This window comes from Pseudophryne corroboree, chromosome 7 (assembly GCF_028390025.1).
Source record: "Pseudophryne corroboree isolate aPseCor3 chromosome 7, aPseCor3.hap2, whole genome shotgun sequence".
NCBI lineage: Eukaryota > Metazoa > Chordata > Amphibia > Anura > Myobatrachidae > Pseudophryne > Pseudophryne corroboree.
This window is the reverse complement of record NC_086450.1, coordinates 24,719,502-24,863,680: the sequence shown is the minus strand read 5'-3', so window position 1 is coordinate 24,863,680 and position 144,179 is coordinate 24,719,502. Positions and strand designations below refer to the sequence as shown.

Genomic DNA, 144,179 nt, shown 5'->3' with positions numbered 1-144,179 from the left:
TTTTGCCCTTCTCACATCTTCTTCCTCATCTCCCTCTCTCTCTCCCGCTCTCTCTCTCTCTCTCTTTCTCTTTCTCTCTCTCTCTCTCTCTCTCTCTCTCTCACTCTCTCTTTTTCCCTATCTAATTCCATCTCTTTTCCCCTCTACCCCCCTTTCTCCTCCATCTATCTCTACCCCTCATCTCTCTCTCCCCCTCTACCGCACAGCCCTCTTTTCCCTTTCTGTCTCCAATCTGTCTTGATCTCTCTTTTCTTCTTCTCTTTTGTCTCTTCCCCTCTTTTCTCCCCCAAGCTTTCCCTCCATTCCTAGAAACTAAGTTGATTTGCTTTACCTTGATTGGTTCAAATTTGTATCCTTGAGCCAGGCAGCAGACACTATAGGCGAGATGTGATGGCGTACTACGAATTTGCCGGGGGGTGCGGTATACCGGACATTTAAAGCGGCAGTCTTTTATAAGGCAAAACCATGAACATTCCGCACCTCCGGCAAATTTGGACTCTATTACGTCTCGCCTTATGATGGAAAGGTGAACGGCCTCTTTACAGTGCCCCACACGCTTGCCCCTGGTGTAGGCACCTGATAGCTGTACCTGTGGTATATATACACTGACTTGTCCAGAGAAAAACAACATATATACCCCCCATGTTCCTCCCAGAGTGGGGGTCACCAATGGTTGTCTACATTTCCCTCACCAAATGCCCCAGGTTCTCCAGATTGCACCTGAGCTCGTGGGAGAAAACTTATGAAACGCGTCCTGCGGTTGCGTCCCGGGAACCGCCGCTTTATGCTGATAACCTATTTACATCATAACAGGAAAGAAATGAAAGGAATATTTTCGTTTTGAACCCCTGAAGTCCACGGGTGAGCCAGTATGACAATCCCCAGTTTATTGAATGATCCCCCATAGAGGAATGGCAGCAAACGTTGAAGCTGCGATATCACTGATTTTACCCTTTAGAGATGTTTACACACAAGTCATTTTTCTCCTTTTATTTACGGAAGTGATATCTTTTTCCCAGATGCAACGCTCTGCAGCGCTGGATTTTACTGTGATGAGGTAACGACCACATGTTCCTTGGCTGAGGATGGGCAGTCGGCTCTGTGCACATGTACAGCCGGAAGGTTTTCCTCGTCACCTGTCTACACCTCCTGCAGAGGTATGAGGACATTCATTATAAAGACCATGACGATGAGACAATGAGGGTGACTGAATAATATTGTACATTGGACACAGTAGCGGATCTTGCCACGGGCAAGCAGGACTTTTGCCCGGGGCCCCGCCATCCGGAGGGCGCCGCACCATGGCAAGATCCGCTGCTGCTGTGGTGCCCCCCGCTGCCGTGGCCCGCTGTCCGCTGTGAAGTGAAACTAGACGCTATGCGTCTAGTTTCCCTTCGTGGGCTGCCCGCTGTGAAGGGAAACTAGACGCTACACGTCTAGTTTCCCTTCCTGGAGAGGACCTTCACTGTAATGATGTGCGGTGCGCGTTGACGTCATCGCGCACCGCACAGCAAAGGTCCTCTCCACGAAGGGAACTAGACGCTTAGCGTCTAGTTTACCTTCGTGGAGAGGACCTTTGCTGTGCGGTGCGCGATGACGTTATCGCGCACAGCACATCCTACAACAGTACAGGGGGCGTAACTGACCACGCCCCCTGTGTGAAGCCACACCCCCTAATGCCGCCCGGGGTGTCAGAAGCCCCGGAACCGGCCCTGATTGGACAAGACTAAGGGGGAGATGTACTAAGCAGTGATAAAAGTGGAGAAGTGAGCCAGTGGAGAAATTGCCCATGGCAACCAATCAGCATTGACAGAACATTTATAATTTGCATACTATAAAACTATACAAAGCAGCTGATTGGTTACCATGGGCTACTTCTCCACTGGCTCACTTCTCCACTTTTATGACTGCTTAGTATATGCCCCCCCTAAATTCTCAGACATCAGGGTCTGTTTCCGTTCAAAGGGGCTGATTCTGAGCTGGACGCAGCCACGGCCATCCATTCACCATTCGCCGCAGTCACATGCTGGGAGGGATCCAACTGAATCCCTCTCAGGGCAAACTGCAGAAAGAAGCCCATAGGCTTCTGCAGGGTAACGCCTGCATTCCCAGAAATGGTGAGTTGACCCCGGATCATACATGCCGACATCCTGGCTACTCTCTCCGGGAGAGAGCAGCCAGGTCGGCTCAGCAGGGGGGCGGGGCAGCATTATGACACACATAGGGGGCGGGGCGGAGGCAGAACAGGGGCGGGCAGAGGCGGAACATGGGTGGGGTTATTGCGGCACATGATTTGAGCCACGCCCCCTGCTATGTAATGCCGTGATTACCGGCATTATACAGCATGGGGCGTTGCTATGATGACGCGATTCAGCAAGAATCGCGTCATCGTCTGCCCGGACCGCCCACTTTACTCACTAAGTGGGCGGCCGGGCAGGGGGGCCCCTTAAAAATTGGGAGACTTGCCTGCTCTTCCGCGGGGCCGGGAGGGTCACCCGATTTTCGGGAGCCTCCCGCCCATTTCGGGAGAGTAGGTAAGTATGCCCCAGATATTCTGGCTGCACTGACGACTCCTTTACTGTGACAGGAGCCGGGCACTGCAGGAGAATGTCACACCGCAGCACACGGCTCCTGTCACCGCAGAGGAGTCGTTGTTTTGGTGTCACCACCTCTGAGGGGTGACACGTCAGGTGCAGCTGTACCCAGTGGCGTAACTAGAAATTTTCCCCCCAAGCCCAAAAATTCTTTGGCGCCCCCCCCCCCATCCCCCATCTCCCATCCCCCATAATTGGCACTATTAAAGCGACTAAAAGGGGGCGTGGCTTCGTTGGAATGGGTGTGTCTTCACATAAAGGGGTGTGGCTTTGTTGGAATGGGCGTGGCATTGCAGGAAAAGACTACCTTATACCCCAGTTTTGCAACCTGCACGCCCATACGTTGGCCACCACAGGAAAGAAAAATAATCCTGATTCATGCCCCTTACATTATTTGTCATTTTTCCTCCTTATAGTAATGCCCAGTATACATTATGCCACATACTGCAATGGCCCTTAGACATTATGCCACACACAGTAATGCACGACACAATATGCACACACTGTAATGCCCCCGACACATTATGCCACACACCGTAATGTCTGTGACACATTATGCCACACACTGTAATGCCTGTGACACATTATGCCACACACCGTAATGCCTGTGACACATTATGACAGGAATCGCAATGCCCGTTATACATTATGCTACACACTGCAATGCCCCTGATACATTATAGCACATACAATGTCTGTGACACATTATGACACACACCGCAATGTCCCTGATACATTATGACACACACTGCAATGCCCGATACATTATAGCACATACAATGCCTGTGACACATTATGCCACACACTGCAATGACCTTGAGACATTATACCACAATGCCCGTGATATAGTATACCATACACCGTAATGCCTGTGACACATACCGCAATGCCCTGCCCGTTATACCCTATGCCACACATCGCAATGCCCGTTATGTATTATGCCACACTGCAATGACCCTGAGACATTATACCACATTGCCCGTGATATAGTATACCACACACCGTAATGCCTGTGACACATTATGACAGGAATCGCAATGCCCGTTATACATTATGCTACACACTGCAATGCCCCTGATACATTATAGCACATACAATGCCTGTGACACATTATGACACACACCGCAATGACCCTGAGACATTATACCACATACCACAATGCCCGTAATATAGTATACAACACACATTAATGCCTGACACATACCGCAATGCCCGTTATACCCTATGCCACACACCGCAATGCTCGTTATACATTATGCCACACACTGCAATGACCCTGAGACATTATACCACATACCACAATGCCCGTGATATAGTATGCCACACACCGTAATGCCTGTGACACATTATGACACACACCGCAATGTCCGTGATACATTATGCCACACACCGTAATGCCCATTACATATTAAGTCCTACAGTAAGGCTTCTAATTACTTTTAAATTACCTGCTCGTTGCCAGGGGTTTCATGCTCTTGGTTCCATGCACGGTGCCCGGGGTTTTCATGCTCAGGGTGTCATGAACGTTGCCAGGTGTTTCATGCACTCGGTGTCATGCTCGTTGCCAGGGGTTTCATGCACTGGGTGTCATGCTCGTTGCTAGGGGGAAGTGCTTGTTGCTAAGGCTGTGCTCCCAGTGCCACATATGTCCCCTGTGCCAGATATTCCCCCACAGTGTCAGGTACTCACATGCCCCCAGTGCCAAATATAGCCCCCCCCATGTGCCAGGTACACACATACCCCCCCCCCCCCCCCAGTGCCACATATGCCCCCAGTGCCAGATATTCCCCCACAGTGCCAAATATAGCCCCCCATAGCCCCCCCCATGTGCCAGGTACACATACACCCCCCTCAGTGCCACATATGCTCCCTCAGTGCCCCACCGCGCTCCCCCGCTGCTGTGAAGGAGGGACAAGGAGGGCACAGCGCGCACCTCTCCTGGGTCCCTCCTGGGTCTCCGGCGGGTCTGTTAAAGGAAGTGCCGGTTCGTGAGCCAATCAGAGCTCATGAACGGCACTTCCTTTATTAGACCCGCCGGAGACGCAGGGAGGGTTAGTGACAACAGATTGACATGCGGACGCTCGTCCGCATGTCAATCTGCTCTAAATCAGTGGCGGCGCCCCCGCAGCCCCTCGCCCCCAAGCCACCGCGAGGGCTGCGGGGGCAGTAGTTACGCCACTGCCTGCACCCCTTTAGTGCCGCCATTGCGTGGTATGACTCAGGCACATGCACAGATGAAAAACATTGCTCCACCGACTATGGGGTAAATTTAGTAAGATGGGAGTTCTATTTAAGATGGGATGTTGCCCATAGCAACCAATCAGATTCCAGGTATTATCTTCTAGAAGGTGCTAGATAAATGAGAAGTAGAATCTGATTGGTTGCTATGGACAACATCTCATCTTAAATAGAACTCCCATCTTAGTAAATTTACCCTTATGACTCAGAACCAGGCCTATAGGACATGTGCATAGGAACACTGCTGCAGAACAACAACCGACAGAGCTTTTCTCAGACAGTACCGAAGGTCACTTCTACAAAAATGCGGAACGTTTGATTTGGTGACGATACGCCTCTTATCCTCCACAGTACGTCCTCACCCCACTCAGTGCAGCATTATGTAAATGTTCTCTCTGAGGGGGGAAATGTATCAAGCCTTGGAGAGGGATAAAGTGAAGTTGCCTATAGCAACCACATCAGCATCTATAATTTCATAGACTGTGCTAGATAACTGACGGTGGTGATGTGGTTGCTTTGGGCAACGACTCCACTTTATCTCTCTCCAAGGCTTGATACAGCTCCCCCTATCACTGAAATTGTGTCCTCTATCACATCAGCACACTCTCTATAATGTCTGGAACACTTTCTGACATTCTCCTGAAGTATTGCCTTTATATGTTTGCATCCCATGATGTTGTGAGGTGGAACTGTCTCTACTTCAAGATCTGCAATTGTATATTGTGGATCTTAGGTGGGAGGTGTCAGAGCCGGGTGGGGTGCCGTGGGGGAGAGTGGTTTGACACCTGCCAGTCAGAATAGAGCTGATGGGAGGAGCTTAGAGTTTAAAAGGATGGTGCTTCCGGTGGGAGGAGCGATCGGTGCTGGATGCTTTGGCCGATGTAACAAACAGACCGATGTTGGCAATGCTCAGAACTCTGCTAACGCCAATTGTGACTATATTTCATACTCCTGTTACTGATCCCGTGTACTAACCCGACAGTGTTACTGATCCCGTGTACTAACCCGACAGTGTCACTGATCCTGTGTAATAACCCGTCAGTGTCACTGATCCCGTGTACTAACCCGACAGTGTCACTGATCCTGTGTAATAACCCGTCAGTGTCACTGATCCCGTGTACTAACCCGACAGTGTTACTGATCCCGTGTACTAACCCGACAGTGTCACTGATCCTGTGTAATAACCCGTCAGTGTCACTGATCCCGTGTACTAACCCGACAGTGTCACTGATCCCGTGTACTAACCCGACAGTGTTACTGATCCCGTGTACTAACCCGACAGTGTTACTGATCCCGTGTACTAACCCGACAGTGTTACTGATCCCGTGTACTAACCCGACAGTGTTACTGATCCCGTGTACTAACCCGACAGTGTTACTGATCCCGTGTACTAACCCGACAGTGTTACTGATCCCGTGTACTAACCCGACAGTGTTACTGATCCCGTGTACTAACCCGACAGTGTTACTGATCCCGTGTACTAACCCGACAGTGTTACTGATCCCATGTACTAACCCGACAGTGTTACTGATCCCGTGTACTAACCCGACAGTGTTACTGATCCCGTGTACTAACCCGACAGTGTTACTGATCCCGTGTACTAACCCGACAGTGCTACTGATCCCGTGTACTAACCCGACAGTGTTACTGATCCCGTGTACTAACCCGACAGTGTTACTGATCCCGTGTACTAACCCGACAGTGTTACTGATCCCATGTACTAACCCGACAGTGTTACTGATCCCGTGTACTAACCCGACAGTGTTACTGATCCCATGTACTAACCCGACAGTGTTACTGATCCCGTGTACTAACCCGACAGTGTTACTGATCCTGTGTACTAACCCGACAGTGTTACTGATCCCGTGTACTAACCCGACAGTGTTACTGATCCCATGTACTAACCCGACAGTGTTACTGATCCCGTGTACTAACCCGACAGTGTTACTGATCCCATGTACTAACCCGACAGTGTTACTGATCCCGTGTACTAACCCGACAGTGTTACTGATCCCATGTACTAACCCGACAGTGTTACTGATCCCGTGTACTAACCCGACAGTGCTACTGATCCCGTGTACTAACCCGACAGTGTTAGTGATCCCGTGTACTAATCCGGCAGTGTTAGTGAACCCGTGTACTAATCCGGCAGTGTTAGTGAACCCGTGTACTAATCCGGCAGTGTTAGTGAACCCGTGTACTAATCCTGCAGTGTTAGTGAACCCGTGTAATAACCCGACAGTGTTACTGATTCCGTGTACTAACCCGACAGTGTTACTGATTCCGTGTACTAATCCCGACAGTGTTACTAATCCCGTGTACTAACCCACTAACCCGACAGTGTTATTGATCCCGTGTACCAACCCGACAGTGTTACTGATCCCGTGTACTAACCCGACAGTGTTACTGATCCCGTGTACTAACCTGACAGTGTTACTGGTCCCGTGTACTAACCCGACAGTGTTACTGATCACGTGTACTAACCCGGCAGTGTTACTGCTCCCGTGTACTAACCCGACAGTGTTACTGATCACGTGTACTAACCCGACAGTGTTACTGCTCCCGTGTACTAACCCGACAGTGTCACTGATCCTGTGTACTATCCCGTCAGTGTTAGTGATCCCGTGTAATAACCCGGCAGTGTTACTGATCCCGTGTACTAACCCGGCAGTGTTACTGATCCCGTGTACTATCCCGTCAGTGTTAGTGATCCCGTGTAATAACCTGGCAGTGTTACTGATCCCGTGTACTATCCCGTGTACTAACCCAACAGTGTTACTGATCCCGTGTACTAACCCAACAGTGTTACTGATCCCGTGTACTAACCCGGCAGTGTTACTGATCCCGTGTACTATCCCGTCAGTGTTAGTGATCCCGTGTAATAACCTGGCAGTGTTACTGATCCCGTGTACTATCCCGTGTACTAACCCAACAGTGTTACTGATCCCGTGTACTAACCCAACAGTGTTACTGATCCCGTGTACTAACCCGGCAGTGTTACTGATCCCGTGTACCAACCCGACAGTGTTACTGATCCCGTGTACTATCCCGTCAGTGTTAGTGATCCCGTGTAATAACCCGGCATTGTTACTGATCCCGTGTACTAACCCGACAGTGTTACTGATCCCGTGTACTAACCCGACAGTGTTACTGATCCCGTGTACTATCCCGTCAGTATTAGTGATCCCGTGTAATAACCCGGCAGTGTTACTGATCCCGTGTACCAACCCGACAGTGTTACTGATCCCGTGTACTAACCCGACAGTGTTACTGATCCCGTGTACTATCCCGTCAGTGTTAGTGATCCCGTGTAATAACCCGGCAGTGTTACTGATCCCGTGTACCAACCCGACAGTGTTACTGATCCCGTGTACCAACCCGACAGTGTTACTGATCCCGTGTAATAACCCGAGAGTGTTAGTGAACCCGTGTAATAACCCGAGAGTGTTAGTGAACCCGTGTAATAACCCGGAAGTGTTACTGATCCCGTGTACTAACCAGACAGTGTTACTGATCCCGTGTACTATCCCGTCAGTGTTACTGATCCCATGTAATAACCCGACAGTGTTACTGATCCCATGTAATAACCCGACAGTGTTAGTGAACCGGTGTAATAACCCGGAAGTGTTACTGATCCCGTGTACTAACCCGACAGTGTTACTGATCCCGTGTACTAACCCGACAGTGCTACTGATCCCGTGTACTAACCCGACAGTGTTAGTGAACCCGTGTACTAATCCGGCAGTGTTAGTGAACCCGTGTACTAATCCGGCAGTGTTAGTGAACCCGTGTACTAATCCTGCAGTGTTAGTGAACCCGTGTAATAACCCGACAGTGTTACTGATCCCGTGTACTAACCCGACAGTGTTACTGATCCCGTGTACTAACCTGACAGTGTTACTGGTCCCGTGTACTAACCCGACAGTGTTACTGATCACGTGTACTAACCCGGCAGTGTTACTGCTCCCGTGTACTATCCCGTCAGTGTTAGTGATCCCGTGTAATAACCCGGCAGTGTTACTGATCCCGTGTACTAACCCGGCAGTGTTACTGATCCCGTGTACTATCCCGTCAGTGTTAGTGATCCCGTGTAATAACCTGGCAGTGTTACTGATCCCGTGTACTATCCCGTGTACTAACCCAACAGTGTTACTGATCCCGTGTACTAACCCAACAGTGTTACTGATCCCGTGTACTAACCCGGCAGTGTTACTGATCCCGTGTACCAACCCGACAGTGTTACTGATCCCGTGTACTATCCCGTCAGTGTTAGTGATCCCGTGTAATAACCCGGCATTGTTACTGATCCCGTGTACTAACCCGACAGTGTTACTGATCCCGTGTACTAACCCGACAGTGTTACTGATCCCGTGTACTATCCCGTCAGTATTAGTGATCCCGTGTAATAACCCGGCAGTGTTACTGATCCCGTGTACCAACCCGACAGTGTTACTGATCCCGTGTACTAACCCGACAGTGTTACTGATCCCGTGTACTATCCCGTCAGTGTTAGTGATCCCGTGTAATAACCCGGCAGTGTTACTGATCCCGTGTACCAACCCGACAGTGTTACTGATCCCGTGTACCAACCCGACAGTGTTACTGATCCCGTGTAATAACCCGAGAGTGTTAGTGAACCCGTGTAATAACCCGAGAGTGTTAGTGAACCCGTGTAATAACCCGGAAGTGTTACTGATCCCGTGTACTAACCAGACAGTGTTACTGATCCCGTGTACTATCCCGTCAGTGTTACTGATCCCATGTAATAACCCGACAGTGTTACTGATCCCATGTAATAACCCGACAGTGTTAGTGAACCGGTGTAATAACCCGGAAGTGTTACTGATCCCGTGTACTAACCCGACAGTGTTACTGATCCCGTGTACTAACCCGACAGTGCTACTGATCCCGTGTACTAACCCGACAGTGTTAGTGAACCCGTGTACTAATCCGGCAGTGTTAGTGAACCCGTGTACTAATCCGGCAGTGTTAGTGAACCCGTGTACTAATCCTGCAGTGTTAGTGAACCCGTGTAATAACCCGACAGTGTTACTGATTCCGTGTACTAACCCGACAGTGTTACTGATCCCGTGTAATAACCCGACAGTGTTACTGATTCCGTGTACTAACCCGACAGTGTTACTGATCCCGTGTACTAACCCACTAACCCGACAGTGTTATTGATACCGTGTACTAACCCGACAGTGTTATTGATCCCGTGTACCAACCCGACAGTGTTACTGATCCCGTGTACTAACCCGACAGTGTTACTGATCCCGTGTACTAACCTGACAGTGTTACTGGTCCCGTGTACTAACCCGACAGTGTTACTGATCACGTGTACTAACCCGACAGTGTTACTGATCACGTGTACTAACCCGGCAGTGTTACTGCTCCCGTGTACTATCCCGTCAGTGTTAGTGATCCCGTGTAATAACCTGGCAGTGTTACTGATCCCGTGTACTAACCCGTGTACTAACCCAACAGTGTTACTGATCCCGTGTACTAACCCAACAGTGTTACTGATCCCGTGTACTAACCCGGCAGTGTTACTGATCCCGTGTACCAACCCGACAGTGTTACTGATCCCGTGTACTATCCCGTCAGTGTTAGTGATCCCGTGTAATAACCCGGCATTGTTACTGATCCCGTGTACTAACCCGACAGTGTTACTGATCCCGTGTACTAACCCGACAGTGTTACTGATCCCGTGTACTATCCCGTCAGTGTTAGTGATCCCGTGTAATAACCCGGCAGTGTTACTGATCCCGTGTACCAACCCGACAGTGTTACTGATCCCGTGTACTAACCCGACAGTGTTACTGATCCCGTGTACTATCCCGTCAGTGTTAGTGATCCCGTGTAATAACCCGGCAGTGTTACTGATCCCGTGTACCAACCCGACAGTGTTACTGATCCCGTGTACCAACCCGACAGTGTTACTGATCCCGTGTAATAACCCGAGAGTGTTAGTGAACCCGTGTAATAACCCGAGAGTGTTAGTGAACCCGTGTAATAACCCGGAAGTGTTACTGATCCCGTGTACTAACCAGACAGTGTTACTGATCCCGTGTACTATCCCGTCAGTGTTACTGATCCCATGTAATAACCCGACAGTGTTACTGATCCCATGTAATAACCCGACAGTGTTAGTGAACCCGTGTAATAACCCGGAAGTGTTACTGATCCCGTGTACTAACCAGACAGTGTTACTGATCCCGTGTACTATCCCGTCAGTGTTAGTGATCCCGTGTACTATCCCGTCAGTGTTACTGATCCCATGTAATAACCCGACAGTGTTACTGATCCCATGTAATAACCCGACAGTGTTACTGATCCCGTGTAATAATAACCCGGCATTGTTACTATCCCGTGTACTAATCCGACAGTGTTACTGATCCCATGTAATAATAATCCGGCAGTGTTACTGATCCCGTGTACTAACCCGACAGTGTTACTGATCCCATGTAATAATAATCCGGCAGTGTTATTGATCCCGTGTACTAACCCGACAGTGTTACTGATCCCATGTAATAATAACCCGACAGTGTTACTGATCCCGTGTACTAACCCGACAGTGTTACTGATCCCATGTAATAATAATCCGGCAGTGTTATTGATCCCGTGTACTAACCCGACAGTGTTACTGATCCCATGTAATAATAACCCGACAGTGTTACTGATCCCGTGTACTAACCCGACAGTGTTACTGATCCCATGTAATAATAATCCGGCAGTGTTATTGATCCCGTGTACTAACCCGACAGTGTTACTGATCCCGTGTAATAATCTGATTAGTATATAACAAAATTAACTGTTTTGTTGTTTTGTGTGTTGCAGAGTGTAACCCCACGTGTGGCAGTACTGAGGGGCAATACTGCATGCAAAATTCCCCCAGCGACATCCCCACGTGTGCCTGCACAGCTGGTTATAAAACCCAAGGGGAGAAATGCACAAAGTAAGACAATACTGATACTACGCTACCGCGCACATCTAACACACACAGTGATACAACGCGGTTCCGGTATGAATGGTCGACAATGTTAAGGTCGACAGTCATTAGGTCGACCACTGTTGGTCGACACTGACATGGACAACTGGTCGACACATGAAAATAGTCGACACATCAAAGGTCGACTCATGCAGTCAAAATCTCTGTTTGATGTTCCAAGTTCAAGTCCCCAGCTCACATTACTAAGATTATTATTGACATTTATGTATAGCGCCGTCATACACTGTAGCGCTGTACAGTACACTGTAAGTCATATAGAATGCTGCCTGTCTGAGCAACATCTAATAATATTTTAATGTTCTAATTCGAACAGCGAACATGGCAGTATTATATTCACATGTAAAACATTATACAATGAAGCTATTTCCACGTAGGGACTGGTACACCCGGCTGGTATCTAGAATATTTTTTGTTTACCTACATTTAACGGATGTATCACACATTTTTGTACACTAAGGGGCCCATTTATCATTAAATATTTGCGGCATATTCTCCGAAAACAGGCGCTTACGGGGGATACCTACAAATATTTCGTATCACCCCCACCATGTACAGTAGGAAGGAGAGACCGTCCTCCATTTCCGACAGCGGCCCTCAAATATGATTATTGATAAATGGGCCACTAAAGGCGATCCGATAGAAGAGCTCAGAAGCCACCGTGGAAGACGTTTGAGCATCTTTCATTACTGATAGATCTGGTTAATCCATCAAGGAACCTGTTTCATGAATTCACCACTAGAGGGAGACAATAATGAGAAAGGAATTCCCTCTTTCTATGGGGGACACACAAGCTTTCCCTTACACATAGAACTTGTATCCCTGGATGGTCGGAGGGGCCAGAAATCCAACCTTGTTCCTAACCATAGAAACATAGAATGTGACGACATATAAGACCACTTGGCCCATCTAGTCTGCCCTTTTGTTTCTCCTTTAGGTAACCAACCCTATTTGATCCCCATTGTATGACGCGTTTTGCACTTTCCTGCTTCATGTTTGCGGAAAGGCGCGTTTCTAGGCTCACTATGGCCCTCATTCCGAGTTGTTCACTCACTAGCTGCTTTTAGCAGCATTGCACACGCTAAGCCGCCGCCCTCTGGGAGTGTATCTTAGCTTAGCAGAATTGCGAACGAAAGATTAGCAGAATTGCGAATAGAAATTTCTTAGCAGTTTCTGAGTAGCTCGAGACTTACTCCTACACTGCGATCAGTTCAGTCAGTTTCGTTCCTAGTTTGACGTCACAAACACACCCAGCGTTCGCCCAGATACTCCCCCGTTTCTTCAGACACTCCCCCGTTTCTTCAGACACTCCCGCGTTTTTCCGCACACACCCATAAAACGGCCAGTTTCCGCCCAGAAACACCCACTTCCTGTCAATCACACTCCGATCACCAGAACGATGAAAAATCTTCGTTACGCCGTGAGTAAAATACCAAACTTTTGTGCTAATTTACTTGGCGCACTGCGAACATTGCGCATGCGCAGTTTGCGACTAATCGCTCCGTAGCGAAAAAAACTAACGAGCGAACAACTCGGAATCACGCCCTATGGGCAATGTAATAAAATCACTGAACGCATAAAAGGATCCTGTGACCCCTCGCTCTCATGATTAATGTCAGACATAAATGAAATGAGCAGTTTAGAAGTAAAAGGCGAAGTTTAAGGTAATGAAGATACCGAAAAGTGGGCGAGCAGTGGTGTCACAAATACCAGTGGGGGCACAAACCATATTACAAATTTTGTTTCTGATTATTAAAAAATGAATGCATTTTTGACATTTGTTTTAATGATTGCCACCACTGACGATCCCTCACCTGGTTTTCTTGCAGATGTGACTTCGGTTACTCGGGAGAGAATTGTAAAGACAGTAAGTTTCTAGTACTGACACATAGACCCGCGCCCGCCTCTTACGCGCGAACTCGACCCTGGCAGTCCTTGGGGCCACAGTGTTCTAGACTAGTCGGTCTCACAGATAATCTGATCTGACACATGTCATTTATATCAGTTTTATAACAGAAATATATCCTATATCACATATGTAACCGTCTTATATCAGCATTTAGGATCTGCTGCAGCCAGTCAGAAGAATTAAGGTTAATACCGGCGTTGTTGCTACGGGTTACAGCAGCAAGACCCAAAGTAATAAATTACAAAGTAACTAGGGAGCCAATGTATCAGGGTTACACTGCTATTTCCAGCAATAATCCTCTAGGGGGGTGAAATTTGGGGAAGCCCATTTAACAATTTCAGTATCCTGACAGCACTTGCATCAAACATCAAAGTTATCTATTATCTGAACACACATTTGTATCGTGTATAGCCTAGGTTATTTGGCGAGGAAAACACAATTATTTGAAATATCAGGTTTATCACTGTGATCAAATATTAATAAATAGTTCCGTGAAGCATCTTACTATACCACCAATTATATTATTACTTTACGTCAGACCTTATAGAAGACTTGAAGGAGGGGTAACAAATGTAAAGATCAAACAGACAGAATGGAATCATTCTCTGGCTAATCCCTAATGTACCAATTCTCCAGAATAGCCCAATCTGGTTACACACTGAACTGGTGGACCCGACTGAGATATATTAACCAGTTTGGACTACCCTTCGAGGTTGCGGCATTTTCCATTACGGCAAATTTCTTTTCCTTCTTCAACAAATTTAAAGGTGGACTGATGTAAGCGTCACTCATTCTTACTCTGACAGACTCACAAACTTCATGGAGTATTCCGGATCCCTTTTATATTTTTTACGCGTTTCGCAGCGAATTGTCATCAAGGGCCCGCCTCACACTGCATGATGAGTTACACTACTGCGCAGCGGGAGGCCGGGCCTATGAATCTCATGTAAAAGTGAGGGAATGGGATCTGGGATTGGGGACTACTCTCCCAGGAGGGGAGGTCCAAGAAGTAAGCAAGTGTGGTTTACCCGAGGCGGAGGTGAAATGCGTAGGATAGTGGTACTGTATATCTACCTGCAGATATTATTCTGCACTGCATCAGCAGTGAGCACTTCTAGATTGATAGGCTGCGATAGATAGATAGATAGATAGATAGATAGATAGATAGACACAAACAATAATAATAAATATTCTCTAAGGCTAGGTAAACGGGCCTAATGTCTTCTTATGTTCTTCTCCCCAGATTTCCTTCTTATCCTGGTCATAGTTGGAGCAGTGCTCGGCGCTGCTGTTGTCGCTTTACTTGGCGCAGTTATTGGCGTTTCCACCAGGTGAGGCACTCATGAGACTTGAACAGTAGTCGGCTTGACTGGCAAATATACCCTCTGAGACCCCTGTCCCTTGCCCCTGGTAATGTGCCGCCCCAAGCATGCGTCTCCAGGGGCTGTCATGGTTGCCGCTGCCTGTATAGTGATGGGGGGGTCAGAAATCTGCATGCTGGAATCATTATCGCAGATCCCTCTTTAGTAATATGACAATCTGCCACAAGATGGCGCTGACACACAGGGGTATTCAACATATGGCGTAGCAGCCATCCATTTATTGTGCAACTACACATCCCTGCATTCTCCGCCATTGGTATAACAGGCCTTAATAGAAAATTGTGGCATGGCATGCTGGGTTGTGTAGTTCCACAGCAGCTAGAGGACCATATGTTGAATACTCCTGAGTTATAGTGTGACCTGAATGCTTTACCATGATCCTTCTCCTAAACACTACAGGTGCAAGAAAGAAAAGAAGAACACTGAGCACACAAAGTTAATTAATAAGGCTGACGAGGTGTCAGTAGAAGCAAGTCCGGTGCCTCAGAGCCTGTTCCCCAAAGTGCGAGCAAAGCCTAATATGGGTCATGTGAACACTGCGGTCAATGTCTATGAAGAAAATGATGCGCCGAGCCTCTCCATTCCGCAACGGGATTACGATGAGGTGCGTATTAGCGTGTTACAGTCTATTAGGCGGCAGTAAGTGCGTCTTAGGCTGTAGCGGCCCTAGGACCTAATTATAAGTTGGCAGTAAAGCAAACTAGAGCCAGTAACTTTGCACCTGGGTAACACCATGCTGCACTGCAGGTGGGGCAGATGTACATGTGCAGAGAGATCAGAAAGGTGGGGTGTGTCCTAGGCTAACACAAATCTAAATTGCAGTGGAAAAATAAAGCTGTCCGGCATTTGTGGGCTACATGCAAAAGCAGCCAGTATTTACCCTGCATGCAGGGGAGTATTACGTAAAGCCCGAGGGGACCTGTGTCCAGCGAGTTTCTCCTCTGGGCATCTCTTCCCAAGCACTGAATCTTACCTTGTGCCAGCAAGCAGGGCCCTCCTCCTCCAGAAGATGGCGCCACAGAAGAGAAGGGATTCGCTTGCTGGTGCAAGGTAAGTAAACGCTTGGTGCAGTGTGTGCGGTGTGGGGCCCCTCTGAACCCGGGGACCAAGGTGCACCGCTCATCCTGCACCAATTATAAATACGCATCTACTTTCATACAAAAATAATGTATTTGCCCCCTTTGCAGTGCAACATGTTTTGTTCCAGATGCTTTTGATTTGCTCCCAAATGAGAATAGAGTAGCGCAGAGACCGCTGATATGGGTGGACATTCCGAGTTGTTCGCAAGCTGCATTAATTCGCTGCGCAGGGATCAGGCAAAAACTCGGCACTTCTGCGCATGCGTATGCAGCGCAATGCGCACCCGCGTCGTACAATTGCAACAAACGATGTAGTTTCACACAAGGTCTAGCGAAGCTTTTCAGTCGCACTGCTGGCCGCAGAGTGATTGACATGAAGTGGGCGTTTCTGGGTGTCAACTGACAGTTTTCAGGGAGTGTTTGAAAAAACGCAGGCGTGGCTGGGTGAACGCAGGCGTGGCTGGGTGAACGCAGGGCGTGTTTGTGACGTCAAAACAGGAACTGAATGGTCTGAAGTGATCGCAAGCGCTGAGTAGGTCTGGAGCTACTCTGAAACTGCACAAAAATATTTTGTAGCCGCTCTGCGATACAAACCGTTCGCTCTTCTGCTAAGCTAAAATACACTCCCAGTGGGCGGCGACATAGCGTCTGCACGGCTGCTAAAACCTGCTAGTGAGCGAACAACTCGGAATGACCCCCATTGTCACTTTACGCCAAACACATCGCAGAAATAGACTCCGTTCGGAGGCCCTGTTCCCTGCGTGTGCACTTTGATAAATCTGGGAGTTGCTATCGCTCTCTGCAGATCACACTGCAAATGTGATATTGATAAATGGGCAAAGTCCCTGCACTAGCTGTAACCTGCTTTACCAGCCACCCCCTTCCTGGTATAGCTGGACAGTCGCTGCTGCACTGGTGCGTGGTCACCGCATGGTGTTTCCCAGGTAGCTGTTTCCATGGGGATCCGGTCTGAAGATCGACACTGTCTAGGTCGACAATGTTTAGGTCGACCGCTATAGGTCGACAGTCACTAGGTCGACAGGGTTGGAAGGTCTACAGGGTTTCTAGGTCGACATGTGCTAGGTCGACAAGTCAAAAGGTCGACATGAGTTTTTCAAAAAAAAAATTCTTTTTTTTTTACCTTTTTCATACTTAACGATCCACGTGGAGTACGATTGGAACGGTAATCTGTGCCGAGCGAAGCGGCAGCGGAGCGAGTCTCCTTGCCCATAGCATGGCGAGGTAAGCGAGCCATGCGAGGGGACACGGTGCACTAATTGGGGTTCCCGGTCACTGTACGGAGAAAACTACACCAAAAAAACATGAAAAACTAATGTCGACCTTTTGACCTGTCGACCTAGCACATGTCGACCTAGTGACTGTCGACCTATAGTGGTCGATCTAGACACTGTCGATTTGATGATCTACACCCGTTTCCATGGCATTGCATTCATGTTGTTCTTCTCTCTCATCCCATTACAGAATCCATGGTATGAAATGTCACGGAAGGATAGACAGTACTAGGAAACCCAGGGGAGGATTTAGGACAGTAATGGACCCCAATAACCACCTGAGGGGGGACTTTTACCTCAGAAGTGCAACGTATCAAGTTTTCTCAAGAGACCAAAAAAAATCCAAACTTTCAATTGGGACAGATGACTCTGCGGGATTATTGCAGCTCAGGGATGTGAGGAAGAATATCAGATCGCTTCAATCCTGGATTGCTGGGATTAGGGGTCAGGCCTGGATTAGGCCGCTGGCTAGATCTGTGGATATAGAATTATGGGGCCTATTTATTTTAGGGCGAAGAGCTCTGTAGCTGGGAAATACGGGTGTTTTATTTCATTTAAAGTTTTTTTTTATTATTAATATCATTTAAACCCTAATCTGTTCTTTCTTCTGTGAGCGGGTGATTCGGCCCACGCACCATTGCAAAGAATGGTTTATACTTTTACCATTTTTTTGTATTTTTTTTATTGCGCAATAGTTCCGTCTCCATTGCCGTAGCGGCCAGGAGCCCAATGAAAAGTAGGCCTCTAAAATTTGATATAAATTCAGATCTAGGACGCGGAGCTGTTATTTAGATGATACAATTAAGGATATATTTCTACTATTTTGTTTATTGTCTTTTTTTTTTTTTAATGTTTTTTTTAAACTATATTTAACTCGAGAGTCTCTTATCTACCTGGCCCACCGGAGGGGGTGAGTGAAAGGTCGTCTCCCGCTCTAATGGACTTGGGGCAATTGTTTAGTTTTTTTACCCCTTGGTAAAACAACTCTGGGCGCAAGAACCTCATAACAGCTTTGATGCTTTATAAGTTTTTGCGTTTTTTTTTAATGCTATATATTAAGATTGTACTGTTTATTTTTTTATATCCACTGAACTTATTGGCAGGTACAATAAGTCCCTTTTAGAGAATGAGAGGAGGGGTGTGAGCAGTGTCAGGCACTTACGGAGTCTCAGATCCCACAGATGGCGTCTCCGGCTTCATAGGCCAGCACTGAAGATCTGCCGCCGCATGGAGACCACATTGCACTTGATGTACAGAACCTGCTTTACCCTGTAATTTATTTTAAACTTTTTAATCTTAATAAAGTAATTTAAGTCTGTGACGAGCTGTGAATTACGTGGAGCTGGCAGGAATTACAGGGCGTGACAACCGTACATTGTATTTTATAATATCTGGTCCTCACTTTGCACTTTATAAACATTCGCTGCTCTGTCCAATGCCAGTCGCTCACTTCTGTTTCTGGATCAGATTAGTCTCTGCCTTTGAGTCCATGCACACTTCATTCCCTGCCTGGAAAACGGGCACAGCGGGCAGCCTCTCCGCCTCTGTCCCACAAGTGGCTGATAACAGAAGACAATAGCTGTTGAAAGTGTATAAACAATGAGCCTCCATCCGTTTTGCAGACTCTGCCGGAGCTGTGCTCATGTCAGATATTATTAGTAAAGTGATAGAACCCAACACATTTACTGAATGTTAATCTCATTGCAACCATTCATTGACCCATCTTCAGTTGCGCAATGAATGTCTCTGCGTGCTGAGGGCGTGCAGACTGCAAGCTCGCTGAGCTGTTCAGTTCTTTGTCAGCTTTTATTTTTCCTACATTAAATGATTGCAGCTGAAGCTTGTATGTTACAGAGCGCTGTCAGGCAGATTATTTCATGTGATGGACTGGTATATGTGATTAGTCCGTGCAAGTGACGTTTCACCATTGTACAAGAAGTTAAGGGCCCTGGTGAAAGGTAGCAAAACTGCTCCCAGCGTATAACTGCCCCAGGGTACCTGCAAGAGGGGGCAGGAGGGAAATTACCCCCAAGTGGTGTCACATGAGTACCTACTGACCCTAGCGTATAACTGCCCCAGGGTACCTGCAAGAGGGGGCAGGAGGGAAATTTCCCCCTAGTGGTGTCACACGAGTGCTTACTGATTCCAGTGTATAACTGCCCCAGGGTACCTGCAAGAGGGGACAGGAGGGAAATTACCCCCTAGTGGTGTCACATGAGTGCCTACTGATACCTGAATATAGCTGCCCCAGGGTACCTGCAAGAGGGGGCAGGAGAGAAATTACCCCTAGTTGTGTCACATGAGTACCTACTGATCCCAGCATCTAACTGTCCCAGGGTACCTGCAAGAGGGGACAGGAGGGAAATTACCCCCTAGTTGTGTCACATGAGTACCTACTGATCCCAGCAAATAACTGCCCCAGGGTACCTGCAAGAGGGGACAAGAGGGAAATTACCCCCTAGAAGTGCAATTACAGTCAACTCAGAGGCGAGCGTACGCTGATTTATGTTTACACACACACACACACACACACACACACACACACACACACACACATATATAATATATCATGTTTAGTAGAATGTCACACATTAACAAGCAACAATGGATGTTAGCTTCATATGTGACTGTGGTTGCCATGGTAGTCACATGACAATGTGGAAAATCTGCAGGACGATCATTCAATAGTAACAGTCTGGTTAAACAAACCAGGGGAAAGAGTTAATTACCTAGCAGCTTCTTATAGCTTGAGTAATTTATGCAGGGCCGAAACTAGGATTTTCGTCACCCGGGGCAAGGCAGTAATTCTTCCCCCCCCCCCCCCCCCAAAAAAAAAACAAAAAAAACTATCAGACTAAAACAATCAGATTGTCAAAAGTTTTGAAAAAGGGGACACTACTGGACAATATTCCCCTATGTGCCTCAAATGCCCTATGCGTCACATGCCCCGCCAGCGTGTTCAACTACATGCTCCTCTGTGTGTCCCCATACATTGCACTATATTGTAACACTTCATCACTGCACTAAATTCCCCTATCCACTGCACTACATCACTGCACTACATGCCCCTATGCACTGCACTACATAGTACCCTATATGCTACACTACATCACTACACTACATCCCCTTATATGCTACACCACATCAGTGCACTACATGCCCCTATATACTGCAATACATTACTACACTACATACCCTATATGGTACACTACATCACTGCACTACACCACCCTATGAGCTACACCAAATCCCCTCACCTGGGAGGCAAAGCGGAGGTTGATTCTGCTAACTGGGAGCACAGTGCGCTTCTATAGCTTGTACGGTACACTGCACGCTAGTCGCAGCACTGCATGGCAAAGAAGAGAGTTTAAGACAGTAGCCAACATGGGAGAGATCCCAGGTACTGGAGCTCACCCACACAGCGCTGGAGCCGGGCAGACAGGTGGGTCAGATACACTGCCCTGGGAGCTGTCTGCTGTCTCACTGGAGCAGCACAGCACTGCCGGTAAACCCCCCCCCCCCCCCCAAAAAAAACAAAAAAAACCCCTGCTCCTCTGTAACTCCTTAGCGCCCCCTCAAATCCTGCACCCGGGGCGCATTCCCCCTTAGCCCCCCCCTAGTTACGGCCCTGATTTATGTAAAGTGGACGTTCTTATATAAAGGTCTCCATAGAAAGCATAGGACAAGGTTTCAAATGTGACACTTCCACGGACAGTGGGCCTAATTCTGAGTTGATCGCAGCAGCAATTTTGTTAGCAGTTGGGCAAAACCATGTGCAGGGGGGCAGATGTAACGTGCAGAGAGAGTTAGATTTGGGTGGGGTGTGTTCAAACTAAAATATAAATTGCAGTGTAAAAATAAAGCAGCCAGTATTTACCCTGCACAGAAACAAAATAACCCACCCAAATCTAACTCTCTCTGCACATGTTACATCTGCCCCCCCCCCTGCAGTGCACATGGTTTTGCCCAAACTTAGTGCCGTGATCAACTCAGAATTACCCCCATTAGTATAAAATCAGCGTTACAGTGAACTTAATCTGCAATTTAATGACCTGATGAGTTTCACATGAATTGCTTGTAAACTGTGTTATCTGACGTTACATTGGAATTAGTGTCGGACTGGGGCATGAAGGGCACACCGGGGGAATGCAGTGATAGGGGACCATACTTAGGGGTGTGGCCAGCCTCCACAGAGTCTTGAAATACACAATAGACTTGTGCAGTGTAATGCAACATATCTACCATGTATAATACAAGTGCACAGTCTGGAACCTGATCCCTAGAGGAAAGAGTGGGCCCTCAGGCAGTGGGGCCCAGCGGTGGTTTCCCTGGTACCCCTGTGGGCCAGTCCGACCCTGATATTTGGAATTATGCGTCTGCATACACCTGTTATATAAACAGTTGTGGGTCTGATTCAGAAATGTACATAAGCCCGATTTTTTAGTGTTGAGCAAATATCATCTGTCTGCGCAGGTGTGTAAGTCGCACTGCACGTGAGCCACGATAGACGATTTATTAGCAAAGTGATTGGCAGTCAGGGACCGTTTGAGGGGGGGGGGGGGGTAATGGAGGAGAGGCAAAAACGCAGGTTTGGTGCAAAGGTTTTGGGTAATTTTATTGCTTGCGATAGCGACTTCATACGTAGTTACAGTGGGGTCGATTCAATTCACCGACAGTTGAATAGCGCCGGGACTTAGCTCCCAGTGCTATTCAATACAGCGCCAAGTGACACTAATTGTCAGGAAATCTTCTCACACCCCCGGGGGATGAGAGAGGAACTCTGCCAAAAGTGCTGACTCGCGGCCGGCGCAAGGCTGATTCTGTCGGGAATCAGCATCGCGGCGGGGAGTTAAGTCTGAGAATGCCCGTTCTCCCGACAAAACAACCTGTTAAGTCCGGGAGAACGGGCATTCGCCGACTTAACTTGAGCTGAATTGAATTGCGCCGGGAGCTAATTCCCGGCGCTATTCAACTGTCGGTGAATTGAATCGACCCCAGTGTCTCCAGAGCCTCCCTTCCTGTGCCCATGCTAAGCGACCATAGGGCTAATCAGACCTTCGGTAATTGACTGATCTGCGGCGGGTGCTGCATCTTTGTACACAGCCTGCTGGGATTTGGAAAGTGGGCGTCTCTCAATACATATCCAGGCTCAGGGCCATCTTTTCGTATGGACTCAATGGGATCTTGCCCAAGGGCCCCAGGAGTATAAGGGCCCTAGGCTGATGGCTCTTTCCAGGGGTACCAGATTTTTGAAAATCGGCCCTGGGGAACTGGAGATATCCGACTTGAAAGCAGTGGTCCCCATCCATGCCTGTTAATTGCTCTTACCAGCCAGATATCTCGGGTTCTGTCCATACTCCAAAAGCTGGGACTCTCCCCTTTCAGTGGACACTGGCAGCTTGTCTCTACTATGCCCAGAACCAGAGAGATCAGCCGTCCAACAGCCGGTCCCTGCTCCAGCTCCACACGCCTAGTATGCAGTTTTATATGTTCATTGGTGGATTGCTCTGACTCCTGAACTCTGATCCCCAAGTCTCCAGTACCTCCTGAAAGGTGTCCCCAGTACCTCCTGAATGGTGGGACCCTCTAGTTTTTTATCCCATTCAGAAATATATTTTCAGGAGCTTGAGATATCTGCAGTCAAGCAAGCTGCCCTCCCACCGGAAAATGATAAAAGATTAAGCCCACTTCACTATCCACCCCTCCCCTACGTATTAAACACCCCCTACCACCCTGGAAGTCATGTACTGGGGCCCCTTCATTCAGCCCAATGCCCCTTCTACAGTTTAGCCCCATCTGTGCAGTAAAGGAGTAATTAGCAGAAATTACTGCTCCAGGTCCTACATGCTGAGCGGAAGATAGAACACCCCCTACTGCCTGCGGGACATCAAAGCTGCCGCTGATAGCACCCCCCACCCCTACCGCTGGAGGATAGGTAGGGGGCCCAGTGCATTGCTGTGCAAAGGGGCCTACACTGCTGTTAAGACAGCCCTGTCCACGCTTCAGCGTCATTTGCATATTTTTGCACAGCTGCTGCGCACACACTCACAGCTGCGACTGCATTAGCGTACAGCTCTGAATCAGACCCAATATCAAAGATATTACAATCTTTAGAGGTTTAAGACTATCCATCCGTCTTCATGCAGGCTGGCCCATCCTTAGTATGGGACTTACACCCAGTCCATGCTGGGCACATAAGATCAGTCAGGAACTGGAGCCCCATCTCCGTATGCACGCGCCAAGCGAGCCCGCGAGACATGTATTCTGACGTACGCACAGTAACCGCCATGTTGCTGCACATTTCACGCACAGAAGGATACATCAAGGAATGGACGACTCCGCCTGCACTCTCAGTGCGCCCGACTGCATTCTGTGCCGCATGCGCAGTTTGCAGATTTTTTGGGAGATCCATCCACATACGTCCCAGAATCAGGTCCCAAATATCCGGAGCGGTCCTGGCGCATGTACGGAAAAGGAGGCCCAGTCCGAGCTTATACTGCCGCACATAAACATTCTCTTCATAAGTTTCCGGATTCCGGTAGCAGGAGGAGTTGGTTCTACACACCCTAATTTCCCTGATTTCCAAATACACAACAAGGTGCTAAACTGCTGTGGCTGAGAGTACCGCGCACAGATGTAGGCGCACACCACTAACACCACATACCGGGCCTGATTCTGAGTGGCAGGCACTGCTGATGTCGGGCGTAGCGCAGCGATGTGTTGTTACTGCGCATGTGTGTAATATCTGCAGATATTGTGTCCATAGAGAGTCACAGTTGCGATTTCAGACGCATGCAGGGAGAAGTGCAGTAATAATGCAGTGCCTGGGCGGTGACAGGGAGGGGGCTTAGCCAGAGCCGACCCTAATCAATATGATGCCCTAGGCAAGATAATGTCTGGTGCCCCCTAGCACCGCGCTGCTAGTTCCACCTCTGCGATTTACACATTATGCCAATCTTAATTAATGCCCTTATACACATAATGTCCCTTACACATATGCCGCACACTATTGCACAACAAATCTACCCACACACAGCACTCACACGGCCGCTAACACTGTGACCTCTGCCTCTGCTTGGATACAGATGTGTCCTCATACATCTTGCCTCAATATGCCATGCAGCTCCCGGCCAGCTCTGCCAACGTTGGGCGCCTTTTTTTGCAGAAAATGCGTCTTATTTGCATAGCTATGTGACTAGGATGCACAAGCAGCTTCTGCTGATTAACATGATATGTGGCATGCCTATATTCTGTGTGTGACTGTGGCTGTATCTGCATACGAAATGCTACGTTACAGCGATTTCCAGGAATACACTGTTACCTAGCATGTCATATGCAGATTCAGCCGCAGCCACACACAGAACATAGGCATGCCGCATATCATTTTAATCAGCAGAATCAGCTTGTGCCCATAGGCATTCCAAATGCCTGTGTGTGACGGCCCGCGTTACATACGCAATTGATTTGAGGTCAACCCCTGGCTGTGTAGCCTGGCTGCCCTGGCAGGCGGTCCGGCGCCATTTTTTTCCTCGAGCAGCTGCGTGTAATGGCAGGCACGTAGCCACCCCAAAAACGGTCTGTACACGCCTGCGTTGCCTGGACCGCGCTTGCGAAACGCCACGGCGCGGACCCCACGACTGTCGCCGCTGTCAATCACCTGTGATTGACTCCCCTAAGGCCATGGCTAAGATAGTGGGGCGATCTTCTGGATGCCTGAGTCTGACAATCTCCCTGATATATGATCACATGACTTGTGTCACCCATCTCTGCCCGCCATGGCTACATAAAACAATTTGCTCCTACCCCACAGTGGTAACATTCCTAGCCTGTCCCTCTGCAGATTAACCCTACCAGGAGATGGTGACATTAACACTATGGCCCAGGAGGGGTTACCAACAAGGCACAGAATAGGCAAACAACATTGTGTTAATACTGTGGGGCAGGAGGGGGTAATACTGGCCCAGTGTGGGTAGGTTAGTAAGACCTTTTTTTGGGGTCGACCAGTTGCATGTCGACCTTTTGACCCTGTTGACACCCTGGTGTCAATTTATTGACTATCTATCTTGACACTGTCAATCTTTTAATCCACACTGGGCTGTAATATGTTACTCATTATGGGTTAACTATGTGGCAGAAGATATTAGTAACTGGCCCATTACATAGCCAGATTAAGGGGGGGGGGGTGCAGGGCATACTGTACCCCGGGCCCCCCTCTGTCAAGGGGGCCCCCAGCCAGAGCACATTGACATTACTAGCTCTCCCTCTTGTGCAGCAGCAGAACCAGGCTGCCAGAATGTGAGCAGGACCGTATACATTGCAGGCATAGACACAGGAGTATCAGGTTTCATGAGATATCAACGGAGCTTCCTGACCAGAGGAGAGATAGAGAGCTGTAAGTGACCCAGGGATCCCAGCTTCTCCTCCTCCTGCCTGGGTGTCAGGGTTCTGTGCAGTGGCGTGCGGTGAGGTCAGTGGCTGGTGAGGCACTACAGCCATAAAGTCCGCCGAATCCTGCCGATGGCCCTACCGCCGCAAAGCCAATGCCGCCCGCCCCTGAGCAGCTGCCTGCTGCCACCGCCAATGGCTTACAAACTCACCCACCATCAACTGACCCAGCCCTCCGCCACTAATTTGCATCTCAGTCCGATGCCACCAATGCCCGCTGCCTGCATGCTCATCATACTTGTTGTATATTGTACATTTTTATAGAAAAATAAATGAGTGCTTGGGACTGGGAAGGGAGTGGGAGGAGGACATGAATGCAATTTTGTTGTCCAGGGTTTCCATTAACTTAATGGAGAAGGGTCTGAATGGGTTAAAAAAAAAAAATGCGTGAGGTCCCCCCTCCTTAGTATAACCAGCCTCGGGCTTTTTGAGCCGGTCCTGGCTGTTTAAATACTGGGGGAAAAATTGGACAGGGGTTCCCCGTATTTAGACAACCAGCACCGGGCTCTTAGTCCGGTCATGGTTCCAAAAATATGGGGGACAAAAGATGTAGGGGTCCCCCGTATTTTTAAAACCAGCACCGGGCTCCACTAGCCAGGGACATAATGCCACAGCCAGGGGACACATTTATGTAGGTTCCTGCGGCCGTGGCATTACCCCCCAACTAGTCACCACTAGCCGGGGTTCCCTGGAGGAGTGGGGACCCCTTAAATCAAGGATTCCCCCCCTCCAGGCACCCAAGGGCCAGGGGTGAAGCCCGAGGCTGTCCCCAGCACCCCTGGGCGGTGGGTGCCGGGCTGATAGCCATAAATGTGTAAAAAAATATATTGTTTTTTGTTGTGGAACTGCAAGGCCCAGCAAGCCTCTCCCGCTTGCTGGTACTTGGAGAACCTCAAGTACCAGCATGCGGGGAAATAACGGGCCCGCTGATACCTGTAGTTCTACAACAAATAATATACCCAAATAAAAACACCACACACACACACCGTGAAAGTAAAAGTTTATTAAAAACACACTTACACACTCACACATACTTACCTTCATCCCACGCCGATCACGTCCACTTGTCCAGTAGAATCCATTAGGGGTACCTGTAAAAATCAAAATTATACTTACATACTTCAATCCACAGGAGGGGGGAAAGGAGAGAGAGACAGAGAGAGAGAGAAGAGAGAGAGAGAGAAAGAGAAAAAGGAACAGGAGTGCTGTACTCACCACAGGCGCCTCAGGCTGTCCCTGCACTTGACAGAGGCCTCCAGACGCGGCTCCGCAGCAGACAGACACCCGGTGCTGAGGCTGGAGGAGGCTGAAGTTTGCTGGGAGGTTGGAGGAGGAGAGCGCCGGCTGCCGCTGCTTCACTTTCAGCACTTGGCTTCCAGACGCCGGCTCCAGGCCCGCTGCCGCCGCTGCACTTGTCTCATACACAGGGTCCCAGGGATGATCAATGGCCGGGCGCCAGCAGCAGGTGACGGAGTAAGGGGGGGAATGAAGGGAGGGGAGCAGCTTACTGTCCCGCCGCCTCGTATGGATGATTGGACCAGCGTATCCAGCGCTGGATCCGCTGTCCAATCATTTCTGCCTTGCTGACAGTGATGTGGGCTGAAAGCCCATCCCTGTCAGCGAGGCACTTCTGTAGGTGCCGCTTTCCCAATCTTTTTCAATGGGCTTTTACAGCCCAGTTCTTGGCCCTGCCCCCCGCTCGATCCCCGTTTCCATTATCTACGGGAGGCACTGCTATCAGTGCCTCACAAACCTATTTAAAGCCCTAAAATTATTAGAATAAAATAAAGAACATACTTATGGCACAGAACATGTGTCATAAGTATCTTCTTTGTGTTATTTTAATAATTACTCACAGGGGAGGCACTGCCTCCCCTGACTGCACGTCCCTGGTTCTGTGTAACATGTTATCTAATGAGAGCGTTCACGACTAGAGAGATACACAGAGGATCCTCCTGAGTCCTGTCCCAGTGTGTTAGTAGTACAGATGCTGCTGCTATTGCATTTTTACAAGATAAATTATAGATTTTACTTTTCTATGTGTATTTTAAGGTTGTTTAATTTGTCTATGTTCCATTACAGGAAAACATTACAAAATAGTTGTCTCTCGATTAGGTGGAGATATGAACAGTACCCAGGTCTTATTAAACTATTAGTTTAAATCTAATATACACCATTGGTTTATATTTAATATACACAATCTATACCTCTCACCATGACCCATTCCAGGAGGGATAAAATGCTCTCTACCTGGACTTCCCTCTTAATTTATGATTGTAATAATTTTTGTTGTAATAACTTTTTGTAATCAATGAAATAGTTCAACATCTGCGATGCCAATCATATATTAAAAGGGAAGTCCAGGTAGAGAGTATTTTGGGTCATGTTGAGAAGTATGTACAATCTAATATAGTGTACACCCTCTCCCTCCACCATGTCCCCCCTGTCTTAAGTGCCCCAGGCCCCCCAAGGCTTAATCCGGCCTTGGCCCATTAGGGTATCAGTGAGAGGCAGGAGGGGTTATTCAGTCACTCCGGACCAGGAGGGGTTAATCCAGTGGGACAGGACCAGCAGGAGGGGGTAACAGTATGGAGCAGGAGGGGGTTATTCAGTCACAGCGGCCCAGGAACAGGATGAGTTGAACCTGTGGGGTAGGACAGTCAGGAGGGTAACAATGTGGAGCAGGAGGGTAACAGTGTGGGGCAGGAGGGTAACAGTGTGGAGCAGGAGGGGTTAATGCTGTGGGGCAAAAGCAGCAGGAGGGTAACAGTGTGGAACATGAGGGGTTAATGCTGTGGGGCAGGAGGAGGGTAACAGTGTGGAGCAGGAGGGGTTAATCCTGTGGGGCAGAAGCAGCAGAAGGATGGTAACAGTGTGGGGCCGGAGGGGTTAATCCTGTGGGCCAGGAGCAGAAAGAGGGTAACAGTGTGGAGCAGGAGGGGTTAATCCTGTGGGGCAGGAGACGCAGGAGGGTAACAGTGTGGAGCAGGAGGGGTTAATCATGTGCGGCAGGAGGGTAACAGTGTGGAGCAGGTGGTGGTAATCCTGTGGGGCAGTAGCAGCAGGAGGGTAACAGTGTGGAGCAGGAGCGGTTAATGCCGTGGGGCAGGAGCAGCAGGAGGGTAACAGTGTGGGGCAGGAGGGGTTAATACTGTGGGGCAGGAGCAGCAGCAGGGTAACAGTGTGGAGCAGGAGGGGTTAATGCTGTGGGGCAGGAGGGTAAGTGTGGGGCAGGAGGGGTTAATCCTGTGGGGCAGGAGCAGCAGGAGGGGTTAATGCTGTGGGGCAGGAGCAGCAGGAGGGTAACAGTGTGGAGCAGGAGGGGTTAATGCTGTAGGGCAGGAGCAGCAGGAGAGTAACAGTGTGGAGCAGGAGGGGTTAATCCTGTGGGGCAGGAGTAGCAGGAGGGTAACAGTGTGGAGCAGGAGGGGTTAATGCTGTGGGGCTGGAGCAGCAGGAGGGTAACAGTGTGGAGCAGGAGGGGTTAATGCTGTGGGGCAGGAGCAGCAGCAGGGTAACAGTGTGGAGCAGGATGGGTTAATACTGTGGGGCAGGAGCAGCAGCAGGGTAACAGTGTGGAGCAGGAGGGGTTAATGCTGTGGGGCAGGAGCAGCAGGAGGGTAACAGTGTGGAGCAGGAGGGGTTAATGATGTGGGGCAGGAGCAGCAGGAGGGTAACAGTGTGGAGCAGGACGGGTTAATGCTGTGGGGCTGGAGCAGCAGGAGGGTAACAGTGTGGAGCAGGAGGGGTTAATGCTGTGGGGCAGGAGCAGCAGCAGGGTAACAGTGTGGAGCAGGAGGGGTTAATACTGTGGGGCAGGAGCAGCAGCAGGGTAACAGTGTGGAGCAGGAGGGGTTAATGCTGTGGGGCAGGAGCAGCAGGAGGGTAACAGTGTGGAGCAGGAGGGGTTAATGATGTGAGGCAGGAGCAGCAGGAGGGTAACAGTGTGGAGCAGGAGGGGTTAATGCTGTGGGGCTGGAGCAGCAGGAGGGTAACAGTGTGGAGCAGGAGGGGTTAATGCTGTGGGGCAGGAGGGTAACAGTGTGGAGCAGGAGCGGCAGGAGGGGTTAATACTGTGGGGCAGGAGCTGCAGCAGGGTAACAGTGTGGAGCAGGAGGGGTTAATGCTGTGGGGCAGGAGGGTAACAGTGTGGAGCAGGAGGGGTTAATCCTGTGGGGCAGGAGGGGTTAATGCTGTGGGGCAGGAGCAGCAGGAGGGTAACAGTGTGGAGCAGGAGGGGTTAATGCTGTGGGGCAGGAGCAGCAGGAGGGTAACAGTGTGGAGCAGGAGGGGTTAATGCTGTGGGGCAGGAGCAGCAGGAGGGTAACAGTGTGGAGCAGGAGGGGTTGATGCTGTGGGGCAGGAGCAGCAGGAGGGTAACAGTGTGGAGCAGGAGGGGTTAATGCTGTGGGGCAGGAGGGTAACAGTGTGGAGCAGGAGGGGTTAATCCTGTGGGGCAGGAGCAGCAGGAGGGTAACAGTGTGGGGCAGGAGGGGTTAATCCTGTGGGGCCGGCTTTGGAGCGGGGCGGGTACCAGGGCGGAGACCGGGGCGGGCAGGCGGGTGTCCCGGACTCTTTCCCCCGGACTCGGGCAGAGTGTGACGGGGGGCGGCCAGTGCGGGTCCCCGGTGCAGCATGGCGGTGTCACCCCGGCGGGAGAGGAGGGCAGCGGCGCGCCTGTGACGAGCTGTGGAAGTTACACGATGAGCCCCGGGGCAGCGGGCACCACCCGGGACCGGAGCCGCGTCCTGCTCCTCACCCTGCTCTGCTGCTTCCTGCACACACCCGCGGGTGAGGGGGTAACCCGGGGCAGTGCGGGAGGGGTGCTGGGGCTCGCTCTGGGAGTTAGTTGCTGAGGTGACTTATATGTCGGTGCAGAGTATCTTCACATGCAGGGTGGTACCCCTCCTGGCTTATAGCCTGGGTACAACAGCTGGTGACCCTGTATTATCACTGCCACACACTGTACATTGTACAAGAGCATGGCAGTGATTATACAGGAGGGACACATGCTACATGTCAGCCTGGCAAAGTGCCCCATGGATCCTGTGCCCACTGGCAGTGCCCCATTCCTACTGCTTGTAACCCCCCCGGGCATGCTGCAGTATATCCTGTATGTAAGAATACCCCCTGGCAGTGATTATATAGGAGGGACCTGTTACATGTTAGCCTGGCAGAGTGCCCCTTGTCCCTGGGTCCTGTGCCCATTGGCAGTGCCCCATTCCTACTGCTCGTCACTTTCCCTGGGCATGCTACAGTATATACTGTATGTAAGGATACCCCCTGGCAGTTATTATATAGGAGGGGCCTGTTACATGTTAGCCTGGCAGAGTGCCCCTTGTCCCTGGGTCCTGTGCCCCATTCCTACTGCTTGTCACCCCCCCTGGGCATGTTAAGTATATACTGTATCTAATTATATCCCCTGGCAGTGGTTATATAGAAGGGACCTGTTACATGTCAGCCTGGCAGGGTGCCCCCTGTTTCCTGGGACCTGTGCCCATTGGCAAATCCCTATTCCTACTGTTGGTCGGGCTAAGTACGCGTGCCGGTCACCATACCTCCGCCGGTATCCCAGCAGCGGAATGCCGGCAGGTGGGGGTGGGGGGTGGTGAGCGCCACAGGCCCCTTGCGGGCTTAATACGCTCACCACGCTGCGGGTGACGACCGCTGTTCCCACTCTATGGGTGTTGTGGACACCCACGAGTGAGAATAGTCCCTGCTGGTCGGCGATTCTCAGGTGGCGGGATGTAGGGGGAGGTGTTGTGGCCGGCGGTCTCCTGACCACATCCCCTGTCCTCTGGGTGTGATAATTGTATGCCGTATATAATAATGACTAGTTACCAGCACGCCAACATGACGGAACAACATAACAGTAACGGCCGGTGTGTGCGCTCGAACACAGCTACTCTTGAATTGCTCTGTTGGGTGCTATCTAGTGGCTGCCGCGCACAAAACACTTGAATTCCCCTCATAGTGGTGAGGAGCAGCCTTAGCCTTTTATTAAATAGGACACCACCTGGCAGTGATTGTATAGGAGGGACCTGTTACAAGTCACCCTGGCAGAGTGCCCCCCTGTACCCAGGTCCTGTGCACATTGGCGGTTCCCTTTGCTATTGCTGGTTTACCTGCTCCTGGCAGTATATAATGAGATCCCTTGATGGTGCCCTCTGCCCATTCCTGACCTGTCCTACCTTTTCCCCCCACAGGTGTCAATATCTGCTCCAGCCGCACTGCCACTCCAACCTCATGCCAGGACTGCCTGCTTATCCACCCACAGTGCGCCTGGTGCTCCCAGGAGGTAAGTCCCTGCCCCTCATCTCTTGGGTGGGCCCGTCTATGCCAGGTGTAATATATATGGATATAAATACAATGGGGAAAACACAAACACATTTTCGTATGTACTAACCCCCGTTCGCCGCGTTTTCGCCCCTGAGGGTATGGGCTTCTCAACGCCGTCCGCCGCAGACGCCGACTCCCCCCCCCCCCCCCCCCCCCCCTCTTCCCCCGGCATACCTTCTTCTAGGAAGCCCTGGTCCCGGAAGCTAGACTCTTCCTCCCCCTAGCAACACAGCCGAAGGTCCTTCCAGCTGCAGGGAGGAGGCGGAGGCGCCTGGGACAGCCTGCTGCCTGCTTCCCGACAGGTGAGCAGGTGGAGACCTCAGGGAGGTGACGGAGTGCCCCTGCACACCACCTCATAGGTATCGCGGGGGGCCTCCGTCACCGCATACATATGCGCTCACCATCGCTGCGCGGGGGTGGCGATGTATGTTAATACTCCTGCCTGAAGTCTGTTGGACTTATCTCCCCTTAATTCATATCTAAACATCTCTTTGGTGGTTATAATTTCCTATAACTAGTACGAGATTGGTTGTATGTTGCCGTGTATTTTCTTCCAGTTTATCGCTATTGTAGTTGGTCAGTGACTTTTCTCTATGTAATTACTGCTGATTTGCCTGCATGTATGTAAGTAGCGTATATAGATGACCGGTTCTGGATTCTTATTCAAGCAAGAACAGTACACCTGGTAATCGGCGTCATACAGAGGGGTGTGACCACGCCAAGCGCAGAAGAAGTGTCATAGACAATAACAAGAAACGGATGAATATCAATACGGCAATAGGTCTTCCGTGAGCTAATAGCGGGAAAAGGTATCTCAGTCACCTGGACTTAAGGCAGATAAGTATATGCATATCACATAGGTTTCCTGTCTCTTATTGTCCGCTCATGACGAGACCAGCTTCTACATCAGTTGGATCATCCATATTTTCTATGCGCCATCAACATTACACCTCAAGAGCTATGGTGGGATTTCTGTTCTTCATGACTCAAATGCCCTGGGAGTTGCATGGTCAATTGTCCCTAGCGTTTTGTAGTTTTCTGTGTTATTTCCTTGTCTTCTGGAGACTTGAACAATCAACTGCAGAATTACATGCACATCTTCTGGGAGACATGAACAATCTTCTCCAAGGTTTACTGACTGATGTCCTCCAAGTTATCCTCAATCTTCTGAGATATGTGAACAGTTGTGTTCTGGTTTATACGGGCTTGCCTCTCCTGATATATCCTCATATCTGAGTTACATGGACAGTCACCTAATGAGGTATCCTCACATCTGAGTTACATTGACCGTCACCTAATGAGGTATCCTCACATCTGAGTTACATTGACCGTCACCTAATGAGGTATCCTCGCATCTCAGTTACATGGACCGTCACCTAATGAGGTATCCTCACATCTGAGTTACATTGACCGTCACCTAATGAGGTATCCTCGCATCTCAGTTACATGGACCGTCACCTAATGAGGTATCCTCACATCTGAGTTACATTGACCGTCACCTAATGAGGTATCCTCACATCTCAGTTACATGGACCGTCACCTAATGAGGGATCATCACATCTGAGTAACATGGACAGTCACCTAATGAGGTATCCTCACATCCTGAGTTACATGGACAGTTACCTAATGAGGTATCCCCACATCTGAGTTACATGGACAGTCACCTAATGAGGTATCCTCACATCCTGAGTTACATGGACAGTCACCTAATGAGGTATCCTCACATTCTGAGTTACATGGACATTCACCTAATGAGGTATCCTCACATCTGAGTTACATGGACCGTCACCTAATGAGGTATCCTCACATCTGAGTTACATGGACAGTCACCTAATGAGGTATCCTCACATCTGAGTTACATTGACCGTCACCTAATGAGGTATCCTCACATCCTGAGTTACATGGACAGTTACCTAATGAGGTATCCTCACATCTGAGTTACATGGACAGTCACCTAATGAGGTATCCTCACATCTAAGTTACATGAACAGTCACCTAATGAGGTATCCTCACATCTCAGTTACATGGACCGTCACCTAATGAGGTATCATCACATCTGAGTTACATGGACCGTCACCTAATGAGGTATCCTCACATCCTGAGTTACATGGACAGTTACCTAATGAGGTATCCCCACATCTGAGTTACATGGACAGTCGCCTAATGAGGGATCCTCACATCTTAGTTACACAGTCACCTAATGAGGTATCCTCACATCCTGAGTTACATGGACAGTTACCTAATGAGGTATCCTCACATCTGAGGTACATGGGCAGTCGCCTAATGAGGGATCCTCACATCTTAGTTACACAGTCACCTAATGAGGTATCCTCACATCCTGAGTTACATGGACAGTTACCTAATGAGGTATCCTCACATCTGAGGTACATGGGCAGTCGCCTAATGAGGGATCCTCACATCTTAGTTACACAGTCACCTAATGAGGTATCTTCACATCTGAGTTACATGGACAGTCACCTAATGAGGTATCCTCACATCTGAGTTACATGGACATTCACCTAATGAGGTATCCTCACATCTGAGTTACATGGACCGTCACCTAATGAGGTATCCTCACATCTGAGTTACATGGACCGTCACCTAATGAGGTATCCTCACATCTGAGTTACATGGACCGTCACCTAATGAGGTATCCTCACATCTGAGTTACATGGACCGTCACCTAATGAGGTATCCTCACATCCTGAGTTACATGGACCGTCACCTAATGAGGTATCCTCACATCCTGAGTTACATGGACAGTCACCTAATGAGGTATCCTCACATCTTAGTTACACAGTCACCTAATGAGGTATCTTCACATCTCCGTTACATGGACAGTCACCTAATGAGGTATCCTCACATCTGAGTTACATGGACAGTCACCTAATGAGGTATCCTCACATCTGAGTTACATGGACAGTCACCTAATGAGGTATCCTCACATCTGAGTTACATGGACAGTCACCTAATGAGATATCCTCACATCCGAGTTACATGGACCGTCACCTAATGAGGTATCCTCACATCTGCGTTACATGGACAGTCACCTAATGAGATATCCTCACATCTGCGTTACATGGACAGTCACCTAATGAGATATCCTCACATCCGAGTTACATGGACAGTCACCTAATGAGGTATCCTCACATCTGAGTTACATGGACAGTCACCTAATGAGGTATCCTCACATCTGAGTTACATGGACAGTCACCTAATGAGATATCCTCACATCCGAGTTACATGGACCGTCACCTAATGAGGTATCCTCACATCTGCGTTACATGGACAGTCACCTAATGAGATATCCTCACATCTGCGTTACATGGACAGTCACCTAATGAGATATCCTCACATCCGAGTTACATGGACAGTCACCTAATGAGGTATCTTCACATCCGAGTTACATGGACAGTCACCTAATGAGATATCCTCACATCCGAGTTACATGGACAGTCACCAAATGAGGTATCCTCACATCTGAGTTACATGGACAGTCACCTAATGAGGGATCCTCATGTCTGAGTTACATGGACAGTCACCTAATGAGGGATCCCCACGTCTGGGTTACATGGACAGTCACCTAATGAGGGATCCCCACGTCTGGGTTACATGGACAGTCACCTAATGAGGGATCCCCACGTCTGGGTTACATGGACAGTCACCTAATGAGGGATCCCCACGTCTGGGTTACATGGACAGTCACCTAATGAGGGATCCCCACGTCTGGGTTACATGGACAGTAGTATTCGGAGGTATCCTCACATCTGGGTTACATGGACAGTCACCTAATGAGGTATCCTCACATGTCGGTTACATGGACAGTCACCTAATGAGGGATCATCACATCTGAGTTACATGGACCGTCTCCTAATGAGGTATCCTCACATCCTGAGTTACATGTACCGTCACCTAATGAGGGATCCTCACATCTCAGTTACATGGACAGTCACCTAATGAGGTATCCTCACATCCTGAGTTACATGGACAGTCGCCTAATGAGGTATCCTCACATCTCCGTTACATGGACAGTCGCCTAATGAGGGATCCTCATGTCTGAGTTACATGGACAGTCACCTAATGAGGGATCCCCACGTCTGGGTTACATGGACAGTCACCTAATGAGGGATCCCCACGTCTGGGTTACATGGACAGTCACCTAATGAGGGATCCCCACGTCTGGGTTACATGGACAGTCACCTAATGAGGGATCCTCATGTCTGCGTTACATGGACAGTAGTATTCGGAGGTATCCTCACATCTGGGTTACATGGACAGTCACCTAATGAGGGATCCCCACGTCTGGGTTACATGGACAGTCACCTAATGAGGGATCCCCACGTCTGGGTTACATGGACAGTCACCTAATGAGGGATCCCCACGTCTGGGTTACATGGACAGTCACCTAATGATCCTCATGTCTGAGTTACATGGACAGTAGTATTCGGAGGTATCCTCACATCTGGGTTACATGGACAGTCACCTAATGTGGTATCCTCACATCTCAGTTACGTGGACCGTCACCTAATGAGGTATCCTCACATCTCAGTTACATGGACCGTCACCTAATGAGGGATCCTCATGTCTGAGTTACATGGACAGTAGTATTCGGAGGTATCCTCACATCTGGGTTACATGGACAGTCACCTAATGTGGTATCCTCACATCTCAGTTACGTGGACAGTCACCTAATGAGGTATCCTCACATCTCAGTTACATGGACAGTCACCTAAAGAGGGATCCCCACGTCTGGGTTACATGGACAGTCATTTAATGAGGGATCCCCACGTCTGGGTTACATGGACAGTCACCTAATGAGGGATCCTCATGTCTGAGTTACATGGACAGTAGTATTCGGAGGTATCCTCACATCTGGGTTACATGGACAGTCACCTAATGAGGTATCCTCACATCTCAGTTACATGGACAGTCACCTAATGAGGTATCCTCACATCTCAGTTACATGGACAGTCACCTAATGAGGTATCCTCACATCTCCGTTACATGGACAGTCACTTAATGAGGGATCCTCATGTCTGGGTTACATGGACAGTCACCTAATGAGGGATCCCCACGTCTGGGTTACATGGACAGTCACCTAATGAGGGATCCTCATGTCTGAGTTACATGGACAGTAGTATTCGGAGGTATCCTCACATCTGGGTTACATGGACCGTCAACTAATGGTATCCTTATGTCTGGGGTACATGGAAAGTCCTCTTCTGAGGTATCCTCACATCTGAGTTACTGGACAGTCACTTTCTGAGGTATCTTCACATCTGGGTTACACATACAGTCATGATCTGAGGTATCTCCATATCTCGGTTACGCTGACAGTCTTCTTCTCGCGTATCCTCACATCTGGGTTACACGGACAGTCACCCTCGGACGTATCTTCATGTCTGGGTTATGCCAACAGTCATCCTCTGAGGTATCCTGAAAACCTGCTGGTTACTGCAAAGTCCTTCAGGTTCTAAAGAAGGTCAAGGGTGATGCATTTTATGTTCTTGCTTGAGTGGAAGGAACATTGGGGCAGATGTATTAAGCCTGGAGAAGTGATAAGTGGAACGTGATAACGCACCAGCCAATCAGCTCCTAGCTGTCATTTTTAAAACCTGCAAAGACTGGCTGGTGCATTATCCCCTTCCACGTATTACTTCTTTATCACTTCTCCAGGCCTAATACATCTGCCCCACTGTCTGCAGTCTGACTCTAACATACTTGAATTCCATGCAGCACGGTCTTCCTGCTCCTAAGTAATACTACTGAAACTTCTGTCTGCAGACCAAACCTGGCACATTGTGGAACACTGAGCATTTCCCGCATCCTAATCCTAAATTCATGGGTTGCAGGGGTCCTCCTCCCATACACTCTGCTTGCACTACATCTGCTAAACCTACAGTGATCCGTTTCACAGGGAACTGGCAGATGTCAGATCTGTGCCCACAGTTGAAATCGGAGGCTTGGCTGCAACCCAGGCTAGACATGTCCTGTGTATCAGGCTGGAATATAGAGTAATGCTGAGCATTTGTGTTATTGGATACCAGACGAGCACCTGGAGTCTGTATTATCTGTCCATTTCTCCCTTTCCTTTACTGTATTGGGAACACCGGGGGTAATGCATCTGTTTGCTGTGTACACACCGCAAGTCTGTGTTGCTTGTTCTTTATATCTGCAGCCACTGCTAATTGGGACGACTCCTGGCTCTTATTTGATGCACAAACAACTTCGGTCTTTTACTTTTAAAGTTGGAATGCACAGAACGCGGTTCTTCTGGTGCCTGCAGAGGACGGAATTGTCACCAAGTTGAGAAGGAAAATATAGATGACACTTGGGTTGTGCATATTTGTCAATGGGGGCTTCCTAATACCACATTCGTCTGTCCTACTAATAGTCAGAGCTGCTTCAGTTTGTTTCTTGGACCTCAGACTAAAAATCGTGGGCAAGGTGGGACCGGCTCGGGCTTGGATCCACTACATTGCATTGTGGGAGTGATTCAGACCTGAGCGCTGGGCGGCTAACTTTGCTGTCCTGCATTAGTCGTCGCCTCCAGCGGGATGTGTAAATTTGTCGTGCAAGTGTGCGATCCCATGTGTACGCCGAGCTGCTAAAATCCACTTTGTGCGGTCTCTGCGCAGCCCAGGATTTACTCCTACAGCGCGATGAGAACAGGCTGATCGGGGCCGGAGCTGACTTCACACACCCTCCCTGAAAACGCTTGGGCACACCTGCGTTTTTCCGGACACTCCCAGTAAACGGTCAATCACAGTGCGAACGATTGGATTTTTTGCACCATCCTGTCGCTGACCAACGATGCCCTTTGTTGCTGTCCGATGCGTGTGCGCATTGCGGTGCATGCGCAGTTAGTACCTGATCGCCCGCTGCGCTAAAACGCACAGGAGTGATCAGGTCCGAATCGCTCCCTGTGTTCTGTTTTCCACGCAGACAGCGGATTAAACCGTCTTCCTCTGTTGTGTTCCCTGTTTGCATAAGAAATTACTGTAAAATAGAAGCGATAGCTTATTTTAGGCTATTACTAATCACCATCGTACCACAAACATGCCTGAGACTCTGGAACTTACCAAACCCAATAGCAGTTTGGATTGTTTAAAAAGTTTGAGCCTTTCTGTTAAAGGGGATTATTTACATACATTGCCCTGAGTGCGGTCACGCATTGTATTGTGAGTGTGACATAGTTGTGATTGGGGAGGGTGGGGTGGTTCAGACCTAAAACGAGCACCCTGTTACTTATACCTCTGGCGGACGCTGCAGCTGGGTGTGTTTTGGAGAAACTGACTGATAACAGAGGGACAATAGCTTGCAATTTCCTGTGTACAGAAGTGCTTGCAGCCAGGATATGGGAACGGTTACATACCTCTATATACTGTATGTGAATAATACTAGCTCATAATTGCTCTTGTAGATTAGGAGACCTGGGTAATAGGAATAGCTTTATATAGTGTGGGGAAATAAATATTCCTCTGCGGTAATGCAGGTGTCTTTGTGTTATGGTATATGCCCCTAAAACCAAGAACTGCCCCACTGGTTGCTACTATATAAAGTAACTCCAGATCCACCGGCACCTGTACACAGTGTTTTACGGCCTACGTCCAGCGTTCATTGCAGGGTGAATAACCTCTATATATATATTTGTCTGGGAAGAGGAATTTCCTGTAGCCCCTGCTAGGGATGGAAAGGTAATAGAGTTACTTTTATTAAATATGAGACCCCCCCCCCCTATCCTCTGAGTTTCACGTTGAACATTAAAGTGGGAGCAGCAATAGACACCTAGCGCTGCTGCAACTTGTAGGGGGGGGGGGAATGTGTGTGTGTGTGTGTGTGTGGGGGGGGTCTCCGGCTCATCCTTCCTTATCTTGTGGATAGATGTCAGGCACATTTGTGGAACAGCCTACGTCACTGACCTGGATCGGTGTGCTGCCTTTCTGCCCACAAATACCTGACGCCTGCTTGTCCTCTAGAGACCTATAAATTGCAGCATTTCACAGGCCCCTGATCCTCAAGAGCTGACACTCGCATGTATTTGTATGTTGTAATGAGCCTAGACCAGGAACCATAGAATAGGAGTAACGAGGCCTGGGCTACAGAGAGACCTGGATTAGGGTTCAGCTCTGTTCTCCGTGGGTCCAGGAGTGAAGTCCTGTATTGCTCTGGTACCGGAGGAGGTGGGAAGCGAAGGGTTACAGGCCTTGTATATCTGTCTGGCTGCAGTGTTCAGAATAGCTACGGGCAACCTGTGGGAATCTACAAGTAGCCTGTGGATGACACGGACATGCTGGAACTTGCCATTCTGCACCTGTGAGCAGCAGGTTTCCTCTGTTCTAGAGCTTGTAAGAGCCGACACTAGATCGGGTGGGGAAGGAGGCACGTGGGGATAAAGGACTGCATGAGTAATGGGACGCCGGCGTCTGTAATAATTCTCCATTAAAGCAATTTCCCACATACATGTGTATCAGATAGGGCGTAGTCGTCTGATGGCCGCTTCTGCGACATTCCTCCCTCTCCGTCATTCCTACTAATAATCAGCCTGATCTTCTCATCTGATACACTGTATCCTTCTTGTGTCTGTGCAGTGTACGGACCCTGTACGGACCCACAGTCCACGGGAAATAAAATAACATTTTGAAAGCATGAGGTGGTTGCAATGTTGGTCTGTGCGATTTGTTGTTTTCCACATTCTTTACAGAATACATTGTCTACAGAAACACTGTTCTATATAAATCTCGCTCCAGAGTTTAGAACTTCACAATGGGGGGTCATTCAGACCCGATCGCACGCTGCATTTTTTTGCAGCCGTGCGATCGGGTCTGAACTGCGCATGCGTGTGACCCGCAATGCGCAGGCGTCGCCGGGCAGCGACCAAATCTTACGAAGAAAGCGATCGCAAGAAGATTGACAGGCAGAATGCGTTCGTGGGCGGCAACGCACCGTTTTCTGGGAGTGTCCAGAAAAACGCAGGCGTGCCCGGCCGTTTCCAGGGAGGGTTCCTGACGTCCCCAACTTCACGGATTGTCGCAGTGGCAGAGTAAGTCCAGAAACTGCACAGCCGATCGCACCCCTGCACAGCGATTACCCCCTCCCCTGTAGGCGGCGGTTACCTGGTCGCAGCAGTGCAAAAAAAACCGCCTGCATGCGACCAGGTCTGAATTAGGCCCTATGTTCACAAAGTGATATCACGAGCTGCGGAAACTGAACATTTGCTGGAATGTGCTGCTCTTCGTTATAGTCTGCCTCCTATCTTTGTCCTCCCTCTAGAACGTCGGTGGCTCTCGGACGCTGAGCTCTCGCTGTGATCTGATGGACAATCTCCTTAGTAAAGGCTGCTCTCCAGAGTTTATCGAAGGCCCAAAAAGCAACGTGGATGTGACCAGGAATCTGCCGCTCAGCAGCAAAGGTTCTGGATCGTCACAGTCTGACATCATCCAGGTCACCCCGCAGAGTGTGTCGCTGTCCCTCCGGCCAGGTCAGTCCTACAGCGGGGTAACCCGAGCGCTACATACGTCCTCCGTAATGCAAAGAGCACCAGTGTCTGTTCATCTATACCAGTGATGGCTAACCTTGACACTCCAGCTGTTGTTGAACCACAAATCCCAGCATGCCCTGCTACAGTTTTGCTATTTGGCCATGCTAAAACTGATGCAAGGCATGCTGGGATGTGTAGTTCAACAACAGCTGGAGTGTCAAGGTTAGCCATCACTGATCTATACACACACAAATGTGTGTGGTGGGTACCGCACTCATTCAGCTCTGGATTTGCAGAGGGGGGTTCTGGGAGGTGGTGGTGGGGGCTATGGGAGGGGGTTAAGGGGGTAGGTAAGGGAGGTGGATGGGAGGGTGTTCTTAACTAGCAGGTGTTGTGTGCATAGCCCCCTCTATATTATTGTGGCTATAATGTACATTTCTTATGGCCACCCACCTCAGTAACCTCTTCTTAGCGCCGCCTGGTGGTGGCTGGGTGGAATGACACGTGACCTCACAGCCGTGGTGATATCTGCTCATGAGATTTAATGTTTTAACAATCATGTAAACTACGGGAAAGCACCCATAAAATGAAACCTTTATCTCAATTGCACTAGAACAGGGGTGGTCGGCATTTGGCCATACAGCTTCTGTAGAACTACATATACAGATGGAGCCATCCTCATCTATCCCTTTTAAAAGGATTAATTGAGCCAGGGCAGTCAGACTTAATCCCCTGCTGTAATGATTTAATCCCCTGCTGTGTTCTCTCTGTATTGTATTGCAGCTGAGAACAATTGATGAAAGGTTTATGCTAATTAACCAGGTGCACCTAGGTGCGGCAGAGAATGCTGAATGATTGTGGCTCCATCTGAGAGCGACAGGTGGAATACCCCGCTCTAGTGCTGTATTGTCTCCTAACGTTCCCTCTACCAGTCACCTGTCTGTCTGACATCTAGATTCCAGTCGCCAGCAATTAGACTCTCCCTGTCCGTACTGACGTAACTCTGTATAAAAGATCCTGTTGTCCTCCGCTTCATGGCTCTCTGTCTCTTACTACAGGTGCTGCCGCCTCTTTTAAAATGCAGGTGAGGCAGGTAGAAGACTACCCGGTGGATCTGTACTACCTGATGGATTTATCCTTGTCCATGAAAGACGATCTGGATAACATCCGGAGTTTGGGGACCAGGCTGGCCGCAGAGATGGCGAAACTGACCAGCAACTTCCGGCTGGGATTTGGCACTTTTGTGGATAAGCACATCTCCCCGTACTCCTACACTGCTCCCAAATACCAGAACAACCCCTGCACTGGGTGAGTGGCCGCAACCCTATGGGGCTGGAGGAATTCACCAGTCACCCTTGTGTACCTGATAGCGCAGGCTGGACGCGACGACCATACTGGGGTTTCCACTAAATACGTCTGTCTTCTGTGTCTCGTTTCTCAGCGTACACATACACCGGTCTCGCTTAGGGATGTGTCCTTGTTCTCTGATAAATATGACGCCTCTGTATAATACCTTGTATATGATGTACGTCACTAGTGCAGGAAAACGTGTACTACATTATCTGAGCGTTGGATGGTCTGGTTCTGTCATCGCCTGTTGGTATGGTGACTGAGCAATGCTCGCGGGGTCAGGATCATCTCTCGTATATTGGAGGTCATTCCGAGTTCGCTCGCAAGGCGATTTTAGCAGAGTTACACACGCTAAGCCGCCGCCTACTGGGAGTGAATCTTAGCTTCTTAAAATTGCGAACGAAAGATTCGCAATATTGCGATTACAAACTTCTTAGCAGTTTCAGAGTAGCTTCAGACTTACTCGGCATCTGCGATCAGTTCAGTGCTTGTCGTTCCTGGTTTGACGTCACAAACACACCCAGCGTTCGCCCAGACACTCCTCCGTTTCTCCAGCCACTCCCGCGTTTTTTCCCACACGCCCATAAAACGGCCGGTTTCCGCCCAGAAACACCCATTTCCTGTCAATCACACTACGATCGCCGGAGTGAAGAAAAAGCCGTGACTAAAAATACTACCTTCATAGCAAATTTACTTGGCGCAGTCGCAGTGCGGACATTGCGCATGCGCACTAAGCGGAAAATCGCTGCGATGCGATGAAATTTACCGAGCGAACAACTCGGAATGAGGGCCATTATCTGGTGTCTGATAAATAATGTGTCTCTGTTCTGATGCGGACGTGCTCTCTGCCTCCCGGGCACAGGTTTATATTTCCTGGTCGCTGTGTTGGCTCAGTATTTGGCTCGGGCCGTACAATGTGGCTGAAGTTACTCAGAAAGAGCCAATCTGAGCGCGGGGCGATACCACAAACAAAGAGCTGCACATTTCTAGAATTCCCTGGGACGCCGAGCACTTTGTGCTGCATTGTCCTCTAGAATTCCCGCTGCCCTCGTATCCACCTTTCTGTGGGAAGCTGTCCAAGTGCCTCTCGCCCACTCTGCACTCTCCACCCACTCACATACTACGGTGCTTATACATTTGTTTATCTAGGGCCATCGTATTACATAGTGCTGTCAGAGACTATTCAATCCTTCACATCAGTCCCTGTGTCATTGGAGCTTCCTCAGAGTTCTCTACCACCAGCCAATTACCCTGCCAGAGTATATGTGAGATTGTAGGAGGAGACCCATGTAAACGCAAAACACGTACTATAATAAGATTGTATTATGGTCATGGCCAGTGGTCAGGTCATGTTGGGGTGTAGTGTCCTATGTCTGTATAGGGTGTAATAGATGTATTATAGTCATGGCCAGTGGTCAGGTCATGTTGGGGGTGTAGTGTCCTATGTCTGTATAGGGTGTAATAGATGTATTATGGTCATGGCCAGCAGGCAGGTCATGTTGGGGTGTAGTGTCCTATGTCTGTATAGGGTGTAATAGATGTATTATGGTCATGGCCAGCGGTCAGGTCATGTTGGGGGTGTAGTGTCCTATGTCTGTATAGGGTGTGATAGATGTATTATGGCCAGCGGTCAGGTCATGTTGGGGGTGTAGTGTCCTATGTCTGTATAGGGTGTAATAGATGTATTATGGTTATGGTCAGTGGTCAGGTCATGTTGGGGTGTAGTGTTCTATGTCTGTATAGGGTGTAATAGATGTATTATGGTTATGGCCAGCGGTCAGGTCATGTTGGGGTGTAGTGTCCTATGTCTGTATAGGGTGTAATAGATGTATTATGGTTATGGTCAGTGGTCAGGTCATGTTGGGGGTGTAGTGTCCTATGTCTGTATAGGGTGTAATAGATGTATTATGGTCATGGCCAGCGGTCAGGTCATGTTGGGGGTGTAGTGTCCTATGTCTGTATAGGGTGTGATAGATGTATTATGGCCAGCGGTCAGGTCATGTTGGGGGTGTAGTGTCCTATGTCTGTATAGGGTGTAATAGATGTATTATGGTCATGGCCAGCGGTCAGGTCATGTTGGGGGTGTAGTGTCCTATGTCTGTATAGGGTGTAATAGATGTATTATGGTCATGGCCAGCGGTCAGGTCATGTTGGGGGTGTAGTGTCCTATGTCTGTATAGGGTGTAATAGATGTATTATGGTCAGTGGTCAGGTCATGTTGGGGTGTAGTGTCCTATGTCTGTATAGGGTGTAATAGATGTATTATGGTCATGGCCAGTGGTCAGGTCATGTTGGGGTGTAGTGTCCTATGTCTGTATAGGGTGTAATAGATGTATTATGGTCATGGCCAGTGGTCAGGTCATGTTGGGGTCTAGTGTCCTATGTCTGTATAGGGTGTAATAGATGTATTATGGTCATGGCCAGTGGTCAGGTCATGTTGGGGTCTAGTGTCCTATGTCTGTATAGGGTGTAATAGATGTATTATGGTCATGGCCAGTGGTCAGGTCATGTTGGGGTGTAGTGTCCTATGTCTGTATAGGGTGTAATAGATGTATTATGGTCATGTCCAGTGGTCAGGTCATGTTGAGGTGTAGTGTCCTCTGTCTGTATAGGGTGTAATAGATGTATTATGGTCATGGTCAGTGGTCAGGTCATGTTGGGGGTGTAGTGTCCTATGTCTGTATAGGGTGTAATAGATGTATTATGGTTATGGTCAGCGGTCAGGTCATGTTGGGGGTGTAGTGTCCTATGTCTGTATAGGGTGTAATAGATGTATTATGGTCATGGCCAGTGGTCAGGTCATGTTGGGGGTGTAGTGTCCTATGTCTGTATAGGGTGTAATAGATGTATTATGGTCATGGTCAGTGGTCAGGTCATGTTGGGGGTGTAGTGTCCTGTGTCTGTATAGGGTGTAATAGATGTATTATGGTCATGGCCAGTGGTCAGGTCATGTTGGGGTGTAGTGTCCTATGTCTGTATAGGGTGTAATAGATGTATTATGGTCAGGTCATGTTGTGGGTATAGTGTCCTGTGTCTGTATAGGGTGTAATAGATGTATTATGGTCAGGTTATGTTGGGGTGTAGTGTCCTATGTATAGGGTGTAATAGATGTATTATGGTTATGGTCAGCGGTCAGGTCATGTTGGGGGTGTAGTGTCCTATGTCTGTATAGGGTGTAATAGATGTATTATGGTCAGGTCATGTTGGGGTGTAGTGTCCTATGTCTGTATAGGGTGTAATAGATGTATTATGGTCAGGTCATGTTGGGAGTATAGTGTCCTATGTCTGTATAGGGTGTAATAGATGTATTATGGTAATGGCCAGTGGTCAGGTCATGTTGGAGTGTAGTGTCCTGTGTCTGTATAGGGTGTAATAGATGTATTATGGTCAGGTCATGTTGGGGCGTAGTGTCCTATGTCTGTATAGGGTGTAATAGATGTATTATGGTCAGGTCAGGTCATGTTGGGGTGTAGTGTCCTATGTCTGTATAGGGTGTAATAGACGTATTATGGTTATGGCCAGTGGTCAGGTCATGTTGGGGGTGTAGTGTCCTATGTCTGTATGGGGTGTAATAGATGTATTATGGTCATGGCCAGTGGTCAGGTCATGTTGGGGGTGTAGTGTCCTATGTCTGTATAGGGTCTAATAGATGTATTATGGTTATGGCCAGTGGTCAGGTCATGTTGGGGGTGTAGTGTCCTGTGTCTGTATAGGGTCTAATAGATGAATTATGGTCATGGCCAGTGGTCAGGTCATGTTGGGGGTGTAGTGTCCTATGTCTGTATAGGGTGTAATAGATGTATTATGGTCAGGGCCAGTGGTCAGGTCATGTTGGGGGTGTAGTGTCCTATGTATGTATAGGGTGTAATAGATGTATTATGGTCAGGTCATGTTGGGGGTGTAGTGTCCTATGTCTGTATAGGGTGTAATAGATGTATTATGGTCAGTGGTCAGGTCATGTTGGGGTGTAGTGTCCTATGTCTGTATAGGGTGTAATAGATGTATTATGGTCAGTGGTCAGGTCATGTTGGGGTGTAGTGTCCTATGTCTGTATAGGGTGTAATAGATGTATTATGGTCAGGGCCAGTGGTCAGGTCATGTTGGGGTGTAGTGTTCTATGTCTGTATAGGGTGTAATAGATGTATTATGCTCATGGCCAGTGGTCAGGTCATGTTGGGGTGTACTGTCCTATGTCTGTATAGGGTGTAATAGATGTATTATGGTCAGGTCATGTTGGGGTGTAGTGTCCTATGTCTGTATAGGGTGTAATAGATGTATTATGGTCAGGTCATGTTGGGGTGTAGTGTCCTATGTCTGTATAGGGTATAATAGATATATTATGGTCAGGTTATGTTGGGGGTGTAGTGTCCTATGTCTGTATAGGGTGTAATAGATATATTATGGTTATGGCCAGTGGTCAGGTCATGTTGGGGGTGTAGTGTCCTGTGTCTGTATAGGGTCTAATAGATGTATTATGGTCATGGCCAGTGGTCAGGTCATGTTGGGGGTGTAGTGTCCTGTGTCTGTATAGGGTGTAATAGATGTATTATGGTTATGGCCAGTGGTCAGGTCATGTTGGGGGTGTAATGTCCTATGTCTGTATAGGGTGTAATAGATGTATTATGGTCATGGCCAGTGGTCAGGTCATGTTGGGGTGTAGTGTCCTATGTCTGTATAGGGTGTAATAGATGTATTATGGTCATGTCCAGTGGTCAGGTCATGTTGGGGGTGTAGTGTCCTATGTCTGTATAGGGTGTAATAGATGTATTATGGTTATGGCCAGTGGTCAGGTCATGTTGGGGGTGTAGTGTCCTGTGTCTGTATAGGGTCTAATAGATGTATTATGGTCATGGCCAGTGGTCAGGTCATGTTGGGGGTGTAGTGTCCTGTATAGGGTGTAATAGATGTATTATGGTCATGGCCAGTGGTCAGGTCATGTTGGGGTGTAGTGTCCTATGTCTGTATAGGGTGTAATAGATGTATTATGGTCATGGCCAGTGGTCAGGTCATGTTGGGTGTAGTGTTCTATGTCTGTATAGGGTGTAATAGATGTATTATGGTCATGGCCAGTGGTCAGGTCATGTTGGGGTGTAGTGTTCTATGTCTGTATGGGGTGTAATAGATGTATTATGGTCATGGCCAGTGGTCAGGTCATGTTGGGGGTGTAGTGTCCTGTGTCTGTATAGGGTCTAATAGATGTATTATGGTCATGGCCAGTGGTCAGGTCATGTTGGGGGTGTAGTGTCCTGTATAGGGTGTAATAGATGTATTATGGTCATGGCCAGTGGTCAGGTCATGTTGGGGTGTAGTGTCCTATGTCTGTATAGGGTGTAATAGATGTATTATGGTCATGGCCAGTGGTCAGGTCATGTTGGGTGTAGTGTTCTATGTCTGTATAGGGTGTAATAGATGTATTATGGTCATGGCCAGTGGTCAGGTCATGTTGGGGTGTAGTGTTCTATGTCTGTATGGGGTGTAATAGATGTATTATGGTCATGGCCAGTGGTCAGGTCATGTTGGGGGTGTAGTGTCCTATGTCTGTATAGGGTGTAATAGATGTATTATGGTCAGGTCATGTTGGGGTGTAGTGTCCTATGTCTATAGGGTGTAATAGATGTATTATGGTCATGGCCAGTGGTCAGGTCATGTTGGGGTGTAGTGTCCTATGTATGTATAGGGTGTAATAGATGTATTATGGTCAGGTCATGTTGGGGGTGTAGTGTCCTATGTCTATAGGGTGTAATAGATGTATTATGGTCATGGCCAGTGGTCAGGTCATGTTGGGGGTGTAGTGTCCTATGTCTGTATAGGGTGTAATACAGGTTGAGTATCCCTTATCCAAAATGCTTGGGACCAGAGGTATTTTGGATAACGGATTTTTCCGTATTTTGGAATAATTAGATACCATAAAGAGATATCATGGTGATGGGACCTAAGTTTAAGCACAGGATGCATTTATGCTTCATATACATCTTATACACACAGCCTGAAGGTAATTTTAGCCAATATTTTTTATAACTTTGTGCATTAAACAAAGTGTGTCTACATTCACACAATTCATTTATGTTTCATATACACCTTATACACACAGCCTGAAGGTCATTTAATACAATATTATTAATAACTTTGTGTATTAAACAAAGTTTGTGTACATTGAGCCATCAAAAAACAAAGGTTTCACTATCTCACTCTAACTCAAAAAAGTCCGTATTTCGGAATATTCCGTATTTCGGAATATTTGGATATGGGATACTCAACCTGTAGATGTATTCTGGTCATGGCCAGTGGTCAGGTCATGTTGGGGGTGTAGTGTCCTATGTCTGTATAGGGTGTAATAGATGTATTCTGGTCATGGCCAGGGGTCAGGTCATGTTGGGGGTGTAGTGTCCTATGTCTGTATAGGGTGTAATAGATGTATTATGATCATGGCCAGTGGTCAGGTCATGTTGGGGTGTAGTGTCCTATGTCTGTATAGGGTGTAATAGATGTATTATGGTCAGGTTATGTTGGGGTGTAGTGTCCTATGTCTGTATAGGGTGTAATAGATGTATTATGGTCATGGCCAGTGGTCAGGTCATGTTGGGGTGTAGTGTTCTATGTCTGTATAGGGTGTAATAGATGTATTATGGTCATGGCCAGTGGTCAGGTCATGTTGGGGTGTAGTGTTCTATGTCTGTATAGGGTGTAATAGATGTATTATGGTCATGGCCAGTGGTCAGGTCATGTTGGGGTTGTAGTGTCCTATGTCTGTATAGGGTGTAATAGATGTATTATGGTCATGGCCAGTGGTCAGGTCATGTTGGGGGTGTAGTGTCCTATGTCTGTATAGGGTGTAATAGATGTATTATGGTCAGGTCATGTTGGGGTGTAGTGTCCTATGTCTATAGGGTGTAATAGATGTATTATGGTCATGGCCAGTGGTCAGGTCATGTTGGGGTGTAGTGTCCTATGTCTGTATGGGGTGTAATAGATGTATTATTGTCATGGCCAGTGGTCAGGTCATGTTGGGGGTGTAGTGTCCTATGTCTGTATAGGGTGTAATAGATGTATTATGGTCATGGCCAGTGGTCAGGTCATGTTGGGGTGTAGTGTCCTATGTCTGTATAGGGTGTAATAGATGTATTATGGTCAGGTCATGTTGGGGGTGTAGTGTCCTATGTCTATAGGGTGTAATAGATGTATTATGGTCATGGCCAGTGGTCAGGTCATGTTGGGGTGTAGTGTCCTATGTCTGTATGGGGTGTAATAGATGTATTATTGTCATGGCCAGTGGTCAGGTCATGTTGGGGGTGTAGTGTTCTATGTCTGTATAGGGTGTAATAGATGTATTATGGTCATGGCCAGTGGTCAGGTCATGTTGGGGTGTAGTGTCCTATGTCTGTATAGGGTGTAATAGATGTATTATGGTCAGGTCATGTTGGGGGTGTAGTGTCCTATGTCTATAGGGTGTAATAGATGTATTATGGTCATGGCCAGTGGTCAGGTCATGTTGGGGGTGTAGTGTCCTATGTCTGTATAGGGTGTAATAGATGTATTCTGGTCATGGCCAGTGGTCAGGTCATGTTGGGGGTGTAGTGTCCTATGTCTGTATAGGGTGTAATAGATGTATTCTGGTCATGGCCAGGGGTCAGGTCATGTTGGGGGTGTAGTGTCCTATGTCTGTATAGGGTGTAATAGATGTATTATGATCATGGCCAGTGGTCAGGTCATGTTGGGGTGTAGTGTCCTATGTCTGTATAGGGTGTAATAGATGTATTATGGTCAGGTTATGTTGGGGTGTAGTGTCCTATGTCTGTATAGGGTGTAATAGATGTATTATGGTCATGGCCAGTGGTCAGGTCATGTTGGGGTGTAGTGTTCTATGTCTGTATAGGGTGTAATAGATGTATTATGGTCATGGCCAGTGGTCAGGTCATGTTGGGGGTGTAGTGTTCTATGTCTGTATAGGGTGTAATAGATGTATTATGGTCATGGCCAGTGGTCAGGTCATGTTGGGGTTGTAGTGTCCTATGTCTGTATAGGGTGTAATAGATGTATTATGGTCATGGCCAGTGGTCAGGTCATGTTGGGGGTGTAGTGTCCTATGTCTGTATAGGGTGTAATAGATGTATTATGGTCAGGTCATGTTGGGGTGTAGTGTCCTATGTCTATAGGGTGTAATAGATGTATTATGGTCATGGCCAGTGGTCAGGTCATGTTGGGGTGTAGTGTCCTATGTCTGTATAGGGTGTAATAGATGTATCATGGTCAGGTCATGTTGGGGGTGTAGTGTCCTATGTCTATAGGGTGTAATAGATGTATTATGGTCATGGCCAGTGGTCAGGTCATGTTGGGGGTGTAGTGTCCTATGTCTGTATAGGGTGTAATAGATGTATTCTGGTCATGGCCAGGGGTCAGGTCATGTTGGGGGTGTAGTGTCCTATGTCTGTATAGGGTGTAATAGATGTATTATGATCATGGCCAGTGGTCAGGTCATGTTGGGGTGTAGTGTCCTATGTCTGTATAGGGTGTAATAGATGTATTATGGTCAGGTTATGTTGGGGTGTAGTGTCCTATGTCTGTATAGGGTGTAATAGATGTATTATGGTCATGGCCAGTGGTCAGGTCATGTTGGGGTGTAGTGTCCTATGTCTGTATAGGGTGTAATAGATGTATTATGGTCAGGTCATATTGGGGGTGTAGTGTCCTATGTCTATAGGGTGTAATAGATGTATTATGGTCATGGCCAGTGGTCAGGTCATGTTGGGGGTGTAGTGTCCTATGTCTGTATAGGGTGTAATAGATGTATTATGGTCATGGCCAGGGGTCAGGTCATGTTGGGGGTGTAGTGTCCTATGTCTGTATAGGGTGTAATAGATGTATTATGATCATGGCCAGTGGTCAGGTCATGTTGGGGTGTAGTGTCCTATGTCTGTATAGGGTGTAATAGATGTATTATGGTCAGGTTATGTTGGGGTGTAGTGTCCTATGTCTGTATAGGGTGTAATAGATGTATTATGGTCATGGCCAGTGGTCAGGTCATGTTGGGGTGTAGTGTTCTATGTCTGTATAGGGTGTAACAGATGTATTATGGTCATGGCCAGTGGTCAGGTCATGTTGGGGTGTAGTGTCCTATGTCTGTATAGGGTGTAATAGATGTATTATGGTCATGGTCAGTGGTCAGGTCATGTTGGGGTGTAGTGTCCTATGTCTGTATAGGGTGTAATAGATGTATTATGGTCATGGCCAGTGGTCAGGTCATGTTGGGGATGTAGAGTCCTATGTCTGTATAGGGTGTAATAGATATATTATGGTCATGTTGGAGGTGTGGTGTCCTATGTATAGGGTGTAATAGATGTATTATGGTCCTGTTGGGGTGTAGTGTCCTATGTATAGGGTGTAATAGATGTATTATGGTCATGTCCAGTGGTCAGGTCATGTTGGGGTGTAGTGACGAAACGAGTGCCGAGATAACAGCTGCTTTATGAATTATAAAACGTTAAGGTTCTCCCTTTATTTTGCTGTTAGATACAAACCATTCCCAAGCTGCATCCCGTCCTTTGGGTTCCGCCACGTTCTTTCCCTCACGGATAAAGTGGGTAACTTTAATGCTGAGGTGCAGAATCAGCAGGTGTCGCGGAACAGGGACGCCCCGGAGGGAGCCTTCGACGCCATATTACAGGCGGCCGTGTGCAAGGTGAGTGCCCTGTCCCCTGTGCCAGAAATCAGACTCTGCTGAATGTAGATGACGTGTATATATGGCGAGAGACATTGTCATTATTATTATTATTATTTTCTCTAACGTCCTAGTGGATGCTGGGGACTCCGAAAGGACCATGGGGAATAGCGGCTCCGCAGGAGACTGGGCACAAAAGTAAAAAGCTTTAGGACTACCTGGTGTGCACTGGCTCCTCCCCCTATGACCCTCCTCCAAGCCTCAGTTAGATTTTTGTGCCCGAACGAGACGGGTGCAGGCTAAGGGGCTCTCCTGAGCTGCTTAGTGTAAAAGTTTAAAGTAGGTTTTTTTATTTTCAGTGAGACCTGCTGGCAACAGGCTCACTGCACCGAGGGACTAAGGGGAGAAGAAGCGAACTCACCTGCGTGCAGAGTGGATTGGGCTTCTTAGGCTACTGGACATTAGCTCCAGAGGGACGATCACAGGCCCAGCCATGGATGGGTCCCAGAGCCGCGCCGCCGTCCCCCTTACTGAGCCAGAAGACGGAAGAGGTCCGGAAAATCGGCGGCAGAAGACGTCCTGTCTTCTATAAGGTAGCGCACAGCACTGCAGCTGTGCGCCATTGCTCTCAGCACACTTCACACTCCGGTCACTGAGGGTGCAGGGCGCTGGGGGGGGGGGCGCCCTGAGACGCAATAAAAACACCTTTTTTGGCAAAAAATACATCACATATAGCTCCTGGGCTATATGGATGCATTTAACCCCTGCCAATTTTTACATAAAAAAGCGGGAGAAAGGCCGCCGAAAAAGGGGCGGAGCCTATCTCCTCAGCACACTGGCGCCATTTTTTCCTCACAGCTCCGTTGGAGGAAGGCTCCCTGACTCTCCCCTGCAATCCTGCACTACAGAAACAGGGTAAAACAAGAGAGGGGGGGCACTAATTTGGCATATAAATATACAGCAGCTATATTAGGGAAAAACACTTATATAAGGTTATCCCTGTATATATATAGCGCTCTGGTGTGTGCTGGCAAACTCTCCCTCTGTCTCCCCAAAGGGCTAGTGGGGTCCTGTCCTCTATCAGAGCATTCCCTGTGTGTGTGCTGTGTGTCGGTACGTTGTGTCGACATGTATGAGGAGGAAAATGATGTGGAGGCGGAGCAATTGCCTGTGTTAGTGATGTCACCCCCTAGGGAGTCGACACCTGACTGGATGGTCTTATGGAAAGAATTACGTGATAGTGTCAGCACTTTACAAAAGACTGTTGACGACATGAGACAGCCGGCAAATCAGTTAATACCTGTACAGGCGTCTCAAACACCGTCAGGGGCTCTAAAGCGCCCGTTACCTCAGGTGGTCGACACAGACCCAGACACTGACACTGACTCCAGTGTCGACGGTGAGGAAACAAACGTATTTTCCAGTAGGGCCACACGTTACATGATCACGGCAATGAAGGAGGTTTTGAACATTTCTGATAATACCCTTTTTTGTGGTACTTGTAGTATGTGGGGTGTGAAAAAACTACCCGTAGTTTTTCCCGAATCAGATGAATTAAATGAGGTGTGTGATGAAGCGTGGGTTTCCCCCGATAAAAAACTGCTAATTTCTAAAAAGTTATTGGCATTATACCCTTTCCCGCCAGAGGTTAGGGCGCGTTGGGAAACCCCCCGTAGCGTAGATAAGGCGCTCACACGCTTATCAAAACAAGTGGCGTTACCGTCCCCAGATACGGCCGCCCTCAAGGAACCAGCTGATAGAAAGCTGGAAAATATCCTTAAAAGTATATACACACATACTGGTATTATACTGCGACCAGCAATCGCCTCAGCCTGGATGTGCAGTGCTGGGGTGGCTTGGTCGGATTCCCTGACTGAAAATATTGATACCCTGGATAGGGACAGTATATTATTGACTATAGAGCATTTAAAGGATGCATTTCTATATATGCGAGATGCACAGAGGGATATTTGCACTCTGGCATCAAGAGTAAGTGCGATGTCCATTTCTGCCAGAAGAGGATTATGGACACGACAGTGGTCAGGTGATGCGGATTCCAAACGGCATATGGAAGTATTGCCGTATAAAGGGGAGGAGTTATTTGGGGTCGGTCTATCGGACCTGGTGGCCACGGCAACGGCTGGAAAATCCACCTTTTTACCCCAAGTCACCTCGCAGCAGAAAAAGATACCGTCTTTTCAGGCTCAGTCCTTTCGTCCCCATAAGGGCAAGCGGGCAAAAGGCCACTCATATCTGCCCCGGGGCAGAGGAAGGGGAAAAAGACTGCAGCAGACAGCCTCTTCCCAGGAACAGAAGCCCTCCCCCGCTTCTGCCAAGTCCTCAGCATGACGCTGGGGCCTTACAAGCGGACTCAGGCACGGTGGGGGCCCGTCTCAAGAATTTCAGCGCGCAGTGGGCTCACTCGCAAGTGGACCCCTGGATCCTGCAGGTAGTATCTCAGGGGTACAAATTGGAATTTGAGACGTCTCCCCCTCGCCGGTTCCTGAAGTCTGCTTTACCAACGTCTCCCCCCGACAGGGAGGCGGTATTGGAAGCCATTCACAAGCTGTATTCCCAGCAGGTGATAATCAAGGTACCCCTCCTACAACAGGGAAAGGGGTATTATTCCACGCTGTTTGTGGTACCGAAGCCGGACGGCTCGGTGAGACCCATTTTAAATCTGAAATCCTTGAACACTTACATAAAAAGGTTCAAGTTCAAGATGGAGTCACTCAGAGCAGTGATAGCGAACATGGAAGAAGGGGACTATATGGTGTCTCTGGACATCAAGGATGCTTACCTCCATGTCCCAATTTGCCCTTCTCACCAAGGGTACCTCAGGTTTGTGGTACAGAACTGTCACTATCAGTTTCAGACGCTGCCGTTTGGATTGTCCACGGCACCCCGGGTCTTTACCAAGGTAATGGCCGAAATGATGATTCTTCTTCGAAGAAAAGGCGTCTTAATTATCCCTTACTTGGACGATCTCCTGATAAGGGCAAGGTCCAGAGAACAGTTAGAGGTCGGAGTAGCACTATCTCAAGTAGTACTACGACAGCACGGATGGATTCTAAATATTCCAAAATCGCAGCTGATTCCGACGACACGTCTGCTGTTCCTAGGGATGATTCTGGACACAGTACAGAAAAAGGTGTTTCTCCCGGAGGAGAAAGCCAAGGAGTTATCCGACCTAGTCAGGAACCTCCTAAGACCAGGCCAAGTGTCAGTACACCAATGCACAAGGGTCCTGGGAAAGATGGTGGCTTCTTACGAAGCGATTCCATTAGGCAGATTCCACGCAAGAACTTTTCAGTGGGATCTGCTGGACAAATGGTCCGGATCGCATCTTCAAATGCATCAGCGGATAACCCTGTCTCCAAGGACAAGGGTGTCTCTCCTGTGGTGGTTACAGAGTGCTCATCTCCTAGAGGGCCGCAGATTCGGCATTCAGGATTGGGTCCTGGTGACCACGGATGCCAGCCTGAGAGGCTGGGGAGCAGTCACACAGGGAAGAAATTTCCAGGGCTTGTGGTCAAGCATGGAAACGTCACTTCACATAAATATCCTGGAACTAAGGGCCATTTACAATGCCCTAAGTCAGGCAAGACCTCTGCTTCAGGGTCAGCCGGTGTTGATCCAGTCGGACAACATCACGGCAGTCGCCCACGTAAACAGACAGGGCGGCACAAGAAGCAGGAGGGCAATGATGGAAGTGGCAAGGATTCTTCGCTGGGCGGAGAATCATGTGATAGCACTGTCAGCAGTGTTCATTCCGGGAGTGGACAACTGGGAAGCAGACTTCCTCAGCAGACACGATCTTCACCCGGGGGAGTGGGGACTTCACCCAGAAGTCTTCCACATGATTGTGAACCGTTGGGAAAAACAAAAGGTGGACATGATGGCGTCCCGCCTCAACAAAAAACTGGACAGATATTGCGCCAGGTCAAGGGACCCTCAGGCAATAGCTGTGGACGCTCTGGTAACACCGTGGGTGTACCAGTCAGTGTATGTGTTCCCTCCTCTTCCTCTCGTACCAAAAGTACTGAGAATCATAAGAAGGAGAGGAGTAAAGACTATACTCGTGGCTCCGGATTGGCCAAGAAGGACTTGGTACCCGGAAATTCAAGAGATGCTCACGGAAGACCCGTGGCCTCTACCTCTAAGAAAGGACCTGCTCCAGCAGGGACCATGTCTGTTCCAAGACTTACCGCGGCTGCGTTTGACGGCATGGCGGTTGAACGCCGGATCCTGAAGGAAAAAGGCATTCCGGATGAAGTCATCCCTACCCTGATCAAAGCCAGGAAGGATGTAACCGTACAACATTATCACCGTATTTGGCGTAAATATGTTGCGTGGTGCGAGGCCAGGAAGGCCCCTACAGAGGAATTTCAACTGGGTCGTTTCCTGCATTTCCTGCAAACAGGACTGTCTATGGGCCTCAAATTAGGGTCCATTAAGGTTCAAATTTCGGCCCTGTCAATATTCTTCCAAAAAGAACTGGCTTCTGTTCCTGAAGTTCAGACGTTTGTCAAGGGAGTACTGCATATACAGCCTCCTTTTGTGCCTCCAGTGGCACCTTGGGATCTCAATGTAGTTTTGGGATTCCTAAAATCACATTGGTTTGAACCACTCACCACTGTGGACTTAAAATATCTCACATGGAAAGTGGTAATGCTGTTAGCCCTGGCTTCAGCCAGGCGTGTCTCAGAATTGGCGGCTTTATCCTATAAAAGCCCTTACCTAATTTTTCATACGGACAGGGCAGAATTGAGGACTCGTCCTCAATTTCTCCCTAAGGTGGTTTCAGCTTTTCACTTGAACCAGCCTATTGTGGTGCCTGCGGCTACTAGGGACTTGGAGGATTCCAAGTTGCTGGACGTAGTCAGGGCCCTGAAAATGTATGTTTCCAGGACGGCTGGAGTCAGAAAATCTGATTCGCTGTTTATCCTGTATGCACCCAATAAGCTGGGTGCTCCTGCTTCTAAGCAGACGATTGCTCGTTGGATTTGTAGTACAATTCAGCTTGCACATTCTGTGGCAGGCCTGCCACAGCCAAAATCTGTTAAAGCCCATTCCACACGGAAAGTGGGCTCATCTTGGGCGGCTGCCCGAGGGGTCTCGGCTTTACAACTTTGCCGAGCAGCTACTTGGTCAGGGGCAAACACGTTTGCTAAATTCTACAAATTTGATACCCTGGCTGAGGAGGACCTGGAGTTCTCTCATTCGGTGCTGCAGAGTCATCCGCACTCTCCCGCCCGTTTGGGAGCTTTGGTATAATCCCCATGGTCCTTTCGGAGTCCCCAGCATCCACTAGGACGTTAGAGAAAATAAGAATTTACTTACCGATAATTCTATTTCTCATAGTCCGTAGTGGATGCTGGGCGCCCATCCCAAGTGCGGATTGTCTGCATTACTTGTACATAGTTATTGTTACAAAATCGGGTTATTGTTGTTGTGAGCCATCTTTTCAGAGGCTCCTTCTGTTATCAAGCTGTTAACTGGGTTCAGATCACAAGTTGTACGGTGTGATTGGTGTGGCTGGTATGAGTCTTACCCGGGATTCAAAATCCTTCCTTATTGTGTACGCTCGTCCGGGCACCGTATCCTAACTGAGGCTTGGAGGAGGGTCATAGGGGGAGGAGCCAGTGCACACCAGGTAGTCCTAAAGCTTTTTACTTTTGTGCCCAGTCTCCTGCGGAGCCGCTATTCCCCATGGTCCTTTCGGAGTCCCCAGCATCCACTACGGACTATGAGAAATAGAATTATCGGTAAGTAAATTCTTATTATTATTATTTAACGAAGAAGATAAAGCAGACTGTGATCTGCGGAGCCGGGTTCCTCCGTCACTTACCCTTTAGCCTGGTTCTCCCGGTAATTGCTGACTATGTAGTCTCTGTTTTGCAATGTGACAGTGACCACAGAACCACTTCCCAGACACTAGAAAGCCGGGATTTCACAACATGTGTATCCGCTGTGTATGTATAATATAATATAATACAATATAATGTTATGTGGAATGATTACGCCACGTGTAAAACAAATAGATGTGGGTATTTGGGTATTTTTACAATCCAGAGACATTAATTTGCTTGGCAACCATTATATACTTTATGGGGAACCTTGATTACGTATACAGACTGGGGTATGTGTGATGCATTGATAAATAATTGGGGTTGGATAATGTAAACCGTTCTGAAACCTCCTCTGATCCCTTCGGTGGGGCTGTCGGAGGTCTCGGAGTCCCGGTATTACACAGTAATAGTCATTATGATGTATCCGGAAGAACACCATTTTCTGCACGCACGTTATTGAAAGCGTTGTGTAACAGAACAATTCTTTTTACTTTTATTTTTTTTGTACCCTGACAAAAAGTTTTTTTATTGCCAGACTGGTTATGTGCTGGCGGCGTTATTCTCTGAAAGTCACTCTGCCAGGTTTGTGTTCCTGTAAATGCAGAAGATCCTGGAGTCCGTCACTCCCAACATACAGCAGGGCCTGAATCATGTTTGTACGTAAAGCAACAAAGCAAGCATCTGGGCAAGAGAGTGCACAGATTTCAGTGGAGTGTGTTCAACCTGAAATCTAAATTGTAGAGTAAAAATAAAGCCGTTTGTGGGCTACATGCAAAAGAAGCCAGTATTTACCCTGCACAGAAACAATATCAATGCATTTGCTCCCCTTGCATGGCGACATGGCTGGTTCCAGACACAGATGTGCTAAATTTAGTATATCTACGATAATTTACTCTGACATGTGGGTGGGGGGGGAGGGGACACCAGCACAGGGCTAGTCCGCCCCGCATGTCAGGCCCTATTCCCTCCACCCCGCACAGGTGCAAAAGCTTCGCAGGGTGCGCACTCCACGTAGGGTTTCAGACTGCGATAGCTGCCGCTGCAGCGATCCAGTCTGAATTGGGCTCAGAGTTACTTGTTTTTTTTGCTTTACTTACAGACATTAATCGGCCCCATAATACATGGATAGAGTATTATGTGTTTAGCAGTATTATAGTGAGGATTGATTCACAAGAAACAGATGCACACCTGCATAATATGGCGACCTTGCAGAGAAAGGGAACATGCGTCTGTCTGGAGTGTTGCTGGACATGTTGGTACAGATTCGCCTATAGAACACTGAATCACGCTGCATCTCTAGTTGGGACTATTTGTTAATTAAACTTCAACCTGCTGTAACTTGTCCCCACTGGGGCTGATCCGTACTGCGGACTCGCACTGTCTCTCTGCATGGAGTTGGATACAGCAGCCTCCCACACGCACTCTGCAGCGGCTGGGGGGCTGAGGTGTCATTATAGGCCTCGGTTTATTAGCACAGATGTGTCCCCTCAGCCAGTAATGAAATCTGCTGCCCACGTGTCCTTCCTGACAGACTGAGTGCATGGCCGTGGTTATGCCGGGTGCCCAGTCAGCTCCTGAATCCATAAATCTTCCATTGTGCACCAACTATAAAATGTCCTACTCCCCCTGGTGCTAGAGCCATGTAATGCCCCTGTCTCCGGGGTAAGTGGCCAGTCAGCAAATATCTTCTTCTGTGTATGGATATGTTCCGGAAGTGACAGGAGGGATGACTGTACCCCGATATCTGGGGGTGGTCTGTCTCCTGCTGTGTATACGGATATATATAGGAGGTGATATGAGAGGTGACTGTACCCCGATATCTGGGGGTGGACTGTTTCCTGCTATGTTTACGGATATATAAAGGCGGTGATACAAGAGGTGACTGTACCCCAGATATCTGGGGGTGGTCTGTCTTCTGCTGTGTATACGGATATATATAGGCTGTGATATGAGGTGACTGTACCCCGATATCTGGGGGTGGTCTGTCTCCTATGTATACGGATATATATATAGGCGGTGATATGAGAGGTGACTGTACCCCGATATCTGGGGGTGGTCTGTCTCCTGCTGTGTATACGTATATATATATAGGCGGTGATACAAGAGGTGACTGTACCCCGATATCTGGGGGTGGTCTGTCTCCTGCTGTGTATACGGATATATATATGCTGTGATATGAGAGGTGACTGTACCCTGATATCTGGGAGCGGTCTGTCTCCTATGTATACGGATATATATATAGGCGGTGATACGAGTGGTGACTGTACCCCGATATCTGGGGGTGATCTGTCTCCTGCTGTGTATACGGATAATAAGAATTTACTTACCGATAATTCTATTTCTCGGAGTCCGTAGTGGATGCTGGGGTTCCTGAAAGGACCATGGGGAATAGCGGCTCCGCAGGAGACAGGGCACAAAAAAGTAAAGCTTTTACCAGATCAGGTGGTGTGCACTGGCTCCTCCCCCTATGACCCTCCTCCAGACTCCAGTTAGGTACTGTGCCCGGACGAGCGTACACAATAAGGGAGGCAATTTGAATCCCGGGTAAGACTCATACCAGCCACACCAATCACACCGTACAACTTGTGATCTAAACCCAGTTAACAGTATGATAACAGAAAGAGCCTCTTAAAGATGGCTCCTTAACAATATAACCCGAATTTGTTAACAATAACTATGTACAGTATTGCAGATAATCCGCACTTGGGATGGGCGCCCAGCATCCACTACGGACTCCGAGAAATAGAATTATCGGTAAGTAAATTCTTATTTTCTCTATCGTCCTAAGTGGATGCTGGGGTTCCTGAAAGGACCATGGGGATTATACCAAAGCTCCCAAACGGGCGGGAGAGTGCGGATGACTCTGCAGCACCGAATGAGAGAATTCCAAGTCCTCTTTTGCCAGGGTATCAAATTTGTAGAATTTTACAAACGTGTTTTCCCCCGACCACGTAGCTGCTCGGCAGAATTGTAATGCCGAGACCCCTTGGGCAGCCGCCCAAGATGAGCCCACCTTCCTTGTGGAATGGGCCTTAACAGATTTAGGCTGTGGCAGGCCTGCCACAGAATGAGCAAGTTGAATTGTGTTACAAATCCAACGAGCAATCGTCTGCTTAGAAGCAGGGGCACCCAACTTGTTGGGTGCATATAGTATCAACAGCGAGTCAGATTTTCTGACTTCAGCCGTCCTTGAAATGTATATTTTTAAGGCTCTGACAACGTCCAACAACTTGGAGTCCTCCAAGTCGCCAGTGGCCGCAGGCACCACAATAGGTTGGTTCAGGTGAAACGCTGATACCACCTTAGGGAGAAAATGCGGACGAGTCCTCAGTTCTGCCCTATCCGAATGGAAGATTAGATAAGGGCTTTTATAAGATAAAGCCGCCAATTCAGATACTTTCCTGGCGGAAGCCAGGGCCAGTAACATAGTCACTTTCCATGTGAGATATTTAAAATCCACCTTTTTCAATGGTTCAAACCAATGGGATTTGAGGAAATCTAAAACTACATTTAGATCCCACGGTGCCACCGGAGGCACCACAGGAGGCTGTATATGCAGTACTCCTTTAACAAAAGTCTGTACCTCAGGAACTGAGGCCAATTCTTTTTGGAAGAATATTGACAGGGCCGAAATTTGAACCTTAATAGATCTCAATTTGAGACCCATAGACAATCCTGATTGTAGGAAATGTAGGAAACGACCCAGTTGAAATTCCTCCGTCGGAACACTCCGATCCTCGCACCACGCGACATATTTTCGCCAAATGCGGTGATAATGTTTCGCGGTGACTTCCTTCCTTGCCTTAATCAAGGTAGGAATGACTTCTTCTGGAATGCCTTTCCCTTTTAGGATCTGGCGTTCAAACGCCATGCCGTCAAACGCAGCCGCGGTAAGTCTTGAAAGAGACAGGGACCCTGTTGTAGCAGGTCCCTTCTCAGAAGTAGAGGGCACGGGTCGTCCGTGACCAACTCTTGAAGTTCCGGGTACCAAGTCCTTCTTGGCCAATCCGGAGCCACTAGTATTGTTCTTACTCCTCTTCACCGTATAATCTTCAATACCTTTGGTATGAGAGGCAGAGGAGGAAACACATATACTGATTTGTACACCCAAGGTGTTACCAGTGCGTCCACAGCTATTGCCTGTGGATCTCTTGACCTGGCGCAATACTTGTCCAGTTTCTTGTTGAGGCGAGACGCCATCATGTCTACCATTGGTCTTTCCCAACAGTTTATTAGCATGTGGAAGACTTCTGGATGAAGACCCCCCTCTCCCGGGTGAATATCGTGTCTGCTGAGGAAGTCTGCTTCCCAGTTGTCCACGCCCGGGAAGAACACTGCTGACAGTGCTATTACGTGATTCTCCGCCCAGCGAAGAATCTTGGCAGCTTCTGCCATTGCACTCCTGCTTCTTGTGCCGCCCTGTCTGTTTACATGGGCGACCGCCGTGATGTTGTCCGACTGAATCAACACCGGTTTTCCTTGCAGGAGTGGTTCCGCCTGGCTTAGAGCATTTTAGATTGCTCTTAGTACCAGAATGTTTATGTGAAGAGACTTTTCCAGGTTCGTCCATACCCCCTGGAAGTTTCTTCCTTGTGTGACTGCTCCCCAACCTCTCAGGCTGGCGTCCGTGGTCACCAGGATCAAATCCTGTATGCCGAATCTGCGGCCCTCCAATAGATGAGCCTTTTGCAACCACCACAGAAGATATACCCTTGTCCTTGGCGACAGGGTTATTCGCAGGTGCATCTGAGGATGCGACCCTGACCATTTGTCCAACAGATCCCTTTGGAAAATTCTTGCATGGAATCTGCCGAATGGAATTGCTTCGTAAAAAGCCACCATTTTTCCCAGGACTCTTGTGCATTGATGTACAGACACCTTTCCTGGTTTTAGGAGGTTCCTGACAGGTCGGATAACTCCTTGGCTTTTTCCTCGGGAAGAAAAACCTTTTTCTGAACCGTGTCCAGAATCATCCCTAGGAACAGCAGACGTATCGTCGGAAAACAGCTGCGATTCTTGGAATATTTAGAATCCAGTCGTGCCGTCGAAGAACTACTTTAGATAGTGCTCTTCCGACCTCCAACTGTTCTCTGGAACTTGCCCTTTTTAGGTCGTGCAAGTAAGGGATAATTTAGATGCCTTTTTTCTTTGAAGAAACATCTTTTCGGCCATTACCTTGGTAAAAAGGCCCGGGGTGCCGTGGATAATTCAAACGGCATCGTCTGAAACTGATATTGACAGTTCTGTACCACGAACCAGAGGTACCCTTGATGAGAAGGACAAAATTTGGACATGGAGGTAATCCTTGATGTCCAGGGACACCATATAGTCCCCTTTTTTCCGGTTCGCTATCACTGCTCTGAGTGACTTTATCTCGATTTGAACCTTTTATGTAAGTGTTCAAACATTTTAGATTTAGACTATGTGTCACCAAGCCGTCTGGCTTCAGTACCACAATATAGTGTGGAAAAATAATACCCTTTTCCTTGTCGTAGGAGGGGTACTTTGATTATCACCTGCTGGATATACAGCTTGTGAATTGTTTCCAATGCTGCCTCCCTGTCGGAGGGAGCCGTTGGTAAAGCAGACTTCAGGAACCTGCGAGGAGAAGATGTCTCGACTCTCCAATCTTTACCCCTGGGATAATACTCGTACGATCTAGGGGTCAACTTGCGAGTGATCCCACTGCGCCCTGAGACTCTTGAGACTACCCCCCCACCTTGAGTCCGCTTGCACGGCCCCAGCGTCATGCTGAGGACTTGGCAGACGCGGTGGAGGGCTTCTTTTCCTGGGAAAGGGCTGCCTGCTGCAGTCTACTTCCCTTACCTCTATGTCTGGGCAGATATGACTGGCCTTTTGCCTGCATGCCCTCATGGGAAAGGAAAGATTGAGGCTGAAAAGACGGTGTCTTTTTTAGCTGAGATGTAACTTGGGGTAAAAAAGGTTGGATTTCCCAGCTGTTGCTGTGGTCCCCAGGTCCGATGGACCGACCCCCAAATAACTCCTTCCCTTTATACAGCAATACTTCCATCTGCCGTATGGGATCTGTATCACCTGACCACTGTCGTGTCCCTGACATCTTCTGGGAGATATGGACAACGCACTTATCTTGATGCCAGAGAGCAAATATCCCTCTGTGCATCTCACATACATATATATAGAATGCATCCTATTAAATGCTCTACATGAATAAAATATTTTCAGTCAGGGAATCCGACCAAGCCAACCCAGCACTGCATCTCCAGGCTGATGGCGATCGCTGGTCGCAGTATAACCACCGTATGTGTGTATATACTTTTTAGGATATTTTTCCAGCTTCCTATCAGCTGGCTCCTTGAGGGCGGCCGTATCTGGAGACGGTAACGCCACTTGATAAGCGTGTGAGCGCCTTATCACCCTAAGGGGTGTTTCCCAACGTACCCTAATTTCTGGCGGGAAAGGGTATAACGCCAATATTTGCTATCGGGGTAACCCTACGCATCATCACACACTTCATTTTATTTTATCTGATTCAGGAAAAACTACAGGTAGTTTTTTCACTCCCACATAATACCCTTTCTTGTGGTACTTGTAGTATCAGAAACACGTAACACCTCCTTCATTGCCCTTAACGTGTGGCCCTAATGAGAAATACGTTTGTTTATTCACCGTCGACACTGTATTCAGTGTCCGTGTCTGTGTCTGTGTCGACCGACTGAGGTAAATGGGCGTTTTTAAAACCCCTGACGGTGTTTCTGAGACGCCTGGACCGGTCCTAATAGATTGTCGGCCGTCTCATGTCGTCAACCGACCTTGCAGCGTGTTGACATTCTCACGTAATTCTCTAAATAAGCCATCCATTCCGGTGTCGACTCCCTAGAGAGTGACATCACCATTACAGGCAATTTCTCCGCCTCCTCACCAACATCGTCCTCATACATGTCGACACACACGTACCGACACACAGCACACACACCGGGAATGCTCTGACAGAGGACAGGACCCACTAGCCCTTTGGGGAGACAGAGGGAGAGTCTGCCAGCACACACCAAAACGCTATAATTATATAGGGACAACCTTATATAAGTGTTTCTCCCTTATAGCATCTTTTATATATATACAATATCGCCAAAATCAGTGCCCCCCCTCTCTGTTTTAACCCTGTTTCTGTAGTGCAGTGCAGGGGAGAGCCTGGGAGCCTTCTCTCCAGCTTTTCTGTGAGAGAAAATGGCGCTGTGTGCTGAGGAGATAGGCCCCGCCCCTTTTTCGGCGGGCTCGTCTCCCGCTATTTTTGAAGTTAGGCAGGGGTTAAATATCTCCATATAGCCTCTGTGGGCTATATGTGAGGTATTTTTTGCCTCTAATAAGGTTTTTATTTGCCTCTCAGAGCGCCCCCCCCAGCGCTCTGCACCCTCAGTGACTGTTGTGTGAAGTGTGCTGAGAGGAAAATGGCGCACAGCTGCAGTGCTGTGCGCTACCTTTATGAAGACTCAGGAGTCTTCAGCCGCCGATTTTGGACCTCTTCTCTCTTCAGCGTCTGCAAGGGGGCCGGCGGCGCGGCTCCGGTGACCATCCAGGCTGTACCTGTGATCGTCCCTCTGGAGCTAGTGTCCAGTAGCCAAGCAGCAAATCCACTCTGCACGCAGGTGAGTTCACTACTTCTCCCCTAAGTCCCTCGTTGCAGTGATCCTGTTGCCAGCAGGACTCACTGTAAAGTAAAAAACCTAAGCTAAACTTTCTCTAAGCAGCTCTTTAGGAGAGCCACCTAGATTGCACCCTTCTCGTTCGGGCACAAAATCTAACTGGAGTCTGGAGGAGGGTCATAGGGGGAGGAGCCAGTGCACACCACCTGATCTGGTAAAAGCTTTACTTTTTTGTGCCCTGTCTCCTGCGGAGCCGCTATTCCCCATGGTCCTTTCAGGAACCCCAGCATCCACTTAGGACGATAGAGAAATATATATGCTGTGATATGAGGTGACTGTACCCCGATATCTGGGGGTGGTCTGTCTCCTGCTGTGTATACGGATATATATATGCTGTGATATGAGAGGTGACTGTACCCTGATATCTGGGAGCGGTCTGTCTCCTATGTATACGGATATATATATAGGCGGTGATACGAGTGGTGACTGTACCCCGATATCTGGGGGTGATCTGTCTCCTGCTGTGTATACGGATATATATATGCTGTGATATGAGGTGACTGTACCCCGATATCTGGGGGTGGTCTGTCTCCTGCTGTGTATACGGATATATATATGCTGTGATATGAGAGGTGACTGTACCCTGATATCTGGGAGCGGTCTGTCTCCTATGTATACGGATATATATATAGGCGGTGATACGAGTGGTGACTGTACCCCGATATCTGGGGGTGATCTGTCTCCTGCTGTGTATACGGATATATATATGCTGTGATATGAGGTGACTGTACCCTGATATCTGGGGGTGGTCTGTCTCTTGTGTATACGGAGATTTATATATATATATATATATATATATATATATATATATATGAGGATACGAGAGGTGACTGTACACCGATATCTGGGGGTGGTCTGTCTCCTGCTGTGTAGATGGATATATATAGGAGGTGATACGAGAGGTGACTGTACCCCGATATCTGGGAGTGATCTGTCTCCTGCTGTGTATACGGATATATATAGGAGGTGATACGAGAGGTGACTGTACCCTGATATCTGGGGGTGGTCTGCCTCCTGCTGTGTATACGGATATATATATATAGGCGGTAATACGAGAGGTGACTACCCCGATATCTGGGGGTGGTCTGTCTCCTGCTGTGTATACGGAGATATATATATAGGTGGTGACACGAGAGGTGACTGTACCCCGATATCTGGGAGTAGTCTGTCTCCTGCTGTGTATACGGATATATATAGGTGGTGATACGAGAGGGGACTGTACCCCGATATCTGAGGGTGGTCTGTCTCCTGCTGTGTAGATGGATATATATAGGTGGTGATACGAGAGGTGACTGTACCCCAATATGTGGGTGTGGTCTGTCTCCTGTGTATACGGATATATATAGGCGGTGATATGAGAGGTGACTGTACCCTGATATCTGAGGGTGGTCTGTCTCCTGCTGTGTATACGGATATATATAGGCGGTGATATGAGAGGTGACTGTACCCTGATATCTGAGGGTGGTCTGTCTCCTGCTGTGTATACGGATATATATAGGCGGTGATACGAGTGGTGACTGTACCCCGATATCTGGGGGTGATCTGTCTCCTGCTGTGTATATGGATATATATAGGAGGTGATACGAGTGGTGACTGTACCCCGATATCTGGGGGTGATCTGTCTCCTGCTGTGTATATGGATATATATAGGAGGTGATACGAGAGGTGACTGTACCCCGATATCTGAGGGTGGTCTGTCTCCTGCTGTGTATATGGATATATATAGGCGGTGATACGAGTGGTGACTGTACCCCGATATCTGGGGGTGGTCTGTCTCCTGTGTATACGGATATATATATAGGCGGTGATACGAGAGGTGACTGTACCCCGATATCTGGGGGTGGTCTGTCTCCTGCTGTGTATACCGATATATATATATATAGGAGGTGATACGAGAGGTGACTGTACCCTGATATCTGGGGGTGGTCTGCCTCCTGCTGTGTATACGGATATATATATATAGGCGGTAATACGAGAGGTGACTACCCCGATATCTGGGGGTGGTCTGTCTCCTGCTGTGTATACGGAGATATATATATAGGTGGTGACACGAGAGGTGACTGTACCCCGATATCTGGGAGTAGTCTGTCTCCTGCTGTGTATACGGATATATATAGGTGGTGATACGAGAGGGGACTGTACCCCGATATCTGAGGGTGGTCTGTCTCCTGCTGTGTATACAGATATATATAAGCGGTGATACGAGAGGTGACTGTACCCCGATATCTGGGAGTAGTCTGTCTCCTGCTGTGTATACGGATATATATAGGTGGTGATACGAGAGGTGACTGTACCCCGATATCTGAGGGTGGTCTGTCTCCTGCTGTGTATACAGATATATATAGGCAGTGATATGAGAGGTGACTGTACCCTGATATCTGGGGGCGATCTGTCTCCTGCTATGTATACGGATATGTATATACGACAGGTGACTGTACCCCGATATCTGAGTGATGTCTCTCTGACCTCGGTTGGGGTGGCTGCCGATCATTGGTAAGTGATGCATAATGCATGAGATACCAGCTGTCAGGGGTGAAGGGGTATATTTGGGAAACCTTCTCTCGAGGGTGCAGGGTGTAGGGATGGATTACAGTGAGGTGTCGGTGCTGTCTCTCTCTCTCCCATGTATATAGTGCTTAGTGGGGGAGCAGTCAGGGGTAATAGGGCCATTGTGGGAAGGGGTCAGGAGCTGCAGATTTTTCTGTCCGATAAATAATGGCGCAATTCCCGGAGACAATTACAGGAGCCTTGATGATTCCGCAGCTTCCCGGAGGTTTGGATGGATAACAGTAACTATTTCAGGATTAGTTGTTGGGACAGATGGGAGGTCCCGGAGGACACGGGGGGGAATGTAAACTCGATAACACTGTGGTGCTCTGTCTGTATCGGGAACTGACGGGGTCGGAGAGTTCCTGCAGGTCGTTACCCCTGCAACCCGTCATTTCTGTCCCCTTATTGTGTCTCCCTGTGCCGGGTCACCGATCCCTAAACGGCTGTAATTACAGTGCAGAAAATATCTTATTATTATGTATTATAATCCGTTGTGAATGTTTCTCCTCCAGGAAAAGATCGGCTGGAGGACCGAGGCCTCTCACCTGCTGGTCATTACTACTGACGACGTCCCGCATATCGCACTGGATGGCAAACTGGCCGGCCTGGTGCAGCCTCATGATGGGCAGTGCCACCTGAACGCGGATAATGAGTACAGCGCTGCCGCACAGCTGGTAAGTGCCCTTCTGCCCCCATCGTGCTGGAGACCAGGCTTCCTTTCCTGACCAGTACCAGGTGTCACTATAGTAGGGGTTCCCTGTATATTGGTAGGGGTTCGTTACACGGGTGCAGACGTTCTCCAGAGAGTGTTACAACGGTTGCAGATTGTCCTCTCTTGGCGTCTGACCTTATTATTACCATGTGTTCTCTGCGTATTTGAAGGGGGTGGGGAAGGATGGAAGTGCAGCCAGCTCTGGTGCACACTGGGGGGGTCAGCCATATGACCCTGCAGCAGCAGAAGTTTGCGTCGTCCGCCTATACCCGGCACTGTGTACCCCTGCGAGGCTGATCATTATTATTATTTCCATCCGTGTGTTCAGCTGTGTAGTCCTTTTAGGGGAGGAACCCCTTATGGTACGCTAGCCATGGTTATCCTAAAGGGAGTAACCCTTTAAAGTGCTCCCATCGCCTACACCCATCCGTGTACCAGGGAACTGCCCGTGAGTATTGGCCCGTCAGTGCCTCAATGATGTCACCGTCTCCTGGCGAACTGATTGGCTGCCACCGCTGTGTACAGAGCTGGGTTCACTTTAACAAGCCTTACATCAGATTTATAAGTATCATCACACCCAGCTATGTTGTCCAATATTATTACCAGTATTAACCGTTCTTTATATAGCACCGGCGTATTCCGTTGGGAACAAAACATTAAGAAGACAAGACTGGGTAATGACAGACAGAGGTAGGAGGGCCCTGCTTGCAAGCTTGCAGGGAGTTCACCAGGATTGGTGCTACCTATTGTATAATGGGCGAGCCAGGTTGCAGAGGATGTTGGTGGGGTGTATGATCCGGTCACACAGGATTGTTGGCCTGCGGTCAGGAGGATGTGAGAGTGTGGAAAGAGAACACATGTAAGTTTTGTGTGGACTGTATAAAGGGGAGGTAGTTACATAGAACAGTATATGGAGGTTGACCGATGCTGGAATGCCGACATTCTGAGGGCAAGTCTCGGGCCCCCTCTTAGGGTTAGGACCCGGGGAGGGTGGTGTGTACTAGGGTTAGGCACTGGGGGTCTTAGCCATAGCTGCCACCCCCGCTATCTTAGCCCTAGCCGCCACCCAAGGCAGTTTAGGGTAGGGTTAAATTAATTACCCCATTCCCTGTTGGCATTCTCATGGTTGGGATGCTGGTGTCTGTCATGTGACTACCGGGATCCCGTATAGTTGTCCGAAGAGGTGATTTTCAGGGAGTGGTTGAAGGTTTAGAGACTAGAGGATAGTCCTGTTGTGGGCATTCCATAGAGTGGGGGCCGCCAGGCAAGGCAAGTAGTGGGTGGAAATGAGAGGTGGATCTGGGAGATATTGAGATGCAGCCAATCTGATGCGGAACAGCAGACGATGAACGTTTAGCGAGGAAGAGCCGCCTCACCGCTGCATTCGGTGTAGATTGTAGGGGTGAGAGTGTGTTATGGGGAAGACCGGTAATGCGTGCATGGATTACAGATTTTGCCGTGTCTTGTGTAAAGCCCCGTACACACGGGGGAGGTGTGTGCTGAGCGATCTATCACAGACCGCTCAGCTCACACCTCTCCCCTCGCTCAGCACACACCTCTCCCCACACACCTCTTCCCCCGCTCAGCACACCTCTCCCCCCGCTCAGCACACACCTCCCCCCCCGCTCAGCGCGCAGCTCTCCCCCTGCTCAGCGCGCAGCTCTCCCCCTGCTCAGCGCACACCTCTCCCCCTGCTCAACACACACCTCTCCCCCCGCTTAGCGCACAGCTCTCCCCCGCTCAGCGCGCAGCTCTCCCCCCGCTCAGCGCACACCTCTCCCCCTGCTCAGCGCACACCTCTCCCCCCGCTCAGCGCACACCTCTCCTCGCTCAGCACACACCTCTCCCCGCTCAGCACACACCTCACCTCTCCCCCCGCTCACACCTCTCCCCCGCTCAGCACACACCTCTCCCCCCGCTCAGCACACACCTCTCCCCCCGCTCAGCACACACCTCTCCCCCCGCTCAGCACACACCTCACCTCTCCCCCCGCTCAGCACACACCTCTCCCCCCGCTCAGCACACACCTCACCTCTCCCCCCGCTCACACCTCTCCCCCGCTCAGCACACACCTCTCCCCCCGCTCAGCACACACCTCTCCCCCCGCTCAGCACACACCTCTCCCCCCGCTCAGCACACACCTCTCCCCCCGCTCAGCACGCACCTCTCCCCCCGCTCACACCTCTCCCCCCGCTCAGCACACACCTCTCCCCCCGCTCAGCACACACCTCTCCCCCCGCTCAGCACACACCTCTCCCCCCGCTCACACCTCTCCCCCCGCTCAGCACACACCTCTCCCCCGCTCAGCGCGCAGCTCTCCCTCTGCTCAGCACACACCTCTCCCCCCGCTCACACCTCTCCCCCCGCTCAGCGCACAGCTCTCCCCCGCTCAGCGCGCAGCTCTCCCCCTGCTCAGCGCACACTTCTCCCCCTGCTCAGCACACACCTCTCCCCCCGCTCAGCGCACAGCTCTCCCCCGCTCAGCGCGCAGCTCTCCCCCTGCTCAGCGCACACCTCTCCCCCTGCTCAGCACACACCTCTCCCCCCGCTCAGCGCACAGCTCTCCCCCGCTCAGCGCACAGCGCGATGTGTGCTGAGCGAGGGGGGGGGGGGGGGCCTGCTCATTTTACCCAGTGGTGAAATTACTATTGTTATTATTATTATTATTATTATTACCAGTTATTTCTCTATCGTCCTAGTGGATGCTGGGGTTCCTGAAAGGACCATGGGGAATAGCGGCTCCGCAGGAGACAGGGCACAAAAAGTAAAGCTTTAGGATCAGGTGGTGTGCACTGGCTCCTCCCCCTATGACCCTCCTCCAAGCCTCAGTTAGATTTTTGTGCCCGGCCGAGAAGGGTGCAATCTAGGTGGCTCTCCTAAAGAGCTGCTTAGAAAAGTTTAGCTTAGGTTTTTTATTTTACAGTGAGTCCTGCTGGCAACAGGATCACTGCAACGAGGGACTTAGGGGAGAAGAAGTGAACTCACCTGCGTGCAGGATGGATTGGCTTCTTGGCTACTGGACATTAGCTCCAGAGGGACGATCACAGGTACAGCCTGGATGGTCACCGGAGCCTCGCCGCCGGCCCCCTTGCAGATGCTGAAACGAGAAGAGGTCCAGAATCGGCGGCAGAAGACTCCTCAGTCTTCTTAAGGTAGCGCACAGCACTGCAGCTGTGCGCCATTTTCCTCTCAGCACACTTCACACGGCAGTCACTGAGGGTGCAGGGCGCTGGGAGGGGGGCGCCCTGGGAGGCAAATGAAAACCTTTTTTGGCTAAAAATACCTCACATATAGCCTCCGGGGGCTATATGGAGATATTTAACCCCTGCCAGAATCCGTTAAGAGCGGGAGACGAGGCCGCCGAAAAAGGGGCGGGGCCTATCTCCTCAGCACACAGCGCCATTTTCCCTCACAGAAAGGCTGGAGGGAAGGCTCCCAGGCTCTCCCCTGCACTGCACTACAGAAACAGGGTTAAAACAGAGAGGGGGGGCACTGATTTGGCGTTAGAAATATATAAAAAAGATGCTATAAGGGAAAACACTTATATAAGGTTGTCCCTATATAATTATAGCGTTTTTGGTGTGTGCTGGCAAACTCTCCCTCTGTCTCTCCAAAGGGCTAGTAGGTCCTGTCCTCTATCAGAGCATTCCCTGTGTGTGTGCTGTGTGTCGGTACGTGTGTGTCGACATGTATGAGGACGATGTTGGTGAGGAGGCGGAGCAATTGCCTGTAATGGTGATGTCACTCTCTAGGGAGTCGACACCGGAATGGATGGCTTATTTAGGGAATTACGTGATAATGTCAACACGCGCCAAGGTCGGTTGACGACATGAGACGGCCGACAAACAATTAGTACCGGTCCAGACGTCTCAAAAACACCGTCAGGGGTTTTAAAACGCCCGTTTACTTTAGTCGGTCGACACAGACACAGACAGGGACACTGAATCCAGTGTCGACGGTGAATAAACAAACGTATTCCTTATTAGGGCCACACGTTAAGGGCAATGAAGGAGGTGTTACATATTTCTGATACTACAAGTACCACAAAAGAGGGTATTATGTGGGATGTGAAAAAACTACCGTAGTTTTTCCTGAATCAGATAAATTAAATGAAGTGTGTGATGATGCGTGGGTTCCCCCCGATAGAAAATATGGGCGGTATACCCTTTCCCGCCAGAACTTAGGGCGCGTTGGGAAACACCCCTTAGGGTGGATAAGGCGCTCACACGCTTATCAAAACAAGTGGCGGTACCGTCTATAGATAGGGCCGTCCTCAAGGAGCCAGCTGACAGGAGGCTGGAAAATATCATAAAAAGTATATACACACATACTGGTGTTATACTGCGACCAGCGATCGCCTCAGCCTGGATGTGCAGAGCTGGGGGGGCTTGGTCGGATTCCCTGACTAAAAATATTGATACCCTTGACAGGGACAGTATTTTATTGACTATAGAGCATTTAAAGGATGTATTTCTATATATGCGAGATGCACAGAGGGATATTTGCACTCTGGCATCAAGAGTAAGTGCGATGTCCATATCTGCCAGAAGATGTTTATGGACACGACAGTGGTCAGGTGATGCAGATTCCAAACGGCACAAAGGTGTATTGCCGTATAAAGGAAGAGGAGTTATTTGGGGTCGGTCCATCGGACCTGGTGGCCACGGCAACTGCTGGAAAATCCACCGTTTTTACCCTAAGTCACATCTCTGCAGAAAAAGACACCGTCTTTTCAGCTTCAGTCCTTTCGTCCCTATAAGAGTCATATCTGCCCAGGGATAGAGGAAAGGGAAGAAGACTGCAGCAGGCAGCCCATTCCCAGGAACAGAAGCCCTCCACCGCTTCTACCAAGTTCTCAGCATGACGCTGAGACCGTACAGGACCCCTGGATCCTACAAGTAGTATCCCAGGGGTACAGATTGGAACGTCGAGACGTTTCCCCTGCGCAGGCTCCTGAAGTCTGCTTTACCAAGGTCTCCCTCCGACAAGGAGGCAGTATGGGAAACAATTCACGAGCTGTATTCCCAGCAGGTGATAATTAAATTACCCCTCCTACAACAAGAAAAGGGGTATTATTCCACACTATATTGTGGTACTGAAGCCAGAAGGCTAGGTGAGACCTATTCTAAATCTAAAAAAATTTGAACACTTACAAAGGTTCAAATCAAGATGGAGTCACTCAGAGCAGTGATAACGAACCGGAAAGAAGGGGACTATATGGTGTCCCGAGACATCAGGGATGCTTACCTCCATGTCCCAAATTTGCCCTTATCACTAAGGGTACCTCAGGTTCGTGGTACAGAACTGTCACTATCAGTTTCAGACGCTGCCGTTTGGATTGTCTACGGCACCCCGGGTCTTTACCAAGGTAATGGCCGAAATGATGGTTCTTCTTCGAAGAAAAGGCGTCTTAATTATCCCTTACTTGGACGATCTCCTGATAAGGGCAAAGTCCAGGGAACAGTTGGAGGTCGGAGTAGCACTATCTCGGATACTGTTACAACAGCAGGGGTGGATTCTAAATATTCCAAAATCGCAGCTGATCCCGACAACAAGTCTCCTGTGCTTAGGGATGATTCTGGACACAGTCCAGAAAAAGGTGTTTCTCCCGGAAGAGAAAGCCAGGGAGTTATCCGAGCTAGTCAGGAACCTCCTAAAATCAGTGCATCATTGCACAAGGGCCATGGTAAAAAAATGGTGACTTCCTTCGAAGCAATTCCAGTCGGCAGATTTCATGCAAGAACTTTTCAGTGGGATCTGCTGGACAAATGGTCCGGATCGCATCTTCAGATGCATCAGCGGATAACCCTATATCCAAGGACAAGGGTGTCTCTCCTGTGGTGGTTACAGAGTGCTCATCTTCTAGAGGGCCGCAGATTCGGCATTCAGTTTTGGATGTTGGTGACCACGGAGGCCAGCCCGAGAGGCTGGGGAGCAGTCACACAAGGAAAAAATTTCCAGGGAGTGTGATCAAGTCTGGAGATTTTTCTCCACATAAATATAGCTAAGGGTAAATTTATAATGCTCTAAGCTTAGCAAGACCTCTGCTTCAAGGTCAGCCGGTATTGATCCAGTGGGATAAAACATCACGGCAGTCGCCCACGTAAATAGACAGGGCGGCACAAGAAGCAGGAGGGCAGTGGCAAAAACTGCAAGGACTTTTCGCTGGGCGGAAAATCATGTGATAGCACTGTCAGCAGTGTTTCATTCCGGGAATGGAAACTGGGAAGCAGACTTCCTCAGTAGGCACGACCTCCACCCGGCAGAGTGGGAACTTCATGGGGAAGTTTTCCACATAATTGTAAACCGTTGGGAATTACCAAAGGTGGACATGATGGCGTCCCGTCTGAACAAAAAACGGGACAGGTATTGCGCCAGGTTAAGAGACCCTCAGGCAATAGCTGTGGACGTTCTGGTAACACCGTGGGTGTACCAGTCGGTGTATGTGTTCCATCCTCTGCTTTTCATACCTAAGGTACTGAGAATTATAAGACATAGAGGAGTAAGAACTATACTCATGGCTCCGGATTGGCCAAGAAGGACTTGGTACCCGGAACTTCAAGAGATGCTCACAGAGGACTTATGGCCTCTGCCGCTAAGAAGGGACTTGTTTCAGCAAGTACCATGTCTGTTCCAAGACTTACCGCAGCTGCGTTTGACGGCATGGCGGTGGAACGCCGGATCCTAAGGGAAAAGGCATTCAGGAAGAGGTCATTCCTACCCTGGTCAAAGCCAGAAAGGAGGTGACCACACAACATTATCACCACATGTGGCGAAAATATGTTGCGTGGTGTGAGGCCAGGAAGGCCCCACGAAGAAATTTCAACTCGGTCGATTCCTGCATTTCTTGCAAACAGGAGTGTCTATGGGCCTCAAATTGGGGTCCATTAAGGTTCAAATTTCGGCCCTGTCGATTTTTCTTCCAGAAAGAATTGGCTTCAGTTCCTGAAGTCCAGAAGTTTTGTCAAGGGAGTATTGCATATACAACCCCCTTTTGTGCCTCCAGTGGCACTGTGGGATCTCAACGTAGTTCTGGGATTCCTCAAAACACATTGGTTTAAAACCAGTCAAATCTGTGGATTTGAAGCATCTCACATGAAAAGTGAACATGCTCTTGGACCTGGCCTGAACCAGGCGAGTGTCAAATTGGTGGTTTTTTTCTCAAAAAAGCCCATATCTGTTTGTCCATTCGGACAGGGCAGAGCTGCGGACTCGTCCCCAGTTCTCTCCCTAAGGTGGTGTCAGTGTTTCACCTGAACCAGCTTATTGTGGTGTCTTGCGCCTACTAGGGACTTGGAGGACTCCAAGTTGCTAGATGTGGTCAGGGCCCTGAAAATATAGGTTCCAGGACGGCTGGAGTCAGGAAAACTGACTTGCTGTTATCCTGTATGCACCCAACAAACTGGGTGCTCTTGCTTTTAAGCAGACTTTTGCTAGTTGGATGTGTAATACAATTCAGCTTGCACATTCTGTGGCAGGCCTGCCACAGCCAAAATATGTAAATGCCCATTCCACAAGGAAGGTGGGCTCATCTTGGGCGGCTGCCCGAGGGGTCTCGGCTTTACAACTTTGCCGAGCGGCTATTTAGTCAGGGGCAAACACGTTTGTAAAATCCTACAAATTTGATACCCTGGCTAAGGAGGACCTGGAGTTCTCTCATTCGGTGCTGCAGAGTCATCCGCACTCTCCCGCCCGTTTGGGAGCTTTGGTATAATCCCCATGGTCCTTTCAGGAACCCCAGCATCCACTAGGACGATAGAGAAAATAAGAATTTACTTACCGATAATTCTATTTCTCGGAGTCCGTAGTGGATGCTGGGCGCCCATCCCAAGTGCGGATTATCTGCATTACTTGTACATAGTTACAAAAATCGGGTTATTATTGTTGTGAGCCATCTTTCAGAGGCTCCGCTGTTATCATACTGTTAACTGGGTTCAGATCACAGGTTGTACAGTGTGATTGGTGTGGCTGGTATGAGTCTTACCCGGGATTCAAAATCCTTCCTTATTGTGTACGCTCGTCCGGGCACAGTACCTAACTGAGGCTTGGAGGAGGGTCATAGGGGGAGGAGCCAGTGCACACCACCTGATCCTAAAGCTTTACTTTTTGTGCCCTGTCTCCTGCGGAGCCGCTATTCCCCATGGTCCTTTCAGGAACCCCAGCATCCAATACGGACTCCGAGAAATAGAATTATCGGTAAGTAAATTCTTATTTTATATAGCGCACACGTATTCCGCAGCGCTGTACAGAGAATATTTGCCCATTCACATCGGTCCCTGCCCCAGTGGAGCAAACACTCTATATACCCTATCACATGTACACACAGACATTCACACTAGGGTTAATTTGTGTTGGGATCCAATTAACCTACCAGTATATTTTTGGATTGTGGGAGGAAACCGGAGTACCCGGAGGAAACCCATGCAAGCACGGGGAGAATATACAAACTCCACACAGTTAGAGCCATGGTGGGAATGGAACCCATGACCTCAGTGCTGTGAGGCTGTAATGCTAATCATTACACCATCCGAGCGATAGACTAGATTGGCCTGCAGGCCAGTCTCATATGGTGATAGAGACGTGCGGGGCCGCGCATCGCTATCGCCATGGGGCATATACACGGAGAGATCCATGCTTAATTTCTAAGCAATCTAGTAAGATCTCCGCGTCTACCCCCCTTAAGATACAGGTATGTTCTGTAAACATTTCTTATACCCCTTTTCCACTAGCTCAAAAAACACTGGTAAATGCACGGGGGCGCGCATTTACCCGTGTTTTTTTGCTAGTGGAAACGGCTCCCTCTGCAAAAACCCGGATCAAGTGATCTGGGAATCCTACCCGGGTAGCAACCCGGTAAGCCGTGCAGTGTAAACGGAAGCCGCGTCGATGCGACATGGCTCCCGTTCACAGTGTATGGAAGGGCGGCGCTGGAAGATCATGTGATCTACCAGCGCCGCCCCTGCCGCGTCACCAGCAGCGTCCCTAACCCGGCAATATGCCGGGTTGGTAAGTGCAGCGGGAAAGAGGGCTCTGATGCGGGTCGCAGCTGAGTAGCACCCGTGTCAGGCTCCCGGCTGCGACCCGCATCACTAGTGGAAAAGGGGTATTAGCTGCATGTAACAGGATTTGGAAACTCTATCAATTTGGTGAACAAAGGATGTGTAGTTCAATAGATCTGCATTAAAAAGATAAACAGTCGAGGTCAATCCCAAATGGTCAACAGTGTTAAAATGTAGAAAGAAGAAAAGGTTGACATGAAAATGGTCGACACAAGTTTTTTTTTTTTTTTTTTCTGGTGTCATTCTGTATGTATCACCATATTTGAGCCAAATGAGCTCACTCGCCACGCTTCAGGCAAGATTACTATTCCCAATCGTAGTCCACGTGGCTGGTAAATGATGAAGTTGGGGAAAAAAAAAAGATTTTTATTTTGTCGACATTTGTCGCCTTTTGAACGTGTCGATCCTTCGTACTTAAGCACTGTCTACCTGTAACCTGTCGACTTTTTTGCATGGCGACCATTTGGGGTTGACCATTATTTTACTGTAGATCTGTCAGCCGGATACCGGACAATTGCTAGTTCAGAGTCTAGGATGACACCTAGGCGGTGAGCTAAAGGGGAAGGGCTGATTGTTACTAGAGATTGACGGGTGGGAATAAAAATCTCTCAGAAGACAGCGACACGGGCCAGCACAGATGGTGAAAGATCCAGACAGGATAAATACGTTTGAGTATCCTCTGCATAGAAATGATACTGAAGGACAAATGAGGTTACTCGTCTCTCAAGAGATGTGTTCTAGATAGAGAAGAGCAGAGGAGGTGAGCCTTGGGGAAGCCGAGAGGAACAGGTCCCGTACCTTCCTTACTTAGATGGTCCTGTGCTACTCCCGTGTGTGAGAGTAACTGTATTACCCCCGAATCCTTGTACAGCCGCTGCTACCAGAGAGCGTTTCTCCAGAGAGCGGAGTGGGCTATAAAATGATATAAACATCCGGAGTGTATCTGATATTTTGTCTATTTCATAAACATACTAAGAATTGGAAGTTGCCGGCTGTGTGTTGTCTGTTTAGCATCAGACGTGGGATCAAGGGCCACATTCCCGCTGAGCTGGGGGGGTCTGCGCTCTGGGGGCATGCAGAGCATGTGTTATTTATACAGGAAGCCTCTCTGGCCTGTCACATCGCGCCTCATTGGCTGTGAACTGTAAAGCGATTTAACTGCCTCGCTGCACTGGAGAAAAGGGCTGTCCCTGCCGCAGCCTGTGCTCTATGTATTCTGTCCACCATAAACTGCAGTACAATTATTATAATGATGCATATTAAACTGTGATGTCCATTTGATCAAACGGGCGACTTATTGCAAGTCGATCAGCGGGTGTGTACATACAATACGTATCGCACAGCCACTGCAGATATATCTGCAGATGTGTCGGCGCCTCTGGCTGTGTGTATGGGCGGTCCGCCAACTGCCCTGTGCACTGGTTGCATCTGGACTGGCAAATTCAAATGTCCGCCCAGCTGTGATGTCAGGACTGGCGTATCAAGCAGCCGATCGGTAAGTGTATATGCTTGCCCGAATCGGCCTCTCTGTCGGCGCAGCTGGGGGTCCCCCGTCAGGTTGCTGTAGTGTGTACTCAGCTTTGTAAGTAAATTATAATTAGTTTTATACTAGAGTCACTTATAGCATCTGTACATTGGTGCACGCAGAATAAACGTTCTGTAGCGCAGGGCTCGCAATCTAATATTTAATTAATCTAAAAAACAGATGGGAGAGAAATTCGGGACAGTGCAGGGTTACAGCACAAAGTCCTATTTATAGCACGCTGTAAAAGAGGGGGTTTAATATCTGGTTAGATGGAATACATTCTTCCTATACCAGTAACCCCGGATGTTTTATATTTATTGCAACACTAAAAGAGTATCGGGGTGTTTTTATTGTAGTTGGGGTGTTGGGGATGAGTGTTATTCGCATATGGGGTGTTGTGGATGAGTGTTATTCACATTTTGGGTGTTGGGGATGAGTATTTTTTGGAGTGGGATCCAGGTTTGGAGGTGCCTAATGTGTGACTCTGTCTTCCCAGGATTACCCGTCCCTGGCTCTTCTCGGGGAGAAGCTGTCGGAGAACAACATCCATCTGATATTCGCTGTGACCAGAAGCCATTATTTGCTCTACAAGGTATGGTATCAGGACCTGCAGGATGTAATACGCGGGGCGGCTCGGAAGTGACCGCATTTCTTCTTTCTTTCCATGAAGAATTTCACAGCCCTGATTCCCGGCACCACGGTGGAGATTCTGGACCAGAGCTCCCAAAATATCCTCCAGCTCATTGTGAACTCCTACAATGTAAGTGTCACTTTTGTGTTATCGGTGCCCATGCAGATGCAGGGATATGACGTGGTCTGACACCCTGGTTATGGGACCGTTAGACAGCTGCTTTCTGGTTCTGTGTGGTTGTTTGGCTCCCCCTGTCCGTGTTCCTCTTTTTATCCCGCTCACAGTTTTGCTGTCTGTGATGCGTCTGAACGCTCTACCTGTCGACGGTGTGTTGAAGGATGAGTTAAAGTCTGGACACCTTTCCGCAGGAGGCGGCTGTTCCCCTAACTGCCCGGGGGGATCCGCCACTGTGACAGATGTTCATATTTCAACCACAGAAACGTCCTGATTCATCCACCTAGATCCCTGCTCTCTGTTCCTCTTTCTGCAGAGTAATGCTCCACTTTATCTCTCTCCAAGGCTTGATACATCTCCCCCTAAGACTTACATGTCCTATGTGATAACTGGATCCGGTCTCTAGCTCGACCACACTTAGGTTGACAATGTCTAGGTCGACATGTTCTAGGTCGGCATGACAAGAGTTTTTCATTATTTTAAATTTATTTATTTTTACATTTTTTTTTACTTTTTCATACTTTACGATCCACGCGGACTACAATCTGGAACGGTGACCTGTGCCAAGCACAGCGGTAGCGGAGGGAGGCACCTTGCCCGAAGCGTGGCGAGCGAAGCGAGGGGACACGGTGCACTAATTGGGGTTTCCGGTCACTGTACGGAGAAAACGACACCAAAAAAAGTGAAAAACCTCATGTCGACCTAGAACATGTCAACCTAGTTACTGTCGACCGAAGTGTGGTTGATCCTACATACCACACCCGTGACACCAGTGGCAATAGAACAAGAGTGATTTAATTTGTGGCATAAGATGCAGAATAGTCTATAGATAATATTTATGTGCTCAGCGTTTTGGGGTTCTTGGTATTGTAAATAGGAAGGACTTGTCCATGGAGCTGACTGTTGTATTACAGGGTTTTTCCCTTTTCTTGCGGTCTCCTAATGAATAGGTGTTTATGTAAGGTATATCCGGTATCACTGCCCCTGGTGTCTGGGGAACATTTACACGGCGCTCTTGCTGGTGTAAGTGAATGACCTGACGCGTGATACTCTACGTTCTGAATATTTACACGGCTCTCTTGCTGGTGTAACTGAATGACCTGATGCTGACACGTGATACTCTACGTTCTGAACATTTTACACGGCGCTCTTGCTGGTGTAACTGAATGACCTGATGCTGACACGTGATACTCTACGTTCTGAACATTTTACACGGCGCTCTTGCTGGTGTAACTGAATGACCTGATGCTGACACGTGATACTCTACGTTCTGAACATTTTACACGGCGCTCTTGCTGGTGTAACTGAATGACCTGATGCTGACACGTGATACTCTACGTTCTGAACATTTTACACGGCTCTCTTGCTGGTGTAAGTGAATGACCTGACGCTGACACGTGATACTCTACGTTCTGAATATTTACACGGCTCTCTTGCTGGTGTAAGTGACTGACCTGACACGTGATACTCTACGTTCTGAACATTTACATGGCTCTCTTGCTGGTGTAAGTGAATGACCTGACGCTGACACATGATACTCTACGTTCTGAACATTTACACGGCTCTCTTGCCGGTGTAAGTGAATGACCTGACGCTGACACGTGATACTCTACATTCTGAACATTTACATGGCTCTCTTGCTGGTGTAAGTGACTGACCTGATGCTGACACGTGATACTCTACGTTCTGAACATTTACATGGCTCTCTTGCTGGTGTAAGTGAATGACCTGACGCTGACACGTGATACTCTACGTTCTGAATATTTACACGGCTCTCTTGCCGGTGTAAGTGAATGACCTGACGCTGACACGTGATACTCTACGTTCTGAATATTTACACGGCTCTCTTGCTGGTGTAAGTGACTGACCGGACGCTGACACGTGATACTCTACGTTCTGAACATTTACATGGCTCTCTTGCTGGTGTAAGTGAATGACCTGACGCTGACACATGATACTCTACGTTCTGAACATTTACACGGCTCTCTTGCCGGTGTAAGTGAATGACCTGACGCTGACACGTGATACTCTACGTTCTGAACATTTACATGGCTCTCTTGCTGGTGTAAGTGACTGAACTGACGCTGACACGTGATACTCTACGTTCTGAATATTTACACGGCTCTCTTGCTGGTGTAAGTGACTGACCTGACGCTGACACGTGATACTCTACGTTCTGAACATTTACACGGCGCTCTTGCTGGTGTAAGTGACTGACCTGACGCTGACACGTGATACTCTACGTTCTGAACATTTACACGGCTCTCTTGCTGGTGTAAGTGACTGACCTGACGCTGACACGTGATTCTCTACGTTCTGAACATTTACATGGCTCTCTTGCTGGTGTAAGTGAATGACCTGATGCTGACACGTGATACTCTACGTTCTGAACATTTACACGGCTCTCTTGCTGGTGTAAGTGACTGACCTGACGCTGACACGTGATACTCTACGTTCTGAATATTTACATGGCTCTCTTGCTGGTGTAAGTGAATGACCTGACGCTGACACGTGATACTCTACGTTCTGAACATTTACACGGCTCTCTTGCCGGTGTAAGTGAATGACCTGACGCTGACACGTGATACTCTACGTTCTGAACATTTACATGGCTCTCTTGCTGGTGTAAGTGACTGAACTGACGCTGACACGTGATACTCTACGTTCTGAATATTTACACGGCGCTCTTGCTGGTGTAAGTGACTGACCTGACGCTGACACGTGATACTCTACGTTCTGAACATTTACACGGCTCTCTTGCTGGTGTAAGTGACTGACCTGACGCTGACACGTGATTCTCTACGTTCTGAACATTTACATGGCTCTCTTGCTGGTGTAAGTGAATGACCTGATGCTGACACGTGATACTCTACGTTCTGAACATTTACACGGCTCTCTTGCTGGTGTAAGTGACTGACCTGACGCTGACACGTGATACTCTACGTTCTGAATATTTACATGGCTCTCTTACTGGTGTAAGTGAATGACCTGACGCTGACACGTGATACTCTACGTTCTGAACATTTACACGGCTCTCTTGCCGGTGTAAGTGAATGACCTGACGCTGACACGTGATACTCTACGTTCTGAACATTTACATGGCTCTCTTGCTGGTGTAAGTGACTGAACTGACGCTGACACGTGATACTCTACGTTCTGAATATTTACACGGCTCTCTTGCTGGTGTAAGTGACTGACCTGACGCTGACACGTGATACTCTACGTTCTGAATATTTACACGGCTCTCTTGCTGGTGTAAGTGACTGACCTGACGCTGACACGTGATACTCTACGTTCTGAACATTTACACGGCGCTCTTGCTGGTGTAAGTGACTGACCTGACGCTGACACGTGATACTCTACGTTCTGAACATTTACACGGCTCTCTTGCTGGTGTAAGTGACTGACCTGACGCTGACACGTGATTCTCTACATTCTGAACATTTACATGGCTCTCTTGCTGGTGTAAGTGAATGACCTGATGCTGACACGTGATACTCTACGTTCTGAACATTTACACGGCTCTCTTGCTGGTGTAAGTGACTGACCTGACGCTGACACGTGATACTCTACGTTCTGAATATTTACACGGCTCTCTTGCTGGTGTAAGTGAATGACCTGACACGTGATACTCTACGTTCTGAACATTTACATGGCTCTCTTGCCGGTGTAAGTGAATGACCTGACGCTGACACATAATACTCAACGTTCTGAACATTTACACGGCTCTCTTGCTGGTGTAAGTGACTGACCTGACGCTGACACGTAATACTCTACATTCTGAACATTTACACGGCTCTCTTGCTGGTGTAAGTGACTGACCTGATGCTGACACGTGATACTCTACGTTCTGAACATTTACATGGCTCTCTTGCTGGTGTAAGTGAATGACCTGACGCTGACACGTGATACTCTACGTTCTGAATATTTACACGGCTCTCTTGCCGGTGTAAGTGAATGACCTGACGCTGACACGTGATACTCTACGTTCTGAATATTTACACGGCTCTCTTGCTGGTGTAAGTGACTGACCGGACGCTGACACATGATACTCTACGTTCTGAACATTTACATGGCTCTCTTGCTGGTGTAAGTGAATGACCTGACGCTGACACATGATACTCTACGTTCTGAACATTTACACGGCTCTCTTGCCGGTGTAAGTGAATGACCTGACGCTGACACGTGATACTCTACGTTCTGAACATTTACATGGCTCTCTTGCTGGTGTAAGTGACTGAACTGACGCTGACACGTGATACTCTACGTTCTGAATATTTACACGGCTCTCTTGCTGGTGTAAGTGACTGACCTGACGCTGACACGTGATACTCTACGTTCTGAACATTTACACGGCGCTCTTGCTGGTGTAAGTGACTGACCTGACGCTGACACGTGATACTCTACGTTCTGAACATTTACACGGCTCTCTTGCTGGTGTAAGTGACTGACCTGACGCTGACACGTGATTCTCTACGTTCTGAACATTTACATGGCTCTCTTGCTGGTGTAAGTGAATGACCTGATGCTGACACGTGATACTCTACGTTCTGAATATTTACACGGCTCTCTTGCTGGTGTAAGTGACTGACCTGACGCTGACACGTGATACTCTACGTTCTGAACATTTACACGGCGCTCTTGCTGGTGTAAGTGACTGACCTGACGCTGACACGTGATTCTCTACATTCTGAACATTTACATGGCTCTCTTGCTGGTGTAAGTGACTGAACTGACGCTGACACGTGATACTCTACGTTCTGAATATTTACACGGCTCTCTTGCTGGTGTAAGTGACTGACCTGACGCTGACACGTGATACTCTACGTTCTGAACATTTACACGGCGCTCTTGCTGGTGTAAGTGACTGACCTGACGCTGACACGTGATACTCTACGTTCTGAACATTTACACGGCTCTCTTGCTGGTGTAAGTGACTGACCTGACGCTGACACGTGATTCTCTACGTTCTGAACATTTACATGGCTCTCTTGCTGGTGTAAGTGAATGACCTGATGCTGACACGTGATACTCTACGTTCTGAACATTTACACGGCTCTCTTGCTGGTGTAAGTGACTGACCTGACGCTGACACGTGATACTCTACGTTCTGAACATTTACACGGCGCTCTTGCTGGTGTAAGTGACTGACCTGACGCTGACACGTGATACTCTACGTTCTGAACATTTACACGGCTCTCTTGCTGGTGTAAGTGAATGACCTGATGCTGACACGTGATACTCTACGTTCTGAACATTTACACGGCTCTCTTGCTGGTGTAAGTGAATGACCTGATGCTGACACGTGATACTCTACGTTCTGAACATTTACACGGCTCTCTTGCTGGTGTAAGTGACTGACCTGACGCTGACACGTGATACTCTACGTTCTGAATATTTACACGGCTCTCTTGCTGGTGTAAGTGAATGACCTGACACGTGATACTCTACGTTCTGAACATTTACATGGCTCTCTTGCCGGTGTAAGTGAATGACCTGACGCTGACACATAATACTCAACGTTCTGAACATTTACACGGCTCTCTTGCTGGTGTAAGTGACTGACCTGACGCTGACACGTAATACTCTACATTCTGAACATTTACACGGCTCTCTTGCTGGTGTAAGTGACTGACCTGATGCTGACACGTGATACTCTACGTTCTGAACATTTACATGGCTCTCTTGCTGGTGTAAGTGAATGACCTGACGCTGACACGTGATACTCTACGTTCTGAATATTTACACGGCTCTCTTGCCGGTGTAAGTGAATGACCTGACGCTGACACGTGATACTCTACGTTCTGAATATTTACACGGCTCTCTTGCTGGTGTAAGTGACTGACCGGACGCTGACACGTGATACTCTACGTTCTGAACATTTACATGGCTCTCTTGCTGGTGTAAGTGAATGACCTGACGCTGACACATGATACTCTACGTTCTGAACATTTACACGGCTCTCTTGCCGGTGTAAGTGAATGACCTGACGCTGACACGTGATACTCTACGTTCTGAACATTTACATGGCTCTCTTGCTGGTGTAAGTGACTGAACTGACGCTGACACGTGATACTCTACGTTCTGAATATTTACACGGCTCTCTTGCTGGTGTAAGTGACTGACCTGACGCTGACACGTGATACTCTACGTTCTGAATATTTACACGGCTCTCTTGCTGGTGTAAGTGACTGACCTGACGCTGACACGTGATACTCTACGTTCTGAACATTTACACGGCGCTCTTGCTGGTGTAAGTGACTGACCTGACGCTGACACGTGATACTCTACGTTCTGAACATTTACACGGCTCTCTTGCTGGTGTAAGTGACTGACCTGACACATGATACTCTACGTTCTGAACATTTACACGGCTCTCTTGCCGGTGTAAGTGAATGACCTGACACGTGATACTCTACGTTCTGAACATTTACACGGCTCTCTTGCCGGTGTAAGTGACTGACCTGACACATGATACTCTACGTTCTGAACATTTACACGGCTCTCTTGCCGGTGTAAGTGAATGACCTGACACGTGATACTCTACGTTCTGAACATTTACACGGCTCTCTTGCTGGTGTAAGTGACTGACCTGACGCTGACACGTAATACTCTACGTTCTGAACATTTACACGGCTCTCTTGCCGGTGTAAGTGAATGACCTGACACATGATACTCTACGTTCTGAACATTTACACGGCTCTCTTGCCGGTGTAAGTGAATGACCTGACGCTGACACGTGATACTCTACGTTCTGAACATTTACACGGCTCTCTTGCCGGTGTAAGTGAATGACCTGATGCTGACACGTGATACTCTACGTTCTGAACATTTACACGGCTCTCTTGCCGGTGTAAGTGAATGACCTGACGCTGACACGTGATACTCTACGTTCTGAACATTTTACATGGCTCTCTTGCTGGTGTAAGTGACTGACCTGACGCTGACACATGATACTCTACGTTCTGAACATTTACATGGCTCTCTTGCTGGTGTAAGTGAATGACCTGATGCTGACACGTGATACTCTACGTTCTGAACATTTACACGGCTCTCTTGCTGGTGTAAGTGACTGACCTGACGCTGACACGTGATACTCTACGTTCTGAATATTTACACGGCTCTCTTGCTGGTGTAAGTGAATGACCTGACACGTGATACTCTACGTTCTGAACATTTACATGGCTCTCTTGCCGGTGTAAGTGAATGACCTGACGCTGACACATAATACTCTACGTTCTGAACATTTACACGGCTCTCTTGCTGGTGTAAGTGACTGACCTGACGCTGACACGTAATACTCTACGTTCTGAACATTTACACTGCTCTCTTGCCGGTGTAAGTGAATGACCTGACGCTGACACGTGATACTCTACGTTCTGAACATTTTACACGGCTCTCTTGCCGGTGTAAGTGAATGACCTGACGCTGACACGTGATACTCTACGTTCTGAACATTTTACACGGCTCTCTTGCTGGTGTAAGTGAATGACCTGACACGTGATACTCTACGTTCTGAACATTTACACGGCTCTCTTGCTGGTGTAAGTGACTGACCTGACGCTGACACGTAATACTCTACGTTCTGAACATTTACACGGCTCTCTTGCCGGTGTAAGTGAATGACCTGACACATGATACTCTACGTTCTGAACATTTACACGGCTCTCTTGCTGGTGTAAGTGACTGACCTGACGCTGACACGTGATTCTCTACGTTCTGAACATTTACATGGCTCTCTTGCTGGTGTAAGTGAATGACCTGATGCTGACACGTGATACTCTACGTTCTGAACATTTACACGGCTCTCTTGCTGGTGTAAGTGAATGACCTGACGCTGACACGTGATACTCTACGTTCTGAACATTTACACGGCTCTCTTGCCGGTGTAAGTGAATGACCTGATGCTGACACGTGATACTCTACGTTCTGAACATTTACACGGCTCTCTTGCCGGTGTAAGTGAATGACCTGACGCTGACACGTGATACTCTACGTTCTGAACATTTTACATGGCTCTCTTGCTGGTGTAAGTGACTGACCTGACGCTGACACGTAATACTCTACGTTCTGAACATTTACACGGCTCTCTTGCCGGTGTAAGTGAATGACCTGACACATGATACTCTACGTTCTGAACATTTACACGGCTCTCTTGCCGGTGTAAGTGAATGACCTGACGCTGACACGTGATACTCTACGTTCTGAACATTTACACGGCTCTCTTGCCGGTGTAAGTGAATGACCTGATGCTGACACGTGATACTCTACGTTCTGAACATTTACACGGCTCTCTTGCCGGTGTAAGTGAATGACCTGACGCTGACACGTGATACTCTACGTTCTGAACATTTTGCACGGCTCTCTTGCTGGTGTAAGTGAATGACCTGACGCTGACACGTGATACTCTACGTTCTGAACATTTACACGGCTCTCTTGCCGGTGTAAGTGAATGACCTGACGCTGACGCGTGATACTCTACGTTCTGAACATTTTACACGGCTCTCTTGCCGGTGTAAGTGAATGACCTGACGCTGACACGTGATACTCTACGTTCTGAACATTTACACGGCTCTCTTGCCGGTGTAAGTGAATGACCTGACGCTGACACGTGATACTCTACGTTCTGAACATTTACACGGCTCTCTTGCCGGTGTAAGTGACTGACCTGACGCTGACACGTGATACTCTACGTTCTCCTGGGCCGTTGGTAGCGCGGTCTGTGCCGGCTCTGTTGCAGCACGTTCAGCTTGTTGTCTGCGGAGGATGTGTCAGTAAATGTTTCTTTGATCCCACGTTGTTCCCCAGCAGGATCTTTATCCCTGTGGCTCTCCCCATATCACACAATTAGCCGCCTCTCCAGCTTTTATAATCGTCTTACGCTGACAATGAAACCTCGTATAGACATTCTCTTATATGATTGGAAAATCCGTTGTTTGTTCTGATCCTGACGTTGCGCTGCCATCTGTTCTGAGAATGAGCGGTTTACCCTGATAGGCGGCTGCAGACAATCCAAGGTGTGAGACCAGGTCCTGGCAGCATCTTGTGCGGGAGATAGAAAGTACTGTATGTTTGTGACCTTGTCGTGACCTCGGCGAAATGAGAAGGCGCAGTTGTGTTGGTCATTTTCTTTGCCACTGATTGGTCCCCTACACTCTGTCTGTGCATTATAAGAAGTATCGCCCTCCTAAGCCGTAGCGGCCAACTCTCAGTAGTCATGTTCTGGCCCGGTCCGCTGTCTCAGGTGTTACTTGGGTCATTAGTCTGCAGCCTTCTATATTAAAGCTTTTATCATGGGATTCCCTATGGATTGTGCCGTAGACCCCACAAAGTGCAGTATGGGTAATTATGTAGCACAGGTGGGAGAACTCTGCAGCACCCTTACTTCAGTCTCATGTGGTCTCCCGGTGGCTGCGGAGAGAGGGGCTTATTGGCAGTGTTTTCTGTGATTGTTTCCTAAGAGAGTTGAAGGATAAACAGTGTCCCATCCCACCAGTGTTATCTGCTGCGTCTCGGAATTCCGGGAATGTTCCTTCATTATGCTCTGTTTTCATTTTCTCCTTGTTGACGTCTGGCAGAATATTCGCTCCAAGGTTGAGCTGACGGATTCCGAGACCCCTGATGACCTCAGTCTCAGCTTTTCAGCCACGTGTCAGGACGGTTTGTCTTATCCTGGCGTGAAGAAATGCGGCGAGCTGATGATTGGAGACACGGTAAGTGGCCTCCGGGGGGTTACGGTCACCAGTGGGGACAGTTCAGGTTCAGATCAGCCTCGTGAAGAAGCTTAAGGAAAGTTGGGCTTTGTGCTGCGCTGTTGTCTGGAAATAGGACAATAATGTGCCATGATCCCGGGGAACTGCGTCCTAATCCTGCAGCTGTATGTCATTGCCACTCTATCCCAGAGTATATTTATATCAGATTGTGCAATGATACACTGACACTCTATATGATATAATCAGACGCACTCCGCTCCGCTACACAGGGCTTTAATAAAACCTCCCTGCACTACTGGGCACAGCGCACAACCTGGCAGTACAGAGCTCGTCACGCTAACACCAATGCAGAACCTAACAATACAAGGCAGAGCCATGAACTATAAACTGCTCTGCAGTCACGCAATGTGACTACAGAACATGGTCCTTTGGATATAATCTGCTCTGCAGCTGCAGAACCCGTCTATACAAACCACGGCCATAGATATAACTTGCTCTGCAGCCACTGAACCTGATAGAACAGTACACAGCCCTCAGAGCTAGCATGCTTTTGCATCTACAGAACCTAACAATGCCAAGCAGGGCCATGAGCTACAAACTGCTCCGCAGTCACACAGCCTCCCTGTACAGAACACGGCCTTGGATATAATCTGCTCTGCAGCTGCAGAACCTGACTAGACAAAGCAGGACCATAAACTTCTCTGCGGTCGCACAACCTCACTATGCAGAACACAGCCCTTGCAGATAATGTGCTCTGCAGCTGCAGAACCTGCCTATACAAAACATAGCCCTTGGATATAGCTTGCTGCAGCCACAGAACCTAACACTGCCAAGCAGGGCTGTGAGATACAAATTGCTCTGCAGTCGCACCAGCTGACTGTACAGAACACGGCCCTTGGATATAATCTGCTCTGCTGCTTGTCTCCCTCCGGCTGTGCTGACTCAGCGGATGTGTCATCCCTGGTTATTAAAAGGCTTTCACTGTCTGCCAAGTTTCTGTGCCGCGGTCCCATCCCAGAGCCAGGGCTGCGGATAGCGGCATGTCCCGTACGCAGAGCTCCAATAACATGCAGCGTGCCCCTGCTTCTCTGTACTCGCACAGGCCAGCCCTCTATTGTTCCTTATTACACACAGAAAGCAGCAGAAGGCTCTGTACTGGGATTTCACCGAACACCGGACACTCCACGAATATTTATGTGAAATTGTTATTTATTTTTTATTTTTTAAAGGGACAGCACATTGCCTGCTATAACACAGCTCTGTCTCTCACTCCCATCCCAGCCCCCCCCCAATAAATATATTCAGCCCCTCTAACCCTACACTGGAAGATATACAGGTTATAGGATACTCTCGCCCTGTGTGGTATAGTCCATATAGGAAATCCAGTGTAAGTGACCAGGGCAACATGTCATTGCTTCTCCTCCATCAGCAGAGGCATTGAGAGTGACTGATACCCCACCTCGTCCCCCCACATCCTGTGCCGCAGCACTGACCCCTATCCAGTTCTGAGGAGTGTTGGGTGCTTGTGGGGTACAATATATGTGAAGTACCCTTCCCACCGCCACTGCTTTAGCCACTTAAGAAGGCATCCTCTTATTCCTGACTGTGATCTAGAACATAATCTTACCCGTCTTCCTTTACTCTCCAGGTTTCCTTTGAGGTCTCAGCCGAGGCGAGGGCCTGCCCCCCTTCGGGCACCAAGCACTCCTTCACCATCAAACCGGTGGGTTTTCGGGACACCCTCGAGGTGACGGTGACTTACAATTGTAGCTGTGACTGCTCCCAGCAGGTGGAAACGGGCAGCGGGAAATGCAGCGGGAACGGCACCTACACCTGTGGCGTGTGCGACTGCGACTCCGGCTTCCTGGGGGCCAGGTGCGAGTGCGGCGAGGAGGACGACAGCAGCGACGTGTCCCTCAACACTTGCCGGGAATCCGAGAGCCACACCGTGTGCAACGGGCGGGGGAGGTGCATCTGCGGCCTGTGCTCGTGCTACGAGAGCGAGTTCGGGCGCATCAGCGGCTCCTACTGCCAGTGTGACGACTTCTCCTGTGCCAGGTTCAGGGGCATCCTGTGCTCAGGTAAGTGGCTGAGATGCCCAAGAAACTGCCCAATACAAATAACAAATGCGTTGCTGGGGGAAAACTGCAGTCTGCCATAATCAGCAGTCCCAGTAACGTAGCCCGGCCGCCAGGTCTGCGTTACTGACGTGAGGTTTATATGTACTAACAGTAAGAGATATTCTGCTACCCATCTGCACATTTGGGTGGAGAGGACAGAGCAGTATTTTCCTCCATCACCATCTGCCATCCTCCGTGTCCGAGCCCCCAGGCCCTATAGAGGAGGAGGGGGCTGGCGGGGGAGAGAACACCCCCCCCCCCTCCCCCCCTATATGACCTATTTAGCCTTCTGGGGGCTCTATCTTGTCTTGTCTTCTTCTGCACACACAATATGTGCATTAAAATTAAATACAGCCCTTTGTCCTGCTGGCGGCTGTTCCTGATTGTTTACTTTGTGGCCCGGTAGAAATCCATGCGTTTATTATTCAGCCGCAGTCGTATATATCCTTTACTGCAAGTATTCTGGCATATTACATGTGCTTGGTGAAATACATGCTATTATCGTACTGTTACAACGTATAATGTTAATATAATTTTTGCCACAATGCCAGGATCGTTGCTTTGCCCGTTTCAGGGTTACTTGGTAGTTTTTAAGAGCTGAACACGAACACCTACGATCCACAGTCGACTACGACGTACTTATTTTTAATGTTATTGTAGCTCATATTAAATGTGCGAACACTGACAGATCATGTGACCATGTAGTATAATAGCATGGTCATGCAGTAATGTTACTTGTTATGATTTAATGACGGTGATATGTTGGCTGTGAATATGAGGACTCTGGGATGGGTCTGGCTGTGTCTCTGTAAACTGCCACCCCAGCTACAACCCCTCTTTCCCCCCTTCTCCTGGCTCCGAGAGGCTGCTTCTGTATTTATATTGTACAATGCAGCTACATTTCCTGAGCAATAACTTTGCTGCGTTCTGTATGAACGCTTATCGATCTCCCGACGATTAATGGTCAGTAACAAGGTCCTGCTATAAATATATTATCTGATGCTACTCTGTATCCTGAGACACCGCTGCCAGAAAAACTTTAACTGTTTTCATAATGTCTAATAGGGTATTATTTCCTATGAAGCTTTCTGCAGTTATGTTGGGAGGGCGGACGGCTGCATGTTGGTGGTGAAGACGTTAATGTAATGTTCGTGCCTTCAGGGCAGTAGACAGGGGTGGGGGGGGGGGGGGGTAATTACACTGGGTCACACTATTGATTTTTTTTTTTTCGTGTGCTGTGCAGAAAGGGAGGGAGACACATCATCCGTAATCGCGAGTACTGTCCGTGTTTTATGCGCTTGTAAGAATTATGTTACAGGCTCCTCACAATCTGTATCTAACTCTATTCACTTGTATCCATATAAACAGATTTGGGCATTCTGTAGTTCTCTAGATGCGGGTGAACTACAAGTTCCAGCAGTCTTCTCCAGCCTTAGTTCCACAGCGTTGGGAGAGCCACATGTTTCAAAAAGTTAGGGCTCTTGAGGACTGTGCCCCTGTTATCATAAACTTCTAGATTATGGGAGTCCATAGATTATAGGCTGTGACGGTGTATGCAGCGATTTATATTTAATGTGGACGTATCTGATTTTATTTAGTAGGAAAGTGAATGTTTAAAAAAAAAAAAAGTAATGTGTACCCTTTCCCAGAATCCTCCTTGCGTCGCTTGTTGCATCCCGTGATCCTCTTGCTGAGGTTGTGTCGGCACTTTAGCTGCAGCCGCTGGGTCTTTGTACGTAGCGGCTGTGCTAAAATATGCAAAAATGGCAGGAGGCGTCTATAGTAGAAAAACGCGCACTGCCGGCTTCTCTCATCCGCTGCTGCGACCAAAGACACATCATCGGATCACCTGTGTGCCCATCGGTCATGTGAGTAACCGTCCGCATGGCCGGGATTTCATGCTTCTGGGGCCGGTGAAGCCGCGTTTGGAGCACTGCAGCGACATCGCAGAGCAGGATCTGCACAAGTGCAATCAAATACATCATAGATGTGCGTTAACATCGAGCCAACGTACATCGCTGAATCGGGCCCTGAGGGTATCAAGTGATAAATCCAGGTTCACGGGAGGTAATAGTGGTGGAATGTTCATAGAAAACTGCAAAGATCCTTCTGAACATGTCGAGGAGAGATCTGCTGCAGACTTTCGCCCTGAGGAGACGCTGCATTCTGAGATCCCCCTACAATAACCCCTCTTCCCCTCCCCCTTCATAGATTAATTGAGGACTCGCCATGTTTCCTGGGGCTAAAAGAAGATTATAGATGTGGTTACAGGTAGCAGGACTCAGACATGTATTTATCATATCCCAGAGAGCTGTGTAGATGTGATAGAGATAAGTCACTGACTCACAAAGAAATTAATTTACTCTTACACTGGCCGTCGCCCGCTGCGATGATACCGGCTCTTCATCGCAACGTGACGCTCCCAAAACATAGACGAGGGTGATCCTATCCAGGTTTCCTGGATTTATTATTGGACATGTTGGGAAGTGACCCTTCCAGGTGTTTTGGCCATTCAGCACTGGGGTTGACCCTTTACACATGTGGCCGTGGTAGTCAGATCGGCCGGTGTGACTCCCAGACCGGCACAAATGATTGGGTGGGTCCTAAACAGGGGTACATTTTAGTTTTGAAACCCCCTGAATATAGCCGATAAATTGCATCCCCAAACCACTGTATTAAACGGGCAATTAAATGATGCGGGCACCGTTTTATATAGCCATACCATAATAAATGCTTCCTCGTTCATTAAATTTTTTTTTTACACACCAGTTAACCGTTAATATTACCACTTTAGTACAGGTGGAGCGTTGCTCATCTAGGCTTCTCCGCTGCACCTAGGTGCACCAAGGCGTATTAGCATAAGCCTTTCATCTATTGTTTTCAGCTGCAATACAATACAGAGAGAACAATACAGCAGGGGATTAAGTCACTACAGCAGGGAATTAAGTCCGACTGCCCTGGTTCACGTAATCCTATTAAAGGGATAGATGAGCAGGGCTCCATCTGTATAATAAAAAATTAATTAGGCTCTCCATAAAAAAATAAAACCATTTCCCCCTATTATAGTAATAAAATGTAATATAGGTCACAGTATATGCCTCCGTATTTGGTACTCGTTCTGAGTGTACGTGATTCCTCGCCTTCTGATTGGCCAGATAGCAGAATCAGCAGCTTATTCTTGCCTGTCCCAACCAACACACTTGGCGGGTTTGGCACCAGTTTTCAGGCTGTTTCTAAAGCCGCCGTTTAGTAAATACTATACTTCTACTGGTGAAAACCTGCCAGTGCTCTGATGTTCAATCGTTCTGTAAAGTCTGGCCTCTCAGCGGTTTAGGCGTTAGTAAATCGGCGGGAGTGCTGAGTAAATCTACCCCCTAAACCTTACTTCATGAATACAAGGTGTGTGGAGGAATGGCGCGGTTATTAGTGGGTGACCTGGAGCAAGAAGGCATCCGATGCTCCCGTGTAAGCTGTGGGTAAGTTGGAGCTTTGGAAAGTTTCCTCCTGGAAGTGCTGACGTTGGGAAAGCTACGTCTGTGGCTTCGGCCGTGTCTGGCCGAGAGATGGCTCCTCGCCAGGGGCCTCTGTAATTATGTGGCAAACATCAGGATCTTGTTCCAGAACTAAAAATAGAGGAAAGAAAACATTGTTGTGTTTTTTGCCAGCGTTACACCGGCGGCTTCTGGGAAATCAGGAACTGTTTACGTGCGTTCCTTTCTCTGCGTGTAATAGGTTGGTTGAGTCGGCCGCAGTGCCCAGTAACCGTGGCGCGGCAAAGGCTGGTCATTCCAGTCATTTTCTGGATGGCTCCAGTTACTTATTTAGTGGTCACTGTGTGGTCCGTTCTGTGGGGGTCATTCCGAGTTGTTCGCTCGTTATTTTTTTCTCGCAACGGAGCGATTAGTCGCTAATGCGCATGCGCAATGTCCGCAGTGCGACTGCGCCAAGTAAATTTGCTATGCAGTTAGGTATTTTACTCACGGCATTACGAGGTGTTTTCTTCGTTCTGGTGATCGGAGTGTGATTGACAGGAAGTGGGTGTTTCTGGGCGGAAACAGGCCGTTTTATGGGAGTGTGTGAAAAAACGCTACCGTTTCTGGGAAAAACGCGGGAGTGGCTGGAGAAACGGAGGAGTGTCTGGGCGAACGCTGGGTGTGTTTGTGACGTCAAACCAGGAACGACAAGCACTGAACTGATCGCACTGGAAGAGTAAGTCTCGAGCTACTCAGAAACTGCACAGAGAAGTCTTTTCGCAATGATGCGAATCTTTCGTTCGCAATTTTGATAAGCTAAGATTCACTCCCAGTAGGCGGCGGCTTAGCGTGTGCAAAGCTGCTAAAAGCAGCTTGCGAGCGAACAACTCGGAATGACCCCCTGTGTTTCACCTCGGTTCCTCCTTGCAGAGATTAGCGCAAACTTTTCCCACCCCAAGTGCCGCTCGAATAGGCACAAACGTACGTCCTGTTGGTAGTGGATGGTATTTACATATAATATTGCCTTAGCTGGACGGTAAATCACAATTAGTCATTCATTGTTTCGAAAACATTTGGGGATCAACTTTTTACAGATGAAGGCGTCCGAACCAAGTAATAGCCATTCAGCAGCAGCCGGGCTGGGATTATGGGTGGTCGAAGACTAGTGAGTAGGGGAAAAAGCCGCATTCCATTGTTGCCCAATACATGTCTCTATATAGTCAGGTGGGTGGGATGACCGCTAATCGGACTATCCCACTTGCAGATGTGTCCTCATACGTCATTGGCGCAGTCCCTGTCTGTGCGTCATGTCCCGCGAGACTCTGCTACTGCCTGGCGTTTTTGTGCCGAAAATGTGTCTTAGCTTTAATTTTATATGCGACGCTTGTGTCAAAGTCAGAAAAATATCACTATGCACACTGCCATATTTGCACCTCGCACAGGTCCGCGCTGCGCATGCGTGCGCTCTCCCGTGCGTGCGCATACTCGCTGTTGCGGGCACCCGCAGGCGCACGGTATGTGCATTTACGGTAGAGTTTATGTGTTCGTAGCGTGCGACTCAATCGTTACATATTTTAACCATATAATGTATTTTGTAGATCATGGTCCCTTTGATAGATTCTGAAAGTTTAGTTAATATAGCATGTTCATGGACGGAGAAATCCCTCTTTGTTTGATACGAAGGGTCAGACATGGGTCATACAGTGGTGTTTAGTATCCATTGGAAGAGTATTTAATTAGCAATATTCCGGTGTTGGTTTGGAGCGAATTAATCGCTCGTGCGAATAGTTATGGACATAAGAAGTTTATGTCCATTTACTATTATTTGCACTTACTTATCCATGCGGCGGGAAACCTAGTTTCCCACCCACCTGAGCAGTTGGAAATGGTCTCAGCCCACCTGTATGAATCAACCTATGACCTCTTGTTATAATGCGAAGACGAATTCCTGTGTCCAATGAACAATGAGATTGTAGGGACCATTGAATTGTATTGTGTGTGGGGCATAAATAGACAAGCCGATCACATCCAGCTCACTCTTCAACGGTTCTCATTGCTGATAATCGGGAGCTGGATGTCCAGAGGCGCATGCGATCGTTCCCCTTTGTGCGTAAGTTTTCTCCGCAATCATATTGTCTTTATTGTTATGGTGAGCTATATCTCTATCTCTCTCTCTCCTCCTCTTTCTCTCTTATTATTCCCTTAAAACGTAATAGTATTGTATTGTATTTCCTGTGTAGTTATCTGGTTAGTTAGTCTATGTTATATTGTAGTGTGTGACTTGTACTGTATTACTCTTTTTGCAAGTAATAACATTCATATAAGGCGTTAGACCCTAAGCCCGGTAGTTGTGTATTTCTTATAGTGTTAAGTATTCTCAGAGCGTCGGTGACGCTCGAACAGCTTTTCTCTATCGTCCTAAGTGGATGCTGGGGTTCCTGAAAGGACCATGGGGAATAGCGGCTCCGCAGGAGACAGGGCACAAAAGTAAAGCTTTTACAGGTCAGGTGGTGTGTACTGGCTCCTCCCCCTATGACCCTCCTCCAGACTCCAGTTAGATTTTTGTGCCCGGCCGAGAAGGGTGCAATTCTAGGTGGCTCTCATAAAGAGCTGCTTAGAGAGTTTAGCTTAGGTTTTTTATTTTACAGTGATTCCTGCTGGCAACAGGATCACTGCAACGAGGGACAGAGGGGAGAAGAAGTGAACTCACCTGCGTGCAGGATGGATTGGCTTCTTGGCTACTGGACATGAAGCTCCAGAGGGACGATCACAGGTACAGCCTGGATGGTCACCGGAGCCACGCCGCCGGCCCCCTCACAGATGCTGAAGCAAGAAGAGGTCCAGAATCGGCGGCTGAAGACTCCTGCAGTCTTCTTAAGGTAGCGCACAGCACTGCAGCTGTGCGCCATTTTCCTCTCAGCACACTTCACACGGCAGTCACTGAGGGTGCAGGGCGCTGGGGGGGGGCGCCCTGGGAGGCAAATGAAAACCTTTAAAAAGGCTAAAAATACCTCACATATAGCCCCAGAGGCTATATGGAGATATTTACCCCTGCCTAAATGTACTAAATAGCGGGAGATGAGCCCGCCGAAAAAGGGGCGGGGCCTATCTCCTCAGCACACGGCGCCATTTTCTGTCACAGCTCCGCTGGTCAGGAAGGCTCCCAGGTCTCTCCCCTGCACTGCACTACAGAAACAGGGTATAACAGAGAGGGGGGGCAAAATAAATGGCAATATATTAATATAAAAGCAGCTATAAGGGAGCACTTAATCATAAGGCTATCCCTGTCATATATAGCGCTTTTTGGTGTGTGCTGGCAGACTCTCCCTCTGTCTCCCCAAAGGGCTAGTGGGTCCTGTCTTCGTATAGAGCATTCCCTGTGTGTCTGCTGTGTGTCGGTACGTGTGTGTCGACATGTATGAGGACGTTATTGGTGTGGAGGCGGAGCAATTGCCAAATATGAGGATGTCACCTCCTAGGGGGTCGACACCAGAATGGATGCCTTTATTTGTGGAATTACGGGATAGCGTCAACTCGCTTAAGCAGTCGTTTGCCGACATGAGGCGGCCGGACACTCAATTAGTGCCTGTCCAGGCGCCTCAAATACCGTCAGGGGCTGTAAAACGCCCCTTGCCTCAGTCGGTCGACACAGACCCAGACACAGGCACTGATTCCGGTGGTGAAGGTGACGAATTAACCGTATTTTCCAGTAGGGCCACACGTTATATGATTTTGGCAATAAAGGAGATGTTACATTTAGCTGATACTACAGGTACCACTAAACAGGGTATTATGTGGGGTGTGAAAAAACTACCAGTAGTTTTTACCGAATCAGAAGAATTAAATGACGTGTGTGATGAAGCGTGGGGTGCCCCGATAAAAAAAAAAAAAAAAAAAAACTGCTAATTTCAAAGAAGTTATTGGCTTTATACCCTTTCCCGCCAGAGGTTAGGGAGCGCTGGGAAACACCTCCTAGGGTGGACAAAGCGCTAACACGCTTATCAAAACAAGTGGCGTTACCCTCTCCTGAGACGGCCGCACTTAAAGATCCATCAGATAGGAGGATGGAAAATATCCAAAAAGGTATATACACACATGCAGGTGTTATACTACGACCAGATATTGCGACTGCCTGGATGTGCAGTGCTGGGGTAGTTTGGTCAGAGTCCCTGATCGAAAATATTGATACCCTGGACAGGGACAATATTTTACTGTCGTTAGAACAAATAAAGGATGCATTTCTTTATATGCGTGATGCACAGAGAGATATCTGCACACTGGCATCACGGGTAAGTGCTATGTCCATTTCGGCCAGAAGAGCTTTATGGACACGACAGTGGACAGGCGATGCGTAGAGGAGTTATTTGGGGTCGGTCTATCGGATTTGGTGGCCACGGCTACGGCCGGGAAATCCACCTTTCTACCTCAAGTCACTCCCCAACAGAAAAAGGCACCGACCTTTCAACCGCAGCCCTTTCGTTCCTTTAAAAATAAGAGAGCAAAGGGCTATTCATATCTGCCACGAGGCAGAGGACGAGGGAAGAGACAGCAACAGGCAGCTCCTTCCCAGGAACAGAAGCCCTCCCCGGCTTCTACAAAAGCCTCAGCATGACGCTGGGGCTTCGCAAGCGGACTCGGGGGCGGTAGGCGGTCGTCTCAAGAATTACAGCGCACAGTGGGCTCACTCGCAGGTAAATCCCTGGATCCTGCAGATAATATCTCAGGGGTACAGGTTGAAATTAGAGACAGAGCCACCTCGCCGTTTCCTGAAGTCTGCTTTACCAACGTCCCCCTCAGAAAGGGAGACGGTTTTGGAAGCCATTCACAAGCTGTATTCTCAGCAGGTGATAGTCAAGGTACCTCTTCTACAAAAAGGGAAGGGGTATTATTCCACTCTTTTTGTGGTACCGAAGCCGGATGGCTCGGTAAGGCCTATTCTAAATCTGAAGTCCTTGAACCTGTACATAAAGAAGTTCAAGTTCAAGATGGAGTCACTCAGAGCAGTGATAGCGAACCTGGAAGAAGGGGACTTTATGGTATCCTTGGACATCAAGGATGCGTATCTCCACGTTCCAATTACCCCTCACACCAGGGGTACCTCAGGTTCGTTGTACAAAACTGTCACTATCAGTTTCAGACGCTGCCGTTTGGTTTGTCCACGGCATCTCGGGTCTTTACAAAGGTAATGGCCGAGATAATATTTCTTCTTCGAAGAAAAGGCGTATTAATTATCCCATACTTGGACGATCTCCTAATAAGGGCAAGGTCCAGAGAACAGCTAGAGATGGGTTTAGCACTATCTCAAGAGGTGCTAAAGCAGCACGGATGGATTCTGAATATTCCAAAATCCCAATTAATGCCGACAACTCGTCTGCTGTTCCTGGGGATGATTCTGGACACAGTTCAGAAAAAGGTTTTTCTTCCCGAAGAAAAAGCCAAGGAGTTATCTGACCTGGTCAGGAACCTCCTAAAACCAGGAAAGGTGTCTGTACATCAATGCACAAGAGTCCTGGGAAAAAATGGTAGCTTCTTACGAAGCAATCCCTTTCGGCAGATTCCATGCAAAGGGATCTGTTGGACAAATGGTCAGGGTCGCATCTTCAGATGCACCTGCGGATAACCCTGTCGCCGAGGACAAGGGTATCCCTTCTGTGGTGGTTGCAGGAGGCTCATCTATTGGAGGGCCGCAGATTCGGCATGCAGGATTGGATCCTGGTGACCACGGATGCCAGCCTGAGAGGCTGGGGAGCAGTCACACAGGGAAGAAATTTCCAGGGAGTGTGGTCGAGCCTGAAAACGTCTCTTCACATAAGCATTCTGGAACTAAGAGCAATCTACAATGCTCTAAGCCAGGCGAAACCTCTGCTTCAAGGAAGACCGGTGTTGATCCAGTCGGACAACATCACGGCAGTCGCCCATGTAAACAGACAGGGCGGCACAAGAAGCAGGAGGGCAATGGCAGAAGCTGCCAGGATCCTTCGCTGGGCGGAGAATCACGTGATAGCACTGTCAGCAGTATTCATCCCGGGCGTGGACAACTGGGAAGCAGACTTCCTCAGCAGACACGACCTTCACCCGGGAGAGTGGGGACTTCATCCAGAAGTTTTCCACATGCTATTAAACCGTTGGGTAAAACCAATGGTGGACATGATGGCGTCTCGCCTCAACAAGACACTGGACAGGTATTGCGCCAGGTCAAGAGATCCGCAGGCAATAGCTGTGGACGCGCTGGTAACACATTGGGTGTACCAGTCGGTATAGGTGTTTCCTCCTCTGCCTCTCATACCAAAGGTTTTGAGGATTATACGGCAAAGAGGAGTAAGACTAGTGGCTCCGGATTGGCCAAGAAGGACTTGGTACCCGGAACTTCAAGAGATGGTCACGGACGATCCGTGGCCTCTACTTCTGAGAAGGGACCTGCTTCAGCAGGGTCCTTGTCTTTTTCAAGACTTACCGCGGCTGCGTTTGACGGCATGGCGTTTGAATGCCAGATCCTAAAAGGAAAAGGCATTCCAGAAGAAGTCATTCCTACCTTGATAAAGGCAAGGAAGGAAGTCACCGCGAAGCATTATCGCCGTATTTGGCGAAAATATGTTGCGTGGTGCGAGCAGCGGAGTGCTCCGATGGAGGAATTTCAACTGGGTCGTTTTCCTACATTTCCTGCAATCAGGATTGTCTATGGGTCTCAAATTGGGATCTATTAAGGTTCAAATTTCGGCCCTATCAATATTCTTCCAAAAAGAATTGGCCTCAGTCCCTGAGGTCCAGATTTTTATCAAAGGAGTACTGCATATACAGCCTCCTGTGGTGCCTAAGGTGGCACCGTGGGATCTAAATGTAGTTTTAGATTTCCTCAAATCCAATTGGTTTGAACCACTAAAGAATGTGGATTTGAAATATCTCACATGGAAAGTGACTATGTTACTGGCCCTGGCTTCGGCCGGGAGAGTATCTGAACTGGCGGCTTTGTCTTATAAAAGCCCTTATTTAATTTTCCATTCGACATAGGGCAGAGCTGCGGACGCGTCCGCATTTTCTCCCTAAGGTGGTATCAGCGTTTCACCTGAACCAGCCTATTGTAGTGCCTGCGGCTACAGACGACTTGAAGGACTCCAAGTTGTTGGACGTTGTCAGAGCCTTAAAAATATACATTTAAAGGACGGCTGGAGTCAGAAAATCTGACTCGCTGTTTATACTGTATGCACCCAACAAGTTGGGTGCACCTGCTTCTAAGCAGTCGATTGCTCGTTGGATTTGTAACAAAATTCAACTTGTACATTCTGTGGCAGGCCTGCCACAGCCTAAATCTGTTAAGGCCCATTCCGCAAGGAAGGTGGGCTCATCTTGGGCGGCTGCCCGAGGGGTCTCGGCATTACAACTCTGCCGAGCAGCTACGTGGTCAGGGGAGAACACGTTTGTAAATTTTTACAAATTTGATACCCTGGCAAAGGAGGACCTGGAGTTCTCTCATTCGGTGCTGCAGAGTCATCCGCACTCTCCCGCCCGTTTGGGAGCTTTGGTATAATCCCCATGGTCCTTTCAGGAACCCCAGCATCCACTTAGGACGATAGAGAAAATAAGAATTTACTTACCGATAATTCTATTTCTCGGAGTCCGTAGTGGATGCTGGGCGCCCATCCCAAGTGCGGATTATCTGCAATACTTGTACATAGTTATTGTTAACTAATTCGGGTTATTGTTTAGGAAGCCATCTTTCAGAGGCTCCTCTGTTATCATACTGTTAACTGGGTTTAGATCACAAGTTGTACGGTGTGATTGGTGTGGCTGGTATGAGTCTTACCCGGGATTCAAAATCCTCCCTTATTGTGTACGCTCGTCCGGGCACAGTACCTAACTGGAGTCTGGAGGAGGGTCATAGGGGGAGGAGCCAGTACACACCACCTGACCTGTAAAAGCTTTACTTTTGTGCCCTGTCTCCTGCGGAGCCGCTATTCCCCATGGTCCTTTCAGGAACCCCAGCATCCACTACGGACTCCGAGAAATAGAATTATCGGTAAGTAAATTCTTATTTTAAGTTAATTAGGTTACATCGTGTTGCATCTACACCCTATCTCTACTCTAAGGTTTTACTGCATATTACATTGTTTATGGTTTAGATATAAAGGTTTAACATTGTGAGCGTCTGCGCCGCTGGTGATCTCCTCGTGGTCCCGAGCGTCCGCTACGCTATAGCGAACCATTACGTTAGTCAGCAGCCAATAGCGTGCCTGCCTGTGATCTCTTGGCCGTGAGCGAACGTGACGCTTGAGCGTCTCGACCACGGCTCAGCGATTGTTACGCAACGTGCGTACCCTTACGGTACTCCATACGTCAATAGCGTACAGTGTTCTTAGACCTCTTAAAGGGTTTTAAATAAGATAAATATTTAGCTTTATCAATTGGCGGCTCGTCCAGTCCTTCACATATCTCTGCTAGGTAATTTCAGCAGACATTATCCATCAGCAAAGGGCGGGAGATCATATTCTTCGCAGTGCTGACGGGATAAGCGTCTGCTTCACTTAGTAAAGGGTGCTGAGGGAATCCGGAACCGGAGGTAAGAACAACACGCTAGTGTCTTTTAAAACTGTTTATTTCTATCTTGCGTACGCACACACGCATATCTGCATTTCTTTTTCGTGTATTTTCATATATCACTCTCCTGTTTGCCATTTTATAATTGATAAAACGTGCTAAGAGAGATTTGTCGCTATTTCATAGTTAAAGTGTAAAGGTAATGCATTAAGGGATAAAGTGTAAAGCGCACACGCAACTCTACCTAAAGGTACAAGGAGAGATTGGTGTGGTGCTCGGTAGACGATCGAGGATCATCTACATTGATAAACGTGTTAGTTGTGTTACGGTGGACATTGGCTTGGTGTACACGTGTCTCTAACAAAGGGCTGAGACCCGCGTACGCAAAGGCCGACGCACGCAGCGTAAATTACGCAACGGAGCGTCTGGGTACGCCCACGTAACTCAAGTCACACGATAGTGTTGATTTTTAACAGGCGATAAATAGCGCAACAGGCGATAAATAGCGCAACAGGCGATAAATAGCGCAAATCTATTTTAATATCCGAAATTTAAATTAACAGATCCTTCTCCAAATTTACAACACATCTGGTCTAAAGAAAAATTTCTGCGCAGAAATAGAAATAGAAACAAAAGTGTACATGTGGTGAGTGAGTGTGTTGTATACAATTTTGAGGTTGAACCACAAGAAAAGTATCGAGTTCTCGTGAAGGTACATACATGTAAGTGACGTGCATGGTGGCTAGGGAGGCATCCCTGGTTAAATATAAAATTTGAGCATTAGAGTATAGCAGACCAGGAGGTCATACTGTAGCACAGACCAGGAGGTCCAGAACAGACCAGGAGGTCCAGGTACAGCAGACAAGGAAGTCCGCTATAGAGACGAGTAGCACAACACCAAGAAGGGTTGGTGCGGAACCCATATAGGCCATTAAGCTCTGGCTGAAGGAATTCACAGCCGTAATTTTCGATTCCACTGGTCGCTCCGCACATAAGATTAGTTGCTTATGTGCTGAACGATTGTACCGCACGTAATTGTGTGCATTAGTAAACCTGACCGGTACCATTTGTGTACGAAGGTCATAAACGCTATTTGTACATTTTAACGTGATTTGTGAAATTTTTTTATTTTAAGGGAAGTTCGCTGGTCACTCAGGAACTATCCAACAACCGATACTTGCTGGGGAACGCGCCCCAGTAAATAAAGGTTCACAGGGGCCCTAGGTTGGGTACAACAGCTCTGGATACAGTGATTGTGTTACTGGCCAACGTGGGCGAGAAGTGAGTGGAGTACTCGGTAAACTTCACCGCCAGCCTGCCCTGGACATCTTGGTTTTTGTAAGGGTTCGCTGAAGAAAAGCAACACCTGCAAGTTATGGGGGCCAGTTGTTCAGGTAGGGGGCGATCAACCTCGGTTCGGGTTGATTATGTAATGTGTGAAAAATACGGTTCACACACAGAGGTTTTATGTGATGAATGGGAGAGAATGACTGTACATGACGGGGAGAAATTCCCAAGAGTAGGTAGCTTTAGCCCAGAAGTGTTACTAAATCTAAGGAGAAGGATAGGTCTTATTAAACCAGCAAAGAGACGGATCAAACATTATGATTGTTTAAAATGATGGCAACAGGAAAGTGAAATGCAAAGAGAGTTAACTGACATATCTGACTCTCATCTTGGGAGGAGAGATATGGCAATGGAGAGGATTATGGTTGCGGAGAAAGGCACAATGGTGTACGATAAAAATGCACTTAGTAACTGTATTAAGAATGAAAGTGTAAAATGTAATAATGTTTATGAAAATGAAAGTGTAAAAATTACAAATGTTAACCCGTGCAAGTCGCACCCCATGTCAAACTTCCCTCAGGACTACAAGCCAGAAAGTGAACCCAACACGATGTCGGCACCTTTACCAGCAGCCATCACACAAGACATCCAGGTGGACACGACCAAATCGGTAAAGGCAATAATCAAACCCCCTAACGAAGGGTCAGGTGAGGTCGTGTCCACAGGTACGTACAATGTTTTATATCACGCACAAACAAATGTACCCCATATTGTAAGACCAAAACAAGGTGATGTAATTGAGTTTAGTCCTGTCAGGGTGATCACAGTCCCCAATGGGAAGACTGACGATCAGGGAACCATTCCCGTCCAGGACAGTGCAATGCGCTGTCCCTGGTCCCGGACCGAATTGAGATCAATTATGTCTGAATTTCCTGATCCTAGGAAAAATCTAGTCGCATGTCAAAGGTTCATTAAAGAACTAGGAAACTCAACAGAACCCACCAACAAAGATTGGCGGACAGTGCTGAGGGCGTGTTTGCCCTCCGGTGTTGACTCTGCGAAATTTATTACTGATTGTCAATTAGACACAGAAGTACCTCAAACGGAGGAACACAATCAGGAATGTATTAAGCAGATAAACCGACAGTTGGAAGTATATTTCCCTGCCGTTGTCAAGTGGAATGAAATCTTCTCCATAAGACAAAACGAAAGGGAAAGTATTTCCAATTATTTCAATCGAGCACTGCAAGTAATGGCTAGGAACACTGGGATCACAGACATCAAAACATGCGCACAGCATAGAGAAATAGCGGTTAAGGTATTAATGAATGGTTTAAAGGAGGTATTGAGAACAAGGGTACAGACCACCAACCCAAACTGGAGAAATATCTCAGTGGCCGCATTAAGAGAGTCCGCTATTGATCATGATCGAAATATCACCAGACACAGGGAGTCACAAAGTGACAAGTTAATGGCCGCAAGTATACAGGCCCTAACCACAAGACCACTCCAGCATAAGCCCCAAACCCCTGCGAGAAATTCAAATGTGGAAATCTGTTACAATTGTCATAAAAAGGGACATTTTGCAAGAGATTGTAGATCAGGAAGTAGACAAAAGTCACATCAGCCCCCTAGACAACAACATAACCATGATGCCCAAGGAAACAGGGAAGTACAGGGAAAACGGTTGATGGTGATGAGCATCCGAGCGTTTGAGGAGGCATCAAATCAACCAAGACCTCAGGTCATTGACACTTGGAAGAAGCCCAGGGTTTGTTATCTTTGTAAAAGAGAAGGGCATTATGCCAGTAACTGTAACAGCCCACATAAAGCCAGACCCCCTAGACATGAATATGACACACCAAATTGTAATCAGGGATCATATAGGAAGAATTTTGGGTCACACCCATAATATGTAGTCAGGAAAGGTGATCATTAGGATTGATGGTAAGCCTGAGGTTATGGTTAACAAATTGGGAGGTCATTCCCTGAAGACACAGGAATGACCGGGTGAAACGTTGTAAATGTATCTGTGAAATGTTTCTTTTTCTCTCCCCATCTCTGACGATTATTGGTAGGACTCAAACATTGCATGTCTGCTTGGTCTTTGCAGAAGTCTACCAAACCCCAGCACGACCTATCCGCATCAATGTATCCTGGCCAGATACAGAGGGTGGAGTATGGAGGTGCTGGTGGGAGGGACTGCGCAAGGAAACCATTGGACATGTAGATATGACAGCCTGATGATCTGACAATGTTTTAAAAAAAATGTTTGAAAAAAGTTTAGTCCTGTTGTTGTTTATTGTTGATTTATGTGATATATACATATATGAACGGTTCTCTCTCTCTTGTTGTTTTTTTTCCTCTCCCTCTTCTCACTCATGTTTTTATGTTTTAAAGATGGTATGTCACACCTCAGTTAGACAAATGGTAATGCAAGATTTTTGCTCCTTACAGAAAGATCGCTGGTTTGGAAGGAATATTGCATCATCGGAATGTTCGGTTGGAAGACTGAGAGACAGCACCTTTGAGATGACAGCAGAACAAGAGGAACAACAAGACGAGAGAACTAATTATCGTAACAAGTTTCTCTCCCCCTCAAACTGTTTTCCTGTACCCCCATTACAAATTTCTTCTTTTCTCCTCCTGTAAGATGGACTTGCCACAAGAGACTGTGATATGGATTTTCCTGTTGACCATGATGTTGACCAGAGCAGTCTGTTCCGGCGAGAGTACCAGGGAGGTCGAGAAAGGATCTGGAAAGGTTCTGATGACAAAGATGGAGGCGTAGTTTTCCAAGAACAACTTAATCAACAAGTAAAGGCGAGTATCAGAAAACGATCCGATAGCATTGACAATAGAAGGAATTGTGAAGGATTGTTAGCTGAAGAAAACTGTATCTGTAGGCTCTGTGACAACGTAGTTGAGGATGGGTGCATTAAGAAATGCCAATCCAGTTTTAATATCCACATGGACCGGCATCCATTGAGTGACTATCACTCCTTAGTGGGTAGTGTGTTAAATCAAACAGATTGTTGGGTATGCTCTCAAGTACCTCAAGGTCACAGCAAATCAGGGCTAGTACCATTTCCTTTAACGGTAGGGGAGGTACTTGAGCTAAAGGGTGGGAGACCGGTGGACAGGAGGTTTAATATCTCCAGTCCTCCTAGTTTGAAGCTCCACCAATATCATGTGGATAGATCCCTAATATGTTTTAACATTACCAATCCCCGAAAGCCGGGAAATTGGGAAGTGTCATGGAGTAACCAAACCATGACCTTTTCATATAGAGCAGATAGAATGCCTACAGATACAGAGCTTATACGCCACATAGCCAGTAGAGAAAAATCTTTCCGATATAGGTATACCCTAGGAAGTAGGATTACGAGAGTTGGAGAGGTATCACCAGGATACTGTGCACATATCGTACAAACTGATACGTGTACTAGACAGATGGGAGAATTAGGGGTAGGAGATTTCACTTGGAGGATGTGTAATATGGTTATGTCCTACTCCGTCCCATATGTTCTCCCCGATGATGCATATTTCATATGCGGGAGGAAGGCGTATAAGTGGCTTGCCCCAAACTCTGAGGGATTGTGTTATATTGGAAAAGTACTGCCTGAGGTAATGACTGTATCACATGCCAAAATGAAAGATATACACCGTGTTGCCCAAGCTCCTTATACTCATACTCATTACGAGCACGTAGTTAAACGGCACCTGATAGAAAGAACAGAGCATCCGGCCTCTGACATGATCCATGAATCCACCGGGATTCAGTTTCTAATCGCGTTAGATTTCACTCGCACCGCCAGAGGAGTGTTGAATTATAAATACATATCTGCGCTCGCAAATTTGTTAGACAATATCACGGAAATGTATGATGACACGTTTAGGTATACTGGAAGAGAACTTCAAGCTTATAAAACAGAACTGGTACAGCATAGAATGGTTCTCAATTACCTCACAGCAGTGACAGGCGGATATTGTGTCACACTGGCAACGCAGTACGGCGTGAAATGTTGCACATATATTACGAATAGCACCGAGGATCCGGTCGAGGTCATAGACCAAAAGATGGACGATATTCTCCAACTGAAGTGGGAATTTCGCAGGAGACACAATCTCACTCTTGCTGCTGTAGGTAATGAGCTGACTGGTTGGGTGTCATGGTTGAACCCGCGAAATTGGTTCTCTGGTTTAGGAGAATGGGCTCAAGGAGTCATAATGGATGTTGGGAAGTTTCTTCTATGTATCTTAGGTGTTGTCATATCCATTGGCTTGATATTTAGATGCGGTCAGGCTTTAATGAAGTGCAAACGTCGTACCAGGGTAATGAGTCTAAGGAGTGAGGAAATTATAATTCCAATGGATTTGATTTATGACCCAACGGTAGAAACAATGATGTGATGAAAATGCGATTATACGGTCCGTTTCTTTCACCTGTTTTTCCGTTTTCTCCAAGGTAAAAAGACCCACTTGGACGAGGAATTTGATGATCCTGTATACAGACAACTGATGGATTAAAGAAGAAGTTTTGACAACCTTATACACAGATATTTGATGAACTATGCCATAGACCCCCAGTTTCCCTAGAAATTTTAAAATTACGCTAGCCCAACACTTTTGTAAGTCTATGGACATTGACAAAGCTTTTGCTCGCACCTTTTGGGCAAAGGCACAAAGAAGACTGCATTCAACAGACACCGAACAAGACTTCAACCGACAAATGTTCATTAACCTGACATAGAATACCACTGCATTTACCATAAGTGTTCTTTATCTTCATTTCTACAACCCTCAGGTAATGACACACATAGTCGATAGGGAATACAGGCACAGGTATCAGCAATCACATACCTCCCCCATTCATGTATCATCAACTAAAATGTGCTCCCCCATTTTGTTGCAACCAAAATCCGAAAAGAGCTCGGTAAAGTTTGACAGCCCATCCACAGACCCGTACCACGGGATAAGAAGGAATTCAAATGTATACTTCGCAATACCTCGAAGCTTGATTTACAACACGTACAGCACGATGATACATGACCCCCCAAACATGGATTCATACACACATGCTTCTGCTATCTCACTAGGTCATACCCTTTTCCTACCTTCTCTTCTCCTCCCCTACCCAACCATAGAAATGTATTAACCCCTGACATATATTTTTCTCTTTTTGAAATGTTTTAGGAAGTGGCAGTTATTGTTGACTGCCAAAGGGTGGACTGTCAAAGTCAGAAAAATATCACTATGCACACTGCCATATTTGCACCTCGCACAGGTCCGCGCTGCGCATGCGTGCGCTCTCCCGTGCGTGTGCATACTCGCTGTTGCGGGCACCCGCAGGCGCACGGTATGTGCATTTACAGTAGAGTTTGTGTTCGTAGCGTGCGACTCAATCGTTACATATTTTAACCATATAATGTATTTTGTAGATCATGGTCCCTTTGATAGATTCTGAAAGTTTAGTTAATATAGCATGTTCATGGACAGAGAGATCCCTCTTTGTTTGATACGAAGGGTCAGACATGGGTCATACAGTGGTGTTTAGTATCCATCGGAAGAGTATTTAATTAGCAATATTCCGGTGTTGGTTTGGAGCGAATTAATCGCTCGTGCGAATAGTTATGGACATAAGAAGTTTATGTCCATTTACTATTATTTGCACTTACTTATCCATGCGGCGGGAAACCTAGTTTCCCACCCACCTGAGCAGTTGGAAATCGTCACAGCCCACCTGTATGAATCAACCTATGACCTCTTGTTATAATGCGAAGACGAATTCCTGTGTCCAATGAACAATGAGATTGTAGGGACCATTGAATTGTATTGTGTGTGGGGCATAAATAGACAAGCCGATCACATCCAGCTCACTCTTCAACGGTTCTCATTGCTGATAATCGGGAGCTGGATGTCCAGAGGCGCATGCGATCGTTCCCCTTTGTGCGTAAGTTTTCTCCGCAATCCTATTGTCTTTATTGTTATGGTGAGCTATATCTCTATCTCTCTCTCTCCTCCTCTTTCTCTCTTATTATTCCCTTAAAACTTAATAGTATTGTATTGTATTTCCTGTGTAGTTATCTGGTTAGTTAGTCTATGTTATATTGTAGTGTATGACTTGTACTGTATTACTCTTTTTGCAAGTAATAACATTCATATAAGGCGTTAGACCCTAAGCCCGGTAGTTGTGTATTTCTTATAGTGTTAAGTATTCTCAGAGCGTCGGTGACGCTCGAACAGCTTTTAAGTTAATTAGGTTACATCGTGTTGCATCTACACCCTATCTCTACTCTAAGGTTTTACTGCATATTACATTGTTTATGGTTTAGATATAAAGGTTTAACATTGTGAGCGTCTGCGCCGCTGGTGATCTCCTCGTGGTCCCGAGCGTCCGCTACGCTATAGCGAACCATTACGTTAGTCAGCAGCCAATAGCGTGCCTGCCTGTGATCTCTTGGCCGTGAGCGAACGTGACGCTTGAGCGTCTCGACCACGGCTAAGCGATTGTTACGCAACGTGCGTACCCTTACGGTACTCCATACGTCAATAGCGTACAGTGTTCTTAGACCTCTTAAAGGGTTTTAAATAAGATAAATATTTAGCTTTATCACTTGTATGTCTGTGTGCCGAGTTCCATTGTGCTTCGTACACAGACTCGGTCGCACACAGATATACAAGCGTCAAATTAATCGTCGCAGTCTCCTGGTGCTTCCTTGTTGCGACATGATGCGACTTAGATGCATTTTTGGCAAAAAAGACGACCAACGGTGATGTAGTAAACGGGACCTGTCAGCTCACTCCCGCCAGGCGTCTCGCGCTGCATGGTGCATTGTGGTGCAAGGCATGGTGACCGGCGGTGCGATAACCAGGGTCGTTCCTGAGAAATATTAATGTGAGGAAACGGCAGCGGGTCGGTGTGATCGCTTCAGGACAGTTCTGTACCTACAGCCTTCAGTAAATCCGCAGTAAGATTCACAGCAAAGAGTTATAATGGCCGTACAGCTGGTACCAGTAGTCCAGGCTGCACAACAGTAACGGGTGGAACCGTACAATGGTAAATTGGCAACCTTCCTTTGGTGCCGGCCGCCGGTTGGGTGGTTTAACGACGACGAGCCAAAGACAAAAGGAGTGCACGTTTATTACATCATATATAGAATTTTACATGGGTCTCTGAAGGCACTGATGTAATGGTGAAGGTATCCGTTAGGTGTCGCAGATTATTACCACTAAATCTGGTGCTGCAGATTATTTCTCTGACGTCCTAGTGGATGCTGGGGACTCCGAAAGGACCATGGGGAATAGCGGCTCCGCAGGAGACTGGGCACAAAAGTAAAAGCTTTAGGACTACCTGGTGTGCACTGGCTCCTCCCCCTATGACCCTCCTCCAAGCCTCAGTTAGATTTTTGTGCCCGAACGAGAAGGGTGCTCACTAGGTGGCTCTCCTGAGCTGCTTAGTAAAAAAGTTTAAGTATAGGTTTTTTATTTTCAGTGAATCCTGCTGGCAACAGGTTCACTGCACCGAGGGACTAAGGGGAGAAGAAGCGAACTCACCTGCGTGCAGAGTGGATTGGGCTTCTTAGGCTACTGGACATTAGCTCCAGAGGGACGATCACAGGCCCAGCCATGGATGGGTCCCAGAGCCGCGCCGCCGGCCCCCTTACAGAGCCAGAAGACTGAAGAGGTCCGGAAAATCGGCGGCAGAAGACGTCCTGTCTTCAATAAGGTAGCGCACAGCACCGCAGCTGTGCGCCATTGCTCTCAGCACACTTCACACTCCGGTCACTGAGGGTGCAGGGCGCTGGGGGGGGGCGCCCTGAGACGCAATAAAAACACCTTATATGGCAAAAAATACATCACATATAGCTCCTGGGCTATATGGATGCATTTAACCCCTGCCAATTTTTCCTTAAAAAAGCGGGAGAAAGGCCGCCGAGAAGGGGGCGGAGCCTATCTCCTCAGCACACTGGCGCCATTTTTCCTCACAGCTCCGTTGGAGGGAAGCTCCCTGACTCTCCCCTGCAGTCCTGCACTACAGAAACAGGGTAAAACAAGAGAGGGGGGGCACTAATTTGGCAGATAAATCTATACAGCAGCTATATAAGGGAAAAACACTTATATAAGGTTATCCCTGTATATATATAGCGCTCTGGTGTGTGCTGGCAAACTCTCCCTCTGTCTCCCCAAAGGGCTAGTGGGGTCCTATCCTCTATCAGAGCATTCCCTGTGTGTGTGCTGTGTGTCGGTACGCTGTGTCGACATGTATGAGGAGGAAAATGGTATGGAGGCGGAGCAATTGCCTGTAATAGTGATGTCACCCCCTAGGGAGTCGACACCTGACTGGATGGTCTTATGGAAGGAATTACGTGATAGTGTCAGCACTTTACAAAAGACTGTTGACGACATGAGACAGCCGGCAAATCAGTTATTACCTGTACAGGCGTCTCAAACACCGTCAGGGGCTCTAAAGCGCCCGTTACCTCAGATGGTCGACACAGACCCAGACACGGACACTGACTCCAGTGTCGACGGTAAGGAAACAAACGTATTTTCCAGTAGGGCCACACGTTACATGATCACGGCAATGAAGGAGGTTTTGAACATTTCTGATACTACAAGTACCACAAAAAAGGGTATTATGTGGGGTGTGAAAAAACTACCCGTAGTTTTTCCTGAATCAGATGAATTAAATGAGGTGTGTGATGAAGCGTGGGTTTCCCCCGATAAAAAACTGCTAATTTCTAAAAAATTATTGGCATTATACCCTTTCCCGCCAGAGGTTAGGGCGCGTTGGGAAACACCCCCTAGGGTAGATAAGGCGCTCACACGCTTATCAAAACAAGTGGCGTTACCGTCTCCTGATACGGCCGCCCTCAAGAAACCAGCTGATAGGAAGCTGGAAAATATCCTAAAAAGTATATACACACATACTGGTATTATACTGCGACCAGCAATCGCCTCAGCCTGGATGTGCAGTGCTGGGGTGGCTTGGTCGGATTCCCTGACTGAAAATATTGATACCCTGGACAGGGACAGTATATTATTGACTATAGAGCATTTAAAGGATGCATTTCTATATATGCGAGATGCACAGAGGGATATTTGCACTCTGGCATCAAGAGTACGTGCGCTGTCCATTTCTGCCAGAAGAGGGTTATGGACGCGACAGTGGTCAGGTGATGCGGATTCCAAACGGCATATGGAAGTATTGCCGTATAAAGGGGAGGAGTTATTTGGGGTCGGTCTATCGGACCTGGTGGCCACGGCAACGGCTGGGAAATCCACCTTTTTACCCCAGGTCACCTCTCAGCAGAAAAAGACACCGTCTTTTCAGGCTCAGTCCTTTCGTCCCCATAAGGGCAAGCGGGCAAAAGGCCACTCATATCTGCCCCGGGGCAGAGGAAGGGGAAAAAGACTGCAGCAGGCAGCCTCTTCCCAGGAACAGAAGCCCTCCCCCGCTTCTGCCAAGTCCTCAGCATGACGCTGGGGCCTTACAAGCGGACTCAGGCACGGTGGGGGCCCGTCTCAAGAATTTCAGCGCGCAGTGGGCTCACTCGCAAGTGGACCCCTGGATCCTGCAGGTAGTATCTCAGGGGTACAAATTGGAATTCGAGACGTCTCCCCCTCGCCGGTTCCTGAAGTCTGCTTTACCAACGTCTCCCTCCGACAGGGAGGCGGTATTGGAAGCCATTCACAAGCTGTATTCCCAGCAGGTGATAATCAAGGTACCCCTCCTACAACAGGGAAAGGGGTATTATTCCACGCTGTTTGTGGTACCGAAGCCGGACGGCTCGGTGAGACCTATTTTAAATCTGAAATCCTTGAACACTTACATACAAAGGTTCAAATTCAAGATGGAGTCACTCAGAGCAGTGATAGCGAACCTGGAAGAAGGGGACTATATGGTGTCTCTGGACATCAAGGATGCTTACCTCCATGTCCCAATTTGCCCTTCTCACCAAGGGTACCTCAGGTTTGTGGTACAGAACTGTCACTATCAGTTTCAGACGCTGCCGTTTGGATTGTCCACGGCACCCCGGGTCTTTACCAAGGTAATGGCCGAAATGATGATTCTTCTTCGAAGAAAAGGCGTCTTAATTATCCCTTACTTGGACGATCTCCTGATAAGGGCAAGGTCCAGAGAACAGTTAGAGGTCGGAGTAGCACTATCTCAAGTAGTACTACGACAGCACGGGTGGATTCTAAATATTCCAAAATCGCAGTTGATTCCGACGACACGTCTGCTGTTCCTAGGGATGATTCTGGACACAGTCCAGAAAAAGGTGTTTCTCCCGGAGGAGAAAGCCAGGGAGTTATCCGACCTAGTAAGGAACCTCCTAAAACCAGGCCAAGTGTCAGTGCATCAATGCACAAGGGTCCTGGGAAAAATGGTGGCTTCTTACGAAGCGATTCCATTCGGCAGATTCCACGCAAGAACTTTTCAGTGGGATCTGCTGGACAAATGGTCCGGATCGCATCTTCAAATGCATCAGCGGATAACCCTGTCTCCAAGGACAAGGGTGTCTCTCCTGTGGTGGTTACAGAGTGCTCATCTTCTAGAGGGCCGCAGATTCGGCATTCAGGACTGGGTCCTGGTGACCACGGATGCCAGCCTGAGAGGCTGGGGAGCAGTCACACAGGGAAGAAATTTCCAGGGCTTGTGGTCAAGCATGGAAACGTCACTTCACATAAATATCCTGGAACTAAGGGCCATTTACAATGCCCTAAGTCAGGCAAGGCCTCTGCTTCAGGGTCAGCCGGTGTTGATCCAGTCGGACAACATCACGGCAGTCGCCCACGTAAACAGACAGGGCGGCACAAGAAGCAGGAGGGCAATGACGGAAGTTGCAAGGATTCTTCGCTGGGCGGAAAATCATGTGATAGCACTGTCAGCAGTGTTCATTCCGGGAGTGGACAACTGGGAAGCAGACTTCCTCAGCAGACACGACCTCCACCCGGGGGAGTGGGGACTTCACCCAGAAGTCTTCCACATGATTGTGAACCGTTGGGAAAAACCAAAGGTGGACATGATGGCGTCCCGCCTCAACAAAAAACTGGACAGATATTGCGCCAGGTCAAGGGACCCTCAGGCAATAGCTGTGGACGCTCTGGTAACACCGTGGGTGTACCAGTCAGTGTATGTGTTCCCTCCTCTGCCTCTCATACCCAAGGTACTGAGAATCATAAGAAGGAGAGGAGTAAGGACTATACTCGTGGCTCCGGATTGGCCAAGAAGGACTTGGTACCCGGAACTTCAAGAGATGCTCACGGAAGACCCGTGGCCTCTACCTCTAAGAAAGGACCTGCTCCAGCAGGGACCCTGTCTGTTCCAAGACTTACCGCGGCTGCTTTTGACGGCATGGCGGTTGAACGCCGGATCCTGAAGGAAAAAGGCATTCCGGATGAAGTCATCCCTACCCTGATCAAAGCCAGGAAGGATGTAACTGTGCAACATTATCACCGTATCTGGCGTAAATATGTTGCGTGGTGTGAGGCCAGGAAGGCCCCTACAGAGGAATTTCAACTGGGTCGTTTCCTGCATTTCCTGCAAACAGGACTGTCTATGGGCCTAAAATTAGGGTCCATTAAGGTTCAAATTTCGGCCCTGTCGATATTCTTCCAAAAAGAACTGGCTTCAGTTCCTGAAGTTCAGACGTTTGTCAAGGGGGTACTGCATATACAGCCTCCTTTTGTGCCTCCAGTGGCACCTTGGGATCTCAATGTAGTTTTGGGGTTCCTAAAATCACATTGGTTTGAACCACTCACCACTGTGGACTTAAAATATCTCACATGGAAAGTGGTAATGCTGTTAGCCCTGGCTTCAGCCAGGCATGTCTCAGAATTGGCGGCTTTATCCTATAAAAGCCCTTACCTAATTTTTCATACGGACAGGGCAGAATTGAGGACTCGTCCTCAATTTCTCCCTAAGGTGGTTTCAGCGTTTCACTTAAACCAGCCTATTGTGGTACCTGCGGCTACTAGGGACTTGGAGGATTCCAAGTTGCTGGACGTAGTCAGGGCCCTGAAAATATATGTTTCCAGGACGGCTGGAGTCAGAAAATCTGACTCGCTGTTTATCCTGTATGCACCCAACAAGCTGGGTGCTCCTGCTTCTAAGCAGACTATTGCTCGTTGGATTTGTAGTACAATTCAGCTTGCACATTCTGTGGCAGGCCTGCCACAGCCAAAATCTGTAAAAGCCCATTCCACACGGAAGGTGGGCTCATCTTGGGCGGCTGCCCGAGGGGTCTCGGCTTTACAACTTTGCCGAGCAGCTACTTGGTCAGGGGCAAACACGTTTGCTAAATTATACAAATTTGATACCCTGGCTGAGGAGGACCTGGAGTTCTCTCATTCGGTGCTGCAGAGTCATCCGCACTCTCCCGCCCGTTTGGGAGCTTTGGTATAATCCCCATGGTCCTTTCGGAATCCCCAGCATCCACTAGGACGTCAGAGAAAATAAGAATTTACTTACCGATAATTCTATTTCTCATAGTCCGTAGTGGATGCTGGGCGCCCATCCCAAGTGCGGATTGTCTGCAATACTTGTACATAGTTATTGTTACAAAAATCGGGTTATTATTGTTGTGAGCCATCTTTTCAGAGGCTCCTCTGTTATCATGCTGTTAACTGGGTTCAGATCACAAGTTGTACGGTGTGATTGGTGTGGCTGGTATGAGTCTTACCCGGGATTCAAAATCCTTCCTTATTGTGTACGCTCGTCCGGGCACAGTATCCTAACTGAGGCTTGGAGGAGGGTCATACGGGGAGGAGCCAGTGCACACCAGGTAGTCCTAAAGCTTTTACTTTTGTGCCCAGTCTCCTGCGGAGCCGCTATTCCCCATGGTCCTTTCGGAGTCCCCAGCATCCACTACGGACTATGAGAAATAGAATTATCGGTAAGTAAATTCTTATTTTCCCCCTCCCCCAAGTTATTGTTAATCAGAGAGTTTCTGTGTAAACATGTGTCAGGCCACAGAAAGCATTTATACCAGACGGTTCCGCTCCCGTCTCTATGTTGTGGTACTAGATTATTTTGTGGTCATGTAATCTGTGGCTATTAGGCAATTTGCAAATGAACCACAGATTTGTGAAGCACGTAATTATATAGTAAACTATAGCGGTCTAGCCCACGGAAATGGGAGGAGCCTGACGCAAAACCTATGTAAGGCAGAGCCCATCCAAGACGTCTCCTCATATCACTATAGTAACATAGCGCCACAGCAGGGCCAGACTGTGGACAACGTGGGCTTGGGGCTGAAAATGATCAATGACCTGTTGTGAGAGTGGGGGGAGGTGTGGCCAGTGCTGTGTGGGTGTGGCCATTGCCATGTGGGGGTGTACACCCCCCCCCCCACACACACACACACACACTATCAGCCCCAATGTCTCCCTAAGTACAGAAACATAGAAAACTGCATAATTTTGTGAGGAAACGGAAAGGACATTTTGAATACTGAGGGTTTATGGCCACCAGTGTGGCTGGTGGAGCGGCAGGTCACCATAAAATGATGGGTCTGTTTCTATGTGGAGGCCTGGAGCTGGCTTCAGTATGAATGACCGCTGGGCAGTCACAATACAGACGGTGGCATCCCGATCTGTGACACCCCGACAGGGGCCAGGTAAGTATGTTTTCCCCCCTCTCCCCTTCCACCTAACCCTCCCTTCCCCTTCCACCTAACCCCAACATTGTCCCTAAGTGCCTAACCCTAGCCACCAACCCCCCCCCCCCCGTGGGTGCCCAGACCTAACCACCCCTTCCCCGTAGCCTAATCTAACCTCCCCTAGCCTTCCCCCTGGTGGTGCCTAAACCTACCCCCTTCCCCCCCATCCCCTCATAAACCTAACCTCCCCTTCTCCACAGCCTAACCCATAGGTTGCAAACTCAGTCCTCAGGACCCCACACAGGGCATGTTTTGCAGGTCTCCTCACAGAATCACAAGTGAAATAATTAGCTCCACCTGTGGACCTTTTAAAATGTGTCAGTGAGTAATTAATACAGCTGTGCACCTGCTGGGTTACCTGCAAAACATGCACTGTGTGGGGTCCTGAGGACCGAGTTTGCAGACCTATGGCCTAAACCTAACCCCCCGGATGGCACCTGAACCCACCCCCCCCCCTTCCCTGCAGCCTACACCTAACCCCCCCCCCCCCCCCCCCCACCCCCCGGGTGGCGCCTAAACCTAACCACCCGCCAGCTGTATGTACAGTCAGGATTCAGGTGTCGGCATTCTGTTGGGTGTCCGGATTTCGGAGTTGGTATTCCGACTGCCGGCATCTTACCCGCATTCCCTGGAGCAGTAATCTGTCCCGTTGCTAATCTGGCCTTGGCAATGTGTCATTCTGTGGAATGATTGCTAGTGGCTGGTCAGCCGAAGGGTCCAGTATTTCTCGTAACACTCATTGAATCAGTGGCGTCACCCTCATAGGGTGAGACTGAATGCCGGCTCCTCCGCATTCCCTCTCTGGGAATGCTGGACACGCCTCCTAGGACTTGGGTGGGGTATGAAGTACGCACAGGGTGTCACCAGACTCGGAGACACCTCTGCATGGAATAAATATGTGTGGCGGTTATCGGACAAATTTTACTTATTAACAGGGATTTACAGAGAATGTTCCAGTCATTCACATCCGTCCCTGCCCCAGAGAGCTTCCACTCTATATTCCCTACCATGTATTGTTAGAAGCCAATTAACTTTAACAGTATTAATTGGATGTAAGAGGAAACTGGGCACCAGGAGGAAACCTATGCAAGTAGGGAGAGAACATACAAACTCCACATAGATGGCGTGCACAGCAATTGAACTCATGACCTCAGGTCTGTGAGGTAGCAGTGCTAACCACTACGCCAACTGAAGACTACTTTAACTTTCCCCATCGGTAAAAAAATAATAATAATTAAATACACCAACATCCCAGCGGTCAAATGTTCCTCACAATTTTTTCCACTTTGTTTTTTAAAAACTTTCCTCAGGCAACAGCCTGGTCACTAGTGTGCGATATTCTGCCACCGCTCGGTGTAAGCGCTTTCCCTCCATCCTGTCATCGCTGACAATGACTGGGATGAAGGGCTTACAGCTTGGGGGTGGGGGAGGATTGGGGGGGTCAGGTCACCACAGGGGCCGCTAATTGCTGCTGGCATCCAAATCAGCAGGAGGTAAATAGAACGACAGGGAGGGGGGAGCGTTTCCAATGCATTGTAATGGGAGAGTGGCCCGTTCAGGCCGCTCGTTAGTAGCTGTGGTGACATAACCTTCCCTAAACTTCCAACGTTCATTCTAGTAATGCCCCCTACAGCGGCCCAGTGTGGCGGGTAAAGCCTCCAGACGTCTCTGTACTTCTGTTCTGCGGTGTTCGGCCTTGTGAGGAGTTTATACCAGGAGCTGAGGGAGGGCCGGTGTGAGGCCGGAGTGGGACCCCCCTGCCCAGACAGCGCACGTTTTCCTCTGCGTGTCCGGCATACTGAGTTCTTACAGAAGGACATGGAAAGAATGAGGAGGCCGAGGGGAGGATTTGGGACATCACAAGCAGAATATAAATGAGACCACAAGTGGGGTAGAGCCCTGGAATGCATTCATTACACCCCCTCCCCCTGACCACAGAAGGGTTAAAGCTACAAATCCCCCTCAGGTACTGGGGGGTGTCACGTCACTGCCAATGATGGGACGGATTTCTGTTATCTCTGGGGTAGACTTCTCAGGCCGTGCTAGCAAAAGGACAGTTGGTTGCTGTGGGCAACTACACCACTTTATCGCTCTTCAAGGTTTGGTAAATCACCCCCTCAGCTGCTTTCTGTGGAGTTTGGGAAGTCCTCGGAACACTTCTGTCAGCAGGATGATGTCTGCGGGGAGCCGGGAGTTTATTTTCTTAAGTTTCTGGCCCTGGATGAAGTGCCTGGTGCTGGAAATGCTAACACTACAGGCCGGGCCTGACAGAGGGGGTGCGCTGTCTTATGTCTGTCGTCTGCGACCCTTAAAGGGACAGGACACCTAGAAATAGGATTATTATATATACAAACGGTAATGGTTCCTGCAGAGAGGAGGGGGAAACAACTACATTTAGTCTGCCCCAAAAGTTTTAATTTCTCAGGATAGAGAGATCGGTCTGCCTGTGGCTCTCCAGCTGTTGTGAAACTACAAGTCCCAGCATGCCACAGTTTTCTATTTCCTTAATAGCAAAGCTCCAGCAGGGCATGCTGGGACTTGTAGTTTCGCAGGTTGGCCAGGCCTAGTCTATGATATCTGCTGCCAGTTCGTTCCAGTTATCCGGAAACTAAATCCTTTCTAACGTGATTCTTGAGCCCCCTGCAGATCTTTTTCTTTTGGTCCTTTTAATTAAAATTTATTTTTTTATATAAAACCTATTTAAAGAACAATTACCATAATAGCAAGTTACATTTCCCATGGCCGTCCTCCTACAGACCATTACCCTCTCTGGGTGTAAAATCAGAATTTGCGCGCGTGATTCGCAGATGGACGCAAAGTCGATTGCGTACATAGCGGATGGTTTGCTGTGGTCTGATGCTGCGCATGAGCCACGATGGTCTTCCGACATTGGTCGCAGAGAGGATTTATTTGCAAAGTGAGTGGTGGCTCAAATGCAGGTGGTCACGACCATTTAAGGAGTATTTTTTGCCTGTGTCTGTGATCCCGTAAGCATTAAAAAAGGCTCTGGGGTGTCTTCCTTCCAGCAGCCATCCTGCGCAACCAGGTTACTCACAAAATCGATGTTTGTCCGATGATTGCGTCTTTGTATGGTAACTCCTGGCAGCTGCGACATTAGCGTATTTCTGCACAGCCACTGCGTACATATTTGCAGCAGCAAATGCATTTGTGTACATCTCTGAATCCGGCTCAGAGGAGCGATCCAAAGCCTCTCTGCTCTCTATATCATAGGCCATGTGACTGGTTTCCATAGTATTCAAGAATCATAACTCATTAATAGCAGTCTGAAGAATAAAACATACGGAAATAGTAATTACTAACAATCTTCTTACAGTCTGATGGAGTGATTTCTGCCAAAATAACCTTTGGACATAACCACTGGCCATGACCATAATACATCCTATACAGACATAGGACACTACACCCCCAACATGACCTGACCGCTGGCCATGACCATAATACATCTATTACACCCTATACAGACATAGGACACTACACCCCAACATGACCTGACCACTGGCCATGACCATAATACATCTATTACACCCTATACAGACACAGGACACTACACCCCCAACATGACCTGACCGCTGGCCTTGACCATAATACATCTATTACACTCTATACAGACATAGGACACTACACTCCCAACATGACCTGACCACTGGACATGACCATAATACATCTATTACACTCTATACAGACATAGGACACTACACTCCCAACATGACCTGACCACTGGTCATGACCATAATACATCTATTACACCCTATACAGACATAGGACACTACACCCCAACATGACCTGACCACTGGCCATGACCATAATACATCTATTACACCCTATACAGACATAGGACACTACACCCCCAACATGACCAGACCACTGGCCATGACCATAATACATCTATTACACCCTATACAGATATAGGACACTACACCCCCAACATGACCTGACCACTAGCCATGACCATAATACATCTATTACACCCTATACAGACATAGGACTACACCCCCAACATGACCTGACCACTGGCCATGACCATAATATATCTATTACACTCTATACAGACACAGGACACTACACCCCCAACATGACCTGGCCACTGGCCATGACCATAATATATCTATTACACTCTATACAGACATAGGACACTACACCCCCAACATGACCTGACCACTGGCCATGACCATAATACATCTATTACACTCTATACAGACATAGGACACTACACTCCCAACATGACCTGACCACTGGCCATGACCATAATACATCTATTACACTCTATACAGACATAGGACACTACACTCCCAACATGACCTGACCACTGGCCATGACCATAATACATCTATTACACCCTATACAGACAGGACACTACACTCCCAACATGACCTGACCACTGGCCATGACCATAATACATCTATTACACCCTATACAGACAGGACACTACACTCCCAACATGACCTGACCACTGGCCATGACCATAATACATCTATTACACCCTATACAGACATAGGACACTACACCCCCAACATGACCTGACCACTGGCCATGACCATAATATATCTATTACACTCTATACAGACACAGGACACTACACCCCCAACATGACCTGACCACTGGCCATGACCATAATATATCTATTACACTCTATACAGACACAGGACACTACACTCCCAACATGACCTGACCGCTGGCCTTGACCATAATACATCTATTACACTCTATACAGACACAGGACACTACACTCCCAACATGACCTGACCACTGGACATGACCATAATACATCTATTACACTCTATACAGACATAGGACACTACACTCCCAACATGACCTGACCACTGGCCATGACCATAATACATCTATTACACCCTATACAGACATAGGACACTACACCCCCAACATGTCCTGACCACTGGCCATGACCATAATACATCTATTACACCCTATACAGACATAGGACACTACATCCCCAACATGACCTGACCACTGGCCATGACCATAATACATCTATTACAGCCTATACAGACATAGGACACTATACCCCAACATGACCTGACCACTGGCCGTGACCATAATACATACATTACATCCTATACAGACATAGGACACTACACCCCCAACATGACCTGACCACTGGCCGTGACCATAATACATCTATTATACCCTATACAGACATAGGACACTACACCCACAACATGACCTGACGGCTGGCCTTGACCATAATACATCTATTACACTCTATACAGACATAGGACACTACACCCCAACATGACCTGACCACTGGACATGACCATAATACATCTATTACACCCTATACAGACATAGGACACTACACCCCCAACATGACCTGACGGCTGACCTTGACCATAATACATCTATTACACTCTATACAGACATAGGACACTACACCCCAACATGACCTGACCACTGGACATGACCATAATACATCTATTACACCCTATACAGACATAGGACACTACACCCCAACATGACCTGACCACTGGCCGTCACCATAATACATCTATTACACCCTATACAGACATAGAACACTACACCCCAACATGACCTGACCACTGGCCATGACCATAATACATCTATTACACTCTATACAGACATAGGACACTACACCCCAACATGACCTGACCACTGGACATGACCATAATACATCTATTACACCCTATACAGACATAGGACACTACACCCCCAACATGACCTGACGGCTGGCCTTGACCATAATACATCTATTACACTCTATACAGACATAGGACACTACACCCCAACATGACCTGACCACTGGACATGACCATAATACATCTATTACACCCTATACAGACATAGGACACTACACCCCAACATGACCTGACCACTGGCCGTCACCATAATACATCTATTACACCCTATACAGACATAGGACACTACACCCCAACATGACCTGACCACTGGCCATGACCATAATACATCTATTACACCCTATGCAGACATAGGACCCTACACCCCAACATGACCTGACCACTGGCCATGACCATAATACATCTATTAGACCCTATACAGACTTAGGACACTACACCCCCAACATGACCTGACCACTGGCCATGACCATAATACATCTATTACACCCTATACATACATAGGACACTACACCCCCAACATGACCTGACCACTGGCCATGACCATAATACATCTATTACACCCAATACAGACATAGGACACTACACCCCCAACATGACCTGACCACTGGCCGTGACCATAATACATCTATTACACCCTATACAGACATAGGACACTACACCCCCAACATGACCTGACCACTGGCCGTGACCATAATACATCTATTACACCCTATACAGACATAGGACACTACACCCCCAACATGACCTGACCACTGGCCGTGACCATAATACATCTATTACACCCTATACAGACAGAGGACACTACACCTCAACATGACCTGACCATAATACATCTATTACACCCTATACAGACATAGGACACTACACCCCAACATGACCTGACCATAATACATCTATTACACTCTATACAGACATAGGACACTACACTCCCAACATGACCTGACCACTGGCCATGACCATAATACATCTATTACACCTTATACAGACATAGGACACTACACCCCCAACATGACCTGACCACTGGCCATGACCATAATACATCTATTACACTCTATACAGACACAGGACACTACACCCCCAACATGACCTGACCACTGGCCATGACCATAATACATCTATTACACCCTATACAGACACAGGACACTACACCCCCAACATGACCTGACCACTGGCCATGACCATAATACATCTATTACACCCTATACAGACACAGGACACTACACCCCCAACATGACCTGACCGCTGGCCTTGACCATAATACATCTATTACACTCTATACAGACATAGGACACTACACTCCCAACATGACCTGACCACTGGACATGACCATAATACATCTATTACACTCTATACAGACATAGGACACTACACTCCCAACATGACCTGACCACTGGTCATGACCATAATACATCTATTACACCCTATACAGACATAGGACACTACACCCCAACATGACCTGACCACTGGCCATGACCATAATACATCTATTACACCCTATACAGACATAGGACACTACACCCCCAACATGACCAGACCACTGGCCATGACCATAATACATCTATTACACCCTATACAGATATAGGACACTACACCCCCAACATGACCTGACCACTAGCCATGACCATAATACATCTATTACACCCTATACAGACATAGGACTACACCCCCAACATGACCTGACCACTGGCCATGACCATAATACATCTATTACACCCTATACAGACATAGGGCACTACACCCCCAACATGACCTGACCACTAGCCATGACCATAATACATCTATTACACCCTATACAGACATAGGACACTACACCCCAACATGACCTGACCACTGGCCATGATCATAATACATCTATTACACCCTATACATAGGACACTACACCCCAACATGACCTGACCACTGGCCATGACCATAATACATCTATTACACCCTATACAGACACAGGACACTACACACCTTAACATGACATGACCATAATACATCTATTACACCCTATACAGACATAGGACACTACACCCCAACATGACCTGACCACTGGCCATAACCATAATACATCTATTACACCCTATACAGACATAGGACACTACACCCCAACATGACCTGACCACTGGCCATGACCATAATACATCTATTACACCCTATACAGACATAGGACACTACACCCCCAACATGACCTGACCGCTGGACATGACCATAATATAACATTACATTACAGTGCTGTGTGTGGCTGTTGTTCAGGGGCTTGGGATGTTTTCTGTGCTTTGTGTGTTAGTTTATAGGGCGTGCGTGAGTGCACCGGCTTGGAGTGGGGCGTGATTGAGAGCACGGTATGGAATGGGGTGTGTTTGGTCTCCTATTGTGTTGCTTCTGTGTGTACACAATGTACAGAGGTCACAGAGGGTCAGGTGCTGTTGTGCAGTATTTGTACATGGATATAAAGCAGGTTCTTGTTAATCTTGTAGTTATATACTGTGTGTACACAGCCCTGTGCAGAGGGAACACCTGTAATCTGTCGCTGTAGACCTCACACACTATACACCTGTCCTCTCCTGGCCCTGTAACCCTATAATGACGGGCAGACATACATGGCCCTGCAACCCTATAACGTCGGCTGTTTGTGTCGGCAGATGGTCCTTTCTTACCCTAACTCCTGCACATAATGAGGCTGATATAGAGGTGGATGCGCGATGCGCAGTAGAAAAACATTGTTCTGTTACGTGCGACATCCACGGTCCTTCCCAAGGTTCCTGCTATTTATTCTCCCCCCGCTCCCAGGATGTTTCCCAGAGCCGGAGCTCCCGGTGTAACGTTACCCTGATGCTGATGGTGCTGGACACTCTGATGGGAAACGTTGTGTTTTGCAGGTCATGGAGAGTGTGACTGCGGCGAGTGCAAGTGTCATGCCGGATACATCGGGGACAACTGTAACTGCACCACAGAGACCAGCAGCTGCATGTCCAGCGACGGGCAGTTGTGCAGCGGACGTGGGACCTGCGTCTGCGGCCGCTGCCAGTGTACCGAGCCAGGAGCGTTCGGGGAGACCTGCGAGAAGTGCCCCACGTGCCCTGATGCCTGTGTGACCAAAAGGTAATCTGCTGCCAGTGTAACTACACCGGTCATTCCCGGAGCATCGCCTTTCACACCGCACGCAGGGGCAACGGAACTTGTCTGCCGGCGCTTAGAGATGACATCACCTCCAAGTGCCAGGGATCTGGCTGTCCCGGTGCTGGGAACAGTGGGGCAGATGTATTAACATGGAGAAAGCATAAGGAAGTGATACACCGGTGATAAATGCTCCAGCCAATCGGATCCTAACTGTTAATTTACATATTGGAGCTGATTGGCTGGTGCGTTTATCAACTTGCACTTATCACTGGTTTATCACTTCCTTATGCCGTCTCCAGGGTAATACGTCTGCCCCTGTGTCCAGGTGTCTGTGTGCTGTCACCTTTTATTATTGTCACTTCTAAGGAACCAAAGGGGGTTTCATAGCGCAGTACAAGGGGAATAAGACGTACACTAAGTTATAGAAGTACAGACTAATGTGTGATTAGCTTCATTATATAGGGGGTCATTCAGATCTGATCGCCCGCTGTGCGTTTTCGCACAGCGGGCGATCAGATCCGAACTGCGTATGCAACGTACTGCGCCGGCGCCTCGCACAGCTACAACGGGCTTCGCCGGTCAGTGATGGGATGGTAGGAAGTATCCAGTCACACGGGTGTTTGCAAGGATATTGACAGGAAGAGGCCGGTCTCAGGCGTTTTCAGGGAGGGTGTCTGACATCGGCTCCGGCTCTGATCAGCAGGAATCAATCGCGCGGGAAGAGTAAGTCCTGGGCTTAGAGTAAGTTTGTGCAACTCTGCTACACATGCGATCGCACACTTGCGCAGCGATTTAACCCTCCCCCTGTAGGTGGCGACTATCTGATCACAGGGAAGCAACAAACGCAGCCCAGCGATTCGATCTGAATGAGGCTCATAGAGAAGACAAAGCGGACGTGGCCTGTGGTTGTATGAGCTTACAGTCTATAGCGTTACGTATTCAGCGTACTATCCCTTTCTCTATAACACGGGTGCTGCTGATATATCTGCAGAACTGACGTTTTTCCCTATCCGGCGCCAGTTGCAGCACCTTTTATTTTCTGTAGTTCTGTTCTGTGGAAAGGATGATACAAGTTGGAAATACAAATCCAGGCAGCCGGCACGCAGCTTTTATTGTAGTCTCCTATCATTGCCGTGTTATGGGACATGTATTTCTGGGGCCTGGGTGTAATGCTCAGATACTCTGCGGACATGGTAATTTCAGAATGTTAACACGGTAACACGGAGTGTACGTTGCAGGGACTGCATTGAGTGCCGCCTTTACCAGACCGGACGTCTTGCCGATAACAAGACCTGCCAGATGCTGTGCAAGGATGAGATCATCACCGCGGAGGCGCTCGGTGAGTTGTCTGTATCCTGTAATCCCCTGGTAGTGGCGCCCATGTTCCCCCATATTGTAATATGTATTTTTCTTATTTATTATCCGTTCTATAATGCAGTATAGAGAACTCTGCAAGAAATAAGAGATTGACTTGTTTATGGGCCGTCTGGGTCCGAAAATGATCAATGGCCTATGGGGGTCATTCCGAGTTGTTCGCTAGCTGCTTTCGTTAGCTGTGCAGCGTTCAGGCAAAAAAATCGGCACTTCTGCGCATGCGTATGCGGCGCAATGCGCACGCGCGTCGTACTATTACAACGAACGATGTCGTTTCACACAGGGTCTAGAGAAGCTTTTCAGTCGCACTGCTGGCCGCAGAGTGATTGACATGAAGTGGGCGTTTCTGGGTGTGAACTGACCGTTTTCAGGGAGTGTTCGTAAAAACGCAGGCGTGCCAGGAAAAACGCAGGCGTGGCTGGCCGAAAGCAGGGCGTGTTCGTGACGTCAAAACAGGAACTGAACAGTCTGAAGTGATCGCAAGCGCTGAGTAGGTCTGATGCTACTCTGAAACTGCACAAAATTGTTTTGTAGCCGCTCTGCGATCCTTTCGTTCGCACTTCTGCTAAGTTAAAATACACTCCCAGTGGGCGGCATAGCGTTTGCACGGCTGCTAAAAACTGCTAGCGAGCGAACAACTCGGACTGACCCCCTATATTGGGATGCAGAGGAGGCGTGGCCAGTGCTGTGTGGGCGTGGCCATTGTCATGAGAGTGTGTTTATCCTTATGCTATCATCCCCAATGTCTCTGTAAATATGTACCAGTAGAGGAATTGCATCAGTTTGTGGGGAAAATAGAAATACAATTTGAATGATTTGTGGGCGACCGTGTGGCCAGCCGGGTGTCTGGTCATCATGCGATGGGCCTGTTTTTATGTGGAGGCCTGGGGCCGTAGTCCTGTTCCACCCCATTGTTTATCTGGCTATGGCAATACAGAAGATGCCGGGCTTGTAATATGAATATTTATTACAGTATATGTGTTAAGTCACATGACAGGCAGACGAGCGCCGCGCTAATGAGCCCCCCAGCCTCTGCCGCAGCTTCCCCGATAGACGTAATTCTTTCCCAGTCACTGAGTTTATACAACGTGTGATTACCCAGAGACTGAACCCGTCGCCCAGCCGAGATACTGGCCCCGACTGCTGGGCGTCACATTTACAAGTATACGCCCCCCTCGTGTACGCAGAGTGACCCGTATTCAGGGTGACTGTGGTTCATGTAACCCTGTTATTGCCCATGTTTTGTGCTGCATTCTCCGGCTTGCTCTCCTCCATGCATCCCGATCTCAGCTGCTCCTAATTGACTCCATATGTCCTGACAGGAAGCGCCTGGAATGTGCAGGGCTCCCAGCATCCCCGTAGCGCAGCTCTGCGCTGATTATCTCGCTCAGCCCCCCCCCCCCCCCCCCCCCCTTTCTCCTGGAATCCTCTGAGCTGTAAGGAAATCGCTGAGATGTTTTGCTGATGTGTAGAGTTCAGCGCCCAGCTGGGACGCTCTCATGTGCCATAAACGCAGATGATAGTCACAACCTGTCTCTCTCTCTCTCACACACTCACACAAACTGGAGGTAGCCGGGTTATGTGAGCATGCAGAATCTTGCAGTGACATCACTGAGGCATGAGGTGATTCGTGCCTCATGCCTCCTTGGTTGTGCTTGGCTCCTAGTGCTCTGACAGTTGTAACAAGAAAATGATTGATGAGTTATTGTCCATGAGTGCTGTCTGTGATCTGTCAGCCGTCTACCAGGCCTTCTCTGCGTCCATAGGCCTCCATTAATCCTGTTATGTGTCGCTGACAGAACGCCGCAGCAGAACCCGCGTGATCTGTTCCCATTGGGTTATTGGTCTTCCATGTGTACTCCCCTCCCAAATAATCCAGTAGTTAAGCTTTGATTCACTCTATGTTGCTTTATGTCCCCCAGACACTGACAAACCAGGGGCCGTTCTGTGTGTCTACAAGATGGAGAACGAATGTGTTATGCGCTTTACGTACTCGGAGGAAGCCAATGGGAAATCCATTCTGGTGGCGCTAAAAGAGCCAGGTTAGTGAAATGTTGCTGTGTATTAGATGTGGAAATTATAGCTGTGATGAGATAAGGACACTGTATAAATCTTACTTTTATCCGTATTATAATAAGATTTTACTTACCGGTAAATCTATTTCTCGTAGTCCGTAGAGGATGCTGGGACTCCGTAAGGACCATGGGGGATAGACGGGCTCCGCAGGAGATAGGGCACTTTAAGAAAGCTTTGGATTCTGGGTGTGCACTGGCTCCTCCCTCTATGACCCTCCTCCAGACCTCAGTTAGGGAAACTGTGCCCAGAGGAGATGGACAGTACGAGGAAGGATTTTTGTAACTCTAAGGGCAAGATCCATACCAGCCACACCAATCACACCGTACAACTTGTGATAAACTACCCAGTTAACAGTATGAACAACAACATAGCCACGGTTCAACCGATAACTATAACATAACCCTTATGTAAGCAATAACTATATACAAGTCTTGCAGAAGAAGTCCGCACTTGGGACGGGCGCCCATCATCCTCTACGGACTACGAGAAATAGATTTACCGGTAAGTAAAATCTTATTTTCTCTAACGTCCTTGAGGATGCTGGGACTCCGTAAGGACCATGGGGATTATACCAAAGCTCCCAAACGGGCGGGAGAGTGCGGATGACTCTGCAGCACCTGAGTGAGCAAACAGGAGGTCCTCCTCAGCCAGGGTATCAAACTTATAGAACTTTGCAAAGGTGTTTGTTCACGACCAAGTAGCTGCTCGGCACAACTGTATGCCGAGACCCCTCGGGCAGCCGCCCAAGAAGAGCCCACTTTCCTAGTGGAGTGGGCCTTAACCGATTTCGGTAACGGCAATCCTGCCGTAGAATGTGCCTGCTGAATCGTGTTACAGATCCAGCGAGCAATAGTCTGCTTTGAAGCAGGAGCGCCAACCTTGTTGGCCGCATACAGAACGAACAAAGCTTCAGTCTTCCTGATTCTAGCCGTTCTGGTCACACAAATCTTCAAAGCCCTGACTACATCCAGGGACTCAGAATCCTCCAAGTCCCGTGTAGCCACAGGCACGACAATAGGTTGGTTCACATGAAAAGATGAGACCACTCTTGGCAGAAAGTGAGGGTGAGTCCTCAACTCTGCCCTATCCACGTGAAAAACCAAGTATGGGCTTTTATGTGATAAAGCCGCCAATTCGAAAACACGTCTTGCCGAAGCTAACGCCAACAACATGACCACTTTCCACGTGAGGTATTTTAACTCCACAGTTTTGAGTCTTTCAAACCAAGGTGACTTGAGGAAACGTAACACCACGTTAAGATCCCAAGGCGTGGCGCAAAAGGAGGCTGTATATGCAGCACTCCCTTCACAAAGGTCTGTACTTCAGGAATAGAGGCCAATTCTCTTTGAAAGAAAATGGATAAGGCCGAAACCTGGACCTTTATGGACCCTAATTTTAGGCCCAAAGTCACTCCTGTTTGAAGGAAGTGGAGTAGACGGCCCAAATGGAACTCCTCCGTAGGAGCAGCTCTGGCCTCACACCAAGCAACATATTTCCGCCATATACGGTGATAATGTTTTAACGTCACATCTTTCCTAGCCCTGATCAGGGTAGGAATCACTTCCTCCGGAATCCCTTTTTCCGCTCGGATCCGGCGTTCAACTGCCATGCCGTCAAACGCAGCCGCGGTAAGTCTTGGAACAGACAGGGCCCCTGCCGCTGCAGGTCCTGCCTTAGAGGAAGAGGCCACGGATCCCCTGCGAGAAACTCTTGCAGCTCCGGATACCAAGTCCTCCGTGGCCAATCCGGAACAATGAGTATTGTTCTGACCCTGCTTCTTCGTATTATTCTCAACACCTTGGGTATGAGAGGAAGAGGAGGAAACACATAGACCGATCTGAACACCCAAGGTGTCACCAGAGCGTCTACCGCTACCGCCTGAGGGTCCCTTGACCTGGCGCAATACCGCTTTAGCTTTTTGTTGAGACGGGATGCCATCATGTCGATTTGAGGCAGTCCCCAACGATCCGTGATCTGTGCGAAGACTTCTTGATGAAGTCTCCACTCTCCCGGATGCAGGTCGTGCCTGCTGAGGAAGTCCGCCTCCCAGTTGTCCACCCCCGGGATGAACACCGCTGACAGCGCGCTTACATGGCCTTCCGCCCAGCGTAGAATCCTGGTCGCTTCTGCTATGGCCATTCTGCTCCTTGTTCCGCCTTGGCGGTTTATATGAGCCACTGCCGTGACATTGTCTGACTGAATCAGAATCGGTTGTCTCCGAAGCAATTCCTCCGCTTGACGCAGGGTGTTGTATATGGCCCTCAACTCCAGGACGTTGATGTGGAGACAAGACTCTAGGCTTGACCAGAGACCTTGGAAATTTCTTCCCAGTGTCACTGCTCCCCAGCCTCGGAGGCTTGCGTCCGTGGTCACCAGGACCCAGTCCTGAATGCCGAACCTGCGACCTTCTAGTAGGTGAGCACTGTTCCGCCACCACAGGAGAGATACCCTGGTCCTGGGAGACAGGGTGATCCTTTGATGCATTTGTAAATGGGACCCGGACCACTTGTCCAAGAGGTCCCATTGAAAAGTCCTCGCATGGAACCTGCCGAAAGGGATGGCCTCGTAGGAAGCCACCATCTTCCCCAGGACCCGCGTGCAATGATGCACTGAAACCTTTTTGGTTTTAATAGGTTCCTGACCATGGCTATGAGTTCCTGAACCTTTTCGATCGGAAGAAAACCCTTTTTCTGGTCCGTGTCTAGACTCAGCCCCAAAAAGGTCAGACTAGGGACTAGCTGGGACTTCGGTATATTGAGAATCCAGCCGTGTATCTGCAACGTCTTCATGGACAGAGACACGCTGTCCAGCAACCTCTCCCGAGATCTCGCCTTTATGAGGAGATCGTCCAAGTATGGGATAATTGTGACCCCCCTGCCTGCGCAGGAGCACCATCATTTCCGCCATTACCTTCGTGAAAATTCTCGGGGCAGTGGGAAGCCCAAACGGCAATGTTTGAAATTGGTAGTGACAGTCCTGCACTGCAAATCTCAGGAACGCCTGATGCGGGGGGAATATCGGAACATGAAGGTAAGCATCCTTTATGTCCAGGGACACCATCCAATCCCCCCCCTCCAGGCTGGCGATGACCGCCCTGAGTGATTCCATTTTGAACTTGAACCTCTTCAAGTACAGGTTCAGAGATTTCAGGTTTAAAATGGGACTGACCGAACCGTCCGGTTTCGGGACCACAAACAGGGTTAAGTAATATCCCTCTCCTTCCTGGAGATGAGGAACTGTGACAATCACCTGTTGAACATACAATTTTTGGATTGCTGCCAACACTAGCTCCCTCTCTGACGGGGAAGTCGGCAGAGCCGATTTGAAAAATCGGCGAGGAGGCAAGTCTTCAAAATCCAGCCTGTATCCCTGAGAAACAATCTCTAATGCCCAGGGATCCACCTGCGAGTGAACCCAGACGTGGCTGAAAAATCGAAGACGAGCCCCCCACCAGATCTGCTTCCCCTCGGAAAGCCCCAGCGTCATGCGGTGGACTTCGCAGACGCAGGGGAGGACTTCTGCTCTTGGGAACTAGCTGTGTGCAGCTTTTTTCCCCTGCCTTTCCCTCTGGCAACAAAGGATGATCCACGTACCTTCTTGTTTTTATTGGAACGAAAGGACTGCATTTGATAATGAGGTGCCTTTTTTTGTATGCTGCGGGGGGACATAAGGTAAGAAATTTGACTTACCAGCCGTAGCCGTAGAGACAAGATCCGAGAGGCCGTCTCCAAACAATTCCACCCCTTTGTAAGGCAAGGACTCCATATGCCGCTTTGAATCGGCATCTCCCGTCCACTGTCGGGTCCACAAGAGCCACATAGCAGAAATAGACATAGCATTTATTCTGAAGCTTAATAAACAAATGTCTCTCTGAGCATCCCTCATATACAAGGTAGCATCTCTGATATGCTATATGGTCATTTGAATGGCGTCCTATCTAAGGTGTCAATTTCCGTAGATAAGGAATCTGCCCATGCTACAACCGCACTACAAACCCAGGCAGATGCCATAGCCGGTCGAGCAATAGTACCGGAATGATTGTAAATGTGCTTTAAGGTAATTTCCTGCCTGCGATCAGCAGGTTCCTTGAGGGAAGCAGTATCCTGAGAAGGCAGTGCCACCTTTTTGGACAAACGTGTCAGCGCCTTGTCAACTTTTGGCGAAGATTCCCAGAGTATCCTATCAGTTTGTGGAAAAGGATACGCCATGAGAATCCTTTTGGGAACTCGTGGTCTCCTATCCGGAGATTCCCAAGCCTTTTCGCATAAGTCACTTAATTCAAATGAGGATGGAAAAGTGACTTCAGGCTTTTTCCCTTTATACATGTGTACCCTCGTGTCAGGGACAGGGGGTTCCTCAGTAATATGCAAAACCTCTTTAATGGCCATAATCATGTACCGTATACCCTTAGCCACCTTTGGCTGTAATTTTGAATCTTCATAGTCGACACTAGAGTCAGTATCTGTGTCATCGATCTGGGATATGGTGCGCTTCTGAGACCCCGAAGGACCTGGCGCCCCAGGGACAGGCATGGACTGGCTACCTGACAGACCCATTCCGGTGTCAGCGTTGCCGACGGCGACCTGACATTCAAGCACTCCCCCTCCACATTAAGCGTGCCTTCCTCGTCAAACAGGTCGACACAGACAGTATCCCTGTCAAGGCCCTTTGGAGAGACAGAGAGAGAGTATGCCAGCACACACCCCAGCGCAATAACCCTGGAGACCAACACAAATTGTTTTTCCCCAGCAGCGCTGTATAATATGTAAACCGCCAATTATGTGCCCCCCCCCCCTCTCTTTTAAGCACCCTTTCACCGTGTGTAAGCAGGGGAGAGTCCGGGGAGCTTCCTCTCAGCAGTGCTGTGGAGAGAAAATGGAGCTGGTGAGTGCTGAGGGAGAAGCCCCGCCCCCTCGGCGGTGGGCTTTTGTCCCGCTCAAATTTAGTAAAATATGGCGGGGGCTCTTTTATATACATGTACAGAGCCCACCTATACATGTATATAGTCTGTTTGCCATGCAGAGGTTTATATTGCTGCCCAGGGCGCCCCCCCCTGCGCCCTGCACCCTTACAGTGACCGGAGTATGTGAGGTGTATGGGAGCAATGACGCACAGCTGCAGTGCTGTGCGTTACCTCAGTGAAGCTGAAGTCTTCTGACGACTTCTGTCTTCTGTACTTCTGGCTCTGTGAGGAGAACGGCGGCGCGGCTCCGGGGGTGGACGCCCAGTAAGAACCTGCGTTCACCCCCTCTGGAGCTAATGGTGTCCAGTAGCCGAGGAAGCAGAGCCTATCTTTGACAAGAAGGTCTTCTCCTCTCTCCTCAGTCCCTCGATGCAGGGAGCCTGTTGCCAGCAGTGCTCCCTGTGAAAAAGTAGTAAAAGGTAGGGAAAAAAAAATCCAAACAAAAATGCTTCTAGGCAGAGAACTCTGGAGAGCTCTCTGCAGTGCACCCATCTCGCTCTGGGCACAGTGTAAAACGGAGGTCTGGAGGAGGGTCATAGAGGGAGGAGCCAGTGCACACCCAGAATCCAAAGCTTTCTTAAAGTGCCCTATCTCCTGCGGAGCCGTCTATCCCCCATGGTCCTTACGGAGTCCCAGCATCCTCAAGGACGTTAGAGAAAAGTGGTTTTTATACAGCGATAATTCAGTGACATTTACAATTCCCCACCGCGCAGACATCAGGGTTACTCTTGTCAGACGCCAATTATCCTACCAGTGCTTGGCGTGTGGGAGGGTACCTGTGACCCCAGTGCTTTGTAGCAGCAATACTACTACTCTGCCACTGTGTCACCAAACTTGAATTGATAGGAGTTATTGCTACCTGTTCTTTCAGCATCCAGCCACTAGAGGTGCTGTTCTGTGGCAGGGTACTAGTAATGGCGGGCACACACTGTGCGATTCAGGCCGATATTGACTATACGATCTGCCCAGAGTCATGAACCTCCGACACAGTCAGTGTTGGCCCGCCTGCACAGTCTAATGTTCCTTGCGATGCCGATCCTGTGGGATTGCGCGTCGGCATCGCATCAGGTGTTACCACACAGTGCAATGTGCACTGTCTTCTACCAATATGGACTATATAGTGCCCCTTAAGCCACAGTCTGATTGGCCAGCACTGCCCACCCCCAAATACCAGCAGCCTGTCAGTGTTCCCAAAAATGGGACTGTCGCCCCTGTTTTTTTGGGAGTTCCGAGGCCAGTGCCTTGCGTTAATTCTGAGTAAAATAGATGGTTGCGATGGTGATCCGATGCAGCATCTTAGGACCAAACACACGGATAACAGATGCTGGCAGGAGGCCTACCTCCCCTCGCGTGCTGCCGGGGGGTCCGCCCCCTACCTCCCCTCGCGTGCTGCCGGGGGATCCGCCCCCTACCTCCCCTCGCGTGCTGCCAGGGGATCCGCCCCCTTCATCCCCTCGCGTGCTGCCAGGGGATCCGCCCCCTTCATCCCCTCGCGTGCTGCCAGGGGATCCGCCCCCTACCTCCCCCCGTGTGCTGCCAGGGGATCCGCCCCCTACCTCCCCTCGCGTGCTGCCGGAGGATCCGCTCCCTACCTCCCCTCACGTGCTGCCGGGGGGTCCGCCCCCTACCTCCCCTCGCGTGCTGCCGGGGGATCTGCCCCCTACCTCCCCCCGCGTGCTGCCAGGGGATCCGCCCCCTTCATCCCCTCGCGTGCTGCCAGGGGATCCGCCCCCTTCATCCCCTCGCGTGCTGCCAGGGGATCCGCCCCCTACCTCCCCCCGTGTGCTGCCAGGGGATCCGCCCCCTACCTCCCCTCGCGTGCTGCCGGAGGATCCGCTCCCTACCTCCCCTCACGTGCTGCCGGGGGATCCGCACCCTACCTTCCCTCGCGTGCTACCAGAGGATCCGCACCCTACCTTCCCTCTTGTGCTGCTGGGTGATCCGCCCCCTGCCTCCCCTCATGTGCTGCAGGGGGATCCGCCCCCTACCTCCCATTGCGTGCTACCAGAGGATCCGCACCCTACCTTCCCTTGCGTGCTCCTGGGGGAGCCGCCCGCTACCTCCCCTCATGTGCTGCCGGGGGATCCGCCCCCTACCTTCCCTCGCGTGCTGCCAGAGGACCCGCCCCCTACCTCCCATCGCATGCTACCAGAGGATCCGCACCCTACCTCCCCTCTTGTACTGCTGGGTGATCCGCCCCCTGCCTCCCCTCATGTGCTGCAGGAGGATCCACCTCCTACCTCCCATCGCGTGCTACCAGAGGATCCGCACCCTACCTTCCCTTGCGTGCTCCTGGGGGAGTCGCCCGCTACCTCCCCTCATGTGCTGCCGGGGGATCTGCACCCTACCTCCCCTCTACTGCTGCCGGGGAAGTCCCCCTGTCATAAACTTAATAACAAGGTAAACTGCACAGGGACATAGAAGAATATATAATCCTGCTCCTATAGTCACACTACTCTATGATCCGATGCCAGGGGCGGCTCTCCAGAATACATAGCTGGAAATTCAAGCAATGCTTTTATCCATGTACAAAATAATAATATCCTGCTTACCTGTAAGAAATAGAACTGATAAAGACGTAGACTGAGTAGGTGTAAGAAGCAGGAGACCACAGCCGGAGGCGTGCCTCTGCGTTACAGCGCTTTGTCTTATCTCACCCTGATATACCTCTCGTCCTTCTCCAGAATGTGCCAGTCCCCCCGATGCCAAGACCGTCCTCCTGGCTGTGGTGGGCAGTATTCTCCTGGTCGGCCTAGTCCTTCTGGCCGTCTGGAAGCTGCTCGTCACCATCCACGATCGCCGGGAGTTCGCAAGATTTCAAAGTGAGCGGTCCAGAGCCAAGTATGAAATGGTGAGTGACGGGAAGGGGTGACGAGGGTGGCGGACATCTGGGATGGCCAATCGGCAGTCCTGGATCCATCCTTTGCTCAATGCTGGAACTTCATCTTTAAAAAAAAAAAAAAAAATCATCAAATTAAAGTTGATCTTTTCCAGGAGTAATATTATTTTCACATATGCGCAGTTGGCGAGCTAGGGAATGGTCAGGCATGGCCAGTTGGAAAAAAAAAAAAAAAAGTCTACAGATGTGCAGCCAAAAACACTGACTGCTAGCATGGTAATTTTTGGATATATCCAGTTGATGCACCCTGCCTCCACCCTGTATCGGGAATGACGATGGAGTAAAGGAGGTTGCGGCACATCCATTAATAACTGATGTATCTGAAGGACCAGCTGATAAACCAGCCGCGGTACTAATACTTGTTTTGCTTTTAATGATTCTAGGCATCGAACCCGCTGTACCGCCAGCCAATCTCCACCCACAACGTAGATGAAGTGTACAGCATGATGGGAAAGTCCTACAACGGAACATCGAATGGCTTCAGGCTTGTCGGGGATAAGGAGTGAGAAGGGGCTACACAGACGAGCGTTGCGTTGCTCTAACCTACGTTGGCGTAGTCGGCGGTTTGGGGAATGGTCATGCCTGGCTTATTTGCACATTTATACACTCCTGCTGGGCAATAACACTTTGTGTAGCTTGATCGCTGACTCTTGGACTTCCTGCTGGATCTACGCTGTATCAACATGGCTGGTACTAGAGATCTAGCGTCTTCAACTGGTGGAAACAGGGCTACCAATCCCAGAATCCTCTGCGGAAGAATGTAAGGCATAGATCAGGCCACCAAAATAAACCAAGTCCATACTGATTTTAAGCACAACCGAATCTTTGAGACAATAGGCAAGAAGTGCCATTTTTAGGGTATTTTTTTTTAGAGAAATAGTTTTATATTTTTATGTAGGTCACGTCTATGAAATCAAAGGATTAATGCAGAATTCAAAGGAGTTTAGATTTCGGAAGGTGCCAAGTTCTTCTCTACTTCTGGAAAACGCCGTTGAGCACACAGGTGACGGAACCTCAATTCCTCAATCGCTGCTCCTTTTAAAAGTGCTTCAAAGTTCACCCTCACCTATTACACTATTTTTTCCTGAACTTGAAGTTTTTTTTTATTTTTATTTTTTTCAATGAAATCTTGAGTAGTGAAAGGATGAAATCTGAACACGATTGTAATTCCAGGACCTTGTATACTATAGAGGAGGGAGAGTTTTTGGGAGAAGACATGGTACGCTTTGAAACTTTTATTTTATTTGTTTTTAATTCCCTGCCGTCCTGACTAACCCAGATCTCCGAGGACCATCCTGGGTAGAAATTTGTAACCGATTTTTAGTACGAGAAAATATTTGGATAAAATGTATTTTGCTGCAATCATTGTAATAACCATAACTTAATAAAGGAAAACGGTCCCTTTGTGAGCGTAGGTTTCTGTCACGCACGAACCAATGCAGAGATAGTCACCCGGGCATGTGTCTTTTGCCGTAGCAGCTAGTACTGTGTGATAGTGCTCCGCTGCTCCGGTATTGTGTCTATGTTACATGCATCACTGTAGTCTACAAAATTGGATTTCAAAAGACCCCATTGTAAATCCCTCTTCTAGTAGAGCAGAGCGCCCTCTAGTGGGCTCTTTTAATGTTAGTCATTTTTTTATCAAAATATATTTGAAAGGGTATCCGGTCTATAGATCTACACTGAAAAGGTCTAGAGTCAATATGGCGACCACTAACGGTAGACACGCAAAAGATGGACAGGGTCGTAAGGTCGACATGTAAAATGTAGACAGTTCAAAGGGTCAACGTGACAATGGTTTACACAAGTTTTGGGGGTTTTTTTTCAACTTTTTCATACTTTACAATCCGCGTGGTCTACGATTCAGAATAGTAACCTTTTGCCGAGCGCAACGGTAGTGGAGCCGAGGCACCTTGCCCGCTGCATGGCGAGCGAAGCAATACACTAATGGGGCTTTTTCTGTGGCACAAAAGAGACAGAACACCCAAAAAAAATTGTGTTGACCTTTGATCCTGTCAACCTTTTCTACTGTCGACCTACAGATGTGTTTTACATACATCTATGGCGGGTTTGTTATGGAGTGTGAGATTGCCGAAGTTGGGGGGGGGAGGGGATGCCGGCCGATCAGGAACCTTTTTCTTTTCTTTTCTTTTTTAAAGAGGCAAACACTCTTTAAGACATGGTTTTGCCTTGTAAGTGATTGCTCCTTTAAAAAAAAAAAAAAAAGTCAGCGATCGTCCGGTATCCTGCACCTCTTCCGATCTCGGGCATTAATACATACCGCCGTGAGATTTGATGCAGTATGTGGCCAGAAGACTCCTTTCATCTGCTCCAGTATTTACCAGTGTGACTGAATGGGTTAATGTGTAACCAGCCTGTGACAGTGATTCATGACTTGCTGTCTGATCCAGCCTGTTAGTGTGTCAGCGCCAGCGACGTGTTACTGTACTGACTTCCAGGGCAACGCCCCAAGGCTGAGCCCCCCTCTGTATAAAGGGTTTGTGCCATTCAGCAGGATTTGGGTGCAAGACTTTCTTTTTTTTTTTCCAGAGGTGGTAATAATTGTCGTGGATGGGTGGGGGGGGGGGGGGCTTAGGGGTGTTTAAATTCAAAATCCAAGTGTTCTCCATTCCGTACTGTACAATTGAAGGTCTCAAGTTTAGTGGATACGCCAGAACAAGCTCAGGTGCCCACGGTTATAGATACTTAAACTGGGTAAACACCTATTTGTCTAGTAGGTACAAAATTCTGGTAATGTATGGGAGCAAATGACAATCAACCATTTGCTCCCAAACGCTGGAAAACGGACAAAAATGATTGATCGGATAAATTTGTTGAATCAAATGGATTTAACCAATTTGTCTGAACAACCACTGTCTGTTTTCCAGTGTTTGGGAGCAAATGGTCAATTGACATTTGCTCCCATACATTACCAGATTACAATACCTAAATCTTTAGGTGTGTACCCAGTTTATGACTGTTCAAGACAAGATGCAGGCAAAAAAACTCAAAAGGAGTCCACCAGGTGGACACACACAACCCCTCACCCACACACCAGCCCAAATGAAGAATGGGAAAGTCTTGGAGGGAAGGCTGGGCTCCCAAACAAGGGGCTCAAAGGTGGCAATTGAGAGAGAAAAATAGAGGTTGTCCCAGATTATGCAACACAACAGGGTAGGACCTAACAGTGGGTGGCAATTGACGGGAGAGAACCAAGACAGGCCAGGACTCCAGATCAGGAGTGAAGTGTCCTCAATGTGCACCCAGTTTTCAGTCATTCACTCTGGCTTGACCACTACAAAATCCTCGTCAGCATGGTCAATGTGCACCCAGTTTTCAGTCATTCACTCTGACTTGACCACTACGCAACCCTCGTCAGCATGATAATAGGTCAGGAAATGAGGCAACTGTAGACCACCTAAATGCTTAGGCTAGTTGTAGGCCTCATGTTTATATTGGGGTCTACAACCTGCCCAAAACAAACTCCTGGACAGTAGAATGAGGTGCAGGAAACCTGGAGCGGGGGATCAGAATGGGGAGTGTTTGCAGAAAATACAGGCCACTTGGGAGCACATTCATTTTGATCACACACATCTGTCCCATCCAGGAGAGAGGCCTAGGGCACCATGCCTGGAGTTCCACTTTCAAATTATGAAATAAGGAGGGGATTAGAAAGAAATGTCTGAGATGGGTTCTTATGCATCATTTGATGTGAGAGGGGTGCCACGTGAATGGGGAAGAGGGTTTTAAGAGCACTGCCATGGTGAGATTAAGAGCCACCAATTTGGAGTCCTTAATTTTTAGACTAGAGAGCTCTCCAAAGCCCATAAATTTGCAGAGAAGGATTGAGACGGACACCACCGTGTTAGTAACCATTGCAAAAAGGGCTAATTTCTACTCCACATTCCCAACCCCCACACCTGCTATGCTGACATTCTGTACAATGACTATCGCCAAGGACTCCATACAAAGAATAAAAACCAGAGGAGACAAAAGACAGTCCTGGCGGGTTCTATTTGGGATCAGAAATAGATCTGATAATTCCCAGTTAATCCTAACATGGGGCAAGATATATTAGACGTGAATCCCCTGAAGTGCAATCTTGCCCAAACCAGACCCAAGTGTTCAAGTAAACACAGCAGGAAATCCCATTCAATTCTTTCAAATGTCCTCTTGGCATCTGTCGAGAGAAGCATTGATGGAGCATCTGAGCTCAGTGTGAAATGGAGTAGATCAGGTACCATTGTGGTGTTATCTCTGCCTTCTCAACCCAGGACAAAGTCCACCTGGTCGGAATGTACCAACGATGGCAGAAAGCTTGTCTAAGAGCTTTAAATCCAGTTCAGTAATGATATGGGTTTGTAGCTAGAACACTAAGT

General features: G+C 48.5%; 2 protein-coding genes across 2 annotated transcripts in view; both read left to right on the top strand.

The window, feature by feature from the left end:
• The window catches only part of MUC13 (mucin 13, cell surface associated), a 33,621-nt gene extending 14,797 nt beyond the window's left edge, over nucleotides 1–18,824 (top strand). Inside the window, exons 4-9 of the mRNA XM_063932228.1 lie at nucleotides 1,020–1,157; nucleotides 11,673–11,790; nucleotides 13,671–13,708; nucleotides 14,994–15,081; nucleotides 15,532–15,736; nucleotides 17,694–18,824. Of these exons, the coding sequence (XP_063788298.1) occupies nucleotides 1,020–1,157; nucleotides 11,673–11,790; nucleotides 13,671–13,708; nucleotides 14,994–15,081; nucleotides 15,532–15,736; nucleotides 17,694–17,735 (629 nt within the window). The 3' untranslated portion in view covers nucleotides 17,736–18,824. The remainder of the gene's footprint in view (nucleotides 1–1,019; nucleotides 1,158–11,672; nucleotides 11,791–13,670; nucleotides 13,709–14,993; nucleotides 15,082–15,531; nucleotides 15,737–17,693) is intronic.
• Nucleotides 18,825–30,490: 11,666 nt separating this feature from the next.
• Nucleotides 30,491–141,204, top strand: ITGB5 (integrin subunit beta 5). The gene is made up of 15 exons (XM_063932767.1): nucleotides 30,491–30,739; nucleotides 32,155–32,246; nucleotides 41,561–41,768; nucleotides 42,827–43,076; nucleotides 52,626–52,794; nucleotides 69,370–69,531; nucleotides 80,650–80,745; nucleotides 80,824–80,913; nucleotides 90,537–90,671; nucleotides 92,320–92,752; nucleotides 128,248–128,470; nucleotides 129,727–129,827; nucleotides 131,785–131,904; nucleotides 139,586–139,752; nucleotides 140,184–141,204. The coding sequence occupies exons 1-15, from the start codon at nucleotides 30,652–30,654 to the stop codon at nucleotides 140,304–140,306; spliced, it is 2,457 nt and encodes an 818-aa protein (XP_063788837.1). The 5' UTR covers nucleotides 30,491–30,651; the 3' UTR covers nucleotides 140,307–141,204.
• The last annotated feature ends 2,975 nt before the right edge of the window (nucleotides 141,205–144,179 follow it).

Bases quoted from the DNA above. Each gene is read 5' to 3' on its own strand.
- ITGB5 (XM_063932767.1), top strand. From the start codon at position 30,652: ATGAGCCCCGGGGCAGCGGGCACCACCCGGGACCGGAGCCGCGTCCTG. The intron at 128,471-129,726 runs GTAATCTGCTGC...TGTACGTTGCAG, and splicing joins GATGCCTGTGTGACCAAAAG to GGACTGCATTGAGTGCCGCC. The intron at 129,828-131,784 runs GTGAGTTGTCTG...TATGTCCCCCAG, and splicing joins CATCACCGCGGAGGCGCTCG to ACACTGACAAACCAGGGGCC.